The 116942-nt window shown below is 49.6% G+C and overlaps 4 protein-coding genes, 1 non-coding gene and 1 pseudogene across 10 annotated transcripts; 2 read left to right on the forward strand and 4 right to left on the reverse strand.

The window, feature by feature from the left end:
- Window positions 1-2261: 2261 nt before the first annotated feature.
- Window positions 2262-9797, reverse strand: Plpp2 (phospholipid phosphatase 2). Of its 4 annotated transcripts, none has more exons than XM_045135402.1 (6): window positions 9729-9797; window positions 7610-7761; window positions 7172-7446; window positions 3893-3950; window positions 3454-3630; window positions 2262-3243 (listed from the first exon to the last, which is right to left on the reverse strand). In XM_045135402.1, exons 2-6 carry the CDS (start codon window positions 7643-7645, stop codon window positions 3094-3096), a joined length of 696 nt encoding a protein of 231 aa, XP_044991337.1. In that variant the 5' UTR covers window positions 7646-7761; window positions 9729-9797; the 3' UTR covers window positions 2262-3093. The 4 variants fall into 4 exon arrangements, with proteins under 4 accessions (XP_044991337.1, XP_004654912.1, XP_044991339.1 ...); XM_004654855.2 differs by having other exon boundaries at window positions 9688-9784; XM_045135404.1 differs by lacking the exon at window positions 9729-9797 and adding an exon at window positions 9197-9295.
- Window positions 9798-18094: 8297 nt separating this feature from the next.
- Window positions 18095-54888, reverse strand: Mier2 (MIER family member 2). 3 transcript variants are annotated; one of them, XM_045135262.1, is made up of 14 exons: window positions 54840-54888; window positions 46198-46288; window positions 45358-45500; window positions 28660-28785; window positions 28115-28232; window positions 27644-27732; window positions 27291-27360; window positions 24576-24727; window positions 24099-24180; window positions 23920-24014; window positions 21072-21196; window positions 20894-20988; window positions 19920-20337; window positions 18095-18989 (listed from the first exon to the last, which is right to left on the reverse strand). In XM_045135262.1, the coding sequence occupies exons 1-14, from the start codon at window positions 54846-54848 to the stop codon at window positions 18968-18970; spliced, it is 1635 nt and encodes a 544-aa protein (XP_044991197.1). In that variant the 5' UTR covers window positions 54849-54888; the 3' UTR covers window positions 18095-18967. The 3 variants fall into 3 exon arrangements, with proteins under 3 accessions (XP_044991197.1, XP_044991196.1, XP_044991199.1); XM_045135261.1 differs by having other exon boundaries at window positions 28115-28238; XM_045135264.1 differs by lacking the exon at window positions 54840-54888 and having other exon boundaries at window positions 28115-28238; window positions 45358-45549.
- A 3329-nt stretch (window positions 54889-58217) lies between these two features.
- On the forward strand, window positions 58218-58390 carry LOC123455207 (annotated as a pseudogene).
- Window positions 58391-72604: 14214 nt separating this feature from the next.
- On the reverse strand, window positions 72605-94517 carry Theg (theg spermatid protein). The gene is made up of 9 exons (XM_045134714.1): window positions 94234-94517; window positions 93647-93778; window positions 93328-93399; window positions 92894-92955; window positions 91638-91707; window positions 90290-90407; window positions 80833-80992; window positions 72724-72868; window positions 72605-72689 (listed from the first exon to the last, which is right to left on the reverse strand). The coding sequence occupies exons 1-9, from the start codon at window positions 94515-94517 to the stop codon at window positions 72605-72607; spliced, it is 1128 nt and encodes a 375-aa protein (XP_044990649.1).
- Window positions 77487-77592, forward strand: LOC123455187. Its single transcript, XR_006633739.1, has one exon. It is a non-coding gene; the product is annotated as a U6 spliceosomal RNA (small nuclear RNA).
- A 16467-nt stretch (window positions 94518-110984) lies between the features above and the next one.
- On the reverse strand, window positions 110985-113563 carry C2cd4c (C2 calcium dependent domain containing 4C). The gene is made up of 2 exons (XM_004654856.3): window positions 113462-113563; window positions 110985-112957 (listed from the first exon to the last, which is right to left on the reverse strand). Exon 2 carries the CDS (start codon window positions 112936-112938, stop codon window positions 111673-111675), a length of 1266 nt encoding a protein of 421 aa, XP_004654913.1. The 5' UTR covers window positions 112939-112957; window positions 113462-113563; the 3' UTR covers window positions 110985-111672.
- Between the last annotated feature and the right edge of the window lie 3379 nt (window positions 113564-116942).

Below are 116942 nucleotides of genomic sequence, written 5' to 3' on the forward strand. Positions count from 1 at the left end.
GTGGAAATTAGTTTGAGGCCTTCCTGGAGGTGTGCTGCTGGGGGGGGGAGGACCTTAAGGTTTCTTGGTCTCCAGCTTGCCAGTGTTAGTCATCTCACTCTTCTGCTGCTTTTGGCCAGCTGCTCATGCCACACCTCCCTGCCACCATGGAGCTTCCCCTTGAGTCTGTAAGCCAACACAGACCCTTCCCTCCCACAAGCTGCTTTTTTGGGTCAGGTGATTTGTGCCAGCCACAGGAAGGCAACTGCAACAATAAAATTAGTACCAAAAAGTGGGGTCCCTGCTGCATCGAATCTAACCACGTGGGCTTTTGGAAGTGATTTGTGAAAGGAATGTTAGGACTTGACATCTAGGCAGCACTGAAGGCAGGGCTTCACGGACCATCCTGGTCAGAGTTGAAAGACCTGGATGCACTAAGAACTATGGACTGTGAGGTCTGGTTTATGAGAAGAAGAAATCACTTTGTCCAGGCTGGGCTAGATGCAGTGTGTGTAAGAGGCTTGCTGCATTCCGCCTGCATCCTGAGAACTCGTGCAAGATCGCGCCAACAGAAACAGACTGGTGTGGACAAAGCAATATGGCACAGGAAGTTTAGTTTCAGGCTGGGGACAGCACCATTTCAGCTTCAATTATTTGGGAGATTACAACCGTTGAGACCAGACCAGCTATCCTGCATTTGGGCAGCAGGGGAAAAAAAACCACAAAGACTCTTTTGAAAGGGGCCTGAATGCTGAAGGAGTGTTCTGCTCTTCAAAATCAGCTTTATTTCCCCTGGATTAACAAATTTGGTAGCCCTGCTGGTACTATGGAAGTATAGCAAATACAGGAAAAGTCAGTGGATGTGTAACATGGTTTTGTTTTTTGAAATAAGAGTCTCACTCCAGCTCAGGCTGACCGGGAATTCACCATGTGGTCTCAGGGTGGCCTTAAACTCACGGCAATCCTCCTACCTCTGCCTCCCAAGTACAAGTGCTAGGATTGAAGGTGTGAGCCAACACGACCAGCTCACATGCTTTTTTGTTCTGTTTTGTTTTGTTTTGGTTTTGGAAATGGCCACTAGGGGATGTGAGTTAGGCTTGTTGGGGTCCCTGCATAGAGGCTTGGTAGAGCCCTGAATTGTGGTTTGCTATGTAGACTCAAGGATGTTTTGGAGAAACCAGGACTATAGAATGGCTGCTTAAGAAAGCTACCAGCCCAGGGTGGAGTTTCTCCCAGGTGGTGAGCAGAGCAGCTGGAGGGGCAGAATTGGAACTCCAGACACTTTGTCACTGGTTACAGATGTTGAACTTGAGAGCTATAGGATCTGATGTTTGACCCATTTTATATATTGTATTGCTTCAATCTTTCCCCTTGCAATGCCCAATGCCAGCTTTTGCAGTGTCAATGTTTATTCTCTATGTGTGGGTTTTTTTGTTTGTTTGTTTGTCTTACAGCTAATAGAGATCTTAGACAATGGGGGTGTCTGAACAATATTGGTATTGATAAAAACCATGGAGAGTTTTTTACAAAAATATTTTATTTGTTTGGGAGAGAGAAAGAGGCAAATAGAGAGAATGGGTGCACCAGGGCCTGTAGCACTGCAAATAAACTCCAGACCCATGCATCAGCTTGTGCATCTGGCTTTACATGGGTACTAGAGAACTGAACTCTGGTCCTCAGACTTTGCAGGCAAGCACCTTGACTGCTGAGGCATCTCTCCAGCCCAAAACTATGGAGACTTTTAAAGTTGGACAGAAAGCACTGCATTTTACATCATGGATGGCTGTAAGTTTATATAGGGGCCAGGTGTGGAATGTGCTGGTTTGAATGAGGTGTCCCCCATAGACTCATGTGGTCTGAGTGCCTGGTTCCCCAGCTGGTGGCAATTAGGTGAGGCCTTGCTGGAGGTGTGCTGCTGGGGGTGGACCTTCAGGTTTATTGGTCCCCAGCTTGCCAGTGTTGGTGGTCTCAGTCTCCTGCTGCTGTGGCAGAAGTAATCCGTACCCTCTGCTCACTATGGAGCTGCCCCTTGAGTCTATAAGCCACAATAAACCCTTCCCTCACACAAGCTGTTTTTTAGCCGGATACTTTGCGGCAGCAACAGGAAGGTGACCGCACCAGTCACAATGGCTGTGAAGTCACCCTCACCCCAGCACAGGACACCCAAGCCAGTTTCCACCCCAGATGCTACAGACCAGATGGGCAAGCACAGCTTGGGTCAGAAAGGTGGACACGAGGTACCAACCTACCAATGAACCTTAAAAATCAGCACTCATAGCACAGCCATTTGGTCAAAATTTATGAGTCATCCTCTCATTGAAAAACTGAATGCTCTGAACAAGTGGGGGGTGGAGGGGTGCCAGCCCCAGGACCCACTCCCAAAGGGGGAACCAACCCCAGAAGCAACTCCCCAAAGGCAGTGCTAATCCAGGATCAACTGCCCAAGGGTGATGCCAAGCCAGGACCCACTTCCCAAGGGGGGTAGCAACCCAAGACCCCCACCCAAAGCCCAGCCACTGTACAGTATGTGGGAGGGAGGGAGAGAGGGAAGGTCTCTTATTATGTGAGGAAGACTGGCCACCGGTCCTCTTCATGGGTGAGGGGTCATAGGACTTGGGCATGAAGTGTCCATATGGTTGAGGATAGGATTCAGAAGGGGAGGACCTCACCAGGGTCCCAGGGCAGACCCAGGTATCCAGCTGCATGGGCAGCAGAAGCCCTTGATCACATCCAGGCTTTCAGCCCAACCACCTACCCATGGCAAAGGCCACACTCCCAACAGGGCCCTCTGAGGGAGTTAACCCCAAGGGCTGACTCAGCCCACCCCTGGGTGCCATGCAGTGAGTCAGAGGGCATGGGCCCTGCAGAGAGGCCCTGCCACACGGAAGCACAGTCCTCAGGGCAAGGCAGAGGCTCTGGGGCTGTCTACTGACACACACGGCATCTGGCACAAGGAGTGAGCACGTGCCTTCTTGGGGCGCCGAGCTGCACGGACAGGCCCTGCACACCCGCAAGGACGGCCAGGCACCCGGGACCCCAATGACTACCGTGAGCTGGGGATCCGGAGCGGGCACTACCCAGCCAGGGACAACCAAGGACAGGGTGGCTTCCAAGTCAAGGGGAGGACACCGGGTACCCGTAGTGGCTGGGGTCCGCCTCGCCGAGGGTCAACGTCAGCGACAGGCTGGGCTTGCGCTCCGGCTCCTCATCCGCCGGGCAGGGCAGCGGGGGTCGGGACTTGAAGAAGTCTGAGACGTAACGGACCTGGGGAAGGGAGCGTGCCAAGTTGGGAGAGACAATGAGGTCCTGGGGGACCCAGACGAGATGGACCACAGTGGCTCCTAAGCAAAAGGAGCCGGGTTGGGAGAGTCAAGGCTCTCGGGAAGGCCAAGGAGAGAGGTCCGGTTCCAGGGAGCATTAGATTTAGGTTGGGGTGGGGTCCTGCAGGACCGGGTGGTGGGGAGCAGGGCTCACCGTGAGACCAGCCACCAGTGCTCCCTGCAGGAGGCCAATGAGCACGTCGCTCCAGTGATGCTTGTGGTCGGCCACGCGGGTGTAGCCCACGTAGAGGGCGAAGGCCACGAGGAAGAACTGGACTGTCGGCCGCAGCAGCCGAGCCCACTTCCAGCAGAGCCGCGCCTGCACGTACAGCTGTGGGGGCATCAGCTGGGGTATTCGGGGCACCCTAGCCCCACCATACAGGGATCAGTGTGGGGGGGAGGACAGCAGAGGTCACTGAGGGGCTGCAGAAGGCAGCAAGAATAAACGGTGGTCAGTGGAGGGCAGGCGGAAGAGGTGAGGGTCAGGGGCTGTGAAACCCCCGCTGCCTCCCATGAGCTCTACTGTGCAGCTGGGGAGACTGAGGCCCAGGGTGAGCCGGCTGAGGCTCCCTAGAACGCGAGTCAACACTCACCGCCAAGAACAGCATGCAGTACATCCCGAAGGAGGAGTGTCCTGAGTAGAAGGAGAGCCTGAGAGGAGGAGGAACAAGAACAGCAGGGGTCAGTGAGGGGCAGCAAGGGGACATGGTCAGTGGGTGGGCAGCAGGGGAGAGCTGGGGTCAGCAAAGGACAGCAGGGCTGGGCAGGAGGCAGCATGGGGGACAGTGGTGGGCAACAGGGGAAAATGGTTATGAGAGGGGGCATCAGAGGACAGCGAGGGTCAGCAGGGACCAGTGGCAGAGAGCTGGGGTCAGTGGGGGAGCTCAGTGGGGGCGAGCAGGCAGCTCGGAGCTGGGACTGCCCTGGGTCTAGGTGGTGGACTTGGGATCTCTAACTCCACACTTGTCCAGTCTACAAGGCTTTAGGAGGGGGTGTGCACTGCCCAGCTGGAGATCCCCCAATCCCCACCCAGTTCCCTGGCAACAAAAGGGATCTTAGCCATGTGCAGACACCGAGGAAACACTCACACTGTCACATACAATCCAGAGGACAAGGGGAGTGTAAGCAGCTCTGAGAGAAGCTGGAAGCCACATTGGGGGAGGGAGTTTGGGGTCTCAGCTCTATGCTAAGGGAAGGCTCTGCGCAGGGGAACGTCAAGAGCCTGGCATGCACACAGCAAGCACCAGTCTTTGGGCTCTCTCCTCACCACCCTTCCAGCTCCTGAAGCAGACACCAGCAAGACCAGTGGGGGACAGTTACTCAAGTCACAGCTGTACTGTAACCTTGGACACTGCTGGGAAGGCTAGTGACCCCAAGGGGCTTGTCACCACCCCACTGAACCTCACAGACATGAGTCCTATTGCTGCCTGAGGGAAAAGAAGGTTGGGAGACCCAGGATAGCCACAGCACTCCCGTGGGGCCACTCCACAGGCCAGCAAACAGGATGAAACGGAGGAAGAGCCTGGGGCTCCATCACCCAGAAAACGAGAGAGAAATGTCAGAGCCCCACTGACCACTCTGCCAGCAGACCCTCTGAACAACACAGCTGAGCACAGGCCTCCCACCACTGTCAGGGATGCCTCAGAGTGGGCTGCTGTCCTGGGATGGCTGGAACATCTCATGTGATTACACTAGAATACTCAAGGACCACCAGACATGGCGAGAGGGGTGGTGGTAGAGACACACCCACACCTTTGATCCCAACACTCAGAAGGCTGAGGTAGAAGGACCACTGTGAGTTCAAGGCCAGCTTGGGACTTCACAGTGAGTTCCACATCAGCCTAGGCTACAGTGAGACCCTGTCTCAAAATAATGATGATAGAAAGAAAAGAAAAAAGGGGGAAAAAAAAGAATATTAGAGGCCTGGGCAGATGGCTCAGTGGTTAAAGGTGCTTACTTGCAAAGCCTGTTGGCCTGGGTTTGATTTCAGTTCCCCAGTGCCTACACAAAGCCAGATGTACAAAGTGGTGTGAGCAACTAGCATTCCTTCGCAGTGGCAAGAGACCGTGTAACACATACGCATGTATGCATTTGTGCATGCATGCATGCATACGCACATAATAAATAAGGAACTGGAGAGATTGCTCAGTGGTTAAAGTGCTTGCCTATAAAGCTTAATCACCTGGGTTCAAATCCCTAGCACCCACCTAAAGCCAGATGCACAAAGTGGTGCATGCATCTGGACTTCATTTGCAGTAAATGGAGGCCTTGGGGCTTGCTCTCTCTCTCTCTCTTTGTCTCACTCTGTTTGCAAATGAATATTTTTAAATAAAATTTAAAAAATAATACAAACATGGTTGCCAGGTGTGGTGGCGCACGCCTTTAATCCCAGCACTCAGGAGGCAAAGGTAGGAGAACTGCCATGAGTTCAAGGCCACCCTGAGACTACATAGTGAATTCCAAGTCAACCTGAGCTACAGTGAACCCCTACCTTGAAAAAAAATCAAAAATATAAAAAATAAAATAAATAAATAACATGGGTTATAGACTCTAGAGGTAAGTTCCTACTGTTCTTTGGCTAAAATAGAAGGCATGCCCAACAAAAAGTCTTCTAAATGTCTATGTCTACCTCCTTTGATCCATGGTGCTTTCACTGTTGGTTAGAAAATCTGCTTTTTACAGACAGCAGCAAACACAGAAGAGACCCAACACTCCTCAGTGCAAGAAAGGAAAGCCGACTACCCAGCAGGAGACAAGCCGTCTCTGTTCAGGGCCCAGGAGATGTCACAGAGGAAGAGGTGGATTAAATATGGGCTCTGCTAGAACCTCCTCCAGGGGGATGGCAGTACACCTTGGGGAAAACTCATTAAAGCATAAAGAGAGAGGCTGCTGAGCGCTCACTACCAAGAGAGACTTCTAACACGTCCTTCCAAGGTTCAGGGAACATGGGGGGGGGGCAGAAAGAAAGTAAGAGCCACAGGGTAGGAAGGAAGGTACATTTATGACCACAGTAGGGCCCTCCATGGAATGGGGATGGAGGCAAGGGAACCTAAACATATATAACCTGATGGAAATATGGTCATGATGCCATGTGTTCCTAAAGCAAAGGTCACAGCTTAAAAACAACATGGAAAACCGGGCATAGTGGCACACGCCTTTAGATCCCAGCACTCAGGGGCAGAGAGAGAGGAGGATCGCCATGAGATCAAGACCACCCTGAGACTACATGGTGAATTCCAGGTCAGCCTAGGCTAAAGTGAAACCTTACCTCAAGAAAAAAAATTATTATATATTTATATAGTAAGGCTATTGTATTGAAGAACCCTGTCATTGCTTATGCTTATGAGTGATTACAAATAAAACTGCACAAACACATTAAAAAAAAAACCATGGAGCCAGTCGTGGTAGTGCACGCCTTTAATCCCAGCATGCTGGAGGCAGAGGCAGGAGGATTGCTGGGAGTTCAAGGCCATCCTGAGACTACATAGTAAATCCAGGTCAGCCTGGGCTAGAGTAAGACCCTACTTCTAAAAACTAAAAGCTAAATAAATAAAAGACTCTCCAGCAAAGACAGAAGAGGAACCAGGAAGACACTCTGAGCCTGGTGTGGTGGCGCACACCTACCACCCTCAGCAGTCAAGAGGCTGAAGCAAGTGGATCAGGAGTTCAAGGCCAGCTTTGAACCGGGTCTCAGAAAAAATAAAATGTCAACCTAGTTGTGAAAACTACAATATTCAAAGTGGAAAGGCACTGGAAGGCCTGGTGGCAGATCAGTCTGCAAGCAGGGACGCTAGATGGTGACCTCAGAGGAACAAGGAGATGAGGGAGTGGCACCACACAGTCCATGCTTCTTGCCTGGCTGAGGCACCCACCTGGCCTCGGTGACATTGGCCACACTGCCCCTGCACACTTCCAGCTGCACATAGCCTGAGCAGTTGACCCGGCTCCAATCAGGGTCACAGACGGCCAAGAAGTTGGGACGCAGACGGCCAATCATGTACTTGGCCAGGTCAGTCAGGGATTGGCTCACAGCCGCCCCGAACAGGAAGGTCCCCAGCACCTTGTAGAGGGCAGCCAGGTAGTTGTTGAAGTCGGAGCGTGAGTAGAGGCGCTCTGTGTACACGAGGTAGGCTTCCCCTGCCGAAACCTGCCAAGGGAACAGCTGCGGGGCCTGTCCTCCTGTGGGGGTCAGCCGCTGGGGAGCTGAGCCCTCCACACCCCAGGGCAGGGCTGCCCCAGCCCCAGCCCCCAACCCCCGGCCCGATGCTCTGCAGGCAGATCTCCACACACTCCCAGCCCTCCTGCCTTACGAGGATGGTGGTGGCTGTGATGATCACACCAGCCATGAGCCCATGGGTGATGGTGTCTGGACGGTAGGGGTACCGGATGGAGTCGTCTTCACAGAAGAACCCTCTCTTGTAGGGCGCATTCACCAGGGTCAGGATCACAAAGGGCAGAGAAGCTGCAGGAAGCCAGGGCGGCACATGGTTCACCTTGGGAGGTACTGTGAGACCTCGACACCTGTGCACACCGCGCATCCATCTTGACCTCTGGGCCTCTCAGCCAAGTCCCTGCAGAAGTGGCTCTGAGGCCAGGGCATCCTCAAAAGAACCCAACTCCTCCCAGGCATGTGATTCTCACACCCTCGGGCTTCCCTTCTGTTAAGGGAGCAGACCCTGCTGGCACCAAACCCCGGGCCTTGCCACATGCACTGATCTTGTCCTTACTTCACAGCCCCTTCCCCTGGCTCCTCATGGCTCCTGTCCCCTGTGGAATTACATAAGAGCACCAAGGGCCCTGCTCTGATGGGGAGAGGCCCCTGGAGACTGTTCAGTGTGGCAGGGTAGGTGTGAATGTCTGTCAAAGCAAGTCTGAAGGACTGCAGAGGCTCCAGGGTCCCATGTACAGGAAAAGGCAGCTCCAGCCCCTGCCACAGGAAGTAATGGGAGCTACAACCAAGCCCTGGGAACCTGGAGCCCCAGGACCAAGGGTGGCTGGGAGGCAGGAGCAGTGACCAGGGCAGGGTGTGGGCAGTACCCACCCCACAGGGCAGGGGTACAGTAGAGACTCAAAAGAGACAAAGCTACGCAGGTGCCCTTTGCCCCTGAGCAACAACTGGGTGTGGGAGGTGTGACTCTTTGGGTCTTGAATGCCAGGAGGGCACAAGGAGGCAGGCCATCCCGTCACCCTGAAGTGGGCAAGCTTAGGAACCGGTACCTGGCACGGGCTGGGCCATCCCGTGCTCAGAGGGGAAGTGATCAAGGAAGGCGAGTCCTAACACTGACTGCAAGAAGCTCACAGGTGGGAACAGAAGTGACGGTGTCAGTAGGAGTGCGGCTTTGGGAGAGGACTGTCTGGTAATGGTCAGAGAACGGGCCCAGGAGGAGGAGCGATGATCAGAGGGGGTGAGAATGGAGAAAAGAGGAGGTGGAATGGTCAGGAGTAGAGATGGATGGATGGTCAGAAGGATGAGGTGGGTACATCAGTGGAGGAGGTGAGAGGTTAGAAGGAGGTGCTGAGGTGGTCAGAAGGAAGAGGTGAGGTCGGGAGGAGGAAAGGAAGAGAAGAGACAGGAGAAGGGGTGCTTTGAAGATGGAGGTGAGTCAGCTCTAAGCAAATTCCCGGGCTGAGCACTGGTGGAGAAACAGGTGTTCAAGGCCTGGCTCGGGCTGGGGCCCAGGGAGGGGCTGGAGAGCTGGACAGGACAGGAGAGGGTGCAGGCCAGGGAGAGCTCTTGGGTGTAAAGGTACACTGGGCTTGTCACCTCGCACCTTCAAGGGTGTCTGAGCACCACAGTCCGGACCATTCTGGAAAGCTCTTCCCACCAACATGCAGGTGCCTCCTCCCCGTCCCACACCGCCCCGTCGCTACCTAAACCCTAACTAAGCTAACTCCACCTTCAGGCACTCGGCCGGCCGTCTGGGATGGAAACCCAACTTGCCAAGCCAGGCAACCACTTGGGCTCTGCCCATGCGGTGTGACCTCCTCCAGGTGGCTCCGCCTTTCGGGCCCGAGACGGAAAGGTGTCATGCTCGGTCCCTCAACGCCTGGCACACAGTTGGCGCTGCATAAATGTTCCAATTTTAAACAGCACGTGCACTCGGGCTGGGTGCTCGCTAGGGCCTCCTCGCTGTCCCGGGCCCGGGCAGACGCGAGCGCAGAAGCAGGAAGCTGGCGGCCGGAGGGCGTGGAGCCGACGCCAGCTCGCGCTCCGGTCCCGGCCCGTCCAGTCCCCGGAGCAGGTCTGGGCGCAGCCCGCTCCCGCTGGACCTTGCCCAGGGCGGGTCACCGCTCCCGGATTCCCGCTGCAGGACCCCCGCGCGGCGCCTCCAGCGGGCGGGGACGGGACGCGGCCACCCGAGGGTCCCCGCAAACCCGCGGCTCTTACCGACCAGCACGCACAGCACGTCCAGCAGCACGAAGACCCACCTCCGCTCCATGCCGCTCCAGGTCCCGGCCTCGGGGTCACGTGTCCTCGGAGCCGCCCGGCCGGGGCGGGGCGGGGCGGGGCGCGCGGGAGGGCGGGCTCTGGGCTTCTCGCGGCGAGGCGCCGGCTCGGAGAGCGCATTCACGCCAAGACCCCGGACATGGAGGGGCCGGGATCTCGGGGCTGGGAGGAGTCTCCAGGATGGGCGGGATCTCGAGTGAGAGGAGGGGATCCCGGCTGGGTGTGTGTGTGGGGGGTCTCGGAACAGGAAAGGTCTCTGGCATGGAAGGGGGTATGGAGGCTGAAGCAGGAGGGAGATAAGGTACTGGGGAGGGGGTCTCGGACTGGGAACAGATTGAGGGCTGGGAAGGAGCCTCGGAGATGGGAGAATCTCGAAGCTGGACGTGAGATGGGGAAGGTCTGCTTATTGAAAGGTACCACCAAACAGTGGCATCAAGTCAGTGTCACCCAGGCAGTGGGCAGGGTTGGGGGTCCCCACAGGCCATTGGCACTCAGAGTTGGGTCACACCTACAGCAACCAGGACAACACTGAACTAGCGCGAGAAGCGTCCGGGGCCTCTTCAGGAAAGGGCACCTGTGCCAGACACGCGCACACTTCCGAAACCAGGAAGTGCCTTAGCCTGGGATGGCTCCCCTCCAGTGCGAACGGAGGACCCTGGCGTCCTGCAACCCCGTGTGGGTGGGAACACCAGTTCTCTGGCACCCTTTCATAGATGTGGGGCAGGGCTCGATGCAGAGATGCGCTGCACCTGGAGGAGGTCCTGTGTGGTTTGAGTCAGGTGCCCCCCCCCCCAAACTTAGGTATTCTGAATGCTAGGTTCCCAGCTGGAGATTTGGGAATTAACGACTCCTGGAGGGAGTGTGTTGTTGAGGGCCAGCTTATGGGTGTTATAGCCAGTTTCCCCATGCCAGTGTTTGACACACCCTCCTGCTGCTATTGTCCACCTGATGTTGGCCAGGGGATGATGTCCACCCTCTAGAGCTTCCCCTAGTCTGTAAGGCAAAATAAATCATTTTGTCCCCAAAGCTGCTCTTGGTAGGGTGATTTCTGCCAGCAATGAGAACCTGACTGCAACATCGTAGGAACAGGAAATGGAAGGAGCCTAGACACCTGGGCTGGGGAAACCAAGGCCTCACTCCCAACATCCACGCTGGGACCTTTGGAGGTATGTGAAGCCAACTCCTGGGGCGCCCACAGCTAAGCCATACTTCTTTAGGCCATCACTGGGACTGGGATTTTGATAACTAGGGCACACTCCGGTGTCATCGGCCCTTAGCTCCAACAGTCCCAGGAGGCTAACAGTGGGAAACACCCTGCCTGGCTCAAGGTACAGACAGGGGCCAACTTTGAGCCCCATCCATCTCACGTCTCACCCAATACCTGGAGCAGGTCTGACCTGAAGACCTGGAAGAGCATAGGTTCCTGTCCCATAATGCTGGATGGGGGACAGCACAGTTGCCCTGTAGGCACTATGGAAGGTCCCTGCATCCATGAGGTGTCCCTGAGCAAGTGGACAGAGCCTTCCCCAAACTCACAGCAACGTGTCCCCCAAACCTGGCTCTGGGTTGTCGTGTGTCTCAAAGTGTACCCGAATGCCCACCACACACCATGGTGGGGATCTGAGCTTTTGTGGACAAAGTGACCTCTCAGGGACACTGGGTTCTAATGATAGGATTTATCCATGGGTGCTGAGTGGTGGCCCAGAGCCAGCACTCACTCATCAAGGTATAAAGAGCACATGAAATTGGGGATGCCAGGATTACCCTAGACGTGACCTTCTAATGGCCTCCTTCCCGGCCCCTTTACCTCTCCTCAGCTGTGACAACTATCTCAGGGAAGTCTCAAGTCAAGAAACTCCAGGTTCTTACTGAGTACTTTCACTGTGCAGAGTGGGCCCACAAAGGGAAGCCTGAGGAAAGGCAGCTTCAAGGAAGGAAAGGCTGCTCCTCCTCTGCCCATCTCACCAAGGCCCTGTTGGAAGAATGTGGGTCAGTCATTAAAACCCTTGGACAGGATGAGGATTACAACCTGGTGGGGCGCAGCAAAAATCAGGATTAGCATTAGGATTTGGGTCATCTCACCTTGAGAACCTTCCTGCAATCTCCCACACTGTCCATATCCAGGTAGGCCACATGGAGCTTGGGCCTTCCCACCTGACCCACAGGGATGGACAGGTTCTGCAATCTTACTGCCCCCTTCACAGATCCACATCCCTGACTAGGCACTTCATCCCCACTGAGGACTGCTGCGGATAGAAGAGCCCATGGGCAGAGGGGCCGGCACAGGCTTTGCTCTCCACTAGAGATCTAGGGTCTGCAGGGGCAGGCCCATGTGGATCTTGGGGTGGGAGAGGCAGGCAAGGTGGAGTGGTAGTGTGGAAGACTGGCTGTGCCCATCATATCGACACTGCTGTCCCACCCCAGAGTGTCCGGAAATGGCCCCCCTGTGAGGCTGCCTGATGGGAAAACCAAGGGATACAGGTGACTGGAGAGCTCTCAGGGTGGAAGCATCTCTGTGGAAGCACTACCTTTAGATGAAGGAGCCAGTGGGCCGAGACTCTGAGATCACTCCCAAGCCTCACAGAGCTTCAGCCCTGGGAAGAGGGAGCACACTCCGAGCCTCCATCCCATGACCATCGCCTGCAAGACCTAGGCTATGCACCCGCTCACCATCCAGCTCCTCCCCAGCCTGCACCAGGGGGAGCACAGCAGGCACTGCCAGTGCCTAGAGAGAGGAGGAGGGGCGCACTGGGCACTGAGGGCTTCCATCTGGGTCTCCCAGGACACAGAGTAGTCACACTAGCAACAATGGACAGCGGAGGTCCCGAGAAGGGGGTTGGGGCCTCTTTCACGAGATGCCTGAAGACACGGGCCACCATCGTGTGTGTGGGCCCTCACTTCAGCCCTGGACACCCCTCCTCAACCCCAGCAGCTTCCTGCCCACCAGGAGCCAAGCGTAACTCCGATGCGGAGGAGCAGGCAAGGAGGTGCTGGGGGCTGAGTCCTTGGACCCAGACACAATGGTGATTTCCATCCCACTGCTGTTGTGGTCTCTCCTGGCATGACTGGTGTCCCCCGCTGTGGCAGCCACACTGGGGGCTGAGCTGTTCATGCCTCAATGCTCACCAGACCTCATTTTGGATTCCTCATTACAGGTATGCTTCTAGGTTTCCACAAAAGTCCTCCTCCCAGGATATGGGCCTGGTGGGTACAGCAATGGCCCCCACTGGACTCATAAAGTTACTGGATGTTGACCTCAGATGTCCAGTGGGGGGAAGTGGAAATTGAGGGGAACAGGCACCACACACTTTACACGAACAAATTCATATCCTCTATGGTGGCCCAGAGCAGAGCAGCTAGACAGAGCAAATAAAAATGACAACCAGGGCCAAGCAGATTGATCAGCAGTTAAAGATGCTTGCTTGCAAAGCCTGTTGGCCTGGTTCAATTGCCCAGTACACACATAAAGCCAGACAAAGAAGCACATGCATCTGGAGTTCATCTGGGTCCCTGGTGTGCCCACACTCCACATCTCTCTCTGTCTGTCTCTCTCTCTCTCGAAAATAAAATTACCAGTTAAAGGAAGGGTAGGACTCCTTACAATGTGCTCCTCCAAACACAAAATGGCCTGGATATCCATGACCTCACAGTGCCTGACACTACCTACACAAGACCATCATAATAAGAGGAAAAGATGATGACATCAAAATAAAAGAGAGAACGGGGCTGGAGAGATGGCTTAGCGGTTAAGCACTTGCCTGTGAAGCCTAAGGACTCCGGTTCAAGGCTGGACTCCCCAGGACCCACGTTAGCCAGATGCACAAGGGGCGCACGTGTCTGGAGTTCGTTTGCAGTGGCTGGAGGCCCTGGCGTGCCCATTCTCTATCTATCTCTATCTGCCTCTTTCTATGTCACTCTCAAATAAATAAATAAATATTTTTAAAAAAGAGACTGATTGAGATGGAGCTTCAAAGGGGAAAGTGGGGGGAGGGAGGGTATTACCATGGGATATTGTTTACAATCATGAAAGTTGTTAATAAAAATATGGAAAAAAAAAGAAAAGAAAATTATCATTAACTATTACAACTACCAGAACCTGAACAGGGTAACAAGCCACATCTAGAGTAACTGTCATTTGGGGTTAAATATGGCATGTGGTATGCTCATCTGTCTAACTGGGCATCTGGTGTTTTACCTAGTGACCCAACAAAGGATCTTTAAATCAGGAAAAGGAAGGAGACCCAGAAGAGGTGACCAGGAGCCTAGACAGTGAGGTCAGCCCAGCCAGTCACATTCCATAGCCCACGTGTCCCACACTGACCAGCCAGGGAGCCCAAGGCTCAGGACAGTAGCTGGCCCTTCAGCTCTGGAAACTTGATCATTCCCCCAAAGCTATCTCAAAGTCTAGCTCTCAGGCCAGTGTGCATTTGCCTATCTAATGCAGATTCCCACACTTAGTCACCAAAAAAGAGAAATTTAGAGGAACCCAAATAAATGAAGCAACTTTTCTTCTGGGCCATCTGAGAGCTGAGAGTAGAGCTCTGCTTCTGAGGGACAGTCGTCCACACAGGCAGTCCTGGCCCTGAGCACTCCTGGGACCCCAGGTCCTGTTGCAGGTCTGGTTAGGGACATCACTGACAGGGACGGCTGGACTCAAAACTCACGAGGGTTGTCTGGCATCTGCCCCAGCACAGATGGCAAGGGCCGCCAGTGGCTCTGCTCCTCATTGCTTGCACAAAGAATACCATTGACAAGAATGGAAAATCACTGACCAGCAAGTGCCGCCAGGTCTGGCAAGTTTCTCTCCAGACTCCAGCCCTCCTCAGGTGCCCCAACCTAACAATATCCCCAAAGTATAACTCTGCTCCAGCCCACACTACACCAAGATATCCAAAGCCCATGGCCTTGCTGGGGAAGTGATGGCCTGGCCTGTGCTCCTCACAAACAGTGCCCTTGCCTCTCACTCTCCCCTCTGCTAACAGCCATATCCATGGAGGCAAACAAAAAACCCCTGTCTGGATAAGAGCCAAAGAAACCTCTCCCAAGGAGAGCTGTCTGCAGGACCAAACCAGCTAAACACTTCCAACCTACCTCCCATGGGGAGAGACCACAGATGAGGGTGTCTAGGCCCAGCAGCTGCACATGGGGACACCAGACTGCTAAGAAGCTGGGCAGCATGGGGACATGGGTGCTGGACTCCCAAAGCCACAAGTCTGTGGGGCCTGACCCATGTTTCCAGAACAGGTAAGACAGGAAAGCAAGGCTGACCAGCAGGAGGGGCAGGCATGCTTAGGAAACCTAGCCAACAGAACATTTTTAAGATCCAAATCAACAATTGGGGGACTTATCTAAAAAAAAAAAAAAAAAAGCACAATCGGGGCTGGAGAGATGGTTCAGTGGTTAGAGTACTTGCCTGCAAAGCCTAATGACCCAGGTTTGATTCCCCAGAGCCCATGTAAAGCCAGATGCACATGCATCTGGGGTACAATTGCAGTGGCTGGAAGTGCTGGTATTCCCAGTCTGTCTCCCTTCTCTCTTTCTGCTTGCAAATAAATAAAAATATTTTTAAAAATAAATTAAATTAAATTAAAGCACAGACAAGGGCTGGGGAGTACAGATCTGTGGTGAGTACTTGCCTAGCAATGCAAGAGGCTATGGGCTCAATTCCCAGTACCGCAAAAAAGAAAAAAGAAAAAAAACCACACAGACAAAAATTTAAAAAATGGACATTTTATTGAGAAGGGATAACTGCTTCAATAATGTTTAGCTAACTTTAAATTAACAGCTAAAAAATGCCTTTTTTTGACCAGGTGTGGTGACACATGCCTTTAATCCTAGCACTTGGGAGACAGGTAAGAGAATCACTGTGAGTGTGAGGCCAGCCTGGGACTATAGAATGAGTTCCAAGCCAGCTTGGGCTGCAGTGAGACCCTACCTCAAAAAAAAAAAAACAAAAAAACAAAAAAAAAACAGCCAGATATGGTAGTGCACTCCTTTAATCCCAGCACTCAGGAGGCAGAGGTAGGAGGATTACTGTGAGTTCAAGGTCACTCTGAGACTACATAGTGAATTCCATTCCAGGTCAGCCTGGACTAGAGCGATATACTACCTCGAAAAAAAGAGAATGCTTTCAGGAGTGAGGGAGGGCTGGAGAGATGGCTTAGTCGTTCAGGTGCTTTCCTACAAAGCCTATGGACACAACACAAGTTCGATTCCCCAGTACCCAAGTGAGCCAGATGCACAAGGTGGTACATGCATCTGGAGTTCGTTTGCAGTAGCTGGAGGCCCTGAGGAGCCCATTCTCTGTTTTTCTCTACCTGCCTCTCTCTCAAATAAATATATAAGAATATTTTAAATGCCAGCCAGACAGCACTTGGGAGGCAGAGGAAGAAGAATCCGAGTTTGAGGCCACCCTGACACTACACAGTGAACTCCAGGTCAGCCTGGGCTACAGCAAGAGCCTATCTTGAAAAAACAAGAAAATAAAATAAAATTAAAAGATTTTTTTTTAAAAAAAGGAAAATCAGCTGTGAAGATTGAAGGCTTTCCATCCCATGCCAAGAAGGTTCCTGCAGCAGGTCCATAACAAGCCCTAAAGTACAGCTCACAGACCACCACCCTCCCCTACAGTAGGACTCAGTGGGAAAACAAGCCTCTAGAGGGCCAAGAGGGCTAGGGTGTATGTAACACTGTGATAAATACCTGTGTAACTTGCAAGAGGCCCTGGGTTCTGTCCCCTAACACCTCAAAAAAAGACAAAGGGGCTAGGGCCTGAAAGTACTTGCCACATAAGCACGAGGACCTGCGTTCAAATCCCAAGCAGTTATGTATAAGCCAGGCAAGGTAGCACATACCTGTAACCTAGTGCTGGGGAGGCAAAGATGGAAGGATCCCTGGGGCTCGGCAGCTAGCCAGCCTAGCTGAATGATGGATCTATCCATGTTCAGTGAGATCATGTCTCAACACTTAAGGTGGACAGCAAATGAGGAAGATATCTGTTGTTAACCTCTGGCCTCCACACACACATACATATCACCCAGCCACACACACAAAGCTATGGGAATGAGGCCCTAAGCACCAAGCACACGTTTGGGAACCCCCCCCCCCCACACCAATAGAATGTGCTGGGAAACACAGCATACCTCCCACTCCCGGTTGAGAAATTTTCTGTCCAAAGAGAAGCCTAGCCAGGCACGGCAGCTCATGCCTGTAATCCCAACACTCAGGAGGCAGACAGGTATGAGGATCACTGTGCATTTGAGGCCAGCCTTGGACTATAGCTGGAAAGATGCCTGCAAAGCCTAAGGACCCAGGTTTGACTCTCTAGAACCAACATAAGACAATGCACAAGGTGGCACATGTGTCTGGAGTTTGTTTGCAGTGGCTAGAGGACCTGGCATACCTATTTTCTCTCCCTCTCTCTCAGATAAATAAAAAATAAAATTAAAAGCTGTTTTTAAAAAAACAGAGAGAGAGGCGCCTACATAGATGCTTACAGCAGCTTTGTCCCTAAGCAAAAAAGCACATACTCAGCAATCTATCCAGTGGTGATGGACAATACTTGTCATCCCTATACTCGGGCTGAAGCAGGAGGGTTGTCACAAGTTTCTGAGACTGTCTCAGAATTTCACTGGCTGGTGAATAAACTGTGGCCCGTCCAGACAATGGAGTACCAATCACTCAGTGCTACAAAGCAGCGAGTCATCCAACCAAGAAAACAGGAGACCCAGAGTCATGTTTCCCAGGCGGCAATGCAGGGCCCTCAGAGGGCAGAGCCAAGATCACATTGCTGCAGGCAAAGACAAAATCAGGTGGCAAGTGTAGACACCGAAAAATAACCCAGACACAAGTCCTGACTCCCAGACCAGTGGCCCCAGCCGTGAGCATGTCCTCGGAACAGGCTGGCCCAGAACCCTGGGAGACCAGACTTTGTGTCTTTAGGACTTTATTTAACCTCCTTCTCTCTATCTCAGCCCCTTGTCCTTTGCCTGCCTACCTGTAGTTCCCTACAGAGCACAGGCCCTCACAGCGTCCCAAGCACTACAGACCTTCACCCACATGGCCATGCTATAACACACTCCAGGAGCCCAGGGCCCTCTGTTGTCCTCTCTGCCTGCAGCCCCACTGGCTCTGGGCAGGCGACCTGATGGCCTCCAGGTTTCAGCTATAGTCACTTTCAGGAGGTGACCCTAGCACCACGGTCATGCCATGTCCCCTACTCTGGCCTCCCAGCTAAACCCTGCCATACAGTCTCACCCATACCTTCAAAGGGTTACAAGTGCCCAGGGAGAGGGTAACAAGGCCAGCCTGGGTTCCCTGATCCCTACCAATCCACCATGACAAGCCCTGGGCTTCAAATCAAGTTTAATAAATAAAACAGCAAGGGCAAAGGCAGTCTCCCTTCACAGTGTCCTCGGTGGGGCGAGGGCTGGTCAAGTCCAGCGCAGACTCTGCCAGCACCGGGCGGAGCTGCCTGCCCAGGGACCCACCCAACTTGTAAACACCAACATAAATAAAATGAGGGAGGCCAAGAAGACAAGGGGACCCCAGCGAACCTTCTGGGAGCCTCCACAAAAATGAAAGAACCATGGGGCATAGGGGCAGAAGGTGGGCCACCTGCTCTCACACGCCTGGGTTGCTGAGGCCCCACTGAAGGCCTCAGAGTGAGGGGTTGAGGATGAGGGTGGCAGGAGGCGGGTGGGGGTAAAGTGCGCTTTTCCTGAAGTGGAGGTGGGAAGGCCGAGGGCCGAGGACAACGGCCAGACGGCGAGGTATATGGCTCTGTGCCCCATTCCCGCACTGAGCAGAGGCTGGTGCAGCAGCCTTGTGGGGCAGGAGAAGAGCTGGCCTGCAGATGGCACCCAGGGAGAGGCTGCTGGTGCGGGCACTGAGTCCTGCATGAAGACCGAGGCAGCACCGCCTGCCTCACACCACATCTGGAGGGATGGAACTTCTTTGAGCCCAGCTGCCAGGCAGACGCTCATGGCACAGTGACAGCCAAGGCCTGTGGCGGTACTGGGTCTTGAGGACTGGGGTCTGTGTGGCCCTGGGTCCAGTCTGTGAAGGCTTAGCAATGGCCTGGCCACCTCACCATGTCCCATCATGTTCAGAAGCAGAGACGGCGTCACCAAGGCCCAAGTGGGAAAGGGTCAGGAAGACTGATGGGCAGGCCTAGAGGTGCCATGTCCAGTCCAAGCCACACACTCGCCACAACCAGGGATCAACACGTCATCACGTTGCACCTAGGAAAAACAGAGGACGAATGTCAACAGTTTGAGGCTTAGGCAGTGCCCACACCTGACCCACAGGCCCCACCTGGACAGTGTTTTGGTTTTGCCTGGACAAACTGGAGCAGAGTGTGGGAAGAAGCAAGATGGGAGCCTGATACTTGTACCCCTTGACCTTTGTGGACTAAGAACAATATGAACATGTTACCTAATTAAAAAAAAAAAAAAAAAAAAAAACACAGCACAGGGGTTATTCCGGCTCTGGAAGCCGCTTCCTCTCTGAGGAGCCCACTTTCTTTCCCCTTGTCTCTCTCTTACTTGAAAATAAACTTTATTGTTAAAAAAAAGGCTCAGCAGTTAAGGCACTTGCCTACAAAGCCTAACAACCTGTGTTCAACTCCCCACTACCTACGTAAAACCACACAAAGTGGCGCATGTATCTGGGGCTTGTTTATAGCATCTGGAGGCCGTGGTGCGCCAATTCTTTCTTTTTCTCTATTTTTACAAATAAATATTGTTTGAAAAATTGAAGAAAAAAAAAAGCACATAGCCAAGGAGACAATTTAGTAGGGAAAGTATGTTGTGCAATCATGAGACCCAAGTAAACCCAGCAAGGTGGCACATGCCTGTAACGCTAGAGCTGGGGAGGCAGAGACAGGAAATCCCTGGGCACAATGGCTATCCAGTCTATCCAAGTCACTGAGCTCCAGGCCAATGAGACACTGTCTCAAAGAATAAAGTAGAGAGCACAGGAGAAGATACCCAGCATTGACCTCTGGCTTCCACTTATTCACACACATGTGCACATTGTGCACATCAGTACAACAGTGAAGAAATCTAAAGGAACAGATGTAGCTACTGCAGGGCAGCTGCAGCCCTGGAAAGAGGTCCAGGCAGCCTGGCTCCCTCCTCTGGCCTGTGGCAGGTGCTGTGGACAACACTCACTGTGACAAGGGCTCCGAGCGCAGTGTGGAGGCCGGGCACACTGGGTGGCCAGTCAGGAAGGGATTCACATCCCCAATGCCGATGAGTCCAAACTCAGTGACTGACAAGGCCATCTGTGCAGGAGCCATGGGATCTACAGGGTTCCCACTCAGACCCACATGGCTGGACACAAGGGGCAGCTCCTCAGGCAAGGCCAAGTCCACAGCCAGCCTTGGGCTGACACCTGGCTCCGGAGCAACTGTGGCTGATGGGAACTCAGCAGAGGAGGCTGGGGAACAGGGCTGCTGGGGCAGTGATACAGCAGGGGGCTCGCCCAGCTGCTGGAAGGGACAGGGTCCGGGGTCCGAGGACAGGAGGCCATCTGCGCCCACGCCAGGCTGACTGAATCCACCGGCCGTGCTAGCCACACTCAGCGGCTCTGCAGGGAAAACAGTTAGGACTCAAGCAGAAGCCAATGGCCCCATGCACTCCTCCCTCCACTCTCACTTTAAATCAGGCTACAAAATGCAGGATCCCCATCTGGCCTCTTTGGAAAGAATTCCACATAAAGGCACAGAAAGAGGAGCCCCTGTGCAAGAATAGCCAGCACTGGAGGCCATAAGGCCAGGAGAACGGGTCAGGCCACAGCTTTAGAAATAACAGGGCACATAGGACCCAGGAACTGAACACAGAGGATGCAAACCTACGTGCACTGCAGGTGAAAACGACCTTGTAGGAAATGAGGCCCCTTTACCGACTTGACTATCTGAACAGACCCAGGAAGCAAAAGGTCTAGGGCCACACTCCAGTCCCCAACGTGGCCTGGTGGTTAGAAACACATTCCACTAGGACAAGTAGCCATCGTGGTTCCCCTCAATCAGACCCAAACAACACACATGCACAGGGCTGACCTAAGTCATCTCTTCACCACCTGATGGCACCCCACACTGCAGGGGCTGACCAGGGGCACGCGTTGGGGTCCCACGTGCACTCACCTGTGAGAGCCTCCACCAGGGGCTCCTCCTGCTCAGGACGTGGCTGTGCAGGGCCATCTGCAGGGTCCAGGCTATCCAAGTCCTGGTCAGCATCCCTGTGGGAAGAGCTGAGAGGTAGGAAGCAGGGTAGGGTACCTATCACACCCAGCCTGGCCAGACAGCCAACAGGAGTACACACGTGGTTCCCGATGGGACAAGTTTCCTCCGGCCAAGCCGCGTCTGCTGGGCGAAGTAGTCAAAGCGCTCCGACTTCTTCCACAAGTAGTAGTACTCCACACACTCGCCCACTGACCGCGTGCGCACCTGGGGACACAGGCACGCTCACTGTGCTACCTAGCTCCAGGCCACCACTCAGAGACAGAGCGAGCCCCCAACCCAAGAAGCCCCACAGCACTCATCTTTTCACCTGGGCTCCACCTCCTGCTTCCAGGACCCCACATGGGCCCTGCTAGCTAGCCTCTTGCCTTCTTTCCCCTTATATCACCAACACCACCACATTGAAGGGTCCCTGTGCAGCGCCCACCTCTCACACCCCAACCAGGGACAGCTGCTATCCACTGCCTTGGCCTTCTCCACGTGGACCCAAGCAAAGGATAGGCACAGTGAACCTGAAGCAGTAGCTACAGCCTCAAGCCTGAGGTCAGTGTGAACCAAAGACACCAACCCCAAGCTCCGCTGAACGTTCTGAGGGGAAACAGCACACAGATCCCCAGTACTATGAAACTTAAGAGTGAAATCCTTACAACCACAATGCAGCAAGGAGCTAAAGACATATAGCCATGAAACAGCACAGGGCTAAGGATGCAAAGATAGCTATGTACAGCACAGAGCTAAGGACACACAGACTGCTGTAAATAGCATGGAGCTAAGGACAGCCAGCCATGAGCAGCAAGGAGCTGAGGACATACAGACAGCCGTGAGCAGCACGGAGCTAAAGATGCACAGGAAGCAAGACACTGATGGTCGGTCTTCAATGTCAACCTGACTGGATCTGGACTCACCCATGTGATGTGAGGAGTGCTTATGAGGGTGTTTCTAGACTGAGGGAAGACCCACCCTGTGTGTGGGCAACACCTCTCTGTGTTCTGAGGACCAGACTGAATAAAAAGGGAAGGAGAGAGGAAAGAACGATCTGAGCGTCAGCAATTCTCTCTCTGCTTCCCTTGTGGAATGGGAATGAATAATATATCATGTGTCAATGTTATACTGAAGTGTGCACCTTTTCTTTTTTTATTTTACAGGGCTAAGAGACTACCCTGAGTCTCAGAGGACTTCAAACTTAGTGCTTTTGAATAGTGTGGAGACTGATAAAGCCTTTTGGGACTTCTGAAGCTGGATTAAATGCATTTGGCCTCACAAGATGGCTGAGTCTTTGAAACCAAGGGTGGAATGCCATGATTACATAATGGGTTTGGGAGTCAAAGTGTCAAGAGGTGAACTTGTGATGGTTAGTCCTTATCATCAACATGACTAGATTTGGTGCTTTGTTATTTTGTTTTTGAGGTACAGTCTCACTCTAGCCCAGGTTGACCCAGAATTCACTCTGTATTCTCAGGCTGTCCTCAAACTCACAGCAATCCTCCTTTGCCTCCTGAGTGCTGCGATTAAAGGCATGCGCCACCACCCTTGGCTAACATGATTAGATTTGGAACTATGAAGGGGCATGTAGGAGATAAACATCTGATATGTTCATGAGTGCATGTCTATTATTTTAACTGAGGAGGGAAGACCCACCCTGAATGTGGGTGACCCCACCCCATAGGCTGGGGTCTTAAACTGGATAAAAACTGAATAGACTGAAAACAGTGGAAAAGGAGGTGAGGTGAGCACCAACACTCATCTACACGTGAGCTGACACCTCACGCTTCTGCCGCAGTGCCTTCCCTGTCACGACGGACTATACCCTTTCAAACCATGAACCACATAAACCCTTCTTTACTTAAATTGCTTCTTCACAGCAATGAGAACGGTAACCAATATAGATAGGACAGCAGACACAGAGCAGGTTTCACCCCTGGGTATCTGACAGGCTGCATGCACACTTGCAAAACCGCATAACATGAATGCGCTCCTACTCAGACATTCACAGGAGTCCTTTGGCTCACAGTCCCACCACCCAGCAGTGTGCACTGTGACCATGGCACATCAAAGAAGCCCTGGCTAGATGTCTCTCCTGTAGGGGACAGGGCCACCACTCTGTAGGGCAGGCCTTACAGGCACCAGAGGGAAGCTCTACTCTAAAGTCCAGGCTTGGTGAGTCCTTTGCTCCTTGCTGTGTTCTATACATCATGTGGATAGAGGCTTATGCCATCATGAGCACTTCCTCAGAAAAGCTGAGCCCTCAGAGCAGCAGATGTGCTCCTGGGAAGGTAGACCTGGCTGATTATCTGACAGAAGGTCTGGTCACAGATATCTCTGACCAGCTCTGGGCAATCACACCAAGCAATGACCCAGACCCAAGAGACATTTCCTGTACTATCACCCTCAGAAGATGACAACAAGGCCCCCACATAAGCACATGCCAGAACACAAGCTGGCACAGAGGCCAGGCCTGCCACCCTCAACAGAACCTAACAACAAGCGGGGAAGGAAGAGCACAGACAGCTTCAACCAGAGGCCAGGACCTCCTAGGGGCTGTGGGAGCTGTCACCCTGGAAGCACACCCCAGGGACGACATGCAGAGAACTCGCCTGGGGAAGAGCAGGAGGAGCAGTGTTCTTGGACCAGGAACTCAGTCCCCATAGTGTGAGGCACTGAGCCAACAAATTCCACTGGTGCCAGGGCCAAGTATGACTACAGGGTGGGGCGAGGACCAGACTCAACCACAAGGGTTCACCTTTCAGCAGACTCATTCCCGAAACCAGAGCCTGTTCTCTGAGGACAGGAAAGGGGCCTGGCAAAAGTGTCAGAGAACACAGTGAGCCCTTGAGATGTACCCAAAGAGGTGGGCATGTGGAGTCCAGCCCAAGCCCTTCTACAGAAGAGGTCCCCCCCTTCCCAAGAATGGCAGGAGGAGGTACACCTACCTTGTTGGCCTGGATCAGGTGGAAGTTCTTCCCGTGAACACGGAAGCCATGCTCAAAGTTCCTGCACTCCTCTTCACTCCAGGCACACAGCCCGTCTGCAACAGTGCAACAGTTAGCACAGTGGTCAGCTGGCCCAGGGCCAGCAGGGACAAGGAGGGAATACCAAGGCTACAGCTTACCTCGGATCACCTTGACGTTGAACCTCAGTCTGCGCAGGGCTTCCTCCACATTGAAATTACATTTCACCAGCTCATATAGTGCCTGGGAAAGAGCACAGTTCACCTTTCCCCCAGTCTGCTAGGGCAACACACGGTACAGCATCTGCACCATGGCCTCCAGAGCCATGTGTGTCCGCACCATAGACTTAGGAGCTATGTGGGAATATGTGCCACCACCCGAGAGCCACATGGCACATCGGCACCCCAAGCACCAGAGACATGCAACATGTTCGCAGCACAGCCCCAGGAGCCACGTGGGGTGTACATGACCCAGCCCCAGGTGCACCCGCACCATCACACCCGGAAAGACAGGCCCTCTACCCAACCTTCAGGGAGCCCATGGGTGGGTTACCACTATACCATTCCTCACCAGTGTAAACACCGACTGTCCCCACCACGTGACAGGACCCCTGGAGGTCATCAGCCAAGCAGCCCTACCTGTTCACTGTCCTTCACTGCCTCGCCGTCCGGGAGCTGGGAGCCGGCTGTCTCATGCCACCTCCGCTTCACTGCCCTGTACAGGAACTCCTCCACCTCCCGCTCAGGAAGGACATTGGGGTCCCAGAGCAGCTGGTCTTCGTTCTCATAGACTACACAGGAAGATAGTAAGGGTCAGGGGTGGGTACTATTCACTCCCACACCAGAAGAGCCAAGGCAAGCCACCTCTACGCTTCCCTATAAGGTGGAGATGACTATACAGTCCATGTCACACAAGACCCAGGATGGCCATAGGCATCCAAGGAAAGGCCACCAAGACCCAGGGCAGCAGTAGGAAGGTATGAAGCCAATGGAACTGAACCTGCCAACAAGTTAGAGGCAGCTCTAGGAATGGTAATGAGAAGGGGGAAGGCCACCTTAAGGCTACAGCCCAGAACACATGAAGCCAAGAGATGCTTCCCAGGTCAAATAGAGGCAGCTAGGGGCTGGTCTCACCCCCAGGCTATCAACAGGGCAGAGTTCCCTAAGCCAGTGCCCTAAAGCCTTAGCAAGGGAATGCCTGCCTCAGTAGGGAGTGAAGGCGGCAGAGAGGAAAAGCAGCAACAGGCTTCCATAAAGGAGGGGCAGCTCCTTTGGGGAGGGGGTAAGGTGATAACCATGAGACAGCACAGTCTAATTGCGACAGAATCACAGGAACAAAACCTAACCCAGCAATACAAATGTAGCCAACCCACATGCTGCCACGGCAGGAGACATAACAGCCTCTGGATGGGCAGTGCAGACCAAAGTGTGACCACCTGGAGGTGTCCAGCTGCCAATAGCATGGGAGCTTCACACAGGTGGCACAACCACTGTCTTCCCACTGTGCACACCACAGCCTGGACCAAGGGGTCACCTAGAGCACTGGGGGAAACACACAATGATGCCCAACAGACCAAAAACCGCAATAGCAGGCAGGTGATATCAGGGTGAGACAAGTTTTCACCACCCCCCAATTAGCCCATACCTATCTCAGGTGGGCTTCCCTTTAGATACTTTGCTACCACGGTCTGAATATATATTATCCCCATCCCCCTCTGGTTCAAGTGCTGAGTATTTTGGGAAGCTCTAGAAACTTGAGGCCAGCTATGGGTGAGCCTCTGAACATCTCCTGCCCGAGGGCCCTGGCTTGCTCTCTGCTTCCGATCCACAGTGAGATGAGAAGCCTCCTCTACCACATGATCCCACCACCAAGGCCAGGCAACCATGGACTGACCCTCAAGCCTCTGAGCAAAAACACAAAAGTGTTGTTCCTTCGATACTTGGCCACAGTATCACAAGGGAGTCCTCAACCCTGCCTGCATGCAGTAGCAGGACTGTAAACACACCACCACAAGGACAACTCTCTGAAGGAAGGTGGAGGGAGCCTTCCCTGTCTAGCATCACTGTCACTGCACACGCATGTCCAGAATGACTTAAAAGTGTGCAAAGTGCTGTTTGCAGAAGAGCTTTCAGAAGACAGGTAAGACAATGAGTGCCTGTACAAGGACATCTCCACCAAGCAGAGACTCCAGAACACAAGGCCGGCCTGGGGAGGAGGTGCAGGTGGCAGACTGACTCACCGTGCAGTGAGTGACAGTGACAGCACAAGCTCCTGCAAGCTTAGCACTTCCTCAGCTAAGGAAGGCCACACTGGGTCCTCACAGTGAAAAAAGACCAGCACTGTCCAAGCTCAAGCACACAGCAAGGACACACTCTGCTTGTCACCTGGAACTAGATCCTGAAGACAGACTCAAGAAAAAGACAAAGCCAGGCGTGGTGGCGCACGCCTTTAATCCCAGCACTTGGAAAGCAGAGGTAGGAGTTCCAGGCCATCCTGAGCCTACATACTGAATTTCAGATCAGCCTGAGCTAGAGTGAGACCCTACCTTGGGGAACAAAAAAAAAAAAAAAAAAAAAAGCCACATAAAATGCATTAACACAACCTGAACTCAGCTCAGGGAAGGCATTGCACATGGACAACTGATGGTGTGCATCCTGCTGGCGCACAACACACAGAAAACCAAAGGAAATCTTAAAACACCCTGAGAAAAGCAGTGATAAACACTGAAGCACACATGACTGTGCTAATCTGAACCCAAACACTCCACCAGGATAACAAGCCACATTCACAGACAGGAGCTCTACAACTTACCATTTCTCTCCAAGCTTACCTAAATCCACAAGCTTCAGCAAACCCTTGTGGCCACAGTTGGACCACTGTACTGGTGATTCAGGGTCACAAGACCCACATATCACAGACATGATTTAGCAGAGCCACCATTACTCTTCACAGGGGAAAGAGTGTGACCTTCCACACACAGTGCAGGAACACCACCATGCCAACACCCAGTGGAGTAAGTGCTTGGGCCTTAGCTCCTGGCCTAATCAAAACCCACAACACATGGTAAGGTCTGACAGGTGCTCTCCTGGGAATGTGTCCCTGCCTTGGGTCTCCCTATGGCTAAGCAGGCATACACCATATCCTCACTGGTCCTCAGGGGAAAGATCTAGGCCTAGGCAAGGGACAGGCAAAACCCCAGGCTCAGGACAGTGAGTTCCACCCAGCTGCAGAGAAAATCACAGGCTTCCACCAAGAATGTAGCATCCAGCCAGCTGAGCTCTATTAAATGCCCTCCCAGTTTCTGCCTTCTAAGCCCAATGGACAAGGCAGCACCTTGCTTCCCAGCTACTTACTCTTCTCACAATGCCGGTTCAGATGCAGGCTACTGAGGTCAGCTTGGAACTGAGGCCCAACCATGATCTCCTGTGGAAGCAAGGGCCAAGGTCAGGGCTCCAGGCAGAGGCCATTATCCAGACCCACTGCAATACCTGGCCATAGGGAAGACAGAGCATCCCACTGCCCATGACAGGATGCTGCACCACATTTCTGAATTAGTCACCTCCAGTACAGTCACAGGAGCATGGCCTCAGGTCCAAGACACTACAGTGAGCCTTGGCCTACCTCCTGGGAGCCACACAAGTTCCTCCTCCTCAAACAGGCACAAACCTAGTAGAAGCATCACACAAAGTACAATGCAGTCACGTACCTTCTTACACTTGTTGACAGGAAGGGTGTCCTCCTCAGTGTCAGAGGAAGTAGAAGAACTGGAGTCCTTGTCACCAGCCAGGAACCGGGCTGCAAGAAGGGAGGCAGTGAGGGGGAGCAATCTAGGGTGCAGGCAGCCTCTTCCCCCCACAGGCAGCCCAAACACCCTCCTCTTAATAACAACCGCCACCCTGTGCTGTGAACTGGCCCCCTCCTTGGGCACAAGACCAAAAGGGACCAGCACAGACAAGCAGGCCTGAGGGGCACACCTGACAGCCTGGGGACACCATCACTGGACGGGCCAGGTACCATACACTCCCGCCTCACTTGAACCAATGGCACTGTGTGGCCAGGGCTCTGACCCCACCACAGTCACCATGGCATCTATTCCACATGCACACTAGCCCAGGCTCCATGTATGTGTCTCACAGCCCATGGAGGGTATGGTGGAGGCAGGGATAGGAACACCTACTCCCACTCTGGTTAGGGAAGAGGTTGGAGGCCTCATGGGAGGTGACAGATGGGGTGAGGTCGTCTGCCGAGGACTGCGTCTCTTCCTCCTCTTCCCCTGAAAGCAAGTCCTTCGCTATCTGCTCCTTGTGAAAAGTGAAGGAGACACAACTTGCTCTATTTAGACATCCTCAAAATCACAGCAATGCCAACAGTCATGACCTCCACTGCAGCACCAAGGCCGGGCCAGCCACAGGCACAGGGGATGAAATGATGGCTCCACTTCCCTCTCAATCTGCATGCTGGGTTACTAAACCTCCAACGCAAACCCCAGACCTAGGTGCTCCAGTTCCCTTCCCCACTACAGCTCCCAAGGCCAGAACACATGCCAGTGCATGTCTATCCCAGTATAGCTGGGGATGGGGATCAACATCCCTGGGCCTGGTCTCCTACTCACTGACCGCCTGTACCTCCCCCCTCCTGGGTCTGTTGCCCCTCCTGCTAACCACCCCACAATGAGTGGAGAGGGGCTTCACTGAGGCCCTTACAGAACAGGCTCCCACTCACCTTATCCAGGGTCATATCTGGGAGGTGGGAGGCTGTGTCACCTCCCTCACTTTCCTGCTCCGAGATGGGATCTGATGCCTCGTAACCGTAGAGTGCAAGCAGCTCATCCAAGGGCATGTCACTGCTCTGGAAGGGGAGGCAAGGGCCTGTGTGATCCCTGCTGGCTACCACAGCCAGAATCCCATGTCATACCCAGGCTAGTCCCCACAAAGTGGGGCAGCCTACATGAGGACCAGTGGGGGAGACAACCAAGCCAGAAGCCGCCAGTCAGTGATCATCCCTGGCCTTCACACACAGCATCTGTCTTTGCTGAGGGTCCTTGGTACAATTTGGCTGATTTATACTCTCTACAATTAGCAGATCTGAGGAGATGGCAGACCTGGCCAGTTTAGCTATACCCATAGTGTACCAAAGAACAAACCAGCTTTATACTCTACACAGATGACATACAAAATCACCCCAAAAGATACTCGTGCCACTTCCATCTTTTTCAAAGTTCACACTAGTCCTCATACTAATACATTCTACACTGTTCCACTCCTGAATAACAAAAAACCCTAACATACTTCTAACCAGCTGTGGTGGTTTGAATAGAATAGGTAGCCCCCAATATATTCAATTGTTTGTTTGCAGTTTGCATCTGCAGCCACCTGGCTGAAGGCAATGTCACTGGGTGGATCTTAAGTTGTAGTGGTGGGTTCCAGATTTCAATCTAAAGATATGCAAAGTGTGCCTAGCTGGAGTTCCTGAAGTGTGCTGTGGCTTTTGGCCTTTAGGCTTGTACTTCTTTCTCTCCACTTGGACCTGTGAAGGCAGGCCAGCTTCTTCTGCCATTATGGAACTTCCCCTGGATCTGTAGGCTTCAATATCCCTTCCTCCTTAACTGTGCCTGGTCTGGAAGTTCATCTCAGCGAACCTGAATCTGTCTGCTACATCAGCTGTGGTAGTTTAAAGGGATGTCCCCCAATATATTCAGAAGTTTATTAAAGCTTATAATTTAGATCTCCAGCTGCAGAGCCAAAAGAGGTGTCACTGTAGGTGGATCCAAGGGTCCAACTCTATGGTGTGGGGGTGGATTTGGAATTCCAGTCTAATAAAATATACATAGTGCTAGAGCTTTGCCTGGGGTTCTTGAAATGAGCTCACTTGTACCAGTTGCTTTTGTTTGTTTTCTTTCTTGGATCTGTGAAAGGGGAACAACTTCTGCCATTATGGAATTTTCTGAGAATCTGTAAGTTTCAATAAACCCCATCCTCCCATAATTGTGCCTGGTCTAGAAGTTCATCCCAGCAATCTGAGGATGTCTACTACAACAACCTTGCTCATTTATCTACCAGCAATTAGTAAGGTCAAAAGGAACACTGTTACTTTGCTACTAAGACATTTATATAGCAGGCATATCCAACAGCTTGGGTTATTCCTGCCTTACTCTGGGAGTAAGACAGAAGCCACATGTGGCAAATTAAGCTTAAACCCGGAACATGTAACTTCTGATCTACACATCTAAGATTACAGCTGACAATTAGAAAATGCAAACACTGAAATAATTCAAGATGCAACACACACACACAAAACAAAATCAATATAATTCCTCCAAAAATTATAAATCCAATAGTAATGACCTCCACTGAGCCTGAATTAAATGAAATGCCAGAAAGAAAATTCATCTAAGAATACGGCTGATAGCCAGGCATGGTGGCACATGCCTTTAATCTCAGCACTCAGGAGAAAGAGATAGGAAGATTGCTGTGAATTCGAGGCTACCTTGAGACTACATAGTGAATTCCAGGGCAGCCTGGGCTACAGTGAGACCCTACCTCAAACAACAACAACAACAAAAAATACAGCTGACAATTAGAAAACACAAGCACTGAAATAATTCCCAATGCAAAACACACGCACACACACACACACACACAAAAAAAAAATCAAGACAACATAATTCCTACAAAAATTATAAATCCAACAGTAATGGCCTCCAGTGAGTCTGAATTAGATGAAATGCCAAACAGAAAATTCAAAAGAATGATTATAAATATGCTCAAAGAAATCACAGATAAGACATGGTTTAGCAGATAAGGTGCTTGCTTGCAAAGCCAAAGGACCCAGGTTCGATTCCCAAATACCCATGTAAAGCCAGATGCACAAAGTGGTACATGAATCTGGAGTCTGTGTGCAGCAGCTGGAGGCACTGGGGTGCCCATTCTGTCTGTCTCTCTTCTCTGTCTCTCTCTCTCTGCTTGCAAAGAAATAATTTTTTTTTTTTTTACAAATTAGAAAGAAATCAAAGATGAAGTCAATAAAACCAAAGAAGAAGGCAAATTCCTGAAGGAGAACACAGGAAATCAACTTAATGAAATAAGGAGGTTGGTAGAAGATATGAGTAAAGAAATAGAAATACTGAAGAAGGGGCTAGAGAGCTATCTCAAGCAGTTAAGGCACCTGCTTGCAATACCTAACAACCCTGGTTCATTGCCCCGATGCACCAAATAGTCCATGCATCTGGAATCCATTTTCAGTGGCTACAGGCCCTGGTGTACTCCTTCATATTCATCCCCCCCCCCCTTTTTCTTGCAACGAAAGAAAAGAAAAAGAAATACCAATCTAAAGCTGGGCATGGTGACGCACACCTTTAATCCCAGCACTCGGGAGACAGAGGTAGGATTGTTGAGTTTTGAGATCAGCATGGGCTAGAGTGAGACCCTACCTTAGAAAGAAAAAAGGGAGGGAGGGATGGAGGGAAGGAAGGAGGGAGGGAAAGAAAAAGAGAAAGGGAGGGAGGGAGTGAAGTGAAAAGGAGAGAGGAAGGGGAGAAGATGAAAGGAATGAAGAAAAAAGAAAAGAAAGGAGGGAAGGAGGGAAAGAAGAAAAGAAAGGGAGAGAAGGAGAGAAAGAAACAGAAAGGGAAGGAAGGAGAAAAGAAAGGAGGGAAGGAAGGAAAGAAAAAGAGGGAGAAGGAAGGGAGGGAAGGAGAGAAGGAAGGAAGGAAGGAGAAAAGAAAGGAGCAAAGGAGAGAAAGAAAAGTGAGGGGGGGGAGAAAGAAGGAAAAAGAAAACGATGGAGGGAAAGTAAAAGGGTGGGAGAGAGAGAGAGAGGGAGGGAGGGAGGGAGGGAGGGAGGGAGGGAGGGAGGGAGGGAGGGAGGGAGGGAGGGACGGACAAACCAATTTGAAACACAGTAGGTCAAATAAAAAACTCTGTAGAAAGTCTCACCAATAAAATGGACCAAGGAGAGGACAGGATATCTAAGCTAGAAGAAAAGGTGAAAGATCCAACAAAGAGAAAGACAAACTAATATGGTATGACTGGGAATTTCTAGACATTCAGGACCCTATGAAGGGATCAAATTTAAGAATTCGTGCTACACTCACTTTTGGTTAGAGAAGCTTCTTTTCAGATGGTGGGGACCTTAGGATAACTCAGATGGCACCACAGTGCTTAGAAGAAGTGACAGAGGAGTGCACAGCACTGAAACATCTTAACCACATCTCCCAAGGCTCAGGGTCCATTGAGGAAGAAGTGGCGGAAAGAATGTAAGTGCCAAAGGAAGGGTAGGACTCCTTACGATGCACTCTGCCAGACACAAAATGGCCTGAATATCCATGACCTCAAAGTGCCTGACAGCACCACCTACACAAGACCATCTAAGAGCAGAAAAAGATAATAACATCAAAAGCAAAAGAGACTAAACTTTTCCATAAAATAGAAAAAGAAGGAATCCTACCACACTCCTTCTACAAAGCCAGCATCACCCTGATACCAAAACCAGGCAAAGATAGAAAAAAAGAAAATTACAGACCAATCTCTCTCATGAACATAGATGCAAAATTCTCAACAAAAATATTGGCAAGCAGAATACAAGAATTATCAGAAAGATCATTCACCCCAACCAAGTAGCCTTTATCCCAGAGATGCAGGGATGGTTGAACAAACACAAATCAATAAATGTAATACATTATATAAATGGAAAGGACAAAAAAAAAAAAAAAATCACATGATCATCTCATTAGAAGTAGAGAAAGCATTTTTTAAATTTTTTATTCAATTTTTATTTAGTCATTTGAGAGAGAGAGAGAGAGAATAGGCGTGCCAGGGCCTCCAGCCACTATAAACGAACTCCAAACGCGTGCGCCCCCTTGTGCATCTGGCTAACGTGGGTCCTGGGGAATGGAGCCTCGAACCAGGGTCCTTAGGCTTAACAGGCAAGTGCTTAACTGCTAAGCCATCTCTCCAGCCCAGAGCAAGCATTTGACAAAAATCCATAATCCCTTCACTATAAAAGTACTACAGACTTGGAATAGAACGAACATATCTCAACATAATAAAGGCTATTTATGACAAGCCTACAGCCAATATTACTAAATGGGGAAAACTGGAAGCTTTACCACTAAAATCAGGAACAAGACAAGGGTGTCCACTGCCCCCACTTTTATTTAATATAGTACTGGAAGTCTTAGCCATAGCAATAAGGCAAGAAACACACACAAAAGGGATACAAATTGGAAAGGAAGAGATCAAGTTATCATTATTTGCAGATGATATGATTCTATACATAAAGGACCCTAAAGACTCTAGCAGCAAACTGTTAGAGCTGATAAACACCTATAGCCAAGTAGCAGGATACAAAATAAACAAACAAAAATCTGCAGCCTTCCTATATGCTAACAACAAACACAAAGAGAATGAAATCAGAGAATCACTCCCATTTACAATTGCATCAAAAAAAAAAAAAAAAAGTTCCTTGGAATAAACCTAACCAAGGAAGTGAAGGATCTCTACAACGAAAACTTTAAAACACTCAAGCGAGAAACTGCAGAAGACACAAGGAAATGGAAAGAAAGACATCCCTTGTTCTTGTATCAGAAGAATCAGTATTGTGAAAATGGCAATCTTACCAAAAGCAATCTACACATTTAATGCAATCCCCATCAAAATTCCAATGGCATTATTCAGGAAATAGATAAAAACAACCCAAAAATTCACTTGAAATCACAAAAAAAAAATCACAAATATCTAAAACAATTTTGAGCAACAAAAATAACCTGATTTTAACCTATACTACAAAGCCATAGTAACAAAAACAGCATGGTACCAGCACAAAAGCAGACATGTAGATCAATGGTACAGAATAGAGAACCTAGATATAAGTCTGGGTAGCTATAGCCACCAGGATATTCGACAAAAATGCCAAAAATACTCACTGGAAAAAAAGACAGCCTCTTCAGCAAATGGTGCTGGGAAAACTGGATATGTATCTGTAGAAGGATGAAAATAGATTCTTCTCTCTCTCCATGTACAAGAATTAAGTCCAAATGGATTAAAGACCTTAACATCAGACCTGAAACTCTGAAACTGCTAGAGGAAAAAGTAGGGGAAACCATTCAACAAATTGGTCTTGGCAAGACTTTCTGAATATAACCCCAACTGCTCAGGCAACAAAATAAAACCACAGATTAAAAAAAAAAACAAAAACACACAGATTAACCTCTGGGACCTCATGAAATTACAAAGATTTTGTATGGCAAAGGACACTGAATAAAGCAAAGAGAACCTTTGCCAGCTATACAACTGATAGAGGATGTATAAGATATACAAAGAACCCAAAAAATTAAAATAATAAGAAATCAAAAAAGCCAATTAAAAATGGGCTATGGAACTAAATAAAGAGTTCTCAAAAGAAATATGGATGGCATACAAGCATCTAAAAAAATGTTCTACATCCCTAGTCATCAGGGAAATGCAGATTAAAACTATGTTGATATTCCATCTCACTCCTGTCATGCTGGAGAGGATGTGGAAAAAGAGGAACCCTTCCACACTGTTGGTAGAAATGCAATCTGGTCCAGCAATTGTGGAAATCAGTGTGGAGGTTCTTAAGACAGCTAAAAATAGATCTACCATATGACCCAGCTATAGCACTCCTAGGCATATATCCTAAGGACTCATCTCATTACCTTAGAGATACTTGCTCAACCATGTTTACTGCCACTCAGTTCACAATAGCTGGAAATGGAAACAGCCTAGATGTCCCTCAACTGATTAGTAGGTAATGGATATGGAACATTGACACAATGGAGTTCTACTCAGCAGTAAAAAACGAAGTTATGATATTTGCAGGAAAATGGATGGATCTGGAAAGGATTATGCTAAGTGAGGTAACCCTGGCCCAGAAAGCCAAGTGTCACATGTTCTCTCTCATATGTCACATGTTCTCTCTCATATCTCAGATGACTAGACTTCTGTGTGAGTACAAACTCAGTAGCAAAGGCCAGTATGCTAGAAAAGAGGTATAAAGGGAAGACAAAGGAAGAGAGGGGAGTACTTAATAGGATGGTATTGTATATATGGAAGTTGAAGAATAGATTAATGTGGGTGAAAAGGCCCAAGTGAGGTCAGGGGAAAGGATTTTGAGTAAAGGAAAGGTGGAGGGAGGGCTAATCAAAATCTAAGAGAATATAAATAAATGTAAACCTACTTTTTTGGACAAAAAAACACTCAAGAGCCACAGATTGTTACTAGAATAATTTCAGTGTCAGGAATGGGATACCTTCCAGTGAGTTGTTGGCCAGGGAGGTCCCTGATGCCCCCAAAACATTACAGGCCACAACCCCAGGTTCTTTGCCAGTAGCTGGTGGACACAACCTTTCTTGTTCTTTTTTTTTTTTTTTTTTTGGTTCTTTTTTCTTTAACAAGCAACTACACAAATGCTGAGGGGCTAGCTTAGCTCACTCATAGTGCCTTCTTACTAAGTGGATGTCACAGAGGCCTGGAGGGAAAGGGATATATGTCCCAGTCCCCTCATAGGGTACAGAGGCACAGTGGAGAAGGCTCTACATGGCAGCCTGATCCCACATTCAAAATTCAGGTGGCTTTTAAACTGCTTGGTAAAAGTACATAATTTTGATTTGATGCTTTCTGATCAGAGTGCTTAATATATAAATATTTTCTCTTTTGTTCCTGGCTTTAAAGAATTATGATGTTAGGGCTAGAGAGATGGCTTAGCAGTTAAGGTGCTTGCCTGCGAAACCAAAGGTCCCATGTTCAATCTCTCTCCAGATCCCACGTAAGCCAGACACACAAAGGTGAGGCAAGCACAAGGTCACACATGTCTACTAGGTAGCACAAGCATCTGGAGTACAACTGCAGTGGCTGAGGCCCTGTCACACCAATTCTCGTCTAAATAAATAAATGGCCAGTCTGCTGGGCTTGCCTAAAAAAAGGGGGGTGGGGCCGGAGAGATAGCTTAGCAGTTAAACACTTGCCTATGAAGCCTAAGGACCCTGGTATGAGGCTCGATTCCCCAGGACCCAAGTAAGCTGGATGCACAAGGTGGTGCATGCATCTGGAGTTCGTCTGCAGTGGCTGGAGGCCCTGGCATGCCCATTCTTTCTCTCTCTGCCCTTCTCTCTCTGTGTCGCTCTCAAATAAATAAAAATGAACCAAAAAACGTATTTCATGGGCTGAAAAAATGGCTTAGAGGTTAAGGTGCTTGCCTGCGAAGCCTAAGGACCCACATAAGCCAGATATACTTGGTGGCACATACATCTGGAATTCATCTGCAGTGGCTAGAGGCCCTGGTGTGCTCAATTCTCCTCCTCATTCAATCTCTCTTCTCATAAATAAATAAAATATTTAAAATTTTTTTAAAGTATTTAAAGCTGGGCATGGTGGCGCATGCCTTTAATCTCAGCACTCAGGAGGTAGAGGTAGGAGGATTGCCGTAAGGTCGAGGCCACCCTGAGACTACATAGTTAATTCCAGGTCAACCTGAGCCAGAGTGAGACCCTACCTGGAAACCCCTGCCCAAAAAAAATAGTTAATGGAATTGTCAGGGAATGTCCCAAATCAATGGACTATATAAAATCTATAGGTATATACAGGTAAATATTATAAGACAAGTCTGATTGTCACTTTTACTATATTATATTTATAGAGAGATTCTGGTGAAATAAAAAGAAAATTCTAAGTTTTTCTGCTAAGGATATTTCCAATAATAGGATGGTTTAAGTCTTTGATACTAAATTATGGCAATGAGTTTACTTTTTAAAAATTTTTTTGATTTATTTTTATTTATTTGAGAGTGACAGACAGAGAAAGAGGCAGAGATAAAGAGAGAATGGGCGCGCCAGGGCTTCTTCCAGCCACTAAAGACGAATTCCAGATGCATGCACCCCCTTGTGCATCTGGCTAACGTGGGTCCTGGGGAATCGAGCCTCGAACCGGGGTCCTTAGGCTTCACAGGCAAGCACTTAACTGCTAAGCCATCTCTCCAGCCCCCAATGAGTTTACTTTTATCAAATAATAATGAGGCAAACCAATTAGATGTGATTTCCATTTATAGTCCTATAAGAAAGATGGTTAATAAAGTTTTGTAAGTTGAGCCGGGCGTAGTGGCACACAATTTTAATCCCAGCACTTGGGAGGCAAGGTAGGAAGGATTGCCATGAGTTCGAGGCTAACCTGAGACTACCAAGAGAATTCTAGGTCAGCATGGACAAGACCCTACCATGAAAAACCAAACAACAACAACAAAAAGTTTTGTAGGTTGTGATGAGATGAGATGGTTGAAGGAACTAGAAAAGAACTTTTTTGCTGTTGTTATTTTGTTTGTTTGTTTGTTTTTCAAGATAGGGTCTCGCTCTAGCTCAAACTGACCTGGAATTCACTCTGTATTCTCAGGGTGGCCTCAAACTCTAGGAAATCCTCCGACCTTTGCCTCCCAAATGCTGGGATTAAAAGCATGTACCACCACGCCCAGCTCTGGAAAGGAATTTTTCAATGTTGGACATAGATTGTTTATTAGAAAGACACTGTAAAACCAGGCATGGTGGCGCATGCCTTTAATTCCAGCACTCAGGAAGCAGAGGTAGAAGGATCACCATGAGTTTGAGGCTAATCTGAGACTACATAGTAAATTCCAGGTCAGCCTAGGCTAGAGCAAGACCCTATCTTAAAAAATTTTAAAAAAAAAGACGTAAGCAGTACTTACACCAGGAAGTTAAAGTATGTGTATAAAGGTGCACGTATGTTATATAGAAAGATTATAAGAGAAATCTAAAAATACCAATTTTTGCCTAAAATCAATCTCCTTTTATAAGAAACAAAAAGATAATTTTCAGGCTAAACAAAAATAAACACCATGCCTAAATTTAAGGGTATTTCAACTGTTTACAGGTTCTTAAAGTTGCTCTAAAATTTCTATATAGGAACACAGACTTAATCTAAATTCATCTTAAATTAGACCCAGGTAATATCCTGTCCTATATGTGTCACAAAGCCATAAGCACAGGTGTAATTCACATTCTCTGGAGGTCAAACCAAGTTAGACATAGTCAAGACCCTCTCACTTTGTGTATTACACATGGGTAAGATAAATTTCCTATGTAAAAACAAACAATACAATTTCAAAAGAGGACAAGGAATGCCAAGATGCTTAGCTCTCTGCTGTGTCATCTCCTCTTGTTCTTACTTATAGCTGGTAGATATATATATATATATATATATATATATATATATATATGTGTACGTATGTATGTATATGTGTGTGTATGTATGTATATGTATACACACACACACACACACACACACACACACACACACACACACAATTTAAATTCATGGCAAGCTGGACTCTGGAAAAAGGGTTAATGCCTTCATCTCAGGCCCCAAGTAAGTTTAAGCCATGTCTCCTCAAGACCTTCTTTAGAAACAAAATGGCCAATTATCACTGACAAGAGAAAAGGGAATGACAAACAGCATATAACTTTGGATTTCTTTATATTTCCTCTCTTCAATTACCTATAGTTACCTCTGTCAGATAAAATTTCTAACCAGAGCCAGGCGTGGTGGCATACACCTTTAATCCCAGCACTTGGGAGGCAGAGGTAGGAGGACTGCCATGAGTTCCAGGCCACCCTAAGATTACATAATGAATTTCAGATCAGCCTGGGCTAGAGTGAGACCTACCTCAAAAAATCAAAGCCAAAAAAATAAAAATTTTTTAAATGACCAGTAAAAAGGATTAAATGGGTAAACTGAGTCAAGGTATTTGAACCTTAAGTGAGATAACCATCAGGCTTGCCTAAAGTGTGCACCAGGTAAAAACAGATATTGCCTAAATTACTCAGATGATTAAGTGCTTTAAACACCTGTAACATAGGAGAAATCCAATCACAGGCAAAAACCCATCCTAAAACATTCAGAGACAAGGGTGGCCCTAAACCCCAAGCTTCCACAGACAGAAATGGAAAGGTCAAAGAATAACCACCACCACCAACCCCCCAGGAACACTCAGGGTATCAAGATGGGAATAAGAGCAGAAGCCCACACACTGGGGCCTACGTTGCTGTTGGTGTATCTCATATGCTATGAGGTAAGGTATACAGGCTGGAGGGGAAGTCAGGGGGACTAGAGCTGGACATACAAGATGAACACAAGTACCTTATCTCAAACCTTTCTTGTTCCAGGAGGCACACAGACTGCACTATGTGTCCCCTTTGACTGGGGAGAAAAATGGGAAATGTGGGTCAGGGCTCCTGTCAAGCACGAGATAGCAAACCCTAATTTCTTCTCAAACCTGGTTCCCCCCCCCAATAAAAGATGAAAGACAGGATAGGACACAGCCTATCCCTAGACTCTTTTATTCTTCACCCCCCCCCCACTCTTTTAGATGGCATAATTTGCTTCCAAGGTTACTATCCTCAAAAACATCAAAAACAGCCAGGCATGGTGGCGCGTGCCTTTAATCCCAGCACTCAGGAGGCAGAGATAGAAGGATTGCCATGAGTTTGAGGCCACCATGAGATGACACAGTGAATTCCAGGTCAGCCTGGGCTAGAGTGAGACCCTACCTCAAAAAAGCAAAACAAAACAAAAGAAAAAGAAAAAGAAACTTCAGAAACAGCCAGGCATGGTGGTGCGCACCTTTAATCCCAGCACTCAGGAGGCAGAGGTAGAAGGATTGCCATGAGTTTGAGGCCACCATGAGATGACACAGTGAATTCCAGGTCAGCCTGGGCTAGAGTGAGACCCTACCTCAAAAAAGCAAAACAAGCCGGGCGTGGTGGCGCACGCCTTTAATCCCAGCACTCGGGAGGCAGAGGTAGGAGGATCGCCATGAGTTCAAGGCCACCCTGAGACTACAGAGTTAATTCCAGGTCAGCCTGGACCAGAGTGAGACCCTACCTCGAAAAAAACAAAAAAAAAAAAAAAAAAAAAGAAAAAGAAACTTCAGAAACAGCCGGGCATGGTGGTGCGCACTTTAATCCCAGCACTTGGGAGGCAGAGGTAGAAGGATTGCCATGAGTTTGAGGCCACCCTGAGATGACACAGTGAATTCTAGGTCAGCCTAGCTAGAGTGAGATCCTACCTTGAAAAAAAAAAAAATTCATAAGCTAAAATGGTTCTTCAATTCAAAATTTAACAAAGACTTTAAAAATTAACAGGACTGAAGATACTGCTTAGCGGTTAAGCACTTGCCTATGAGCCTAAGAACCCTGGTTTGAGGCTCTATTCCCCAGTACCCACATAAACCAAATGCACAAGGTAGTGCATGCGCCTGGAATTCACTTGCAGTGGCTAGAGGCCCTGGTGCACCCATTCTTTCTACCTGCCTCTCTGTCATAAATAAAAAATAAAATAAAGGTGTGAGCCCTGATTAAAAAAGAAAAAAATCAGGGCTGCAGAGATGGCTTAGCAGTTAAGGTGCTTGCCAGCAAAGCCAAAGGACCCAGGTTCAATTTCCTAGTACCCACATAAAACTAGATGCACAAAGTGACACGTGTCTGGAGTTCATTTGCAGTGGCTAGGAGGCCCCAGTGTGCCCATTAACTCCCGCTCCCCCTCTCTATATATACACACATACATAAATGTATGTGTATTTATGTATCTGCCTCTGTCTTCCTCTCTCAAATAAATAAATAAAATATTTTTAAAAAACTAAATCTTATTGTTAAGGTTAAGTTTTAGCTACCTGCTTGGTCTTAGACACTGAGAGAGAAACACATAACCAAAACGAAGGGATGCCTCAAATATTATATGGATGGCCTATTAAGTTTACCAGAGATAAACAGAGAAACACAAGCTTTCCAACAGGGGAAACAGACAAAGCATTAGGTCATGTTAGCCCCTGCCTAGTATTTCTAGTTCTACAATAAAAAAACCACCATACATACCAGGATGGTTATTTTCAGATATGTGTGTGTGTGTGTGTGTGTGTGTGTGTGTGTGTGTGTCTGACCAAAAGTCACTTACTTAAGTCAAAAGGCTTCCTCATGTTAAAAACTTTTGCCAAAACATCATTATGCTCTTCCAGCCATCAGAATGGCTTGTTATTGAATGAGTTATGATGGCAAAAGTATACTGGGCAGCCCTAATGGCACCCAGTGGTTCTATGGCACCAACCTTTGGCCCTGGCTATCCCCAGATGGATTGGAAAGCACACTCTGGGATTTCCTTGGATACAAAACTGAGAAATAAAAAAAAAAACCTCACAGCACCCAGATAATTTTTTGTTTTGTTTTGTTTTAAAGCACCAATACACTAGGAATGTTTTTCAAGGTCATAGTCATTTAATCTGTTTTTATTCCATCTATTAGCTTTAAAAGATATATGACACATAGAAACTCACTAAATATACTCAAATGGCTTTTAACAACACAACTAAGGGAATCTCCCCTCTCAGTTTTGAGGTTCTAATGATGAGAAAGACAATTAGGGCTGGAGAGATGGCTTAGCAGTTAAGGCACATGCCTGCCAAGCCTAAGGACCCTGGTTCAATTCTCCAGGTCCCATGTAAGCCAGATGCACAGGGTGACGCATGCATCTGGAGTTCATTTGCAGTGGCTAGAGGCCCTGGTATGCCCATTCTCCCTCTCTCTCCCTCTCTCTATCTCTAATAAATACATAAAAATAAAAATAAGCCTTTTAAAAAAAGACAATTATACCAAAGTTACATGGCTTTGGACAATCGCACATATTTGCCATTATCAAGATTAAATGTTGTATATATATTCCTAATAATTCTGCTAATATCTCATCTGCTTTACAAGACGTACAGGAACAGATCCAGACCATGTCAGACAGTGCTGTGCCATTCAGTGAACAGTTTTTGGAGTGGATCTCAGTCAGCCCACACTCTGATGGTCCTGAGACAATCTAACTACATCGACCTGGTTTCCCTAGAATGCTCTCCAAGGCCTAGAAGTCTACAAGAGTAGAACCCCTAAAGGTGTCCAGTTTGCTATGTGCCCAGTTCCCCTTAACTCCTTGCTTTTATTCTTTCTCTGCAACATTTTCTTTCAGAATTGTCTTCCTGCAATTCACCAATACACTTGTGGTCCCTTAGACAGACCCTGGGCTATGGCCCCCAATATATTCAGGATTTTATTAAAGTTTGTAACCTAGATCTGTAGCCACCTAGCTGGAGGAGGTGTCACTAAGCTATATGGTATAGTGGTAGATTTGGAATTCCAGTCTAATGATACACAAAATGCCTAAGTTTTCTGTCTACTGTCCCTGAAGTGTGCTTGTTTGCGGTACTGGTGTTGGCTAGGGGCTTCTCTCTCTGCTTGGACCTGTAAAGGCAGGCCAGCTTCTTCTGCCATTATGGAACTTCTCCTGGATCTGTAAGCTTCAATAAATATCCCTTCCTCCATATCTGTGCCTGGTCTGGAAGTTCATCTCAGTGAACCTGAAGCTTTCTGCTAAAGATCCCCTCTGGCAGAGACTCTAGCTGCAATTACTCAGCTAAAGGTGGTTAAAGATGGACTTGTTATTGGCCTCTTTCCTCTAACAGCACTTAGAGGGTCTTCTTGAGAGAGAGGAAGTCAGGTACCTTTGTTAGGTAGTTTAGGGTGACTGGGCCCCAAAAGCAAAGGCAGGAATGTCTGCCCTCGAAATCTCCACTTTGCTAGAGATCAAAGGATGATTGGACTTCTTATTTCTGGCCTAAAGGAGTTCTCCATCAGAATTCCAAAGGCCTTCTTCAATAAAATGAAAAAAAAAAAAAAATCCTGGGCTGGAGAAAATGGCTTCGCAGTTAAGGCACTTGCCAACAAAGTCTAAGGACGCAGGTTCAATTCCCCAGAACCCAAGTAATCCAGATGCACATGATGGTGCATGCAGAGGTATTAGGATCACCATGAGTTCGAGACCACCCTAAGACTACATAGTTAATTCCAGGTCAGCCTAGGCCAGAGTGAAACCCTACCTCGAAAAACCAAAAACCAAAAACAAAAACGGCACTTGATAAAATCCAACACCTAGCCAGGCATGGTGGCGCATGCCTTTAATCCCAGCACTTGGGAGGCAGAGGTAGGAGGATCACCATGAATTCAAGGCCACTCTGAGACTGCACAGTGAATTCAGGTCAGCCTGGGCTAGAGTGAAATCCTTCCTCAGAAAAAAAATAAAAATAAAAATCCAACGCCTACTCCCAATGAAGGAAAACTCAGAAAATTAAGAAAACAGACAAGAAACACAACAGAGACCCACACAGGTTATAAGCAGATGGCCACAGCATGCCCACAGCACCAGAGCTAGAGCCCAAAAGCCCAGGTGAGTGATGGTCCTGCCACTGGGGCCATATAGCACAGAGAGTAATCATACCCCCCAGTGCTCTCTGCTTCCTGGAGAGGTCCTCATTCTCTCCAATCTTGACCCCCTGAGCCCCTAACTCGTGCTCTGACTCACCAAGGACTTCTGTCCACAAGAGAGCCACCAGCCCTCTTGGCCCTAGAGACCCTACCTCAAAAAACCAAAAAAAAAAAAAAAAGTGGACTGGGGAGATGGCTCAGTAGTGGTTAAAGTGCTTACTTGCAAAGCCAAAGGACCCAGATTCAATTCCCCCTGTATTCACCTAAGCCAGATACACAAGGTGGTACATGAGTCTAAAGTTTTTTGCAGTAGCTAGAGGCCTGGTATGCCCATTCTCTACCTGCCTCTCTGTCAAAGAAAATATTTTTTTTAACTTTATTTTTATTTACTTATTTGAGAGAGAGAGAGGCAGAGAGAAGGAGAGAGAATGGGTGTGCCATGGCCTCCGGCCACTACAAATGAACTCCAGACACATGTGCCCCCTTGTACATGTGGTTTACATGGGTCCTGGGGAATCAAACCAAGGTCCTTTGGCTTTGCAGGCAAATATCTTAACTGCTAAGCCATCTCTCCTGCCCTAAAATATTTTTTTAAATGTGTTATTTTGCCAGGCATGGCGGCACATGCCTTTAACACCAGCACTTGGGAGACAGACAAGCGCCTTTAACCACTGAACCATCTCCCCAGCCCCAAATATATTATTTTTTAAAATATTTTACTTGTTTGTGAACCATCTCCCAAGCCCCAAATATATTATTTTTTAAAATATTTTACTTGTTTGTAAGCAGAGAGAGAGAGGGAGAGACAGAGAGATAATGGGTGCACCAGGGCCTCTAGCCACTGCAAAAGAACTCCAGACACATGCGCCACCTTTTGCATCTGGCTTTACATGGGTACTGGGGAAATCGAACCTGGCATTAGGCTTTATAGGCAAGTGCCTTAACCACTTAAGCCATCTCTCCAGCCCCAAATATGTTATTTCTATTCATATGTACTTGGTTTCTATTTGTTTTGGAACGCTGGGAATAGAACCTGAGCTGCCTGCATGCCATGCAAGAACTTACCACTGAGCCATGCCCCATGAATTAGTACATGGACCCCTGTGTTTTGAATGGCTCAGCACTGACATTTCGTCCAGAACAAGGTTAAGAGATCACAGACACACACCAGACTCCTCCAGCACTTCCAAAACCTTAAGATAGAACTTCCTGAGGCCAGGGGACTCGGCGCTTTGTAAGAAGTACTGTGTCGGCCTGGAGGGATGGGTTAGCAGTTAAAGCGCTTGTCTACGAAGCCAAAGGACCCATGTTCAATCCCCCAGGACCCACATAAGCCAGATGCACAAAGTGAAGCATGCATCTGGAGTTCATTTGCAGCAGCTAGAGGTCCTGGCACATCCATTTTTTTCTCTGTCTCTCTCAAATAATTTTTTTAATTAAAAAAAAAAAAAACTGGGGGCTGGGGAGATGGCTTAGCAGTTAAGGTGCTTGTCTGCAAAGCCTAAGGACCCAGGAGTGATTCCCCAGGTCCCATGTTAGCCAAATACCTATCATGGTGCATGCATCTGGAATTCATTTGCAGTGGCTCTGATGCGCTCATTCTCTCTCTACCCCCTTTCATCCCTCTGTCTCAAATAAATAAATAAAAACAATTTTTAAAAAGACTCTAGTAATAAAAAAAAAAAAAAAACAACATTGGGCTGGAGAGATGGCTTAGCAGTTAAGGCACTTGCCTGCAAAGGTTCGATTCTCTAGGCCCCATATAAGCCAGATGCACAAGGGGGCGCATGAGTCTGGAGTTCATTTGCAGTGGCTAGAGGCTCTGGCTCACCCATGCTCATTCTCTCTCACCCTCTCTCTGTCTCAAACAAATAAATAAAATATATAATTTTTTAATTAAAAAAATAAACAAGGGGAGGAAGGGAATTACCTTGGGTATTGTCTACAATTATGAAAGTTGTCAAAAAATAAATAAATAAAATAAAAAATAAAAAAATAAAGAGCACTGGGTAAGGGCTGGTGGACCTAAGCCTGGAAACCAGCACTCTGCCAACCCTACGCAAGAGGAGAAAGCAGAAGTGGGCAGTAGCCTGAGTCACAAGTACCTGGGAGATAAAGTCCTTGTCCAGCTCCTCCTCCGGCTTGTTGGGGCACCGCACAGCCTCTGCACAGCCTTCCTGGAGGCTGTAATTCTGTGACAAGATCTCCGCAAGGTTGAACTGATGGTCCGCAGAGCCCATCGACACCACTGTGGAGGAGACTTAGTCAGCTGAGCACAGCAGAGACTGTCCCCACCACTGCACAGAGAAGGAGATGGTCAGAATAGGGGAAGCAATAGGGTCCCACTCTCCCCAGGGACAAAAGGCAGGCTGGTACAACCAGATCACCCAGTAGGGTCAGCCACCCACATGAGGACATCAGAGGACCCATGACTACGGGTGCTGACAGAGGAGTGCACACCCTGGGAGTGTGGGGCACAGGTTTCAGGGATCATTAGTTTCTTGAACAGAGGGCTGGGGATCTAGGGGGGTACAGGGATCTGGAGGAACACAGAAATGGGGAATCTTAGCCAGGCGTAGTGGTACATGCCTTTAATTCCAGCAGAGGTAGGAGGATGACTGACCGTTTAAGGCCACCCTGAGACTTAATAGTGAATTCCAGGTCAGCCTGGGCTAGAGTGAGGCCCTACCTCGGGAGGTGGGAAGGGGAAGAAATGGGTAATCTTGAGGCCATGGGGCAAATGGACAGCTCAGCCAGTCACCTCCCCCCAGCTCCAAGGACAAGGTGCACCCTGACCAGTGTGCATACCCCCAAAGGTACACGGAGCCTCCTGGACTCTGGGAGCTACCATATCATTCCCCACTCAGCCAGGCTGGGTGAGGATTCTCTCTCATAGCCACACATTCTGGAGGACCTGTGCAGTTGAACGGGGGCAAGGAAGGTACCTGCCGTGGTCTGTAAGCCAGGTTCCCGGGGACACAGGCTGTGTGTGAGGCAGGAGGCCACGCAAGGACTCTGCCTCCCCAGCGAAGAGGCCTACAAAAGAAGAGAGGCCATGTCAGCTCAGTTGTCCCAGAACCCACCACTGGCCCTCACAGCATGGCAGCTACACGTACTCAAGCCAGAACCCAGCATCTGGGTGGCCTCAAGGACCATGTCACCACTGCTTCCAATATCACAGGAGGTGGCACTGAGTATGGGGGGGCAGCACCACATGCCTCCCACAACCACCTGCTCAGGGTCTGAGATTGTGTGACACACACACAAAAAAAGCCTAGTCAGTCCCAATCCCACATAGCACAGAGGGACCGTGAGGGCATCAGTAACAAAACCAGATACAAAGCAACTCAGTGTAACTAACAAGACAGAAAAAGTCCAGAAAGGGCAAAGGCAAGAACAGGAAGTGGATTTGTGGGTTCCAGGGCTGGGGAGGGATCAGGGCTTATTTTGAGGTGATGGAATGTTCTGAAATAGAGGTAGCAGCTAAACAAGTCTAGATGCCCTGAAAATCAGCACCTGCAGAACATAAGTGGTACTACAGATCTGAGGTATGTGCCACAAGGCACACAAGGCACCGAGCCCAATGAAGGCATCAGAGAAGCCACAATCATTCACAGTTCATGGTCAAGCTGGTGCTTCCCAACACCTCAACCACACATACCATGTCTCACTTCCATCGACAGAGTGAATGCCTGGACCAGAGGCTCTCCCTGGTGTAAGAGAATGAAATGTCGGGAGCAGACGGCTGAGGGAGGAAGAGACCCACCTCCGGTACCTGGTGATGCACCTTGTCCACCTAACACCCTAACTCAAAACTACTTCAACTGGGCGTGGTGGCGCACGCCTTTGATCCCAGCACTCGGGAGGCAGAGGTAGGAGGATCGCTGTGAGTTCAAGGCCACTCCGAGACTCCATAGTGAATTCCAGGTCAGCCTGGACCAGAGTGAGACCCTACCTCGAAAAACCAAAAACCAAAAACACTACTTCAGCTAGCTCCTGAGCTCAGCACAGCTGCAGGGTGTGCTCTCAGCATTTAAACCCACTCTGTGCTATTGTCCAGCAGTGACACTGCCACAATGCAAAGAAACAATTCTATTTACAAAAAGGTTGAGATGTAAAAATGCACACACAGGCTGGAGAGATGGCTTAGTGGTTATGGTGCTTGCCTGCAAAGCTAAAGGATTGATTCCCCAGGATCCACAAAAGCCATATGTGCAAGGTGGTGCATGTGTATGGACTTCACTTGCAGCAGCTGGAGGCCCTAGCATGCCCATTCTTTCTCTCCCTAATAAATAAAAACAAAATATTTTTTTAGATGGGGGGGCTGGAAAGATGGCTCAGTACTTAAGGCACTTGCCTGCAAAGCATAAGGACCTAGGTTCGACTCACCAGAACCCACATAAAGTCAGATGCACAAGTTGGCACATAAGTCCGAAGTTCATTTGCAGTGGCTGGAGGCGCCCTAGCATACCCATTCTCTATCTTTTTCTACCTCTCTCTGCTTGCAAATTATTATTATTTTTTTAAAAAGCACCTTTATGTTATTTGCAGGGAAATGGATGAACCTAGAAAAGATTATATTTAGGGAGGTAACCCAGGCCCAGAAAGCCAAGCACCGCATGTTCTCCCTCATATATGGATCCCAGCTACAAATATTTGGACTTGTATATGAATTGGGATAAACTCAGTAGCAGGGGCCAGTGAGCTAGAAAGGAGCTATAAGGAAGGGAGGAGAGGGGAGGATTTAAAAGGATGATATTGTATATATGTAAGTAGAACAGATTAATAGTGTAGGAAGGCCTAAGTGAGGTCAGGAGAAGAGACTTGAGTAAAGGAAAGATGGGAGGGTTAATCAAAATCTAACAGGGTATGACTTATTCATACCCTGTTAGATTTTTTTAGAACCTTTTTTTTTTTCTTTTTTTGAAATTGGAACACCCAGAAGCCACAGATTGTTACTAGAAATGTTTTTCAGTATCAGGGATGGGATACCTTCCAGTGAGTTGTTGGTCAGGGAGGTCCCTGATGCCCCCAAAACATTACAGGCCATTGCTGAGGCTCTTGGTTTCCCACTGGGAATAGATGGTAAGACTCTACTGCTGAAGATTCCACATGACTGGGCGGGCAATAAGGTCACTAAGAAATCTTCCTGGAGGTAAGCTGAAAACCTCCTCTCTGTAGACCAGCAGAAAGCTGGAAAAAGCTACGCTGCATGCAACTTCATGGGAGAGAGAGAAGTCAGTGGAGATAAACAGTGGCACTGCAAGCCTTAAGTTGGGCCAGCTAGGCCAAATGAGCCAATGGGTACAATAGTGGCATGTCTGTTACAGAGGAAACCAACCACCCTCTAATTGCACTAGAGGCCCACTGCGCAAGAGGGGATACATGCCTGATACAGAAAACCTATGACAGGGAAGTTATAAGCCCTAGGGGTGTAACACCTGCTGGTGTCTGGCTAAATACATATGTTATGCTCACCATACTGTCCTGGAAGCACTTTCCTAACATTTATACCCATATATTAACACTACTCTCATTTTTGGCTAAAGAAGCTTCTCTTTGCAGATGGCAGTGACCTCTGAGATGACTAAAAAGGCACCACAGTGCTGAAAAGTGAGAGAGGGGTACTCAGCCAAGAAACATCTCTATCATACCTTCCAAGGCTCCAGGTCCATTGTGGAAGAAGTGGCAGAAAGAATCTAAGAGCCAAAGGAAGGGTGGGACTCCTTACAATGCACTCTTTCAGACACAAAATGGCCTGAATATCCATGACCTCACAGTGTCTGACACTACCTACAACAGACCATCATAATAGGAGAAAAAGATGATGATATCAAAATAAAATAGAGACTAAGCCGGGCGTGGTGGCACACGCCTTTAATCCCAGCACTTGGGAGGCAGAGGTAGGAGGATTTCTGTGAGTTCAAGGCCACCCTGAGACTACATAGTGAATTCCAGGTCAGCCTGGGCTAGAGTGAGACCCTATCTCAAAAAAAAAAAAAAAAAAAATAGAGACTGATTGAGAGGGTGAGGGGATATGATGGAGAGTGGAGTTGTAAAGGTGAAAGTGGGGAGGAGGGAATTATCATGGTCTATTGCCTACAATTATGGAAGTTGTCAATAATAAAAAAAGAAAAAAGGACCTCACACCTGTCAGAGAAAAGAACCTCACATCCCACAAGTAAATGCCACTTTGCTGAGAATAGTGGAACACACCTTTAAATCTAGCACTCAGGAGACTGAGGCAAGGGGATTACTATGAGTTCAAGACCAGCCTGGGCTATAGAGTGCATTCAAGGTAAGCCCGGGCTAGAGTAAGACCCAATTCCAAAATAAATAAGTGAATATCACTTTGTGGGTAAGACAGGGTCTTGCATAGCCCAGGCTTGCCTTGAACTTGCAGAGAATGGCCTTAAACTCCTGACCCTCCTACCTCTACCTCTTGAGTGTTGGGACAGCAGGTGTGCACCAACCACAGCCAGTTCTAAACATCAGTTTTTGGTCAGAATGGCTGCACTCCAGAAGATAGAACTGAACATGTGGCAGCAAGAACAGGGACTAATCAGAGCCCCATACCACAAAACAGGAACACAGCACAGTGCTTGGAAAACAGCTGATGGTCCCTCCAAAGTAACACACAGCATAGCCACAAGCCCCAGCATTTCCACTCCAAGATATGAAAGCCTGCCTGCCACAGTGCCCACACAGGATCATTCATCATCAAAACTGGTGAGCAGATTAACACACAGAAGAAAATCACACAGCCATGAGAAGTAGTGAGGTTTTTACACACCAGTGTGACAGGACCCTGGGAACATGCACTCAGAGAGAACCAGCCACAACAGGACTCCATGGATGGAAAATGTCTAGAACAGGTGAATCCACAGACAGGAAGTAGACTGGTGGGGGTCAAGGCTCTGGAGGAGACGGGTGACTGTTCATGAGACCAGGGCTTCCTTTCGGGTAATATAATGTTCTGAAATTGTCTTGATAGTTACGCAACTCTGGAAACAGAAAAAGTATGATTTGCACATATAAAACAAGTATACTGGCATGGGGAACAAACTGTAAATCAGTATAGCTGTCACCAAAAACAGTAAATTAGATTGCTAAACAAAAAGAGCTTAAAACTCAGAATAGTGTACTTACTGGGCCTTCATGAAAGCCTGGGACAATATGCATTTCTTAGAGAAACAAGCAAAGCTCAGAGATCAGGTCACTTACCTACACATACAGTAAACAAATGTGCAATGTAACTACAAACTCCAGCTCAAGCCTCATGACCAAAAAGCCTGCCAGCCAAGCTCCTCTAAGAGGGTGCTGATGGATGACAGGGCACACTGGTGTGCAGCAGCAAGGAGGTCCTCCAAGGCAGCATCCTCTGGGAAGAAGTGCTAGAAGCCTCCACAGTTCTCAACCAAGAATGGCACAGTCCAAGTAGCTTCCAAGAATGTACACCAAATAAATAAATAGTGTACACCATGTGTGGTGGTTTGATTCAGGTGTCCCCCATAATTTTGTGTTCTGAATGCTAGGTTCCCAGCTGGGGTCAATTTGGGAATTGGAGCCTCCTGGAGGCAGTGTTTTGTTGGGGGTGGGCTTATGGGCATTATAAGCAAGCTTCCCTATTAATATCTCTCTCACTTTTGGTTACAGAAGCTTCTCTGTTCAGATAATGGTGACCACTGGGGAAACTCAAAACTCACCAGTCCTGAGAAGTAACAGTGGAGTGTTCACCACTAAGTGAAACATCTCTACCATACCCTCAAAAGGCTCAGGGACCATTACAAAAGAGGTGGGAGAAAGACTGTAAGAGCCAAAGGAAGGAAGAAGCGCTTCCAATGTAATCTTCCAGACTCATGTAGCCTTGATATTCTTGACCTCACAGTGGCTGACACTACCTACACAAACCTGCATGATGGGGGGAGGGGGGAAGACATCAAAATAGGAGACTAGTTGGAAAGAAGGGATTCGGAAAGGGGGATTCAGGAGGGGGAAAGAGAAGACAGTGAGAGAGAATTATGACCTTGATATATCGTCTGTTATGGAGGTTGTCAACAAAAACTTTAAATTTTTTTGTTGTTGTTGTTGCTGACAACCTTAACTGCTAAGCCATCCCTCCAGCCCAACAAAAGTTTTTGTTTTTTTAAGTGCTGGAGGGATGGCTTAATGGTTAAGGCACTTGCTGGCAAAGTCAAAGGACCCAGGTTTGATTCCCCAGTACCCACATAAAGCCAGACACACAAGGTGGCACATGTATCTGGAGTTCATTTGCAGTGGCTGGAAGACCTGGTGCACCCATTCAATCTCTCTATCTGCCCTACTCTCTCTCTCAAATGAATAAATAAAAATACTGAAAATGAAAGTTTAGGGCTGGAAAGATGGCTCAGCAGTTAAAGGCACTTGTTTGCAAGGCCTGATGGCCTGGGTTCTATTTCCCAGTACTCACATAAAGCCAGATATACAAATTAGCACCTGCATCTGAAATTCGTTTACAGTGGCAGGAGGCCCTGGTGCACCCACTTAATCTATCTGTCCCTCCCCCTCTCTATCCATGTGTGTTTCTCAAATAAATAAATAAAAGTTTTGTTTTTTTTTTTTTTAAAAAAAAAAGCTGGGCATAGAGGTACATGCCTTTAATCCCAGAACCACTGGGGAGGCAGAGGTAAGAGGATCACTGTGTGTTCAAGACTAGCCTAGGACTAGAGTGAGTTCTAGGTCAGCTTGGGCTAGAGTGAGACCCTACCTCAAAAAAAAAAAAAAAGAAAGAAAGAAAGAAAGAAAAAGAATGTACATCACTGGGCAGAGGGCAGAGAACAGACGGAAGGCCAGGAAGGGACGTCCAGCTGGGACGCCTGTGAGGCATCTCACATCTTGTGCCCTGGAGTAGCAAAGCAAGGTGGCCTCACTTCCTTCCTGGAACATCAGCTGCCACCTGCCCCAAAGGCCATGTGAGAGTACCCTCCATCCCTGACACCAACACCAGACCTCTCTAGAACCTCTGGGTGGTAGGTACAGGGCTCTCTAAGCACCATTTCCCACCTCTACCAGGGACCTAGCTGTTCTTGTACACAGGAGCCCTAAATAAGAGACACCAAATGAGGCCATAGTCTAGATGAGAGGTTAGCAACAGCCCCCCAAATCACGGAGAAAACCAGTGGCCAGGTCAGTGGTCTCAAGTCCCTGGCAGGGTCTGATGTGCCACCTAAGAAGGGACTCCAGCAAAGAGGTGCCAATATCCACAGATGATCAGGGGAGAAGGAGGCATAGCCCACAGGGAAGCCCCAGAGCACCCTGCTCCTTCCTAACAGTCCATCTCCAAGTGGCCCAAGGTCCCCAAAACTGACCAAGACATAAGCCAACAGATATAGACCATTATGAGGATAGGTTCCTAGGCCCTAGCTCCTGGTACTTAGAACACAGGAAGGGCAGCAAAGTCCCTGGATTCAGTGGAGGTGCAGGAGGAAAGGGAGACTAGACACTGGTACTGAGGTACCAACATAGAGGCACCATTCCAGAGACCCCACCCCAAAGACAGAGCGAGAGACATGGGAGTCCTAGAGGGATCATGCAGCCCCAACCTGACTCCTGCTTCTCCCCGTGTGAGACATGGGCAACCTAGGCTCTGAGCAGAGTCTGGGGACATCACACAAATTTTCACCCAGCATCTTCCCAAAAGTCACCATACTGTGATGAAGCCCAAACCACACAGAGGCCACAGGCCAGTGTCCCAAGCCACAGCAGGCAGGGGATGAGCCTCAGCATTAACTCCACAAACCAAACCCACCCTGCTGAGGGGCTGAGAACCGCCCAGCAGAGCCCACCAACCCCCAAACCGGAAGGAGCCCAGAGCAAGCAAGCTCTGGGTGACAGCTACAAGAGGCAAGCTGGACCAGCTGAGGGATCTGGTGGCTCAGCCTCCTGCCTCCACTGGGGCCACCACTCTGATACAACCTAAGACACCATCCCACCTTTCTCCACTCACCACGAGGGGCTGGACAGTGCAGGGCAGAGAGGAGAAACCACATCCAGAAATGAAGAAAAAGAGGTAAGAGTGGGCAGCCAGGCTCAAGTATGGCCTGAGGTCACCACTTGAAGGAGCCAGAGATGGGACATGTATGGGACGGGTATGAACCCCACCAGGAAACAGAAACCCCGGGGCCAGAGTCTCATGTGGACCATGCCACAGGGTAGGAATGTGCAGAGTATCTAAGGGCAAGAAAAGCCATAAGGAGTGGGGCGTGGTGGCACACACCTTTAACCCAGTACTGGGGATGCTGAGGTAGAAGGATCGCTGTGAGTTCGAGGCCAGCCTGAGACTACATAGTGAATTTCAGGTCAGCCTGAGCAAGACCAAACCCTATGGGGGGGGTGGGGGGAAGCCACAAGGGCTCCCACCACAGCAGCTCCCAGGTTAGAAGCTACAACGGTGAAGTGTTTCGTCCTCCACTGGCCACAGCACCGAGAATCCGCAGGCCCTCTTTAGGAAGGCAGATAAGAAAACTGAGGCTGGGCCCTTCTGAGCGCTAAGTCCTTTGGCCAAAGGACCCTCGGTGTCTGCAGTCTGCCAGTCCCTTCGGGGTTCAGCGCCTCTGCCATCCAACTCCAGGGATGCATCCCGGGAGATCCCAAACACCCACTGGCCCACCATGTCCTGATGGCTTCTGCCCGCGTCCTTTGATGCCAGCTGCTGTCCCATAAGGCCTCAGTTTCCCCTAAAGGAGAATTAGGGTCGGAGGGACGGCTTAGAGGTTAAAGTGTTTGCCCGCAAAACCAAAGGACCCAGGTTCGATTACCCAGGACACACGTAGGCCAAATACACAAGGTGGCGCTTGGATCTGGACCCTTGACACTTCCACGACGGCCCCCCCCCACACACACACCCATGTTGAGGCGGGCGATTTCCAGTCCCGCCTGGGCGCGCTGCTGCGCCGCTCCGGGTGGGTGTCTTCATCTCTCTGAGCCTCGGAGGTTAGCTTCTGGGGACCGAGGCGCCCCCCGTAGCCTTACACAAGCCCTGGATGGGACAAGGAGGGGGGCGGGGTCCCATCCCGAAACCGAGCGCGCTCCACCAACCAAACTTCCCGCCGGGCCCCGCCGTGGAGCCCCGCACGGTCTTCATCTTCGTTCCGGGGAGTGCAGACCCTCAACTCGAGGGAAAAAAAAAAAAAAAAGCCCGACTCCGCCGCGTAGCCGCGCAAGGTCTCCCCGCACACCGCACGGTCCCGGCCCCCTTCGACTCCCCTCGGCCCCTCCAAGGCTCTTCTAAGCACCCACGCCTTCGAATCTCCAGGGACCACTTCGGCTCCCCTCGGCCCCCTTCGGCTCCCCTCGGCTCGGCTCGCGGCCGCCCCGCCCCTCCCCCCGCCGGCCCGCGCGTGCGCACCGCAGCCGCGATGTGGCAGCCGCGGGGGATCGGGGGCGGCCGCCGACGCAGCTAGCGCCCCTCAAGCCGGAGAGGGCAGGCGGGCGCCGAGGCCCGGGCTCCGGCATGCCCAGGCGGAACTTCGCCTCAAGGTCCAAACAGGCCGCCCCGCTGGCGGCGGCGCGCAGCGGGAGGGGCCCGCTCCCCCGGCCGCTCACTCACCTCCGCCATGGCCGTGTGTGCGCGGGAGGCGGTGGCCGCGCGGGATCCCCGGATGCGGCGCCGCACGATCATTGGCGGCGGCGGCGCTGGGGGGGAGGGGAGGGGGCGTGGCGGAGGCGCCGAGGGAGGCGGGGCCTGCGCGGGATGGTGGGTCGCGCGCGGCTGGCGCGCAGGGGATGGCATCCCTGGACCCTGGCTGGCCGGACCGCCCTCGACCCACGTGCGGGTAAGTGGGGCGGCCCGAGAGGCCTGTCGCAGGAGTCCGCGTGGAAGGCCGCGGGTCTCCCCGCCACGCCGGGTCCCCAAGCCTTCTGTTGCAGTACCCAAAAGTGGTTTGGGACACCACCTGTGCCACAGCGGGTGCAAACAGACCCTGGAAAGGGAGCTGGACTCTGGCGTGGGGGAGCTCTGCCCACAACACCCCAAAGCCTGCTCCCAACGACACACCTCCTCCCGCAAGGCTCCGCCTCCAGAATTGTCACCAGCTGGGGACCGAGCCAAAACATGAGTTTATGGGGACATCTGATTCAAAGCCATCCGTCAAGTTTTTTTTTTTAATTGCACCGTTCTTGGTTCCGGCCCAACACAGGCTGGCTCCCTGTGTTCTTCAGATTAGAAATAACCGCGCAGCTCCTTCAGCTCTTAGAGGATTAGCCTGTCCTGTCACAGGTGTGCCAATCCACCGGGCAGTGGGGTCTCTGTTACGGTCCAGCCTCAGCTCCCCAGATGTGGCTGTCATAGCCAAAGAAGGTTCTCTTTTATATCTACCACAGGGTACCCCTGGATGTCTCCCCTTCATTCTCTCAAGGCATCACAGTGAACCAGTTCAGTTTTTAAGTCTGCTATTTCTGGTGTAGGGTGTATTTTTATGTTGTTTTTGAGGTAGGATCTTCCTCTACGGTAGGCTGACCTTGAGCTCACAGCCATCCTCCTCCCTCAGCCTTCTAAGTGCTGGGATTAAAGGCGTGTACCACCCCACATGGCAGGTGTTTTCATTCAGGTATCAGGAACAAAACCCAGGGTTAAAGTTCAATTCCCCAGAACCCAAGTAAGCCAGATGTGCCACATCTTAAAAAGGCCACATGTGTCTCACTTGCAGTGGCTAGAGGCCCTGGCACGCCCATTCCCTCTCTTTCCCTCTCTTCCCCCCCCCCCTCTCTCTCTCTCTCTCTCTCTGTTAAATAAGTTAAAACATTTTTAAAAGATTATAATAGGGTTGGTGTTGCAGTCCATTCGCATTGCTGGCAGAAATCACCCAACTAAGAACAGTTCGTGGGGAAAGAAAAGATTTATTTTGGCTTATAGGCTCGAGGGGAAGCTCCAGGATGGCAGGGGGAAAGGATGGCATGAGCAGAGGGTGGACATCATCCCCTGGCCAACATAAGGTGGACAGTAGCAACAGGAAAGTGTGCCAAACACTGGCAAGGGGACACTGACTATAACACCCATAGGCCCACCCTCAACAATACACTCCCACCAGGAGACGTTAATTCCCAAATCTCCATCAGCTGGGAACCTAGCATTCAGGACACCTAAGTTTATGGGGGACACCTGAATCAAACCACTACATTCTGCCCCTGTTCCCCAGAAACTGATATCCATACATAATGTAAAATGCAATGCATTCAACTAACTTTAAAAGTCCCCATAGTTTTTATCAATTCCAATGATATTCATACACCCTCATAGTCCAAGATCTTTAACTGAGCTATAATACCAAAAAATAACCTCAAAGAAACCATAATGGCACAGAAAAATATTCACACTGCAAAAGATGGCATGGGCATAGCAAAGAAATACTCAAGCAACACATGATTTGAACAAAGCAAATGCCAAACTCTGTAGCTCCAAGTCCAACTCTAGCCACTGACAAATCTCCAAGTCTGATAATTCTAACCAGCAACAAGTCTCTGGAGTTCCAATTCTACCCCTCCAGCTAGCCATCTCGTGGCCCCGGCATCTCCACTGGGTCTCCACTGCAATCCACAGTTCATCCTCATGGCCCCATGGGGTCTCCATGCAGGCAACCAGCAAACCCGCTTCACACTGCCCATGGCCATTTCCAAAACACAAGACTTGTGTTGTAAACTCAATGACCCTCTCTTTCCTGCGTTTCTTATACTCCACAATACCAGGTAGGGTGACAAGTTGTTAATCCAGTTGGAATAAAGCAACTTTGAAGAACAGGACACTCCTTGAGCACTCAGGCCCCTTCAAAAGAGTCTACATTCTTCCTGTTGCCCCAGTGCAGGTCAGCTAGCCCAGTCTCAAAGGTTGTAATCTCTCAATTGCAGCTGAATGGGCAGCAGTTCACCCAAAGATTTCGTTTTTTTCTGTTCCATATCCCTCTGCTCGCAGCAGTCCATTTCTACATACTGCACCCCTGCACAACTTCTCAGGACACAGGCATAACAGCAAGCTTCTCACACAAACTGCTAGCCCAGTCCAAGCAAAGCTGTTTCTCACCCTCATAAGCCAAACCTCACAGTCCATAGTTATTACTACATTCAGGTCTTTCAACTCTGACCAGAATAGTCCATCAAGCTGTACTTACAGCACTGCAAGGCGTCTCTTAGGCCAAGGTTTCAAATCCTTCCACATTCCTCTTGAAAATCATCTCCAAAAGGCCAAAGCCACACAGTCAGGTGTCTAGCAGCAATCCCACTACTCTGTACCACTTTACTGTTGCAGTCAGGCTCGCATTGCTGGTAGAAATCACCCAACCAAGAGCAGCTTGGGGGGAAAAGAGGTTTATTTTGGCTTACAGGTTTGAGGGGAAGCTCCATGATGGCAGGGAAAACAGCATGAGCAGAGGGTGGACATCATCCCCTGGCCAACATAAGGTGGACCATAGCAACAGGAGAGTGTGCCTGGCAAGGGGACACTGGCTATAACACCCATAAGCCCGCTCCCAACAATACCCTCCCTCCAGGAGGCGTTAATTCCCAAATCTCCATCAGCTGGGAACCTACCATTCAGAACGCCTAAGTTTATGGGGAAAACCTGAATCAAGCCACCACAGCTGGAGAAATGGCTTAATGGTTAATGTGCTTGCCTGCAAAGCCTAAAGACCCATGTTCAACTCTCCAGATCCCAGGTAAGACAAACGCACAAAGGTGAGGCAAGAGCAAGGTCACACATGCCCAGTAGGTGGCCCATGCATTTGGAGTTTGATTGCAGTGGCTGAGGCCTTTGTGTACCAATTCTGTCTCTTTCTTGGACTCTAAAATAAATAAATAAATTTATAATTAAAAAGCCTGCTTCTGCTTACCACAGGCTATACTGACTGTATAGAAAGAGGCAAAGCCTGGTGTAGTGGCACATGCCTTTAATCCCAGCACTCGGGAGGCAGAGGTAGGAGGATCACTGTGAGTTCGAGGCCACCCTGAGACTATGCAGTTAAATCCCGGTCAGCCTGAGACAGAGTAAGACCCTACCACGAAAAAGAAAAAAAAAAAAAAGAAAGAGGAGGCAAAGTAAACCTACCCCCATGTACACCTCAGCCTAGGCCACCACTATGTCTGGTCTGCATTATGAATGAGGAGATATAGAATTGGGAGATTAAAAAAAAAAAACATGGTGGCGCACACTTAAATCCCAGCACTTGGAGGCAGAGAAAGAAGGATTGCTGAGGGTTCTAGGCCACCTTGAGATTACAGAGTGAATTCCAAGTCAGCCTGAGCTTGAATGAGACCCTACCTGAAGAAAAAAAAACCAAAAAAAAAAAAAACAAGGTTGCCAATTGCTGTACCACTTGACCACTACAACCTTCACTGTGGATTCTAGGCTGTCACTCTACCACTGGCCACAGTGTGTAACCTTGTGCATCTGGCTTACATGGGTCCTGGAGAATCAAACCTGGGATCTCTTGGTTCTGCTGGCAAGCGCCTTAACCACTAAGCCATTTCTCCAGCCGTCTTTCACTTTGTAGACAAGGTCTAAGTAGCCCAGGCTGGCCTTGACCTTGTAATCCTCCTGTCTCAGTCTCTTGAGTACTAGGATTATAAGTGTATGCCATCAGGCCTGGCTTCTTCCTTTCTTTACTGTTTTTGTTTTTTTCCAGTTAGGGTCTTGCTCTAGCCCAAGATGACCTGGAGTCAGTATGTAGTCTCAGGCAGATCTCAAACCCACAGTGAAGGAGGATAGGAGAAAGCTAGATTTTTTTTTTTTAAAGGCAGTTTTAGTTAGAGACTGAGGCCCAGAGGGAATCAAGAAATACCAACCACCCCACATGCTACCTCACCCTGACACAACAGCAGAAATGGATCTCATGTCTAATTGAGACTGATCTACCTGGCCCCCTGCAGCCCGGTCTAGCACGCTACCTAGACAGACAGCCCTGGATGGACTGGCCCAGGGATCTGCCCTTAAATTCACCAGTCAGGTCTTCCCTTTGCCTATAAAGGCTCCTATCTTCCTCTCAACTCAGCTCTCCTTTTCTAGCTCTGCTTGGTCTGTCTAACTCCATTAATTAGGGTCACAGGGACACGCTTGAGTCTGGCTTCTGCATGAAACTGTTTCTTGGTCTGGGAGAACTTTCCTGCTTGCTTCTGCTTTATAGTTTGGGTAACTTCTCTCTGATTACAAGCATGATTTTCCTCGGGTTTCTGAATCTACCATGTGTGTATTTTTCATACACTCTGGATCTGCCACATGGGTGCTCTCACCGACTCTAGGCTTGCTACCTGTGTGATTTATTTAAACTCAGAATATCCATGAGTATAATTCTCTTCTCTACTCATTTCTCCTCTGAATCTCTTAGTCTCCACTTCCATATCTGCCTCTCATTTTTTTTCCCTCGAATCTTACCATTTCCTCTCTTGAATTCTCTAAAATACACATGGCAGATGCCATGCAGATTCTTCCCAAGTCTCCCTACACAAACTCCTGAATTTTACTTTCCACCTGCCAGCAGCTTCACTCTCATCTCTCTTTAAAGCCTCAGTTTCAGGCTGGCGACATGGCTTAAGGGTTAAGGCGCTTGCCTGTGAAGCCTAAGAACTCATGTTTGAATCTCCAGGTCCCACATGAGCCAGGCACACAGTGATGCAAGCCTGCACACAAGGGGCGCACACATGCACACAAGGGGCGCACACATCTGGAATTCATTTGCAACAGCTGAAGGCCCTGGCGTGCCCATTCTCTCTCTCTCTCTCTCTCTCTCCTCTCTCTTTTTCTCTCTTTCTCACTCAAATTTTAAAAAATGCCTCAGTTTCTCTTATGTCCACATACTCTCAGCTTTATCCTAATTTCTCTTTAAAAGCCTCAATTTTAAAAGCTGGGCATGGTGGCACACGCCTTTAATCCCAGCACTCGGGAGGCAGTGGTAGGAGGATCACCATGAGTTCAAGATCACCCTGAGACTCTATAGTGAATTCCAGGTCAGCCTGGACCAGATTGAGACCCTACCTCGGAGGAAAAAAAAAAAGCCTGTTTTTTTTTTTTCTCTCTCCCTCTATGTATCTCCCTCTCTCTCTCTCTCTCTCTCTCTCTCTCTCTCTCTCTCTCTCTCTCTCTCTCATAAAGAAATAAAATATTTCAGGGCTGGAGAAATGACTTAGCAGTTAAGACATTTGCTGGCACAGCTAAAGGACCCAGGTTCGATTCCCCAGACCCCACATAAAGTCAGATGCACAAGATGGTGCACATGCCTGGAGCTTGTTTGCAGTGGCCAGAGGCCCTGGCACACCTATGCTCTCTATCAATCTATTTTTTTTAATTTGTAATTTTTATTTATTTATTTGACAGAGAAAGAGGGGGAGAGAGAGCATGGGTGTGCCAGGGCCTCCAGCTGCTGCAAAGGAACTCCAGATGCTTGTGCCCCCTTGTACATCTGGCTTACATGGGTCCTGGGGAATTGAACCTGGGTCCTTTGGCTTTGCAGGCAAATGCCTTAACTGCTAAGCCATCCCTCCAGCCCCTCAATCTCTCTCTCTTTAAAAAAAATTTTTTTCAATCTCTCTTAGATAGCATATATATATATATATATATATATATATATATATACACACATACACATACACACACGCATACATACATACATATATATACATATATATATATATAAAATCTTGCCAAGCGTGGTGGCACATGCCATTAATCTCAGCACTGTGGAGGCAGAGGTATGAGGATCGCCATGACTTTGAGGCCACCCTGAGATGACATAGTGAATTCCAGATCAGCCTGAGCTAGAGTGAGACCCTACCTTGAAAAACAAAAACAAAACATAACAAAAAAAAAAGAAGCCTCATTTTCTTTTAAGTCTACATGCTTGTGGTACAACTCCAGTTTTTTCCCCCAAAACCTGTTTCTCTTAGAAAACTATTCAGTGTTTCCACATGAGAGTGTGTTTCCTAAACCCCATAACTTGTGATTTCTCCCTTAAATATACCCTACAGTTTGTGAATTCTCCCTAAATAAATCATTCATAATTTATCCTTTTTAGGTTGGGTCCATCTTTATTAATTCTTTATTAAAGGTAGGACAGTACCCAAAGCTTGGGGTTTGCCAGGCAGAGGTAGGAGGAAGATCACTGTGAGTTCGAGGCCACTCTGAAACTACTGAGTGAATTCCAAGTCAGCCTGGCCTAGAGCAACCCTACCTTGAAAGAAAAACAAGAAAGAAACCTTGGGGTTCATAAACTCTGGGAAACCCCTCCTGAACCCCAAAATCCTGCATCAACAGAGATCCTCCAACCTCAGCTTCTAAAATGCTAGGATTAAAGGTGTGTGCTACCACACCCAGGTTGGTTATTTTTCTCTTTTTTGGGGGGGGTGTGGGTTTTGTTTGTGTTTTTTGTTGTTGTTGTTTTTGGTTTTCTAAGGTAGGGTCCCACTCTAGCTCAGGCTGACCTGGAATTCACTATGTATTCTCAGGGTGGCCTCGAACTCTCAGTGATCCTTCTACCTCTGCCTCCTAAATTCTGGGATTAAAGATGTGCGCCACCTTGCCCAGCTGAGGATGCCATTTTTAAAAAATATTTTTTAATTAATTAATTTATTTATTTGAGAGAGAGAAAGAATGGGCATACCAGGTCCTCCAATCACTGCAAATGAACTCCAGAAGCATGCACCACCTTGTGCATCTGGCTTATGTGGGTACTGAGGAATCAAACCTGGGTACTTAGGCTTCATAGGCAAGCACCTTAACCATTAAGCCATCTCTCTAGTCCAAGGATGCCATTTTTATATATTTTTTGTATGGTATTTTTCAAATCAAGCCCACTTTTTTCTCTCTCTCTTCCTTCCACTGGATGGTGGGCTTATTTTGATCTTGCTGGCTCCAGTACAGCTCTGCAGGTCCTGCTATGTCCTCAGCACTGACTGATCTCCATAAAGCTACTTCCGGGCAAACTTTGTTTTCTCCTTAAATTGGCTTTTGCTCCCACCTCATCCAAAAAAAAAAAAAAAAAAAAAAAGAAGCAACCCACAATGTATTGTATTGCCTTTGCTATCTTCTTCACCCATGAATTTGTGTTCCTACTCTGTGGTCTCACATGTTAAGGCAACCTGTTTTTCAAGGTAGGATTTCACTCTAGCCCAGGCTAACCTGGAATTCACTATGTAGTCTCAGGTTGGCCTCGAACTCACGGCAATCCTCCTACCTCTGCCTCCTGAGTGCTGGGATTAAAGTCATGCGCCACCTTGCCTGGTCAAGGCAACATTTTTATTTGCTTGGGTTTTGTTTTGTTTTTCAAGGTAGAATCTTGCTGTAGCCCAGGCTGACCTGGAATTCACTATATAGTCTCAGGGTGGTCTTGTCCTACCTCTCCTCCCAAATGCTGGAATTAAAGGCATGTGCTACCCTGCCCAACCCTGGGTTTTGTTTTTGTTTTACAATTTTCATTTTATCTGTGCAATTTTTTGTTTATTTTTATTTATTTATTTGAGAGCGACAGGCAGAGAAAAAGAGGCAGAAAGACAGACAAAGAGAGAATGGGTGCACCAGGGCCTCAAGCCACTGCAAACGAGCTCCAGACGTGTGCGCCCCCTTGTGCATCTGGCTAACGTGGGTCCTGGGGAATCGAGCCTCAAGCCGGGGTCCTTAGGCTTTACAGGCAAATGCTTAACCACTGAACCATCTCTCCAGCCCTTATCTGTGCAATTTTTATGAAGATTATATATTTTTTTCTTTTTTTCCTTTTTTTTTTAGTTCTCAACAGGTGTGGTCCATGTGAAGTGACAACTGTTGGGAGGTTTATGTGGCAGGTGGGTGGGCCATGAGCAACCCCCCCACACACACACACCATCTTTCACAGGTGGTTCAGTGGGCTGATATCTGCCTCTGTGTGGCCACTTAGCAGAGTGCACAAGCCACCCCTGTTTTGCCGGAGGGTCTCTTCCTACACACTCCTCACTTGGCCCAGGTTCCCTTCTTCAAGTTTCAAGTCCAGCTGGAGGAGGAAAGCTGCTTGCCTCAGGGTCTGTATGTACTGTGACAAACTGCATCTCCCACCTTTCATCTCTGAGCCCAGCATCTCCCACAGCTAGTCACCTCCCTTTCACTTGGCAGCCTTCCTCATGTGTTCGTTAGTTCAGGGTCACTGGCACCATCAGGCTTGGAGTTGGTGGTTTTGTTTGGAGCTGATGGGTTTTGGCTTGTTTCATTTTGTTGGTCCTGGAGATGGAAACCAGAGCGTCTCTCAGGCTAGCCAGGTGCTTGCCTGACAGCAGCACTTCAGGCCTGTGTCGTGAAGTTTCCTCAGGGACAGGCAGGCGGTGTGTTTCCATTTTCTTTCTTCCTTTCTTTTTTTGGTTTTGGTTTTTTTTTTGGGGGGGGGTTGGTTTTGGTTTGGTTTGGTTTTTTGAGGTAGGGTCCCTCTCTAGCTCAGGCAGACTTGGAATTCACTATGTAGTCTCAGAGTGGCCTTGAACTCACAGCAACGCTGGGATTAAAGGCGTGCTCCACCATGCCTGGCCTGAGTTTTTGAGTTTTCAAGCTAGGGTCTCACTCTAGCCCAGGCTGACCTGGAACTCACTCTGTAGTCCCAGGCCGGCTTCAAACTGATCCGCCTACCTTTGCCTCCTGTTGCAGTCCGGTTCGCATTGCTGTTAGAAATCACCCAACCAAGAGCAGCTTCTGGGAAAAAGAGATTTATTTTGGCTTACAGGCTTGAAGGGAAGCTCCACAATGGCAAGGGAAAATGATAGCATGAGCAGAGGGTGGACATCATCCCCTGGCCAACATAAGGTGGACCACAGCAACAGGAGGGTGTGCCAAACACTGGCAAGGGGAAACTGGCTGTAACACCCATAAGCCCGCCCCCAACAATACACTCCCTGCAGGAGGCATTAATTCCCAAATTTCCATCAGCTGGGAACCTAGCATTCAGAACACCTAAGTTTATGGGGGACACCTGAATCAAACCACCACATTCCCAAATGCTGGGATTGAAGGTGTGCTCCACCACACCCCACCCCACCCCACCTGCCATTTCTCGTGTTTCCCCACTTCACTGGCACAGATACTCCAGAGGGATTGCTAGGCTGTGGACAATATGATCAAATGGCTCTCGAAAGCACTGACAAAGAGGAACAGGGAAACAGAGATAGATGGAAAGAGAGCTGGAGAAGTGAGAGATAAAAGAAAGAGACAGAAGCTGGATGTGGTGGCACACGCCTTTAATCCCAGCACTCAGGTGGCAGAGGTAAGAGGATTGCCGTGAGTTCAAGCCCACCCAGAGAATACAGAGTGAAATCCAGGTCAGTCTAGACTAGAGTGAAACCCTACCTCAAAAAAGCAAACCAAAAAAAAAAAAAAAAGAGAGAGAGAGAAATATAGAAAGAGGGAAACACAGAGGAAGCTTAATGACCCTCCTTGGTTTTCCATAAACAAATGCAGAATAGGGTTTCTGAGAACAAAGGGGAAGGACCCTGTGGACAGAGAGAGGCCAGAGCATAAAGGTGTGGTGTAAAGTGCCATCCTCATGGAAACGGAGTCAGGCCACATTGACAAGAGGACGTGACAGCCTCTCAAGGGGACTTTTTATTTTTTCTTGGATCAAAGGTAGGCACCACCACAACTGGCCCCAAATTAACTCTTTAAAGACACATCCATGCGACACCCTGGCTCCTTAGATTGAGGAAGCACACTCAAACATGGGGCATCGTCAGGTAAATGGTGTTAGGTCAGGACAAAATGGAGTCACCAAGGACAGCAGGAGGGCAACAGAGACCCAAGGAAGTGGGTCATCCACATTCCTCAAGGATCCACCCAGCCATCATCCCTTCCTTGCCTAACAATGGCCCAGGTCTAGGTTTCCCACCCCCCTTATCTCTCAGGACACCAGGTTACTGTTCTGGTGTCACACCCTGGCTGTCTTAGATCTCCCCTAAAGAATCCTTGTTTTTAAAATATTTTTAAAAAAGGAGGGGCTGGAGAGATGGCTTAGCGGTTAAGCGCTTGCCTGTGAAGCCTAAAGACCCTGGTTCAAGGCTCAGTTCCCCAGGTCCCACGTTAGCCAGATGCACAAGGGGGCGCACGCGTCTGGAGTTCGTTTGCAGAGGCTGGAAGCCCTGGTGCGCCCACTCTCTCTCTCTCCCCCTCTATCTGCCTTTCTCTCTGTGTCTGTCGCTCTCAAATGAATAAATAAATATTTTTTAAAAAAAGAATCCTTGTTTTACTTCCCCCTTCCTTACCTTCTCCCATCTGAAGAGCTCTATCTGTAACTCCAAGTTGACTGCTCTGCTCTTAAGAGTCCTGGCAGCCCTTGCCCCCCCCACCCCCCACCCACCGAATAAAAGTTTCCATCTTTGCCTCAGAGTGGTCTCCATGGTCTTGGTCACTCCTGGACCTTACATCTGGTGCCCTGACTCAGGTAGGAGGCTTCTGGTTGCCCTCTTGGGTGGCCAGACCTCTTTTCCCCTGACCAGACCACTGAGCTGCCATTCAACCCTCTGAAGGCCTCAGACCATCTTTGTCTGATACAGGCTCTCACACCCACCACGATTCAGCCTCTGTCTCCTCCCTCCTTGGTAAGTATCCCTCTTGGGTTGGCCTGCTCTTGGGGTTCACCCCTCCTTGTGGAAACCATGCCAGCATGCCAGTCTGCACCCCCTCAGCTGCTAGACCCCAACCGCAGCTCTCGAGAAAGACGCACTCTCAACACCTTAGGTCTCCCTTTCTGGTCTACCGTACCCTAAGAGGACCTTTTGGTTTGCACCATCTTGGGACAACCCCTCTCCCGCTCTCCTCTTCCTCTCCTTCCTGAGCTCTCATCTTACAGCCAGCAGCTTTCACCATTGGGAGCACAGTCACCCTTCTTGCCCACTAACAGGCTAGCCAGCCAACAATTGTGACCTGTACGGCCTCTGCCCACGTGGGAGGTGCAGGCCCCATTCACCCTAATGGGCCAGGGGGGGTCATACTGGTGTTCTGTGTAAACCCAGCTTAAGCTCTGGTTTATTTTTCTCTCACCCTTGTTTTGCTCTTTCTCTGTCTCCTTAAGAACTTAAAGCCTCTACAACTCCTTGATGTCTTTCTCTGCAACATCCATAAACTGGACAATGGTTTCAAACTCTCACTGATTTAAAACAAACTTCTGCAAACGTACAGACAAATGGTCTGAAATACCCTATCTTCGCTCTGCATGCCTGGCCTTCTCTCTGCTCTACCTGCATTTCTCACCAGGTCCTTCTAGCCAAGGTCTCAGGAATACTCTCTCACTCAACCCCTCCCCCATACTCGTCCTCACCCTCGGCTGGCTATTGATGGGACACCGTAGAGGACCTGACCCTAACAGTTCCTCCAGCTCCCTCAGCCTCTCCTGATGCCCTGCCTGATAACAAGGTTTGATTTTAGTCTCCAGAGTTGTAAATAAAATACAAACTTAAAATGGGAATGTATAACTTCTGAATGAATGAATGACTATGAGAAAGGGAAATGGTTGTCTAGAGTCTACATGAAAAGTCCACTTAAATGAATGTCTATGAGAGTATGTATGCGGCTCACAGCCCTAAGGCTGCAGAATGATTTCTGTCCTGAGCAGTGCCATTTCATTGTGGGGATGTTTTCCACCAAGCCCACTGTATGAGATGGCATAGCCAATTTTTACTGTTGAGTGTCCCCCAGAAGGAACACTAAAAGTAATTGAGATTAAAAATATTTCTTTTTGGCTCAGCAGTTAAAGGTGCTTATTTGCAAAGCCAGATGCACATAGTGGAGCACACATTTGGAAGTTGTTTGCAATAACAAGTGGCCATTGCATGCCCAGTCCCTCTCTTTTCCATGATACTTGTTTCCTTTTTTTATTAGATCATGGTGATTTAATCCAGTTCCTCTATTCTTTGGGTATGTTAAATATAGCTAAATTAATTTCAGAAACTGTCTTATAAATTGGATGGACATCTTATTTAGCTTTTAAGAGCGCTAAATATCAAAAAAAAATTATGTATATAAAGTCATCCCAATTCTGACAAGCTTGAAAAATCAGAAAAATTTTCATATCTTCATATTTAAGCCAAAAAATGTTACTACATAATATAGATTTATTTATTTTCAATTCTGTTAGCAGATCTTTTGTTCATAGTTTACTCTCTGTAGCCTCATGTGCCTTAAATATGTTAACTCTCCTTTTTGTTATTATCAGACTTTTCCAGATATTAGAACATTGTAATTTGGTTTATACAAAGTCCATGATGTTTAGCTATCAATAAGCATGCATCACCACACCTGGCTAAAACTCTGTGATTTTGACATGGCTTTTGTCTTGTTCATGCTGGTTTTACTAAATGATTATCACTGAGAGTATAATCTAAGTCTTATAAAAAGTGACTTAGGGTCTGAAGGGATGGCTTAATGGTTAAGGCATTTGCCTGCAAAGCCAAAGGACCTAGGTTTGATTCCCCAGGACCCACATTAGCCGGATGCACAAAGGGACACACATGTCTGGAGTTTGTTTGCAGTGGCTGGAGGCCCAGATGCACCCATTCATATTCTCATTCTCTCTCTCTCTCTTTCTCTCCTGTCAAATAAATGAATGAATGAATAAATAAAGTTTTTTAAAAGTGACTTACTGTGATTTTGTTCCTAGAAAAACTAAAAGAGCTCCCCATGTCTTAGAGAAATCTACTGTATACAAGCAATGTTAATATAGTTTGTTTAAGCTTCATGTAACAGTCATAAATATTTCTTTATTTAAGCCTTAAGATTGTTCAATTGTAAAAGGTACTTATTTAAGAAATTGCTTTGTGTCTGACATAGTGTGTCTAATGTAACTCAACAATAACCAAATTTTATTTTATTCTTGAACTATATATAATCAATCTCAGTCAAGATTTCACTTATTAATTGTCTCATTTCTGGTATAGTAAGTTCATTGCTTATAGAGATATTGATACTTAAAATGTTTCCTGCCCTAAAAAAATAATCTTAAATTGCTCTTCTACTTCCAGTTTGGGGGATAATTGGTACTTACATTGGTATACAGACTAGCCAAAGTTGTTTTCAAACACAGATGCCAAATTTTTATACTGTCTTGTCTTTTTCCTGGCACACAATTTCTAGATTAAATCAATTGCCTTAAGGTTATTGATAAAAATATTGTTTTTAGGGCTACTAAAATATTCTGCCTATACTTATAACTGACAGATAATGAAAAGATAGAATGTGTATGCTTTCTATATCCCAGATATAGCTTACAATGTTACCTGGCAACTGAATGTAAATATTAATCAGAATGATTTTAAACTATTGTGTCATTCTCTAACCAGATCTGCTTTGCTAACAAGATATGTACTGCACCCTTTTAACTACTATGTTTTGCTAATCAGATATGTACAGACTCTCTGAGTGAGTAATAACCATATGTAGAAGCCAAAATCAATTGGAAACATTGGAGATAAAAGGATAACCAATATTTTGGTTCCTGCTCCTGGGTCAGAAGGCCACAGGAGATGATAGGACACTTGAACTTCTAGCCTCTGGTAAGTTACCTATCTTCTTGATCAGAGGGCATGTGGAGATCCAGAAATGAACTCCAAGTCAGTGTGTCTGCAACAGGAGAGTCACATTGGAGGAAAATCAGCCCTCCAGGATTCCCAAAAGACGGAGGGCCACTTGGTCAGCATTGCCTTGACTTATCCTAGCAGATGACAATGCTGAGTCATAGAACTCCTCACAGGTCCCTAAAAGTCTCTCCTACAGTGCCATTATTGACCTCCAAAATTATACAGTTAATTCTGGCAGCCTACATGGTCTTAATCACCCAATGAGAAAAATATAACTGCAATATAAACAATGATTCAGACCAATAGGCTCCCCTGTCTGATGCTGACTTACAACACTAGACCCTAACATTCTGCCTCTGCCTGTCCCTGATTAATTTCACCTATTCTGACCCCAGCTCCTCCCACATGCCTTAGCCAGAATCCGAGCTATTCCTCAGCCTCCTCCTCCCTTAGCCCTTACTCTGTCTCATCCAGGGATAAGTACACGGCCACCCCAATGGACACTCTCAAACTCTCTTCTGTTCTTACTCTTCCCCTGATCCCAAATGCCCCTCTGCCTCCTCTTGCCCCAAGCCCTCTACCCCTCACCTCTGAATGCTCATCCTCCTTTTACACCTGGCATTTTGATGTCATGGGTGTTGACAAGAGTAATAAGCTCCTTTATTCTCCCTTCTGTCTTTTCACAGGGTGCACACAGCCCATCTCCCTCACCTTCCCTATAACAAGTGTCTGCCAGTGACTGCCCTAAAGCCAGCTCAGTACAGGGATGGTATGAGAGAAGTCTCTGCTTCACTCAGGATCAAGTCGTAACAACAGGCTACACTGGCACTGTTGATCTCACCACTCTGCTACCTCTAGCCACCATGAAACTGCCTCCTCATCACGTGCCCTGAAGAGAGACCCATCCACTGCATTATCCAGCCTCTCCCATAAGAACTCGCCGCCCTTATGGTCAACATAAAAAAAAAATAACCTTAGTCTCTTATTAACAAAAGGCTGGAATGTTAGGTCAGGACAAAATGGAGTCACCAAGGACAGCAGGAGGGCAACAGAGACACAAGGAAGTGGGTCATCCACAGTCCTCAAGTAACCACCCAGCCATCATCCCTTCCTTGCCTAACAATGTCCCCAAGTCTAGGGTTCCTCCCCCTTATCTCTCAGGTCACCTGGTTACTGTTCTGGTGTCACACCCTGACTGTCTTAGATCTCCCCTAAAGAAACCTTGTTTTACTTCCCCCTTCCTCACCTTCCTCCAGCTGAAGAGCTCTGTGTAGCCCACTATCTGTGACCCCAAGTTGACTGCTCTGCTCTTGAGAGTCAGTCCTGGCAGCTCGTGTTTTTTTTTTTTTTCTGAACAAAAGCTTCCATCTTTGCCTCAGAGTGGTCTTTGTGGTCTTGGTCACTCCTGAACCTTACAAATGGCATGTACTGCATTCTGGACTTACCCAGCATCATCTTTTGCTTTGAGCTCTGCTGGTGTGGGAGAACTGAGGCTTGGATTCCCCCAAACCGACCCAAGCCACCTGAGGTCACCTGGTGAGGTAAGCTACCACTGCCCAGCTCTGGGCACACCTCACTAAGTCAGCCCCACTTTCGTGTCTGCATTAGCTCCTGATGCCGCAACCATACATGTCATCACCAGATCCCACTAGAAAGGACATGCCATGCTGGGGGTGGTGGCTCACACCTCACCCAACACCTGGAAGGCAGAAGGCACAGGGCTGAATTTGAGGCCAGGCTGGGCTACAGAATGAGACCTTGTTGCAAAAAAAGTGCCTCATTGGCTGGAGAGATGACTTAGTGATTAAGCCACTTGCCTGCAAAGCCAAAGCACCCAGGTTCAATTCCCCAGGACCCGCATAAGCTAGATGCACAAGGTAGTCCTTGCACACCTGAAGTTTGTTTGCAGTGGCTAGATGCCTGGGTGTGCCCATTCTCTCTCTCAAATAAAAATAAAAATAAAAAATTTAGCCAGACGTGGTGGCACATGCCTTTAATCCCAGCACTTGGGAGGCAGAGGTAGGGGGATCGCCATGAGTTTGAAGCCACCCTGAGACTACATAGTGAGTTCCAGGTCAGCCTGGGCTACAGTGAGACCCTACCTCGAAAAACCAAAATAAAAAATAAATATATAAAAATAAAAATAAATTTTTAAAGTGCCTCACTGATGACATGGAGATCAGAACAAAATCCTAGGAAAGGAGCTCAGAGTGATCAGGCCTGACACTGCACTCTAGGGACATCATCTTCACAACCCATGACATTTGCTTGCATGTCTCAGTGTCCCCTTCTGAAGCCAGCCTTTCCTCTGCCCTCCCTGTACAATCAGCCAGGCCCCATGGGTCATCTCAGATTGTCTTCTGCTCAGGGTCTCTATCACAGAGGGAATATGGCCACAGCCACAGGGGACTGGGAACTGGAAACATTCCACTGAGTCGTACCACAGCCTGCTCCACGCAGGCACACTGGCTTATCTCTGACCAGGGTACATCCAGGGCCGGATGCTGTCTGCCTCCCTGGGGATTGAGTCTTGGGCAGGCCACACAGGACATCCTCACAGCTGCCTCTCCCAGTTCAGAAGTGGGTACCCCCCCCCCACACTCTACTGTCCTTGGATGGCCACTTACCTCTTACTATCTAGGAGCTTCTTTGGACAACTGTCCGTGCTACAAGAGGTGCCCAGCCTCTAAGAACTTCACTCTGTTCAGGGAACTCCCCCCCCCCCAACATCTGAGACGATGGGTACTGATTTTAATTTTTCCTTTTGAACACACCTAGGTCTGGGCATACACACGGGATCTCAGTAACTGAAGGAATGTTCTCAGAGTCCCGGCCTCGTTCAGGATCTGACAGGTGGCTTTCCCTGAAGATGTTTATACACGCATCCTCAGATGGTTCCCAAGTGTCTCTGTCTAGGGTTTCAGAGAAACAGAGAGAGGTCTTTTCCTGGGGCCAGCTGGACAACAGCCTTAAAGATGTCCAAGTCCCTCTGGGTGTGGTGTCTTAACACAGCATGGTCTCCTTGACATTAAGTGAAGGACCCTGAAATAGGGAATATCCTGGGTCATCTAGGGACCACAGATCATCTCCATAGATTACTAAGAGAGACAAAGAGGTGCCTTACTGCTGGGAGGAGGGGGCCACATGAGGCTCCCTGGAGCCACCAGAAGGAACCCCACCTCCAGTGCAGCCCAGGTGGGCCCATGTGAGATTCTAACCACGGAACCGAAAGACAGTGAGTGCCATAATGAATTGCCACAGACCAAGAGACTGTGTGCAGTAGAGTCTGCTCCTCACAGCTTGCGGCCAGGTCGTGGTGTGGTGAGGCCCTCCAGACCACGCGCTGCCAGGGGCCTCTGGGTGTCTCTCTCACTAGAACACACCTCACTGGCCGCGCTGCCCTCCCCCTGACTCCCACTTCCTGACACTATCACCTCGGGTGGGAAAATCAGCCCACGTTCGGGAACCTCCCTGAGTGGGGAGGATCGCTCCAGAAACCAGTAAGTCACACAGCATTGCTAGCAGGTTTGTTGGGGACGCAGCCCGGAGTCTGAGGCCCTTACAGACAGCTAGATGAGAAGTCTCAGTTCCAGAGACCCAGAAGAGAAACTGAGGAGGAGCTGAGTCCTGGCCTCAGGGTCACCCCAGACTTTGACAGTGACTTGGGAAATAAAAGGGCTGCACAAGTCACTAGAATGTGAAAAAGAAACATTATTATTGCTCTCACCTCATCATCTGGTGTCCCTGCCACCCTGCCCAAGCCATGAAGATCAGCCAGTCACGTACACACACAGGGTGCACTTGGGTGTTTACTGGGGGCTAGGCTGGAGGACGGGCCCAGTGGTCACATTTTCTTGGTGATGCTTTTGGGTGTGGCAAGCTCGTAGAGGCGTGGGGATGCCTGGGCCACCAGAGAGGCTGGGGAAATGTAGTAGGGGTCATAGCCCTCATTGAGGTCCTTGCGCACTTTGGGTTGGGCTAGGGAGATAATCCGTGGGCTGGCCACCGCCTTCTTGGTGACATCCAGCACCTCCCAACGAGGACTGCGGTCAGGAACACACTGGTCCGACTGGGCCTTGGGCACTGGAAGACGGAAAAGGGCAGTGCTGGGCTCAGCCTTCTCAGGCAAAGCTCCAAGGCTTGACTGTGCATTCATTGGCAAGGAGTAACAATCCAATGTGGCCCATGCCACCCATCCCTGAGCCCGTGTGGTGAAGTAGGAGCCCAGAACAAACAGCAATGCTCTGACCTGCACCACAGCGAGGAGGAACCTTGAGGACACCACGCTCAGTGAGACACACAGATGCAAAAGGCCACAGAAGGTGGGTGGGACTCCATGACAGGAAATGGCCAGACCAGGCCAATCCAGAGACGGGAAGTGGGGTGCCAGTGCTTGAGGAGGGATGGGGTGACTGCTCATGGGGATGGGTTTCCTTTTGGAGTGGTGGAATATTTTGGAACTGGTTAGAGGTGATGGTTGCATAAATTGGTGAAGATTTTTAAAAATCCTTTAAGAGGATGAATTATAATTGTAAAGGAGAAAAAATTGCTGTTTTTTCCTTATTGATTTGTTTGTTTGGTTTTTTGAGGTAGGGTCTCACTCTAGCCCCGGCTGACCTGGAATTCACTATGTGGTCTCAGGGTGGCCTTGAACTTCGGTGATTCTCCTGCCTCCCAAGTGCTGGGCTTAAATATTTTATTTTTATTTACTTGAGAAAGTGTGAGAGAAAGGATGGAGGGGGGCGGAAATGGGCCCAGGGCCTCCAGCTGCTGCAGATGAACTACAGACACATGTGCTACCTCGTGCATCTGGATTATGTGGGTCCTGAGGAAATGAACCTGGGTCCTTTGGCTTTGTAGGCAATTGTCTTAACTGCTTAGCTATCTCTTTGCCCCCCCCCCTTTTTTTTCTGAGGTAGAGTCTCACTCTAGCCTGGGCTGACCTGGAGGAATTCACAGTGATACTCCTACCTCTGCCTCTCAAGTGCTGGACTAACAGGGGTGGGGAACAGTTCAACTGGTCACATCCCGGAAAGAATGACTCAGGGACTGGGAAGAGCTCAAGTCTCCTATGTAGCTGGGTGGTGAGGACAGGGGAGGAACATGGTTTGTTCTTTGTTCTTTGTCCTTTTTTTTTTTTCTTTTTGAGAGTAACAGAGAGAGAAAGAGGCATATAAATAGAGAATGGGCATGTCAGGGCCTCCAGCCACTGCAAACAAACTCCAGAATCATGTGCCCCCTTGTGCATCTGGCTTACATGGGTCCTGGGGAATCGAGCCTCAAAGCCGGGTCCTTAGGTTTCACAGGCAAGCGCTTAACTGCTAAGCCATCTCTCCAGCCTTGTCCTTTTTTTGTTTGTTTGTTTGTTTTGTTTTGTTGGTTGGTTGATTTTTTTTCCAAGGTAGGATCTCACCCTAGCTCAGGCAGAGCTGGAATTCACTATGTAGCCTCAGGGTGACCTCGAACTCACAGAGATCCTCCTACCTCTGCCTCCTGGGTGCTGGGATTAAAAGCATGCACCACCACACGGGGCTTTCATTGTTAATTTTCATTGTTAATTCATGGTATTTAGAATCATCATGGAGGGCTAGAGAGATGGCTTAGCGGTTAAGGTACTTGCCTGCAAAGCCAAAGGACCCAGGTTTGATTTCCCAGTGCCTACATAAGCCAGATGCACAAGTTATACACAAGCACGCAAGGTTGCACATGTGCACAAGATGGCACACACATCTGGAGTCTGATTACAGTGGCTGTAGGCCCTAGCACACCAATTCTCTTGCTCACTTGCTCTCACTCTTGCTCTCTCACATTAAAAGTGGGGGGGGGGGCAGGCATGGTGGTGCACACCTGTAATCCCAGCACTCGGGAGACAGAGGTAGTAGGATTACAATGAATTCAAGGCCACCCTGAAACTACATAATGAATTCCAGGTCAGCCTGGACCACCGTGAAACCGTCCAAAAATAAAAAACCAGAAGGCCAGTCTGTTGGGCTTACGTCAAATAAATAGAATCACCATGGAAATGCCCCTCAGGTGTGTCAGTGAGGGAATTTGCAGAAAGGCTAACTCCAGGGAGGAAGTACCCTGCACTGGGCTGGGGTCCCAAGCTGAGTCAGAAGGAGAAAGCGGAGCAGCAGCAATCATGGTTCTCTGCTTTCTGGCTGAAGGCAATGTGACCACAGCCTCGTGCCCATGCCGCCATGCCCGCCCCACTGCAGCAGCCTGTAATCCCAACTGTGAGCCAGATTAACACCTCCTTCCTCAACTTGCTGTCTTCAGGCATTTTGTCACAACAATGGCACTAATACAGACCCTCTCAGCATTCAGCATTCAGGTGGCTGTTAGGCCACACAGAAGATCTCTGCCAAAGGTGGTCCCGGGGAGGGGGAGGACAGGAAGAGCTGGCCCTCCCTGCACTATAGAATTTAGGTGTTCCTGCAATCACACACAGCCTGACCACAGTGAAGGAGCCCATGGCGCCCACATAAATAGACAGAAACACAGCTTGTTCTTGCCCCACAAACCAGCCTGATTTCCTTGGCCAGTCGCAGGCTGGGGTGCAGCTTGTGGCAGACAGAGTGCTTGGCATGCAATGGGCTCCGGGCTCCACCCCAGTGGCAAGAGAACAGTGGCCACAGTCCTTAGTGGCTGTATACCAGATGCTTGCAGACAAAACCTCAGGCTGTCCTCAGCTGCACAGAGGTTTGCAGAAGCCTGAGACCCAAGTGTGTAAATTCATATTCAAGGAGTGGGGGTGAGCCTAGCGGCACCCATGCCCACATTTCCTTCCATTGCCCCCTCACTTAGCAAGGGAATGAATGTGTAAACAAAACAAAGACCCATAATAAGCACATTCAAAAGACTTAGTGAGCAGGCGTGGTGGTGCACACCTTTAATCCCAGCACTTGGGAGGCAGAGGTAGGAGGATCTCTGTGAGTTCAAGGGCCCTCTGAGACTACATACATAGTGAATTCCAGGACAGCCTGAGCTAGAGCAAGACCCTACCTTGGAAAACCAAAATAAATAAATAAAAGACTTAGTGAGGGGGCTGGAGAGATGGCTTAGCAGTTAAGGCGTTTGCCTGCAACGCGAAAGGACCTTGGTTTGATTCCCCAGGACCTACATAAGCCAGGTGGTGCATACATCTGGAGTTCATTTGCAGTGGCTGGAAGACCTAACATGCCCATTCTCTCCCCTTTCTCTCTCCTCTCTCTCTCTTTCTCCCTCTTTCCCTCTCTCAAATAAATAAATTTTTTTTTAATTTTTTGTTTCATTTTATTTGAGAGCAACAGACAGAGATAGAGAGAGAAATGGGTGCATTAGGGTCTCCAGCCACTGCAAAAGAACTCCAAATGGATGTGCCACCTTGTGCATCTGGCTTATGTGGGTACTGGGGAATCAAGCCTCAAACTGGGGTCCTTAGGCTTCACAGGCAAGCGCTTAACCACTAAGCCATCTCTCCAGCCAAAAACCAAATATTTTAAAAGACTTAGTGAGGGCTGGTAAGATGGCTCAGTGGTTAAAGATTGCCATGAATTCAAGGCCACCCTGAGGCTACATAGTGAATTTCAGGTCAGCCTGAACTAGAGTGAGACCCTACCTTGAAAAACCAAAACTAAAAAAAAAATAAATAAATAAAATAAAGACATTTGCTTGCAAAGCCTGCTGGCCTGAGTTTAATTGCCAAGCCACCCACATGAACCAGCTGCAAAAGTGATACAAGCATCTGTCATTCACTTGCAGCAGCAAGTGATCATGGAGCCCCTACACACAGAAATAATTTTTCTTTTTCTTTCTTTTTTTTCGAGGTAGGGTCTCACTCTAGCCCAGGCTAACCTGGAATTCACTATGTAGTCTCAGGGTGACCTTGAACTCATGACAATCCTACCTCTGCCTCCTGAGTGTTGGGATTAAAGCATGAGCCACCATGCCTGGCCAAAAATAGTATTTTTAAAATATTTTTATTTATTTGAGAGAGTCAGAGAAAAAGAGGGAGGGAGGGAGAGAGAGGAAGAAAGAATGGGTGTGCCAAGGCTCTAGCCACTGCAAACAAACTCCAATGCATGTGCCACCTTCTGCATCTGGCTTACGTGGCTCCTGGGGAATCGAACAAAGGTCCTTTGGCTTTGGAGGCAAATGCCTTAACTGCTAAGCCATCTCTCCAGCCCATACTTTATTTATTTTAGAGAGAGTAAAAGAGGCAGAGAGAGAGAAAGAGAGCGAATGGATACACCAGAGCCTCCAGCCACTGCAAATGAACTCCAAATGCATTCACCACCTTGCGTATCTGGCTTATGTGAGTACTGGGGAACCTGAACCTGGGTCATTAGGCTATATAGGTAATTTCATAACAGCTGAGCCATCTCTTCAGCCCCACAAATAATATTTTTTTAAAAAAGACAAGACACTGGGCTGGAGAGATGGCTTAGCAGTTAAGCGCTTGCCTGTGAAGCCTAAGGACCCCAGTTCAAGGCTCGATTCCCCAGGACCCACGTAAACCAAAAGCACAAAGTGGTGCATGCATCTGGAGTTCACTTGCAGTGGCTGAAGGCCCTGGTGCACCCATTCTCTCTGTTCTCTCTCTGTCTCTGTCTCTCTCTCTCTCTCTCTGCCTCTTTCTTTCTCTGCCTCTTTCTCTCTCTGTCACTGTCAAATAAATAAATAAAAATAAACAAAATAAAATTTAAAAAAAGACAAGTCAGTCTGCTATCTTTGGCAACACATATACTAAAATTGGAACCATACAGAACATTAGCATGGTCCCTGAACAAGGATGACATGCAATTTCTGAAGTATAAGCCAGACATGGTGGTGCACACCTTTAGTCCCAGCACTTAGGAGGCAGAGATAGAAGGATCACTGTGAGTTTGAGGCTACCCTGAGACTACATAGTGAACTCCAGGTCAGCCTGAGCTAGAGTGAGACCCTACCTCAAAAAAACAAATGGGGCTGGAAAGATGGATTAGCAGTTAAGGTGTTTATCTGCAAAGCCAAAGGACCTTGGTTTGATTCCCTAGTACCCACGTAAGCCAGATGTACAAGGTGGCACATGTGTCTGGAGTTCGTTTGCAGTGGCTAGAGGCCCTGGGGCGCCCATTCTCTCTCTCTCCCTCTCTCCCTCTCTCTCTCTCTCTATCTGTGTGTGTGTGTATGTGTGTGTTTATGTGTCTGCCTCTTTCCCTCTCTCGCTCCCTCAAATAAATAAATAAAACAAAGAAGAAGCTAAGGTGGGAGGATCACTGTGAGTTCGAGGCCAGCCTAAGACTAATTCCAGGTCAACCTGAATTGAAGCAAGACCCTGCAACAAAAAATAATAAACCAGGTGTGGTGGCACACACTTTTAATCCCAGCACTTGGGAGGCAGAGGTAGGTGGATCACTGTGAGTTCAAGGCCACCCTGAGACTACATAATGAATTCCAGGTCAGCCTGGGCTAGAGTGAGACCTTACCTCAAAAAAAAAAAAAAAAGTAATAATAATAAATAAATAAATGCAGTTTCAAAGCTGGGCATAACACTTGGGAGGCAGAAAGGTAGGAGGATCGCCATGAGTTCAAGGCCACCCTGAGACTGCATAGTGAATTCCACTGAGACTACATAGTGAATTCCAGGTCAGCCTGAGCTAGAGTGAGACCCTACCTCAGAAAACCCAAAATAAAAAGCAGTTACAAATTCCAAACCAAAGCCCAGGCAGAGTCTGAGAACAAAGCCTCATGTTGCTGGGACAAACACCCAACCAAAAGCAGCTTATGGGAGGAAAGGGTTTATTTCTGGCTTACACATTCCAGGGGAACACCACCAATGAATGGCAGGAGAAGCTGGCTCACTTCCACAGATCCAAGCAGAGCTCCAGCTGCTCTGTGCACACCTTAGGGGTGGGACTCAGGACCCTAGACTGGACTGGAAGATCTGCCCCCAGTGACACCTCCGCCAGCAGGGCTGCTGGAGACTCAAATTACAAGCTCAATTTTTTTTTTTCTTTTTGATTTTTTGAAGTAGTGTCTTGCTCTAGCTCAGGTTGACACGGAATTTGTAGTCTTAGGCTGGCCTTGAACTCACAGTGATCCTCCTACCTCTGCCTCCTAAGTGCCTGGATTAAAGACATACACCACTACACCTGGCTCAAGCTCAATTCTTTTTGTTTGTTTGTTTTTTTTTGTTTTGTTTTTATTTATGAGAGAGAGAGAGAACTGGTGCACAAGGGCCTTAGCCACTGCAAATGAACTCCAGACTCATATACCACCTTGGTTGCATGTGTCACCTTGTGCATCTGGCTTACATGGGTTCTGGGGAGTTGAACCTGGGTCCTTAGGCTTCACAGGCAAGCACCTTAACCACTGAGCCATCTCTCCAGCCTGTCAAGCTCAATTCTTTTCTCTGTTTTTTTTTTTTTTTTTGAGGCAAGCCCAACAGACTGGTCTTTTTTTAAATGCAAGAGAGAGAGAGAGAGAGGGAGAGAATTGGTGCACCAAGCCCTCCAGCCACTACAATCAAACTCCAGACACATGTGCCCCCTTGTGTGCATGTGTGACCTTCCACACTTGCATCACTTTCTGTGTCTGGCTTACTTGGGGCCTGGAGAGTCAAACATGAGTCCTTAGGCTTTTCAGGCAAGCACCTTAACTGCTAAGCCATGTCTCCAGTCCCAAACTCAACTCTTAATCAGAAACATCTGAGAGCTGGGTATGGTGGCTCACACCTTTAATCCCAACACTCGGGAGGCAGAGGTAGGAGTATTGCCATGAGTTGGAGGCCACCCTGAGATTCCATAGTGAATTCCAGGTCAGCCTGGGCTACAGTGAAACCCTACCTTGAAAAAAAAAAAAAAAAAACCTGAGGGCCTGGAGAGATGGCTTGTCAGTTAATGTGCTTGCCTGCAAAGCCTAATTTGCAAACCAGATTTGATTCCCTAGTACTCAGGTAAAGCCAGATGCACAGTGGTGCATGCGTCTAGAGTTTGTTTGGCCCTGGTGTGCCCATTCTCTCCCTCTCTTTCTCTCTCTCTCTGTCTCTGCTTACGAATATTTTTTTTTTTTTAATCTGAGTCTATGGGGCCATACATTCAAACTACCACAAAGGCCAAATCCAAATGGCCAGTCAATTGCTCTTGGCGGCACAGCGCCTCTCCTAGCCCTGTGGCCTCTCAGGTCTAGCACACAGTGGACAAGTCACAGTGAAGAAACCCAAACACGTCACTCGCAGGAGGCAGCAGTTCTCCACAAGAGGAGCTTAAAGACTATGCTGGGCATATGGTGCCTTAGGAGGACAGAAGTTTCCAGAATGACAAGAGGAAGGGAGATCCCCAGGGCTACACCACGGGTGGCATCCACAGAAGGTCACCAGGACCCTCTGGCTGCCATGTGCGTGAGGTTGGAGCAATGGTGATGCAGGCAAAGCCCAGAGGAGGCCAGGGAGCTCAAATTCTGCCACCCCGCTCATGCTTGCCTGCCACTACGTGTGCAAAGTGCATGGCCTTTGGACGTGACCGTGGACATCATTTCTACTTTTTTCTTCTTTGCTCTTCTTTTTTGGGGGGGTTTTCAAGGTTGGGTCTCACTGTAGTCCAGGCTGACCTGGAACTCACTATGTAGTCTCAGGGTGGCCTCGAACTTACTGTGATCCTCCTACCTCTGCCTCCCAAGGGCTGCAACTAAAGGCATGCGCCACCACGCCCGGTTCTGATTTCTTCTTTAGGCTCTCTGTCTTTTCCACATCCTCATGATCAGTATACGTTACTTTTGAAACTCAGGAATGGTTGCGAGACTTAAGCACGAATGGTGATAAGCAGACTGTCCAAAACTGCCTTCACGGCTCAGCCCAGCTGCCCAGAGCCTGCCCCCCACCCTCACCTGCACCCACTGGCCCTCTCAGGAGGCCCTCGGACACACACACACCTTCTGCCACAACCTCCCACAACTTGCATACGCATTCAGACAGCAAGACTTCAGTCAGGCACGGAGACGGACCAGCCAGGAACAGGCTGCAGGGCAAGTCTCCCCACGCCCCTACATCCACAGAGAGCTGAGCCCCAGGGCGTCTATCTACTCACTGGCCAGCTGAAGGAGGCGGTGATAATCGGACACGTGGGGCTTGGGTTTTGGCATGGGGTCCCACTCTTCCATCAGGGCGGCCGGGACCTTGGGCTTCGACAGCTGTACAATCCGCGGGGTAGGCACTGCCATCTGGGCTGCTCTGGACACCTGGGACACCTAGAAACAGCAGCAGAGGGCAAGGTATGAAAGACTCTGTGACTCCTCAGCCCTGGAGGAAAAAGCTGCCAGAGAGGGAGACTAACTTCAGAGAAGGCAGTCCGCAATATGTTCAACAGAGGGTTAGCGGCTGTCATACAGGAAGAGCTACTCCTAGAAAGCAGCGCCAAAAGCGGGAGTGACCTAGACCACGCATCAGTCATGCCCACAGACTGGAAAAGTGGGGAAAGCCCTGGTGAGAATGTAGGAGGAGAGATGCGTGCGGGGCGGCCAGACGGGGACTTCGTTAGGACGACTTTGGAGAGCCGCGTATGTCATTAGGTGAGCCAAGCCAGCCAATTCTGGGAGGAATGATTGTGTTCATGGCGGTGAATTCATTTGATCAGAGGCAGCGTAGCAGTTAAAATGTTTCTATAGAGGGCTGGAGAGATGGCTTAGTGGTTAAGCACTTGCCTGTGAAGCCTAAGGACCCCGGTTCGAGGCTTGGTTCCCCAGGACCCACGTTAGCCAGATGCACAAGGGGGCGCACGCCTCTGGAGTTCGTTTGCAGTGGCTGGAGGCCCTGGCGCGCCCATCCTCTCTTTCTCTCTCATCTGCCTCTTTCTGTGTCTGTCACTCTCAAATAAATAAATAAAAAATAACAAAAAAAAATTTTTTTTAAATATTTCTATAGAGAGCTGTGGCTCAGTAAACAGAGCGCCTGCCTAACATGCACAAGGCTCTGAATTCCTTCCCCAGCACCAAATAAACTGGGCATGGTTGTGCATCCCACTACTTACACTGAGGCAGGAGGGTCAGGAGTTCAAGGTCATCCTCACCTACAGTGAGTTTGAGCCATCCTGAACTTTTTAGACATTACCTCAAAACAACAAAGCAGTTTTTGGCTGGGCATGGTGGCGCATGCCTTTAATCCCAGCACTTGGGAGGCAGAAGAAGGAGGATCGCCATGAGTTCAAGGCCACCATGAGACTACATAGTGAATTCCAGGTCAGCCTGAGCTATAGTCAAACCCTACCTAAAAAAAAAAGTTTCTGTATAAACCTGCAAGAATTGCTCTGTAAGATGAAATACAGAAAGGGAAGATGAGATCCGTTTAGCCACAAAAACACACAAAAGTGTTCATTATACAGTTGATGGAAGCAGGGGCTAGTACTGGCCCAGTTCAAGTCCCATCCCACCAGCCCCTATAAGCTGGAGGTGAAAAGTGGAGCATCTGGTGTGGGTTTGCAGTAGTAAGAGACCTTGGCATGCCCATTCACACACATGCAAATAAATAGTTGTTAAAAAATGGGGGCTGGACGGGCGTGATGGCGCACGCCTTTAATCCCAGCACTTGGGAGGCAGAGGTAGGAGGATCACCATGAGTTCAAGGCCACCCTGAGACTACTGAGTGAATTCCAGGTCAGCCTAGGCTACTCTTCCTTGAAAGAGATCCTTCCTTAAAAAAAAAACAAAGAGAGGGCTGGAGAGATGGCTTAGCAGTTAAACACTTGCCTGTGAAGCCTAAGGACCCTAGTTCAAGGCTTGGTTCCCCAGGTCCCACATTAGCCAGATGCACAAGGGGGCGCACGCGTCTGGAGTTCGTTTGCAGAGGCTGGAAGCCCTGGCGCGCCCATTCTCTCTCTCTCCCTCTATCTGTCTTTCTCTCTGTGTCTGTCGCTTTCAAATAAATAAATTAAAAATTTAAAAAAAAAAAAAGAAAGAAAAGCGGGGAAGGGGACTGGGGCTCAAGAGATGGCTTAGTGGTTAAGGAGTTTGCCTGCAAAGCCAAAGGACTCAGATTCAATTCCCCAGTACCTACATAAGCCAGTCACACAAGATGGTGCATGCATCTGGAGTTTGTTTGCAGGGGTTAGAGGCCCTAATGTGCCCATTCGCTCTCTCTCTCTCTCCCTATTTAATTTATTTATTTGATTATTTAATTTAATTATTTAATTATTTGACAGAGAGAGAGGAAGAGAGAGAATGGGCGCACCAGGGCCTCTAGCCCCTGCAAACAAACTCCAGATATGTGAGCCCCCTTGTGCATCTGGCTAATGTGGGTCCTGGGGAATTGAACCTGGGTCCTTGGGCTTTGCAGGCAAATGCCTTAACCATTAAGCCATCCCTCCATCCCCCTCTTCCTATCTTAAAATAAATAAGTAAATATTATTTTTTTAAAATTTTTGTTTGTTGTTCAATGTAGGGTCTCGCTCTAGCCCAGGCTGATTCACTACGTAATCTCAGGGTGGCCTCGAAGTCACGGCAATCCTCTAACCTGTGCCTCCCAAGTATTGGGATTAAAGGCAAGCAACACCAAAACTGGCTATGTTTTGTGTTTTTTTTTTTCAGAGACAGAAAGAGGCAGAGGGAGAGAGAGAGAGAATGGGCGCACCAGGGCCTTTCAGTGGCTGTGAACAAACTCCAGACACGTGTGTCGCCTTGTGGGCATGTGTGGCATTGCATGCTTGCATTACTGTTAAGTCTGACTATATATAGGATCTAGAAGATTCAAACAGTTCTTAGGCTTTGCAGGCAAGCACCTTAGCTGCTAAGCCATCTCTCCAGCCCATAAATAATTTTTTAAAGATTTTGGTTATTTATTAGAGACAGAGAGAAGGAGAGACAGAGAGTGAGAATGGGCACACCAGGGCCTCTAGCCACTGCAAATGAACTCCAGACACATGTGCCACCATGTGCACCTGGCTTACATGGAACCTGGAGAATAGAACTGGGATCCTTAGGCTTTTCAGGCATGTGCCTTAACCACTAAGCCATCTCTCCAGCCCCATAAATAATTTTTTTAAATGGGGGCTGAAGGTTATAAATACATTTAAGAGGGGAGGGCAACCTCTGGGCCGCCTGACCACTTCTGAACCTCCAGGTTCTGGTGAGTTTTCCCCTCCTTGTCTTAGCCAAGATGAGGGGAGAACCCCCTAACCCATGCTCCCACATGGGATTACACTAAGTGAGGTAACCCAGGCCCAGAAAGCCAAATGTCCCATGTTTTCTCTCACATATGGATCCTAGCTACAGATGACTGGACTTCTGTGTGAGTAGGAAGAAAACTCAGTAGCAGAGGCCAGTAAGCTAGAAAAGAGAAATAAATAGACTAGAAAGGGAGGGAAGGGGGTACTTAATAGTATGGTATTGTATATATGTAAGTAGAAGAACATATTAATGGGGGTGAAAAGGCTCAAGTGAGGTCAGGGGAAGAGATTAAGGAAAGGTAGAGAGAAGGCTAATCAAACTCTAAGAGGATATAAATAAATCATATGGAAACCTACTTTTTTGGACAATGGAGCACTCAGGAGCCATAGATTGTTACTAGAAAATTTTTAGTGCCAGGGATGGGATACCTTCTAGTGAGTTGTTGGCGAGGTAGGTCCCTCATGCCCCAAAAACATTACAGGCCATTGCCGAGGCCCTTGGTTTCTAAATAAAATACCTCAGTCATACCTTCCATGGCTCAGGGTCCATTGCAGAAGAGTTGGAAGAAAGAATGTAAGAGCCAAAGGAAGGGTAAGACTCCTTACAACATGCTCCTCCAGACACAAAATGGCCTGGATATCCATGACCTCACAGTGCCGGACACTACCTACACAAGACCATCATAATAGGAGGAAAAGTTCATGACATCAAAATAAAAGAGAGGCTGATTGAGATGGGGGGGTGATATGATGGAGAATGGAGTTTCAAAGGGGAAAGTTGGGGGAGGTAATTACCATGGGATATTGTTTACACTCATGGAAGTTGTCAATAAAAAAGTATATATAATAAAATAAAATAAAACTATCCTCCAAAAAGACAAATAAAAACTAAAATTAGGGCTGGATAGATGGCTTAGAGGCTAAGCACTTGCCTGTGAAGCCCAAGGACCCTGGTTCAAGGCTCAATTCCCCGGACCCATGTTAACCAGATGCACAAGGGGGCGCAAGCATCTGGAGTTCATTTGCAGTGGCTGGAGGCCCTGGTGTGCCCATTCTCCCTCCTTCTCTCTCTCCCTCCCTCTTTCTCTGTCACTTTCTTTTTTTAAAAAAATTGTTTATTTATTTATTTGAGAGCGACAGACACAGAGAGAAAGATAGAGGGAGAGGGAGAGAATGGGCGCACCAGGGCTTCCAGCCTCTGCAAACAAACTCCAGATGCGTGCGCCCCCTTGTGCATCTGGCTAACGTGGGACCTGGGGAACCGAGCCTCGAACCGGAGTCCTTAGGCTTCACAGGCGAGCGCTTAACCGCTAAGCCATCTCTCCAGCCCTCTCTGTCACTTTCAAATAAATAAATAAAATTTAAAAACTAAAATTAAAATAAACTAAACCAGATGTACAAGGTGGTACATGCAGCTGGAGTCTGTTTGCAGTGACTAGATCCCTGGTGCACCCATTCTCTCTCTCTATCTGCCTTTCTCTCTCTCTCTCAGATAAATATAATATAATTAATATAATATAATATAATAACAATTTGGGGCTGGAGAGATGGCTTAGCGGTTAAGGCGCATGCTTGCAAAGCCTAAGAACCTCAGTTCGATTCTCTAGGTCCTATGTAAGCCAGATGCACATGGTTGTGCATGCATTTGCAGTTTGTTTGCAGTGGCTAAAGGCCCTGGCATGCCCATTCTCACTCACTCTCCCTCTTCCTGTCTATAATAAATAAATTAAAATTAAACACTTTTTAAATACACAATGAAGCTAGGTGTGGTGGCACATGCCTTTTAATCCCAGCATTTAGGAGGCAGAGGTAGCAGGATCGTTGTGAGTTCAAAGCCAGCCTGAGACTGCATAGTGAATTGCAGGTCAGCTTGGCTTACAGTGAGACCCTACCTAGAAACCACCCCCAAAACACACACACACACACACACACACACACACACACACACACACACACACGGAAGTGTTTATGAAGGAGATGATGTGTCCTCTGGACTTTGTTTTGGTTTCTGGGACAGGATGGCATGTAGCCCAAGCTGTCCGGGAACTCGCTGTGTACTCCAGGCTGGTCTTGAACCCCTGGCTCTCCTGCTTCCAGTTCCCAAGTGCTGGGATATCGGCTTGTGCCACCACAGCTGGACTTACTTCAAAATGTTTTAAAATAGGGTGAAAGGTTGGAAAACGGTGTTTCAAGCAAATGGGCCTAGAAAACAAGCAGGGGTTGCTATCCTAATATCAGACAGGGTAGACTTTAGTCCGACGTTAGTCAAGAAAGATAAGGAAGGTCACTTTATATTGATTAAGGGCACACTCCAACAGGAGGACATTACAATCCTAAATATATATGCACCTAACATGGGGGCTCCCAAATTCGTCAAACAAACACTATTAGAACCAAGGTCACAGATAACACCAAACACAGTGGTGGTGGGTGACTTTAACACCCCACTCTCATCAATTGACAGGTCATCCAGGGAAAGAATAAACAGAGAGGCATCTGGACTAAATGAGATCATAGAAGGAATGGACTTAACAGATATATACAGGACATTTCATCCAAAGGCTGCAGAATATACATTCTATTCAGCAGCACATGGAACATTCTCTAAAATAGACCATATATTAGGACACAAAGCAAATCTTAACAAATTCAGGAAAATTGAAATAATTCCTTGCATTCTATCTGACCACAATGGAATTAAACTACAAATCAGTAGCAAGAAAGGCTATAGAGCATACACAAAATCATGGAAACTAAACAATACACTACTAAATGATGAATGGGTCAATGAAGAAATCAAAAAGGAAATCAAAAAATTTATAGAGTCAAATGATAATGAGAACACAACATACCAAAATCTCTGGGACACAATGAAGGCAGTTCTAAGAGGTAAATTTATAGTCTTAAGTGCCTACATTAAGAAATTAGAAAGGCCGCAAGTAAACGACCTAATGCTTCGCCTTAAAGCCTTGGAAAAAGAAGAACAAGGCAAACCAAAAATCAGTAGACGGGAAGAAATAATAAAGATTAGGGCAGAAATTAATGAAATAGAAACAAAAAGAACAATCCAAAGAATTAATGAAACAAAGAGTTGGTTCTTTGAAAGGATAAACCAGATTGATAAACCCTTAGCAAATCTGACCAAAAGAAAGAGAGAAGAGACACAAATTAATAAAATCAGAGATGAACAAGGTAACATCACAACAGATTCCAGAGAAATTCAAAAAATCATAGGGACATACTATAAAAGCATATACTCCACAAAGTATGAAAATCTGAAAGAAATGGATGATTTCCTTGATCTATATGACCTACCTAAATTAAATCAAAATGAGATTAATCACTTAAATAGACCTATAACAAACATGGAGATCCGAACAGTTATCAATAATCTCCCAACTAAAAAAAGCCCAGGCCCGGATGGATTCACTGCTGAATTTTACCAGACTTTTAAGGAAGAGCTAACACCATTGCTTCTTAAGCTTTTCCAGGAAATAGAGAAAGAAGGAATTCTACCAAACTCCTTCTATGAGGCCAGCATCACCCTGATACCAAAACCAGGCAAAGATAGAACAAAAAAAGAAAATTACAGACCAATCTCCCTCATGAACATAGATGCAAAAATTCTCAACAAAATATTGGCAAACAGAATACAAGAGTATATCAAAAAGATCATTCACCCTGACCAAGTAGGCTTTATCCCAGAGATGCAGGGATGGTTCAACATATGCAAATCTATAAATGTAATACATTACATAAACGGGTTGAAGGACAAAAATCACATGATCATCTCCTTAGACGCAGAGAAAGCATTTGACAAAATCCAACATCCCTTCATGATAAAAGTCCTACAGAGACTGGGAATAGAAGGAACATATCTCAATATAATAAAGGCTATTTATGACAAGCCTACAGCCAACATATTACTAAATGGGGAAAAACTGGAAGCTTTTCCACTAAAATCAGGAACAAGACAAGGGTGTCCACTGTCCCCACTTCTATTTAATATAGTTTTGGAAGTCTTAGCCATAGCAATAAGGCAAGAGACACACATAAAAGGGATACAAATTGGAAAGGAAGAAATCAAGTTATCATTATTTGCAGATGACATGATTCTATACATAAAGGACCCTAAAGACTCTACTAGCAAACTGTTAGAGCTGATAAAAACCTACAGCAATGTAGCAGGATACAAAATAAATACACAGAAATCAGTAGCCTTCATATATGCTAACAACAAACACACAGAGGATGAAATCAGAGAATCACTCCCATTCACAATTACATCAAAAAAAATAAAGTACCTTGGAATAAACCTAACCAAGGAAGTAAAGAATCTATACAATGAGAACTTTAAAACACTCAAGCGAGAAATTGAAGAAGACACTAGAAAGTGGAGAAACATCCCTTGTTCCTGGATTGGAAGAATCAATATTGTGAAAATGGCAATCTTACCTAAAGCAATCTACACATTTAATGCAATCCCTATCAAAATTCCAAAGGCTTTCTTCATGGAAATAGAAAAAACAATCCAAAAATTCATTTGGAATCACAAAAAAACTCGAATATCTAAAATAATACTGAGCAACAAAAAAGAGGCTGGTGGTATCACCATACCTGATTTTAACCTATACTACAGAGCCATAGTAACAAAAACAGCATGGTACTGGCACAAAAACAGACATGTAGATCAGTGGAACAGAACAGAGGACCCAGATGTAAGCCCAAGTAGCTATAGCCACCTGATATTCAATAAAAATGCCAAAAATACTCATTGGAGAAGAGACAGCCTCTTCAGCAAATGGTGTTTTGAAAACTGGATATATATCTGCAGAAGGATGAAAATAGATTCTTCTCTCTCGCCATGCACAAGAATTAAGTCCAAATGGATTAAAGACCTTAACATCAGACCAGAAACTCTGAAACTGCTAGAGGAAAAAGTAGGGGAAACCCTTCAACATATTGGTCTTGGCAAAGATTTTCTGAATACAACCCCAATTGCTCAGGCAATAAAACCACAGATTAACCACTGGGAACTAATGAAATTACAAAGATCTTGCACCGCAAAGGACACAGTGAAAAAAGCAAAGAGGCAACCTACAGAATGGGAAAAAATCTTCGCCAGCTATATATCTGATAAAGGATTAATATCTAGGATATACAAAGAACTCAAAAAGTTAAATAATAAGGAATCAAACAAGCCAATCAAAAAATGGGCTATGGAGCTAAATAGAGCATTCTCAAAGGAAGAAATACGAATGGCATATAAGCATCTAAAAAAAGTTCTACGTCACTAGTCATCAGGGAAATGCAGATTAAAACTACATTGAGATTCCATCTCACTCCTGTCAGATTGGCCACCATCATGAAAACAAATGATCATAAATGTTGGCGGGGATGTGGAAAAAAAGGAACCCTTCTGCACTGCTGGTGGGAATGCAATCTGGTCCAGCCATTGTGGAAAACAGTGTAGAGGTTCCTAAAACAGCTAGAGATTGATCTACCATATGACCCAGCTATAGCACTCCTAGGCATATATCCAAAGGACTCATCTCATTTCCTTAGAAGTACGTGCTCAACCATGTTTATTGCTGCTCAATTTATAATAGCTGGGAAATGGAACCAGCCTAGATGTCCCTCAACAGATGAGTGGATAATGAAGATGTGGCACATTTATACAATGGAGTTCTACTCAGTGGTAAAGAAAAATGAAGTTATGAAATTTGCAGAAAAATGGATGGACCTGGAAAGGATTATACTAACTGAGGTAACCCAGGCCCAGAAAGCCAAGCGCCACATGTTCTCTCTCATATGTGGATCCTAGCTACAGATGACTGGGCTTCTGCATGAGAATGAAAATACTTAGTAGCAGAGGCCAGTAAGTTAAAAAGGAGACATGAAGGGAAGAGAAAGGAAGGGTGGAGGATACTTAATAGGTTGATATTGTATATATGTAATTACAATGATTGTAATGGGGAGGTAATATGATGGAGAATGGAATTTCAAATGGGAAAGTGTGGGGGTGGGGAGGGAGGGAATTACCATGGGATATATTTTATAATCATGGAAAATGTTAATAAAAATTTTAAAAAATGTTTTAAAAGCACGGCCCAGTGGCCCCAGGAAAAGGTGCGCCTGTGTGCCACTAGGGAACACACACTCCACTACTGAGCCCTGACTCCCAGTGGACCTGAGCCCCTGCTGTGCCCGGTGTGAGCGGAAAGCATGGGCATCCAGGATGTGCTGAGGCCAGGGAAGGGTCTCATGGGAGTTAGGCAGGGAACCCGTGAACCCACTACGGAACCTGCCCCCTCTTGCCCCGCCACACCCCAAGGCTTCCTCCTATACTGCCCTGCCCTCTGGGCCCGGGGTGGTGAGTTCCACCTACCTCGGACATATTCATGTTCCAAATGTTATTGCGAACCTTCGGGACAGCCAGTTCCTTCAGCCGATTAGTTGGTTGGTACTCCAGGGTGGACCGTGGGATGGGCCAGATGGGTGTGGTCCTAAGGGGTGCCCAGAGTTCAGCTACCAGCCAGCACCAGCCCACCACTGACCATGTGTCGTTCTTCTTAGCCCATTTCCAAGGACGCCGAGGGCTTTGGAAATGTCTCCCAGGAGAGATGCTGTGAAGCTCAGGACAGGCCAGCTTCCCTGAGCGCCCAGCCCAGGGTGCAGGGTGCCTCTGGGCGCTGGCCTTTCTACGTGGCATCAGCTCCTCCCAGGCCTGCTCCCCCACCCCCTCCAGCAGGACCCTGGCAAAGAGGCAGACCCAGGGATAAAGTGCTGGTTCTGTAGTTGCCGTGAAACCAGGGGCGTCAGGGTCCTAAAACTCAGATCTCAGCTGGGCCTGGCCTGAGAGCAAAACTACAGGGGTGCCAAGACCAGGGTGCAGCCGCTCCTGGGGACTGTCCACAGCTGTCCCTGCCCTACTCAGAGCTCATCACCCGGTCACGAGCGTCGCCAGCTCCAAGTGTGGAGCAGTGGCCTTGGCTTCCACTCAGTGCGGGCACTAAAACATCTGGGCACAGGTGCAGCTGTGACAACCCATGGGCAACGACATCCATGCTGATGTCCCCAAGTAACCTGGCCAGGCGTGCCCACTCCAGCCAGTGGTGAGATTATGTTTTCCACTGTGTACGTGAAGATGATGGTAAAGTCTGTGTCTCAGTGGCTCTGAGATCTGCAGCACATGTAGGTTTTCTGAGTGGAAGAGAGAAATGTGGGTGTAAAGTAAATGTGTCTTAGAGTTTCTACCGTGTGTATGTGAGAGAGAGAGAGAGAGAGAGAGAGAGAGAGAGAGAGAGAACACACATACATGTGGAGGCCAGAGGCTGGCATCAGGTGTCCCCCAATAGCTCTCTCTCCATCTTGTCCAACCGGACAGTGCCTCTCCTGAACCTGGAACACATCCACTGGGCTAGACGACTGAGCACCAGGGACCCTCCTGTCTCCACCTCCCCAGAGCTAGATTTACAGGGGTGCATACCACACCTGGCTTTCCCACGGGCGCTGGGATGTGAACTCAGGTCTTCACGTTTATGCGGCAGTGCCACGCCCTCGGAGCATCTCCCCAGTGGACACAGGGTGGGTGCTCATCTTACAGATGTCAGCCCCACACCGCTGGCTTTGTGGGTGGGGTTAGAGGAGAGCTCAGACCCCCACACACACACACACACACTGAGGGATGGCAAGGGGTCCTGTGCCAGGCAGCGCCCTCCTTTCCCTTCCCTCACCTGTTGTTGTTGTAGTACTCCGAGAAGAACCTCCGGGGACGCGCCAGCTCCTCCACTCTGTGCGACACCGCTGCACACAATGGAACAGCCCAGTCACGGTGGCGATGCTGGCCCCAGCGTGAACCACCTTCACAGCCCAGGGCTCTGCACGCTGCAGGGCCGGCCAGCGACCCGGGCAAGAAGCAGGAGCTGCGCTCAGGTGGATGCAGGTAGACACCAGGGACCTCTGCCGCTCTGATACGGGGACAGTGAGCCTGGGGCACAGGACTGGGGACACGCGTGAGGGCTGGAGCCTCAGCTGAGCCTGTTGCTTCGGGGGTTGGGGGGGAAGTCAGCACTGTGTGCTGGGAAATTGGATTTTAGGCCAAAGTTTAGTGCAGGTCTGGAGTTTCCAGGGCCCCAGGGGAAGACTCCGCCCCCACTTCTCTCATCCAGGGATGAGCCCTGGTGGGGATACTTTATCTGAAGAGGTCCACGCTTTCAAAAAAAGCAAAAAAGAAATGAAACGCGTTTGAAGAGGAAGGACAGGGTTCTTTGCAAAGCAAATATTAGCCCCATTTGGGCTGGAGGGATGATTTATCCGTTAAAGCATTTGCCTGCAAAGCCAAAGGACCCAGGTTCGATTGCCCAGGACGCATGTTAGCCACATGCACAAGGGGACACTTGTGTCTGGAGTTCGTTAGCAGTGGCTGAAGGCCCTGGCGTGCCCATTCTCCCTCTCTCTCTTTCTCTCTCTCTCCCTCTCTGTCTAATAAATAAATAAAAATATTTTAGGGCTGGAGAGATGGCTTAGCGGTTAAGCGCTTGCCTGTGAAGCCTAAGGACCCCGGTTCGAGGCTTGGTTCCCCAAGTCCCACGTTAGCCAGATGCACAAGGGGGCGCACGCTTCTGGAGTTCATTTGCAGAGGCTGGAAGCCCTGGCACGCCCATTCTCTCTCTCTCCCTCTATCTGTCTTTCTCTCTGTGTCTGTCACTCTCAAATAAATAAATTAAAAAAATTAAAAAAAAATATTTTAAAAATATATTAGCCGCATTTGACTTGTGCTGGAGAGTCTGCACCCCTCATCCAGGATAGGACTCTCAGGGCTCCAGCCACTGAGGGGACAATGCTAAGAGGAACCCAGCAAGGATGCATCTGGGAGGTGGGGCAGGGAAGGAAGAGGTCCTTCCCTGGGAGAGGATCTAAGTGGAGACAGAGCTCCTGGAACCCAGGTTGGGCAGAGGCCATTCAGGCTGCTCTAAGAGATGGCACCTACCAGGCACTGTGATGGTCAGAGTAGTGTCCTCAAGAAAGCGCTTGGTCCAGTACACAGAGGGCCTGGAATACAGCCAGGTGGCTCAGGAGGGATGCTCTGGGTCCTGTGCCCTGCTAGGGAAGGGAAGCCTGGGGCCCCGGAGCATAAACGAGGAGATCAGGGAATTAGGGGTGGGTGGCCTGAGGTACAGGAAGGTCAGGACGGGGCATCACAGAAACAGGTTGTCTGGAGCAAGGCCAATAAGAGATGGGGTAGCCTGGAAAATATTATGCAGCTAGGAGAGTCCTGGGGCAAGGCAGCTTTCATCTAAGAGCCCTTCCCTCCCCCGACCCTGATCTTTAGAGAAAGGGAGAGGGCTGCTCAAGAACGTGGCCCTGGAGCCTGGCACATCCCCATCACAGGCAGGCAACATAGGGAGGGGCCCTCCGACTCACCAATACAGGCAGAACTGCAAGTTGGTCTTGCGTGGGGCAATCCAGGCATAGCCCTTACAACAGCACCCCATCCTGCGACAAGACAGGCTCCCAGGCCCTGTCTTTGGCTCTGGGTCCCCTACTGGCTCCCAGACTCCTGACTGCTCTGAATGTCACGCAAGGGCCCTGGAACCCCAGCAGTCCCCACCTCTGGAGTCCTGTCTGTTACGACCCCAGCAGCCTCTCGGCTGTCTGGGTGCCCTGCCTGAGATGATGCAGGGGGGTGGTGATGATGGATGGGAGAGGGTCAAGAGGCTGACATGCACCTGCTGGCCCTTACCTGTCCCTGAAGGTTTGCCAGTTGGTCTTGGGCTTTGACAGCTCCAGCAGCCGCTGACTCCTCCTTCTCCTCCTCCTGCTCCTGCCCCCGACTGTGGAGGTGCTGAGGGGCTTGTCAGTGACAGACAGCTGGCTGTGGGAAAGCTTGGTATTGGGGAACCACTTGCCTAACCTGATGTGTCTGGGGACCCAGAGGAAGCTGAGTCCCACCCAGGCATGTCTTATCAAATCTTGGCGACTGGAGCCTGGTCTCCCTCAGTGTCTCTGGCGGGGGGGAGTGGGATTTGATGTTGCCAAGGTCTGCCTGAGTACTTTGCAGAACGGGGGGCTGAGCCCATGGACCACGGACATGGCTAGCTCCCACCACCTAGGAGTGTTCTATGTTTAAACACTGTCTTATCTCACAGGGGTTTATGGAATAAATGTGGTGTTCCAGGACCCAGAGGGGGACAGAGCAGCCCCTGCCTCTCCGGAAAAGCTGGCACATGGGCAGGACAAGGACCCAGTATGGGTCAGTCAGTGAGTCTGGCTAATACCCTCTCCCTGTGGGCAGCTGCCTGCCCAGCCCTCTGGCTGCCCATCACCTACCTTATTTCAATGACCTCCTCCTCCAAGTCTTGTTCCAGAGCCTCTTCCGGGTCCAGGACCTCGGGGATCTCGTCCTTGGCCATCTCTTCTGGGAGAATCTCCTCCTCTGGGTCATCAAGTCCTAGCTCTGCTCGGGCAGGGTCCCGGAGCCAGCGGCTCTCATACACGGTGCTCTGAGGGGCCGGGCCACCATCACCTGGCTCCTGCGCTGAGCCACCCTCAGCCTTGGCATCAGGGTTGGAGTTGTCGGGCAAACTAGTTCGTTGTGCCCCAGGTTCTCCCATGTGTTGGGTCCCCTCCCTGACCCTGAGCCTCACTCCCTCAACACCCAAATGTATCTGTGGTCACCGTGGCAACAGAATGTCCCACCCATAGAATTCCTCAACCCCATTCCACATTCCACTCCAGTGTCTTGTGGGGACAGAGCCCCATCACATGTTTCTTCTTCTCCTTCTTTTATTTGTTTATTTATTTTTATTTTACTTATTTATTTATGTTTTGGTTTTTGGAGGTAGGGTTTCACTATGGTCCAGGCTGACCTGGAATTCACTATGTAGTCTCTATGGAGGGTGGTGAGAAACTCATGGGGATCCTCCTGTCTCTGCCTCCCGAGGGCTGGGATGAAAGGCATGCATCACCACACCTGGCCATATTTCGTCTTTTGATGGTGGGAGGTGAAAGAGGGTCTCACCACATATCCTTCATATCCTAGGCTGACCTCAAACTCAAGATCCTCCTGCCTCTGTCCTGAAGGTGGGGATGACAGGCATATGCCTACTAACAGACTGTTTGTGCTCAGCTTAGAGGTCATAGCTCACCTAGGGCTCCATCTGCACCCCAGGATTGAGTTGGGTCCCCTACAAGGGCTGTTAGGCATGGCTTCCTCTCTCTTAAAAGGAGACACAAGAAGCCAGGTGTGGTGGTGCATGTTTTTAGTCCCAGCACTCGGGAGGCAGAGGTAGGAGGATCGCTGCGAGTTCAAGGCCACCCTGAGACTACGTAGTGAATTCCAGGTCAGCCTGGGCTAGAGTGAGACCCTACCTCAAAAAACCAAAAAAAAAAAAAAATATATATATATATATATATGTGTGTGTGTGTGTGTGTGTGTGTGTGTGTGTGTGTATATATATATATATATATATGCCATATGATATGTCTTCTTTCTCTTTATTGAGCCTATCTGTAATGTCTGGAGCTCAGGCAGATATCCTGTGACCAGGGGCCTGCGGGTCTGTGCAGTTCATTTGCAATGGCTAGAGGCCCTGGCGCACCCATTTTCCTGCTCTCTCTGTCTGACTCTAATAAATAAGTAAAAATCTTAAATGGAGTTTGGGGATTTAGCTCAGTGGATGAGTGCTTGCCTAGCAAGCACAAGGCCCTGGGTTCGGTCCTCAGCACTGAAAACAAAAATCTTAAATGTATTCTTTTTGTTGTTGTTGTTTGCTTTTCTGAGGTATGGTCTCACTCTAGCTCAGGCTTCAAATGCATTCTAGAAAGAAAGGAAGAAAGAGAGAGAGAGAGAAGGAGAAGGAGAAGGAGAAGGAGAAAGAGAAAGAGATAGGAAAGTCCCCTCCAAACTGTAAGTTGCCTCTAGTCAGGTGTATTATCTCTGCAGTGGAAAGGCAACAGCTACAGAAAGGAGAAATTCCTCCTACACTTTCCCCACTCACAACCCTCTTTTACCCAAGAAACTTCTGTGACCCTGGATATTTAGGTATTAGGTATGTAAGATAGGTATACAAAGCAAACATTTACTGATAGTAAAGGGATCATAAATTTATTTCAGGACAATTCTTTGGCATATATATGATATGATGTCACAATTTTTTTTTTTCTGAGGTAGGGTTTCACTCCAGTCTAGGCTGACCTGTAATTCACTATGGAGTCTCAGGGTGGCCCCAAACTCATGGTGATCCTCCTACCTCTTCTTCCCAAGTGCTAGGATTAAAGACGTGTACCATCACACCCAGCTTAATGAGTTTTTTTTTAAACAAAAAATATATTATTTATTCACTTATATGAGAGAGAGAAAAAGAGAGAATGGGCACACCAGGGCCTCTAGTGACTGCAAACAAACACCAGATGCATGTGCCACCTTGTGCAGCTGGCTTACATGAGTTCTAGAGAATCAAATAGGCTATGCAGGCAAGCACCCTAACCACTAAGCCATCTCTCCAGCCCTGATGTCACGATTTTATCAGAGGAAAACAAGTTTGCATATCAGTGAGATGGGCATGCTTGTATTTTTTACATAAAGAACAAAATCTGAGGGCTGGAGAGATGGCTTAGCAGTTACAGTGTGTATTAGTCAGGGTTCTCTAGAGGAACAGAATTACTAGAATGAATTATTTTATAAAGGGAATTTATTGGATTAGCTTACAGTAGTCCAATAGCAGTTGCAGGCCTGAGAATCACCGAACCTGGTAGCTGCTCAGTCCACGTGGCCAGATGCCTCAGCAGTCCCTACCGGCACTGCAGATGGTGCCGGAAAGCCTGGAGGCTTCCTGAGGAGCCGCTGGGTTTCGATCCACGTGGGTCTTCAGTTGATGTTGGTCTTTAGTCCGCACTGGTCTTCAATCCACGCTAGAAGGTAGGGAGCAGCTCCCGCAGCCAAGTGGAAGGAAGGAAGGAAAAAAGGGAACTCTTCTACCCAGAGCTTCCTTATATCAAGACCCTCTCTGAGCGGACCGCCCACTCTGGGGGAAGGGCTCACCCTGGGAGAAAGACCTCCTCCTTTAGTTGATCCTTCCTAGAAGCAGCCTGTGGATTACTAAACAGATCAAGTTGACAACACCTTAACCATCACACAGTGCTTCCTGTGAAGCCTAAAAACCCAGGTTCAGTTCTCCAGGTCCCACATAAGCCAGATGCACAAGGTGGCACATCTGAGGCCGGGTGTGGTGACACCTTTAAACCCAGCACCTGGGAAACAGAGGTAGGAGGATCGCTGTGAGTTCAAGGCCACCTGAGACTACATAGTGAGTTCCAGGTCAACCTGGGCTAGTATGTGACCCTACCTCAGAAAGCAACAAAACAACAACAAAAACAAAATGTTACACTCATTGGATACATGCTCGAGAGCAATGGTAGGAAAATGTCTTCATGTCCCACAATTAGACTGCTTTACTTCTGTGAGAGCAGGTAACTGTGCGGAGTAAAGACAGCTCACAGCAGACAAATTAACCTGAGTCGAGGCATCTCAGACCATGATCTCTGGCACTGCATGACGTGGATGCATGTACAGTGCAAAGTGTGTGTGTCATGTGTTCAGAACCAAGGATGCAGTGGTATCAAACAACATGGGCATATGCCGCCACAAACATCATGGCTTTATCACATTTATTTATTTGGGAGCGGGGTGTTTCAGCCACTGCAAATGAACTCCAGTTGCATGCACCACCTGTGCATCTGGCTTTACATGGGTACTGAGGAATCGAACCTGGGTCCTCAGGCTTCACAGGCAAGTGCTTTGACCTCTAAGCCATCTCTCCAGCCCCATCATATTTATTTTTAATTGGTTTTTGGTTGTAGCATATTCAGAAAATTTTCACTACTGGGCTGGAGAGATGGCTCAGCAATTAAGGCATTTGCCTGAAAAGCCCAAGGACCCAGGTTTGATTCCCTAGGGCTCATGTGAGCCAGATGCACAAGGTGGTGCATTCGTCTGGATTGTTTGCAATGGCTGGAGGACCTGGTGTGCCTATTCTTTCTCTCTCTCCCTCTCACTCCCTCTCACGTAAATAAATAAAATAAAATATTTAAAAAAAAATATTGGGCTGGAGAGATGGCTTAGTGGTTAAGGCATTTGCCTGCAAAGCCAAAGGATCCCAGTTTGATTCCCTAGGACCCATGTAAGCCAGATGCACAAGGGGCCACATGCACCTGGAGTTCATTTACAGTGGCTGGAGACCCTGGTGTGCCCTTTCTCTCCCTCTCTCTCTCTCTCAAATAAATAAATAAAATATATTTTTAAAAATATATTGGTGTCCACCTTTAATCCCAGCACTCGAGAGGCAGAGGTAGGAGGATCATCGTGAGTTCAAGGCCACCCTGAAACTACATAGTGAATTCCAGGTCATCCTGGGCTACAGTGTAGCCCTACCTTGAAAAAAAAGAAAAAGAAAAAGAAAAAGAAAGAGAGAAAGAAAAAGAAAGAATATTAGGCTGCTCTCTATCTGCCTCTTTCTTTCTCTATCACTCTCAAATAAAAATAAAACAAAAAATATATAAAAACACATATATATATACATTATATATATAATAAATAAAAATAAACAAAAAATATTAAAAAAAAAAAAAAAGGAGAAGAAGCTTGGGTGTAAAGAACCCCACAGTTCTGGAGCCGAAAGCCCAGAGCTCGTATCAGAGGACTGTGTCTAGCTTCTTCTGCTGGGGCCAAGCAGAGCAACCAGGGCTGCAGGGCTGAAACAGGCTACGTGCTCTCAGTGGGCATCACAGCGGTCAGGTGCCATGCCCAGCAACTGCCCCTCAGTCACCCCCACCTCCCATCAGCCCCATCTTCTTCTTCTCAGTAGACCACGAGACAGTGGCGGTCACCCCAAACAGAGACGTGCTCACGCCCCAGTGTGACGGGCTCTGCGGACTCAGGGGCATCAGCAGGGCTAGGGTTAGGGTACGGCTAGAGTCCTCATGGCTCCCCTAGACCATCTCGGGCTTGCTCTCCTCGCAGATGTCCCCTCCCCTTCCATATTCTCTGGTTGTCACTGTTCTTTGGGTACCTCCCTGTCCCTTGTCTGAAGGGCTTCCTTGCTCCTCTGACGTTTCTTCCCCTTGTTGGTTCCGCTGTTCCCGGGATCTAGTATGATTCCTCACTCAAAGCCCAGGGATCTAGCATGATTCCTCACTCAAAGCCCCTTTCCCCTAAGACTGGTTAGTGCTGAGACTGAGATTCCCATGAAGACCGCCAGATGGCGCCATACTCAAGGCCATTGTTGACTTCCAGTCTCGCTGAGGGTTTGTTTTTGTTTTTGTGTTTGTTTTGTTTTTGTTTTTTGTTGTTGTTGTTTGTTTGTTTTTTTCAAGGTGGGGTCTCCTTTTAACCCAGGCTGAACTGCACCTAACCATGCATTCTCAGAGTGGCCTCGGACTCACGGTGATGCTCCTACCTCTGCCTCCTGAGTGTTGGGACTAAAGGCGAGCGTCACCATGCCGGGCTTCACAAAGGGTATTTTTGTTCTGTTTTTAATTTAAATTTATTTATTTATTATTTTATTTGACACAGAGAAAAAGAGAGAAATGGGCGCGCCAGGGCCTCCAGTCCCTGCAAACTCCAGATAAAAGTGCCACTCTGTGCATCTGGCTAACGTGGGTCCTGGGGAATAGAACCTGGGTCCTTTGGCTTTGTAGGCAAATGCCTTAACCGCTAAACCATCCCTCCAGCCCTTAATTTATTTGTGTGTGTGTGTGTGTGTGTGTGTGTGTGTGTGTGTGTGCATAAATGTGCGTGCAAGTATCTCTTACCGATACAAATGAACAACAGATACTTTCATCACTATCAGGATTTAGGGACAAATGCCTTTAACCAATGAGCCATCTTCCCAGCCCCTCACTGAGCTGAGGCAAGCAATGCCCTAGCCCAAGGAAGCCCAGCACAGAAGTCCTAGACCGTCTCTAGCTAGCTAGGGCTATGTTTGCAGACTTAGCCCTAGGCTAAGACAGAAGCCAGGGTGGATGGGAAACACTTCAGAACAAAGGCTACAGGAAAGGCAGGCCTTCCTGGACTCCGAATTCTCCCGGGCTGAGCCACGAGTGGGCTCTTCCTTCACTCAGTAACCTAAGGCTGACACCTTCTGAACAAAGGAGGGGCACAGCCTAGCGCCCTTGAGTGGAATTTACATGGCATCAGCAATGAGCTGAAGACAGCCCCTTCCCCCTAGATTCCAGTCTTTCTGGCTCCCTGGGACTAAGTCTTGGCTCAGTGCCATGGAAAGTCTGACCTTCCCCAGTGTCCTGTTGTCTGGGCGCAGAGGCCTCGCCTGACAGTGGCCATGAAGCTTGGTGTCCAATGTCTGTCATGGAGCCTGGTGATGGCCAGGGAGCCTCGCTTTAAGGACGCTCTTCAGTCTGCTTGTGCTACCCACCTTTCTGATTTACTCCCCCCACCGGGTTTTTTTCAAGGTAGGGGTCTCACTTTAGCCCAGGCTGACCTGGATTTCACTATGTAGGGGGTTGGTCATTAGCATGGGACTATGTGATTTTTCATCTTTAGGGTGTGTTGTGGCCAGATACCCCTCTCCTCCCTCCTCTCCTGCATGTTTTTCTTTTTCTTTTTTTTTTTATTAACAACTTCCAGGGTTATAAAAAATATCCCATGGTAATTCCCTCCCTTCCCCCCACTTTCCCCTTTGAAATTCTACTCTCCATCATATCCCCTCCCCCTCTCAAACAGTCTCTCTTTTATTTTGATGTCATGGCCTTTTCCTCCTATTATGAGGGTCTTGTGTAGGTAGTGTCAGGCACTGTGAGGTCATGGATATCCAGGCCATATTGTGTCTGGGGGGAGGACATTGTAAGGAGTCCTACTCTTCCTTTGGCTCTTACATTCTTTCCGCCACCTCTTCCACAATAGACCCTGAGCCTTGGAAGGTGTGATAGAAATACTGCAGTACTGAGCACTCCTGTCACTTCTTTCCAACCTGCGTGTTTTTCTGAGCAGGGATGCTCCCTCACGGAACCCATGGGGTGATCAAATCCAGGAAACTAGGCTGGGAAGATGGCTCGGCCATTAACGTGCTTGCCTTGGAGCATGAGGGTCTGAGCTCCGCGCACCCCCGTGGAAGCCGGTCATGGGGGTTCACGCTCACAATCCCAGTGCGAGGGAAGCAGAGACAGCAGGGTCCCTGGGGTTCACTGGCCAGCCAGTCTAGCCAAATCTGCGAGGTCCAGGACAGTGAGAGACCCCGTCTCAGACCAGGCGGACTGCTCCCGAGGAAGGACGCTGCAGCTTGTCCTCTGGCCTCCACACACACCACAGCAACCAGCCAGGGTTGAATGCTGCTTTGAGACACCCACGATCCATATGGCTGGCATGGTCCGGTCCAACGGCCAAGCCAGGTGGACAGTTCACATTCGGTTTCTTACAATCAGAGCGGGTTTACCATCTTCCGTTACCTGGTCACTTTCAAGGGGTGCTCACAGAGTGCTTTATGGAAGACCTTCCATTTGGGTCCCTTTCAAGTCCCCCTCGTTTGTTGGTGCCTGTGGCAAGCTCTCGCTGTGAGGAGCCCTCCAGCCTCCTTACCAGACCTGCTCAAACACAGGGAGTCAAGTGACAGATCCACTGTCTTACAATTCTGAGTTCAAAGGCGCACACCTTTCATCCCAGCACTCGGGAGGCAGAGGTAGGAGGATCAGCATGAGTTTGAGGCCACCCTGAGACTACATTGTGAGTTCCAGGTCAACCTGAGCTAGAGTAGACCCTACCTCAAAAATTTAGAAATAAATAAATAAATAAAATCAGCTTCACAGAGCTAATAGAGGTGTCAGAGGTCTCATGCCTTCTAGAATCTTCTTTCAGGGGAGGCACTGTCCACACAGATCTGAGAAGCCAGCAAACATGAGGAGAAAAGAACTCTGTGAACAGGAGGCAGCGAGAGGCTAGTGCCGGCCAGCACTGGGTCACGAGGCTTCGGAGGCAGCAGCAGTTGGAGAGGCCACACAGGAGCGGGACAGGGCCACTCCCAAGGACAGGAGTCTGAGCAGTGCCATCCCCACCCCTGGACAGGGTCCGTGCACACGGAGTAGGTGACAAGCACTCCCAGCAGACTGCTCAAACAGCTTTTCATCCAGGGTCACCAGAACCCCTTGGTCATTATTTTTAGAGTTAATCCCACACACTACACTCTTTTTCTTTTCTTTTCTTTCTTTCTTTCTTTTTTTTTTGTTGTTTATTTTTATTTATTTACTTGAGAGCAGCAGAGAGGGAAAGAGGCAGGTAGATAGAGAATGGGCACGCCAGGGCCTCCAGCCACTGCAACCAAACCTCAGATGCACGCACCACCTTGTGCATCTGGCTTACATGGGTCCTGGAGAATCAAGCCTCAAAACGGGGTCGTTAGGCTTCAAAGGCAAGTGCTTAACTGCTAAGCCATCTCCCCAGACCCACACTACACTCTTTCAAAAACTGTGCAACCCCTCTGTGACCCCAGAGCCTGACCCTACAAGTCCAGGTGGCGGCCCCTCTGAGCTATCTATCCTAAGACTTGGTCATTCATTCCCCAAGATAGAGCATCCCAGGATGTGCTCTGCAGGGGCCAGCTGCCAGTGACAGCCATGGACAGAGGCCATCCCATGCACCTGCAGTGGCTCAGGGCATGGACTCCTCCATCTTGGCAGTGGCCAGGCGCAGCCGGTTCCTATGGAGATGCCCAAAGCGTAGCCAAGATGAGCTGGGCTTCCCGCCACGCACCACGCTCTCACCCGGAGACTAAATTAAGTTGTCCCGGGTGGGGGAGGTGGACCTAAAACCAGCAGGAGTGAGTCAGCTCGGGCCTGAGGAGGACCGAGGCCTGTGTTCAGCCAGGCTCCATCTGCTCAGGGTTTATTAATAGGCAGCACAGCAGACAGGTGGTCAGTTAGACCATTGTCCAGGGTGGGCGTCCCTGGCCCCGCAGGGTACTCACCAATGTCTCTCTCTCCTCCACTTATTCCAAGCCCAGTCATGACAACCACACATGTCTCCAACATGGCCCAGGGTCCCTGGGGCAGAGTCCCCAAGCAAAGAAGACCAATCGGTGGGTGAGAACTGAGTGCAGCCACCAGCTCTGGGAAAAACAGCAGGGGCCCAGGTCATCACCCATGGCCAGTCCCTGGGCCCGTCCCAAGACAGAGGCTCCTTCACGGTTGACGGGTAAGCAGGAGACCTGGGTGGGGAACAGAAGCAGCCCAGGCAGCAGAGCTCCTAGCTTTCTGGGTGTGTAGGGTCGTTTGAAAGTAAAATGTCTCCCATAGCTTCATGTGTTTGTGACCTTGCCACAGGACGCCTTTTCCTCTGGGCTGATTGATGCAAACACATGTCTTCTCCCCAGATAGGGCACAGATGACAGAGCAGAGGATGATCACACCAAAACCAGTTTGGGTGAACCAATTAGTTTTTTGAGGCTACTTAGAGAGGAGGGGAAGGGGCTGCTTACAGGATGACTCAAAGCACCAGTCTCACCCTGTACTGACTGACAACCTCCCTGCAGCTGCTTTGACCCAAAGGCAGCTGCATCACCAGAAAGCCCACCCCAATGTGGGTGACTGCTCGGGACCGCCACAGGTGCGGAGCACAGCGCCCCACTTGCAGGCAGCTCAGTAGTGAGTCTCAAGCACAGGGCACCGCTGCAGCTGCTCCGCGAGAACCCCTCACCCCCAAGCAACCCCTCCCCAGACTTGGTGACTCCTCGAGTCTTTGCAACATCACCCACTTCCCCGCGGGAAGGAATGCCTCAGCTTCCCCTTCCTCTCTTCAGGAGCGGATCTGACCCTCAACAGTGCTGAAGCTTCATACTGAATCCCCAGCTGGGGGTGCCTTTGGGAGATGGAGCCGTGCTGAAGGAGGGGTCACTGGAGCCCCCGCTTCCCACACTTAGCTCACTCGCTCTTCCTTCTCCCTGCTGCTGTGGAGATGTGAAGCCCTGCTATGCTGCCATGCTTTCTCCACCAGGACGAATTTCCCCCTCAAAACTGTAATCTAGGCCAGGCGTGGTGACGCACGCCCTTAATCCCCCAGCACTCGGGAGGCAGAGAGGTAGGAGGATCACCATGAGTTCGAGACCACCCTGAGATGAAATAGTGAATTCCAAGGGAGCCTGGGCTAGAGTGAGACCTTACCTGGACCAAAAAAAAAAAAAACAAAAACAAAAAACCTTTCTTTCTATAAGCTGCTCTGGTTGGGTGTTTTGTCCCAACAATAAGAAGGTGAGTGCTATGATGCGCAAAGTGAGAAACACCAGGGCTGTGGGCTGCGGCCTCCCAGGCTGGAAGACAGGGTCTAGAGCTTCGAGGGAGGGAAGGGAGGATGGTGAGAAGACAGTGGAAAAGCCGTGCGGATGATGGAGGCGTGGTGGAGGCCGGTGGGTTGATGTGAGGGGGTTACAGAAAGATAGTGGGGTGGAGCTCACACGGCGAGCAGTCCTGGAGCCATCCACAGGGCCGTGGAGGTGACACTGAGGCTCTAGGAGATGTTTTGTTCATGTGGCATCTGGGAATGTGAGTAACGGGCGTGAGCGACAGCAGGGCCCCGAGAGCCGCCTCTGCAGCAGCGCTCCCGTAAGGCAGCCATCCTGTGGCTCGGTTCCTCGTCCTCCGGCCTTCCCTGTGCTGCGGCCATCCTCCTCGTTGTGGCGTTGTCCCTTGCCAACAACTCCCGAAATTCCACTTCTCATCTCAGGACAGGACTTGCCTGTCCTGAACGTTCCTTGTCATGGAGTGGACTGTCGTGTCTGGTTCTCTCACTGAGCACAACGTCCCCGAGGTCCCTGCACGTTAAAGCGTGTGTCAGAGCCTCGCTGCCGTTCATGGCTGAGTACCATTCCAGCACGTGGATGGACCGTGTTGGGTGGGTCTACCTTCCTCCACCTGGGGCAGCTCAGATCCTTCCACCTTTGGATGCGTGGATAGTGAAGACAGGAACAACTTGTGAGGCTTTTTTAGGTTTGGTGGGTTTTTCTTTTGTTGTTTTTTTTTTTTGAGGCAGGCAGGGTCTCGCTCTAGCCCAGGTCAGCCTCAAGACTCAGTCATCTTCCTACCTCAGCCTCCTGAGTGCTGGGACTTACAGGCATGAGCCACCATGCCCAGCTATTCCCCTTCTTTTGGGTATCCCTAAGAGTGGAACTGCTAGGTCAGAGGGTGACTCTGGGTTCCCCTTTCTGAGGGACCCCCAGGCTATTCTGTACAGCAGCCGTAACGGGACGTTGCCCCCTACAACGTGTGAGGGTCCCACCTCCCCCAAGCTGCCGGCTGCTGCTTCCCGTCTCTTGATTACAGACATCGTGGGTGGGAAGCGCTATCGTGTGGATTTAATTTACATTTTCTGATGATGAGTGGCATCAGGCGTGTGTTCATGAGCCTGTTGGCCATTTGAGAGTCTTTGAAGAGATGTCTATTCAGTTCTCGACGCGCCTGTAACCCGTGCTGTCATTTGTTGAGAGTGGGAGCCGTATTTTACGGGTGGTGGGCACTTGACCCTTCGGAGATCTGTGAACATGTGTAAACAGACCTATTGGGGCAGCCCCCGCCCCCCATAGATGGAAACACCGACATCTCCGGAGGCCCTCCGTCCCCCGCCGGCCACCTGCCTGTCCTGGCGCTTCTTGCTGGTCGAACAGCACAGTTAGGGCTTCCACAGCTCTGGCTGGGGTTGTGGGTGCTGGGGTGCTGTGGCTTCTCTGTGCTGAAGGTCTGTGTGTTTGAGGTCTGCAGGTGGAGTGGATACCCAGTGGTCCCACGGGCCTGGCAGCCACCATCTCCCTTCACCTCTTCATGGTCTCCGCCCAGCCTCATAGCTCCTCCCTACATATTGGGACGCTGAGGGTCCCTGTGAAGCATCGTCAAAGCATGTTGCACAAAAACAAGGGGCACACTTGTATGGGGCACCCCTTCTGGGACCCACGAGCCTCACCAGTGTTTTTTTGGTTGCAGCGTGCCCCTCCCTGAGGCCTACCTCCTCCTATGGCCCCCTCCTCCAGGAAGCCTCCAGTCTCGCCTTCCTGGGTGAGACATGTCCCGGCTCAAGCACTCGCCTGAGTAGAGCTCAGTCCGTAGGGACCATTGTCCCTCTGCCATGTCTGGGCTCTGCTGGAACTCTGAAGCTGAGACCCCCTGGACACAGCACCTAGCTACCTGTGTGCAGGAACCGGCATTCCCCACGGCACAGGGGCAGATTCCAAGTGCGAGTCAAGAGAGCCCTTCCGTGACCTGGTTCTGGGGGGGCGGGGTTCTCACAGCGCCCTCTGCCAGCTTGTTGCTCAGAACCATCAAGTTGAGGGAAGGGCCTCAGTTCCTCCTCTGGATGGGAGGGGGCACCAGGGCGACATCCAGGGACACCCTCCCCCAGGTACAGCAGAAGTTACATGGGGTCCTGCCTTCTAGTAAAGATTGCAACCAGCATGCAGAGGGCTTCCCGCGTGCCGACGGCATGCAACAGAGAGCTCGCCGGGTGCAGCCAACGCTCATGGCAGCCTGCTGGGCAGTTCACACGACACTTCATTTCACCCCAAAGATAAGAAAAACCCAAACCTCGAAAAAGAAATAGAAGAGAGACTATGGGCTGAGGATATAGCTCAGAGGTTAAGGCATTTGCCTGCAAAGCCTAATGACTGTTGTTCAGTTCCCCAGGACCAACGTAGAGCCAGATGCGCAAAGTGGCATGTGCATCTGGAGATCATTTGCAATGGCTAGCACCCTGGCTCAGCCGTTTGTTCTCTGCATGCCAGTCTCTTGTCCCTATCTCTCTGCTAGTGAGTAAATAGATAAACAAATAACTTACTTAGAGGAAGAAAAAAGGAAATAGAGCGGGGCATGGTGGTGCACGCCTTTAATCCCAGCACTCAGGAGGCAGAGGTAGGAGGATAGCCATGAGTTCGAGGCCAGCCTGACACTACATAGTGAATTCCAGGTCAGTCTGAGCTACAGCGAGACCCTACCTCGAAAAACCAACAAAGAGAGAGAGAGAGGGAGGGAGGAAACAAATAGAAGAGAGACTAGTTGGAAAGAAGGGATTCAGTGTAGGAGGGTTTTGGGGGGAAAAGGAGGGTGGTGAGACAGGATTATGCTCATGATGGTATATTGTCTATATTTATGGAAGTTGTCAATAAAAAAGTTTTGTTTTGTTTTTTAAATCTAAACCTTAGAAATGGGCAAAAAATGTCCCTGTCAGCTGGGCGTGGTGGCATAGGTTTTTAATCCCAATACTCGGAAGGTAGAGAGAGGCAGGAGGTTCATCATGAGTTCCAGGACAGCCTAGGACTGCAGAGTATTTCCAGATCAGCTTGGGCTAGAGTGAGACCCTACCTTGAAAACAAAAATGTCATTGATGTGCAATACGTTAAAATAAGTAATTTTTAAAAATTTTTCTAGGTAGGGTCTCACTCTATCCCAGGCTAACCTGGAATCTACTCTGTAGTCTCAGGCTGGCCTCAAACTCACAGCGATCCCCATACCTTGGCCTCCTGAGAGCTGGGATTAAAGACATGCACCACCACGGCTGGCTATTAATTTTTTATAAATGTAATTGTGTTCTCTTTTATTGTCATAGGACAGGGCTCTCCCCAGAGCATTGGTGGGTGCTGAGGCAGGTTCCTGGGGATGGTGAGGGCCATCCAGTCCAACTGGTAACTCCATGGCACAAGCCCTGCCCCCCATCACACAGCAAATCTCAGACCTCACTAGTCTGGCCACCCTTACCCCAACAAAGATGCCCCGTAGGCCTGACGAAGGCCAGCTCCTGGAAGCCAGCCTAGGCCCAGACCTCCTTTGATGCAGTTGTGAGCAGCGTCCCACCACAGCTCTCCCAGTGGGAACCTGTCAGTCCCCAACCCCACACCACCACCTGGTTTCTTCAGCACCCTGGGTCCTTCCTGAGTCACAGAGAAGGGAGGACCTGTCAGGGTTCAAACCCAGGCTGGTAGAAGATGGGGCCGCCGTGCCACACACACGAAACACTGCCAGCCCTGGGGCCTGAAGCAGATCATAGGTGACCCTGGGGGCAGGCCCTTGTCATATCCCCTTGGGCAGAGGGTAAGCTGAGGCTCAGGGAGCCACGTACACCATTGCAGCTGGTACCAGAGCGCAGCCCCTCCTCCCCACTGTCGCAGGAGAAGCTCCTCCCACCCACTGGAGGAAGAAAGCCCACCTCAGACAAAGAGTTACCACCTCAGTGAGATTTCATCAATTATCATCCTAGTCTTCTGCCTAATGAGCCCAGGGATTAACAACACACAGGAACCTTCCAGGGCTCAGCACCTGCCCAAGCCAGGAACCAGACATGCTCCCCTTACCTGAGGCTGCAAAGCCCAGCGGAAAACAGGCTTGACAGCCCTGTGCATGGGGTAGGAGCTCAAGGTTGAGAGATGGAGACCCCTTCAACAGTAAAGGCACCCCGCCCAGGGTTCAGAGAAGGCAGATGGGGTCCCAGAGATTCTAGGGAGCCATGGAATGCTCTAGAACAGGGCCAGCAGGGGACTAAAGGCATGCAGCTTCCAATGTCCCTGCTACCCCAAGGACCCTCCATTCCCCCATTCAGAGCTCCACTCCTTCAACAAAGCAACAGCCCGCTTGATCAATTCCCAGGCCCGAGGCACTCGCAGGGCAGGACCACCATCCTCTCTGCCCAGCGGCTCACAGCAGAAGTGTTCCGGCTTGGGCAGAGAAAGGACGCTATTAGGCCAGGTGTGATAGAGCACGCCTTTAATCCCAGCACTCCAGAGGCAGAGGTAGGAGGATCGCCGTGAGTTCAAGGCCACTCTGAGACTACATAGTGAATTCCAGGTCAGCCTGGGCTAGAGTGAGACCCTACCTCGAAACCCCCCCCCCCCAAAAAAAAAGGACGCTATTGACCCTCTAAGCTGAAATGAAACACAGTTGACTTCAGATCTGGCTGGACCCAGGTGCCCAACCCGGATACAACCCTCATGTCTTGGCTCTGCCCTCCCCAGAGCTGGCTCCCCTCCCAGGAAGGGGCATGTCATCAGCTTCCACCTGGACCCTCCCATGGCCTCCTGAGGGCTGGAAGGCTGGGGTGGAAGCCAGGTTGGGAGGGAGCAACTCACACTGCCTCTACCATCGCTCTCCAGCACACAGCTTGGGCTCTCAGTGGAGCTGGGACACTGCAGGGCACAGAGGAAGGGCATTCATGTCACCAACCAATGAGGACTCCAGCCACGCCCCCTCAGGTGTCACTCAGGGAGCCCAAAGCAAAAGGGCCTCTGGACTAGGAGGAGTTCAGCTGCATGTGGAGGGGCGTGGGGAGCGGGACACGGGACACACGGCTGCACTGAGCGCACATGACACGTGGACACGGGTGCACCCCACATGCACAAATGTACCCACACATTCATGTACACACCAGAATACAGCTCCATTCCCACGCAGAATACATCTGCATGGTCACAATACTCGTCACCAGCACACACACTGTGAGCATGCAGGCACAGGGAGGGGTGTGGCATGCACAAGAACAGGGTGACAGAGTGACAGGTGCTAGGTAGTGACTCAGACGTGTGGAGTGACGACGTGACATGCATAGGCATGGAGTGACAGGCATGGGGCAGGATGTGGCACACACAGGCGTAAGGATAGTGTACCCTCGTGGCACACAAAAGCAATTGGCTCTTGCACAGAGCACAGGTGGCCCAGGAGGAGCGGAAGCTGGTTGCCCCGGCAACGCATCCCAGGACCACAGGCCTCAGCTGCGCTGCTGATCATCTGGCCAGCAGTTGGCAGGAGGGGCTTCTGGAGTCCCCAAGATGGGGGTGAGTCAAAGGAGACATGTGATCCTGTCCTGGCTGTCCCAGAAGACACGGGGTCCTGTCCTAGGGGCTGGAGGGGCCTTGGGCTCTAGTCCTGTGTGTTGAAGGGAATACGGGTCCTGCGTGTCCTGTCGGATGGGCTGAAAAGAGATCTTTGCAGGGGAGGGGGCCCTGGATGGACAGCAGAGACCACATCCATGCTGAAGCCATCAAAGATCCTTCCCTGGTTGGTCTAGAGTCCCTAATGCTGAGCTTGTGTTCTGCTGCCTGGTATCCTGTAGCCCTTGAACTTGGCTGGCCTAGCACTCCCCACTGCCCACCCCTTGCCATGCCCATTGTGGTGGTAAGGCTGCAGGCATTATACCAGCCTTCCCCCCCACAGGTCCCTCCCACCCACCAGGGCAGGGGTCAGGAGCCCATCCTAGGTTTCCTCACCTTGTGCCAGAGCCCCTGGGCCTGTAGCTCATGCGGGGCATCCATAACCCCTGCTCTGTAGGTGAGGTGAGCCGTCATCACAATCAACAGGGCCAGCAACACCAACAACAACCCCAGCCCACCTCTGACTTATGCAGAGCCTACAGAAAGTCTTTCCCAGCCCAGGCTCCCACCCCGCTTGGAGCTCCTTTCTTGTTATTAAACAGTGAAGCAGACCTCCACCCCCACATTCCCCAAACACCTTTATTGCACTAAAAACGGCATTATAAACAAATATGTGTGGAGGAGGTGTCTTAAAAGATTCACCCACAATCAACTTCAAACACAAAGATATCAAACACTGCAAGGGTGTAGAAACGGGGTCCTGGGTGAGAAAGGGAGGGGAAGGCTAGAATCGGAGAGAAGGGGAGGCAGCCACAAACTCCTCTGTCCGCCACACCAGCTGACAAACTCTCCTGGTTCCATAGGAAGTGGGGGTCCAGACTTGGGGAGGAGCTGGCTCCAAGGCAGGCTCATGCTGAGTCTCAAGGGTGTGAATGTGGACTCTGGTTCCAGGGAGTCCGCTCCTGCAGTCCTCCCTAGAGGACTTCGGGCATCTATAATCTGGAGGGGCAGAGCTGACAAAGGGAGAGGCAGCCGAAGAGGGACACCCAGGTCCCATGGCAGTGCCCAGTCCATCAATGCCTGGCAGGCAGCCTGCCCTTCTCTGAGTTGTATAATTTTTGAGAAACATAGGAGTTCCCAGATCCCCAAAACCCACACAAAGATGAGCCACGCAGCAGCCAGTTGCAGAAAAAGCCACAGCCAGAGACCCCGCCCCACCCCGCCCGCCCACCACAACCGAATCCTATTTACATGTGTGTAGCCAGGGCCACTAGCCTAGCAGATGCTGCCCTAGGGTGAAGTTGGGGCCACTGGCTGGTGGCTCCAGGTGCCCATTGGAAACACAGAGCCTTTGCCTAAAACCCACCAGCCAGGAGACACTCCCTCTCCTGGAGCTTCTGTCTTCCACCATTTCCCTGCTCCAGCCTGGAGGCTACATTCTTCCCACTGCCTGGCTCCATCTCTCCCAGGCACGTGGCTCTGGATGAGCGTAACTGGGGGCCCCAGAGCCTGGAAGGTTGGAGGTGCCTGGCCACAGCCTGGCCCAGAGAGGGACCCCTCCCACAGGCTGGGGTGGGGGGTGACGACATCCCAGGCAGGATGTGGTATCACTGAGGGGGTTCTCAGCATGTCTGAGCACTGTGTGTAGCAGCCAGAGTGGGGAAGACTGCCCAGCAAAGAGAAAGGCTGAAACCAGCCCAGACTTGGAGGTGGGCTCTGCATCCCAGCGGCCTCCGCCACCGGGGAAACCCCACCGAGAGCCCTGGGGACCGAATCTGCAACTCTTGCGCTGTGGACCCGCTGGAGGAGGGGCGGTGGGGCTCATTCTCTTCCTACAGAAAAGAGAAGCAGCCCGGGAGAGGATGCCCCGGGGCCGGCCCCGCCTCCCGCGGCTACCTACCCCGCCGTGCAAGGGAGAAGGGCGGGCGCCTCACAGGAAGGGAAGCAGGGAGGTCAGGGGCAGCTCCTCCTCACCGAGCAGCGTGTCCCGCTTGAGGCTGCTGCCCTTGTTGACGACCTTGATCCTGAGGGCCAGCTTGCGCACGCTGGCCGGAGCCAGGCCATCGAAGAAGAAGTCCTCGTTGAAGACGGGGTGCCGGCTGTTCTTGATGATGGTGCTGCGTTGCTTCTGCAGCTTGCCGGGGACCAGGCACAGCCCCACGCAGCAGTTGATGCTGCGGGCGTCGCAGGGCCGCTCGTACAGACCCTCGGCAGCCAGCAGGCGCACTCGCAGGCGGGCCTGCGCCGCCTCGTACTCGGCCAGCAGCCGCACGCTGCCCCTGGCGCCCATCCGCACCGTGTGCTCCGCACGGGGCACCTGGCCCGACTCAGACCCCGGTTCCGGGGTGGCACGGCGGGTCAGGCGGCGGCGGCGGATGCCTGGGCTGGTGTCCGGGGTGCTGTCGTCGGCGGACAGGGAGCCGTGGCGGCCCACCGAGTGCTTGAGCTGGCTCACCTTGGCCTGGCCATCCTGGGCGAAGCCCTTCAGCAGGGACACGGAGCGAGACAGCAGAGGGGACCCAAAGGGGGATGACTCGGCCGAGGACCCTGTGTCGCTCTCCCCACCGCTGAAGTAGCGGCTGGGGCTCATTAGGGCCCCTCCAGCCTCCCGGGCTCCCCCATCGCCCCCGTTGGCTTTGGCACCTGCTCGCCGGCGCCCGACACCCGGGGAGCCCACCTGGGCCAGGGCCCCATGCTCACTGTGGAAAAGGGACTCCTTGCGCCTGGTGTGGGGGCTCTCGGCCAGCGTGGCAAAACCATAGGATGTCTGGGCCTTGGGCACTGAGGGTAGTGACATGGCACCCTGGGCCTGGGGGTCAGCATTGGTGGCCTCCTCGGCTGGCCAGTCTTCTGCGCTCTCTATCTGGATAACGTGCCTCGTGGCTGCCTTCAGCAGGTTCCTGCTCTCTGTTGCCAGCTTGGTGGGCAGCCGGGGACTGCGGGGGGCACGGCGTGGCCCAGCAGAGGCCAGGTTCTGCTCTGATGGGGATGGGCCCAGCTCTGCCTGGCCCTCGCCCTCTGCAGGGCCCGAGGGGAGCTTGGGGGGAATGAAAAAATCGGGGATCTTGTCGGGGGTCAGCACATTGCTATACAAGGGGCCCTTGGAGGCCTTGTCGCCTGCCTCGCCCACCCGACTGGCCGAGCTGTCCCCGGAGCCCCGGAGCCGCTCCAAGAACCACATGTTGGCCTTCCTCATGGGGACACAGCCAGGGTGCCTGGAGAGAGAAGAGATTCGGGGATCAGAGGATCGAGCATCAGGGGATTGGGGACCAAAGGACTGAGGACTAAGGAGTTAGGGTTTTGAAGATTTGGGGGCCAAGGAGCTTGAGGGCAGGAAATTGGGAAGGAGGGCAGTAGGTTGGGGGATAGAAGACTAGGGTTCAGGGATTGGGGGTCAGAAAGTTGGGGGCTGGGATTTGGGGTTAGGGGTTGGGGGCCAGGGAGTTGGAAGATGGGGTGGGAGGACAGGGAACGGGGTTGGAGGATGGGGCCTTGGTTTGGGGGTCAGGAAGTGCAGTTTCCCTTGGATCACCTGCCAGAACCCGGTCACTCTGGGTGTCCCCAGATAGCCCCTAAACAGGGGGTGCAAGTTCGCAGCCGGCAGGGCCTGTCCCCATCCCCGTTCCCACCTGTGGCTTCGCGGGCTGCGGCGCGAGTGGGGGAGGGCGAAGGCGTCCCAGGCCCGCACGGCGGACGAGCTTCCCTGACCTCGGGCTCACCTGTGGCGTGGGGTCCGGGCGCCCCGGGACGCTCAGGGCTCGGCCACAGGCCCGGCGCAGCAGAGAGCGGCCAAGGGAAACCGCCCACCGCGCCGTATTCCTCCGAGTGCGGCCGCGCACGGATCCGCACGCCAGTTTCCTGACATCAAGGGGGCGGAGCCTAAAGATGGGCGGGGCTGTGGGGGGCGGGGCCTCCGGGGACGGACCCGGTAAGGGGGCGTGGTCGCTTGAAACCAGCAAGGGGCGGGTCTGCTTGTTACCAAACCTGGCGGTGTGGAGAGACAGGTTGAGGAGCTCAGGGGCAGGGGTTGAGGCACTAAACCGACCCCTGGGGGCAGGCTGTACCCCAGTCCAGAAGGATATTTAAGGAGCAGGGCAGACCCGTTCCCCAGCCAGCCGCTCTGACCAATAGTAATAACAGAGGCTGGATTAGGGAGGGCTCCTTAACGACCTTCCCCATCTCCTGGTCCCTATGGCCACCCAGCAGGTGGTCTTGCTCCCCGTTTGTAGATGGGGGACCCTTTCCCTCTTGGAGGAAGGACCTACTCAGAGGCCTGATTGTTGCTAATTGGGCATCTTCAGAGAAGCACCAAGACGTGGAGAGGCTGTATGGACCTACATTTACTTGGCATCAACCTGTGGCCAGTGACCTGGACACTGGGGACAGCCTGAAGCAGGGTGCGGCTCCCAGCCCTCCTAGTGTCCAGGGGGACAGAGGCCCACAGAGGAGCACAGAGATGAATGCCACCGTAGATATGGAGGGCTGCCGACAAAGCTCTAGAAGGGAGGAAGAAGGCCACGAAGGCCAAGCAGGACTCCTCCAGGGCTCAGTTCCAGCCCAGGGTAGCTCCAGGATCATGGCCCCCAGTAGCCAGGCATTTCAGCCAGGGCTCAAACCCTTCTGCACCCACACTGCCTTACTGTGTGACATCTGTCACACATCCAAACCTGTGTCTCACTCATCTCAGTGGTCCTGAGGACTCTAGTCACTTCACAGTGAAGATTCAGTGCGAAGATTTCATGGGTCCCTGTTTTGCGAAGATTTCATGGGTCCCTGTTTACCAAGCCCAGAATCCCCAGAGCATCTGAGAAATGTTGGTAAAGATCTTATCCCAGACATTCTGCAGACCAGCAAGGGCCTCAGCCAGGAACACCCACCACACTCTACCTGCTGAGCTCAACTGGGAAGCCCTGCTCCTGACCCCCAACATATCTGGAGGCTTAGAAATCGAGAACTATGAAAAAGATATCTGAAATAAGTCTACATGCTTGCCTTGTTGATCACACTGTGGTCCCTACCCCAGGGGCAGGGAGGCTGGCCCTTCCAGTGAGCAACAGGCAAGCAAGAGCCTCCTTTTTGTTTTTTGGTTTTTTTTTTTTTTTTTTTTATTTTGGTTTTCCAAGGTAAGGCTGACCTGGAATTCACTCTGTAGTCCCAGGCTGGCCTAGAGCTCACAACACTCCTCCTACCTCAGCCTCCCTAGTACTGAGATTAAAGGTATTTGCCACCATGCACAGCAAGCAGGAACCTTTTTTAAAAAAAAATTATTTAATTATTTTCACTTATTTATTAGTGACAGAGGGGGGTGGAGAGAGAGAGAATGGGCACACCAGGGCCTCTAACCACTGCAAATGAACTCCAGATGCATGTGCTACCATGTGCATCTGGCTTACTTGGGACCTGGAGAATCGAACCTGGGTCCTTAGGCTTGACAGGCATGTACAGGCATGCTAAGTCGCCTCATCTCTCCAGCTCAAGCAGGAAACTCTTGATCAACAAGGTCTCTAACCTATCTCTGAGCCAAAGGGGGTGTGGGTGTGGCCACCCCCTCCCACTCCTGGAATAGAGATTAAGCTCAAGCAGGAGAGCCCAAGGGAGATAGGGACCACCTTCCCTCCCAGCCCTAAATCATGCCATCTCAGATGGCTGACTTCAGCTCCCTTGTTCCCCAGGACAATGCCCTGGATCCCTGGCTGCCCCAGTGGAGGATACCCAGGTGACTGGAAGAACTGAGACTAGAGGCTCAAATCACAGCACTAACCCTTGCCTTACACTGCCTTCTCAGGATGGGAGCAATGGCAACGGCCACGGGGTCTTGAGGATCGGGGGACTCCCAAGACGGGCCTGGCTCTTGCCTGCCCGCCTGTGCAGTGCTCGGCAGGCCCACAGAGAACAAGGCTTTAGGTTCCCTTGTCAGGGGCTCACATGAAGTGCCCCTCCTCCAGCTGCCCAGAATTTGAACCCGAGACTTTGCGGAACCTACAGTAGGCTCCCTTGGGACAAGGCTGGGATACAGTGTTTATTGAATGAGTAGTTGATTATATGAAGGATCAGGGTTGGGGTGGAGTTCCTGCTGGAGCCAGATGCCTAAGCATCTTGTTCCCCTCTCACACAACACCAGACCACCCGACTGTCCAGGCTTGGTAAGCAGGATGGGAAACCATGGGGCTCAGCCAGCAGCTCTGCCTCCTCTCAGAGAGGATGGGTGGGGGGACGGGTAGACAATGGTCTCTACCAGCTCTCCCAGCCTCCACCCCCTCATGCGGGCGTGAGCAATTTGTGGGGACAGGGTATGCACGAGACACAAGGACTTCAAAAAGGACAGGTCAGAACTGGGGAGCTGGGCCTTGGGGAAAGGCATTCATGGTTGAATGTTCATTTAGGCACCTCCGTGCCTCACAGCTCCAGGATCCCACCCCAACCCACCCTCCCCCATCACCCATCCTCCTCCAGGCTTCCCTCATGCTTGTCCTGTCAATCAATCCCAAGACCTGAAGAAACCAGGCAGTTTTCCCTGATACCCAGCCGTACCTCAGCCAGTCCTGTGTCGCCCACCCGGACTTCATCTCCAACCCTACTCTCCTGTTCCATCTGTGGCTCTGAGCTGCACAGGGTCTTGGCATTGCCATCCCCTCTGTGCTGCCTGGGGCTCACTTACCCACTGCTGACTGCAGCCCCGATGTTTTGCACAAGGGAACTCTCTGGATTTCCTAAGATCTGTCTCTGAGTTCCAAAACTCTTGTTCCTACTTGCCATTGCACTTTTTTGTTTGTTTGTTTGTTTTTGTTTTTGTTTTTTTCTCCAGGTAGGGTCTCACTCTATCTAGCCTAGGCTGACCTGGAATTCACTATGTAGTCTCAGGCTGGCCTTGAACTCACAGCGATCCTCCTCCCTCTGCCTCCCGAGTGCTGGGATTAAAGGTGTGCGCCACCACGCCCCGCTACCATTGTACTCTTTAGTGGTGACTTACTGATCAATGTCATTTTAGCAAAGTTGTCTCTGCCTGGGACACTTTTACATTCCTGTTGTCTTCAGAGGTTCTGACAGATGAGGGGTTCTCAACACCAGCACTGGAAGATGCTGGCTAGATAAGAGTAAGCATGGATGCCTGAATGTGAGGATGGGTGAGTGGATAGGTGGATAGATGGATGGGTGTGAGGATGGGCGGGTGGATGAATGGATGGATGGGTGAGTGAATGA

This window comes from Jaculus jaculus, chromosome 15 (assembly GCF_020740685.1).
Source record: "Jaculus jaculus isolate mJacJac1 chromosome 15, mJacJac1.mat.Y.cur, whole genome shotgun sequence".
Classification (NCBI taxonomy): domain Eukaryota; kingdom Metazoa; phylum Chordata; class Mammalia; order Rodentia; family Dipodidae; genus Jaculus; species Jaculus jaculus.

Coding starts and splice junctions, on each gene's coding strand:
- Plpp2 (XM_004654855.2), bottom strand. CDS start 9,739: ATGGAGCGGAGGTGGGTCTTCGTGCTGCTGGACGTGCTGTGCGTGCTG. Junction 7,762..9,687: donor CGTGCTGTGCGTGCTGGTCG/GTAAGAGCCGCG, acceptor GGCTTCCTGCAG/CTTCTCTGCCCTTTGTGATC. Junction 3,631..3,892: donor ACTGCATGCTGTTCTTGGCG/GTGAGTGTTGAC, acceptor ATGCCCCCACAG/CTGTACGTGCAGGCGCGGCT.
- Mier2 (XM_045135261.1), bottom strand. Junction 27,361..27,643: donor CTGTCAACAAGTGTAAGAAG/GTACGTGACTGC, acceptor TTGCTTCCACAG/GAGATCATGGTTGGGCCTCA. Junction 24,015..24,098: donor CAACGTCAAGGTGATCCGAG/GTAAGCTGTAGC, acceptor GCACTGTTGCAG/ACGGGCTGTGTGCCTGGAGT.
- Theg (XM_045134714.1), bottom strand. CDS start 94,517: ATGGGAGAACCTGGGGCACAACGAACTAGTTTGCCCGACAACTCCAAC. Junction 90,408..91,637: donor GAGTACTACAACAACAACAG/GTGAGGGAAGGG, acceptor GGCACCCCTTAG/GACCACACCCATCTGGCCCA. Junction 80,993..90,289: donor GGAACATGAATATGTCCGAG/GTAGGTGGAACT, acceptor TGCTGTTTCTAG/GTGTCCCAGGTGTCCAGAGC.
- C2cd4c (XM_004654856.3), bottom strand. CDS start 112,938: ATGAGGAAGGCCAACATGTGGTTCTTGGAGCGGCTCCGGGGCTCCGGG.